Here is a 144,179-nt window from a genome sequence, read left to right on the forward strand (position 1 = left end):
CAGTTAGCGTAGTGTAAAGGAGCTAAAATACTACCCCACTAACTGAGTTTGAAAAACTCCCAACCAATTCTGAAATTAAGCACATTTATTCGAGAATTAAGTAGGGCCCTAGTTATATGATGTATAACTAACCAAAAGTATATGGACACCTGGCCATAAGCTTATTAGACCTCCCATTGCTCCCAAAACTGGCTATAAAACCTCCACACATCTGGGTAGGCTTTCCAGTAGGATTGTACCTATTCAGTCTAAAGAGCTGTTGTTGAACATAAAGACAGGTCTCACAATTGACATTCCAGTACATTCCAGTTTGGTTGAGCTCATTGCTCTGTAAAGGCACATCATAACTAAAACAACATGGTTTTTATGGTCTGCACTTTTGAGAACTTGCTTTTCTCTTACTGTTCTTGCGATGTTGGAAGCATAGAATTTCTTTAATATCTTTAATATTTTATACATGACAGCTAAAACTTATCAAGGTAATAATTCTAAGTTGTGTCCACTTACTTTTGGCCATGTCGTTTACTTTAACTATTGTATGAACTTTTATAAAAGAGGAATCATTTATTTTTACTCATGTATGAATGTCGGGTAATTTAACGGTGATTTTGGGTCTGTACAGAATGAGTGGAATTTGGAGATCAGCACTTTTACGTTCAGAATTTTTCGAATGTTTGCCCAGGCTTAGCTTTTTGCAAATTTGGTGCAATAAGAGGATTAGACCTAAGCCTCTAAGTTTCTAAAATAATACATGGTTTAAACGGTTATGGATTCATTGTGAGTATATAAGATACATATTTGTTTTGTAGCAGTTAGGTGGAAAACATTCAGCTCTGACCTACCTTTGAACAGCAGCACTGACGTTTCGTAACCCGAGTACATATTAGAGCTGTAATCAGAGCTGATAAGCCTAAATGCTACTGTATGTTCCAGCATAAGCGAGCTCAGCCTGTGCTCCTCATTATTCTGGAATAGGACGGAAAAGTTGGGGACATTCAGCAGGTCAGACTTATTTAACTTTACTAACAAGCATATGAACTCTGGACAGTAATGTTAGATGACATAAGCAGAAGCTTAATAACACAATAATACAACAAAGTGAATTAAATAAAAAGTATTCTTTTTTTTATTGCGATTTAACTAAATGTCCCAAGTTTTCTTTATCATTACACATGATCATATACACTGATCAGCCATAACATTAAAACCACCTCCTTGTTTCTACACTCACTGTCCATTTTATCAGCTCCACTTACCATATAGAAACACTTTGTAGTTCTACAATTACTGACTGTAGTCCATCTGTTTCTCGGCATACTTTTTTAGCCTGTTTTCACCCTGTTCTTCAATGGTCAGGATCCCCACAGGACCACCACAGAGCAGGTATTATTTAGGTGGTGGATGATTCTCAGAACTGCAGTGACACTGACATGGTGGTGGTGTGTTAGTGTGTGTTGTGCTGGTATGAGTGGATCAGACACAGCAGCACTGATGGAGCTTTTAAATACCGGGTCCACACACTGTCCACTCTATTAGACACTCCTACCTAGTTGGTCCACCTTGTAGATGTAAAGTCAGAGACGATTGCTCATCTATTGCTGCTGTTTGAGTTGGTCATCTTCTAGACCTTCATCAGTGGTCACAGGGCGCTGTTGGCTGGATATTTTTTAGATTGGTGGACTATTCTCAGTCCATCAGTGACAGTGAGGTGTTTAAAAACTCCAACTCTCAGTGCTGAGAATGATCCACCACCTAAATAATACCTGCTCTGTAGTGGTCCTGGGAGAGTCCTGACCATTGAAGAAAAGCATGAAATGGGGCAAAGCATGCAGAGAAACAGATGGACTACAGTCAGTAATTGTAGAACTACAAAGTGCTCCTATATGGTAAGTGGAGCTGATAAAATGGACAGTGAGTGTAGAAACAAAGAGGTGGTTTTAATGTTATGGCTGATCAGTGTATATAGGCTGCAGTGTGTGAAAATGAATAACAACCTATATGAAGCAGTTTAAATTTGTTAATACGTACCGTAGAACCACTATAAAAAGCTTTTGAAATAAAAAAAGATTGTATTATTATTATGAAGGTATAGAAAAGCAAAAATGTCTTTTATTTCCTTACAACAGGACAGTTTGCTGGCTGTTAGCTGTTGCATATTAGGGGGTAGGGGATGGAAGGGGTTCTAAGGTGACTATGCTTGCTGATTCAGAGGCACACAGCCCTATTTGTGGTTTCTTACAAATGTTAAGCTGCTTAATACAAAAAGCTTAAGCAGCAGTAGCACTTAAATGAGCTAAATTATAGCAAACAGTCTTAAATGGTAGGTTTTAAGAGCAAAATGCAACTAACAGAGGTTGTGAAAAATCAGCATAATTTTTAAAGCATGTCGCATTATGCACACTTAGCTTCAGATTAACTTCAGATCTTCTTTAAACCTTTTGTACCACAATGTTTTCATGTGGTGTTTCTTGGGTAAGTATTTTCATGTAACCTCTGCCAGAAGGTCTTGCATGGCTTGTAGATTTTGTACCACATTAAAGCAGTCACGTGGGGCCAGAATTTTGTATTGACCCAAAATTAGAGGTAACACAACTGCCTCTGACCACATCATGAACAAAACTACCTAACAGTAAACTTGCTCACTTCAAATGCAAGTTGGTGTGTAATTTATACCCCATTAGTAGGACCTGTCCTAAACTTTTTGGCCATTTTATGAGCTACCTACCATATAGAAACCATACAGCACTTTGTGGGTATATAATTATTAACTGTTACTAATTCTTAGGTACCCCCATAGTACCCACACTAACCGTTTATTATTTGTGATGGATCATTCTCAGCACTGTCATGACACTAACTGTGTAATTCAATGGTGTGTATTGTTCTGGTATAAGTGTAGCAGGCGCAACAGTGTTGTTGGGATTTTTAAATACTGTTTACACTTGCCTGGCCTTTTTATTAGGAACACTTATTCTTTTTGCTCATGCTGTGGGTGTACAGTTAGAGCTTCAACTGCACCTGCTGCACTTATGCCAGGACAAAACAGGACTGTGTTATTTCGATGTTAGTGTCATTGCAGTGCTGAGAATGGTCCACAACCCAATAACATCAGAGCAGGGTGTTGTATTGCTGTGGTCCCCAACCACTGGGCCAGGGACCGGTACCGGTCCATGGGTCATTTCTTACCGGGCCGCACAGAAAGAATAAATAATTAGAGATCGCTACAAGAGCAATTCAATTTCCAAAGCTCTTTGGGTGTTATTGTCTCTTGTCACCACTAGGTGGGAGCAGCGTCTCATTGCAGCGTAAAAAGCTCAGGATTTACACAGATTTTCTTATATGAATATATCTTATATGAAACCGGTCCGTGGTGCAAAAAAGGTTGGGGACTGGTGTTATACTGGGTCCCTTTTCATTAATGGGAGGGGTAGAGAGGGCTGAGCAACACATGGACTACAGTCAAAAATTGTATATCAAAACAGTGCATCTATATGGTAGATGTAGCTCTTAAAATGAATGTACATTTACATTTTCGGCATTTAGCAGATGCTTTTATCCATAGCAACTTACAGTACAGTGACAGCATATTTTATAAGCAGTTGAGGGTTAAGGGCCTTGCTCAAAGGCCCAACAGTGGCAGTGGTGCGGCTTGAACCAGTGACCTCTTGATTACTAGTCCAGTACCTTCACCACTAGGCTACAACTGCCCTCATTTAAGAAAATTTAACATTTAAGAAAGGTGTTCCTAATAAAGTGCTAAATAAGTGTAGAATGTACTTGCACTGTAAATCTTGTATCTGTGAATAAAACAAAGTGTATTTTTTGTAGCCTGTAGCGGCTCCAGGTTCAGCGGTGTAAGCATGGACACAACAAACTCTATGAAGATGACCGCTGTGGCCTCCCAGAGCATCTTCAGCCACGTGGAGGAGGAAAACCTGCCAGCCTTGCGAGCATTCCTGGACAAAAACCGTGATGTGGACAGCAGGAGTGATGTGAGTAAAGCGACAATCAAATATTGACAATACTAGCTGTCCTTTATAGGTAAGGCCCTACCTAATTCACGCCGTGAAAATCGCATCACAAACTGTGAAATGAGCCGTTTCCCATGTAATACGCAATTTGCTGTGCTGTGAAATGTATTTATTTATTTATTTTTTACACATTATTATTCTTTAGCACATCCAATTGTTCAATTTGCATCGTGCTTCCTCTCTGTCTATGCCGAACCCTGCCCTGACCGAAGAGATCGAAGCTAACCCACATCCCCTCCGAAACATGGGCAGCAGCCGGATGCATTTTTGCCACCCACACATTGATGAGTGTGGCGCCACCTAGCATTGCATGCGGAGAGACACACACCCTAAGGGCGCTCTTCCTCATCTCTGTGCAGGCACCTCTAATCAGCCGGCAGAGGTTGTGATCGCATTCTGACAGAGAGAGACCCACATCCAGTTCTTTGTCCCGCCCCCCAACTGAGCAACCGGCCAATCGTTGCTCATACAGGCACTCAGCCTCGTACTGGTAAAGCAGAGCTGGATTCGATACGAGGTACTCAGAATCCAGCTCTGGTTGCAGCGTGTCTTTTTTACCGCTGCGACACTTGAGCGGCATTTGCTGTGAAATTGTAAATCTAAGGTTTGTGTTTAGAAATTTAAAGTTTTTCATTCGCGTAGCATTCCAGTGTCTCACGTTTACTGGTTAATTTGCACTATAAGGCAGTCCTAGCAATCATACAGCAATTCAGTTAGTAATTGCTTAGTCAAAATGTCCAAGACGTCGAAGTCTAAAGCAGCTAAAAGACTACTCAGGTAACTGAGTTTGGAAAACTCCCAACCAATTCTGTAGACGCAAAGAAAGGTTTGGGTGTCAAAACACGGACCTAGCACCATCGTTGAATGTTTTAGGTTTACATCCAATCTGATAGGGTCCTAGTTATAGGCTTCTGACTTGAGAGTGTAAATCAGTTAGGGACAGTGTGGGGTTGTATAGAGAATGGTATCTATTAGACCAGCGGTCCCCAAACCTTTTTTGCACCACAGACCGGTTTCATATAAGATATTATTTCATGGACCAGCAGGGGCAGGAGGATTTAAAATAAAATTATACAACAAGCATAATAAATAACACAAATTGCACAACAATACTACTTACCAATGATAGAAAATCAGTGGTAACCCTGAGCTTTTTCCGCTGCAACGAGACACTCCCACCTACGGGTGATAACACAATGACATCCGAAGCAGTGTTAATTTCCTTGACGAATGATTTTCGTCATAGTTTTCATCAACGAACCTTTTTTTCATGACAAAAACGAGACGATAACTAAATATAAACTACATAAAAGGATAGAAACTATGACGAAATGAATTGACACTTTCGTCAACGAATAAAAACGAGACGAAAATGTTTGGCAGGGACGACATCCATTAAGAACTGATTTAGTTTTGTGGAAGGTACCTTGTGGAAGGTTACATTTTCTGCATTTAGCAGACGCTCTTATCCAGAGCGACTTACAGAAATGCTTCCATAGTAAACATTTCATTACTCTAGTTTTAGTAAACAACAGTCAAAAGAACACAAATCTGCTGAAACCTGTTAGAACCAAAGTGGTTTTTTTTTTTTTTTTTTTTTTTTTTTGGAAATGGAAAAAAATGTTAGTAAATAGGTACAAGTCAGCTTAAGTGTTTAGTAAAGAGGTGGGTTTTTAATAGTTTTTTAAAGACAGCAAGAGACTCAGATGTTCGGACAGACAGAGGAAGTTCATTCCACCACTTGGGTGCTAGAACAGAGAAGAGCCTTGATGCTTGTCTTCCTTTAGTCCTGGGTGGCGGCTCAAGTCGAGCGAGACTAGTGGCTCGGAGGTTGCGTGGTACAGAGCGGGGTTTGATTAGGCCTCGAAGGTAGCTTGGGGCTGCTCCATTTTTGGCTTTGTAGGCGAGCATCAGTGTTTTAAACTGAATGCGTGCAGCTACAAATCATAACTACTTTAGCGTATGTGGAGAGGCGGGACAAGCCGGGTAGCCATCCAATCAGTACTAATCTTTTTTGCAGTAAGACCACACTTGCACAAATTTGATCTAAACCCGGGAAGACCAGACTAGCCTGTGAACTGTCTTTACTCATGGAAATAGGTTAACTCCACAATGTCAACAGGGAGAAAGATGAGAGTCGATATATGGACACATTTCTCATTTTACGTCATGAAAAACAAGACGATGTGTAAACCATGTGGGGCGACGATCTCGGGTAAAAACACAACACATCTGAAATGACATCTGGCACCGCTGGCAGTATAATGGCAACATAATGGCACTGCTGCTTTTATGGTACCCAGTTTTATAAAGAATGTAATATGCAATTTGTTATAAACAATGCATATATTTTTCAGGCAGAGCAGAACTACTGGTCATTAATATTTTGTTATTGTTATGCTCAATAAGCAGGGTCATGTAAATAAAGATGTTGTTTGAAATAAGTTAAATCTGGTTTTGTGTGTATTGCACATTCAAACATTAATAATATTCCATAATTGATTAAAAATGTTTCATTTTGAGTCAAAAGACTATGACTAAAACTAAATCAAAATTTACTGTCAAAATTAACACTGATCCGAAGTGTGTTCCTTATGTCCAGTCTACTTCGTTAAATTAGTTTTGGTTGCCATCACTGCAGAATATCCCGCTTTACAAAGAAAGGATGTTGGATGTGGAAGCAGTGTTTTCATTGCATTTGTAGCAATATCTAATTATTTATTCTTTCTGTGCTGCCCAGTAATAAATGACCTAAGGACCGGTATGTATTAGATGCTTGGGTGGCGCAGCAGTAAATTATGCTAGATCCTGGTTCCAATTTCACTTCCCTATCGACCTGCCTGAAGTGTACCCAGACATAATATATTTATAGACATAAATGGCAGAAAAGTGCTTGTTTGATTTGTTTTTTTTTAAGTGAACCAGACATAATTACATTATTTAATTACTGATCCATCTGCCCTTGTTTATTTATGTGGTAACATATGAATTGGTCTCTCACATAAAAGTTACATAAAGAAGTTGATTTTAAATGACTGATGACACAACTTTAATGGTGTATTCGGACCACAGTATAAATGGTGAAGCCAAATCTCCATCAGTACACAGTATCTGACCAGGATTTATGCACATGACTGTACAATGTAAGCTTGATGGTGGCTGGTGTTTTTTTTTTTTCCTGTATGTTTAGAGCGGACAGACTCCTCTGATGATCGCGGCTGAACAGGGCAGTCTGGAAATCGTACAGGAGCTTATCCGAAGAGGAGCCAACGTGAACCTGGATGATGTGGTACACACTTTCATGTTCCAACTTTCAAATTGCATAACTCACTATATATATATATATATATATATACTACTTCATGCACACTTTTTACTTCATGCACATGTTTGCCGCATTGCCTGGTGTTCAGGTATTCTTACAGGGTTTTGAGGTAAAAAGCTGCCTGATTAAAAGCATCACATACACCCCACATTTCTCAGTGGATGAAAATTGGCAACCCTGATTGAAACTGCATATAATAATGTTTATTCTTTAGATCAGGGGTGCCCAATACGTCGATCTCGATCGACTAGTTGATCGCACAGTGCACGCTGGTAGATCGTGCCTCATCCAAACAGTCCAATGTGATTGACAGGAAATGTGCCCATTGTTTCTTTAATTTGCGGTTTGATACCATAGCTATGCCTCTAGAAAGTTTTCATTCATCTGTAGCCAGTTTGCGCCATTTTTGCATTTTTCCTTTTGTAACCTACACTGTTTGTGAAGGTAAGTGCGCAACCAAGCACAGAGAAACCACAGATGTTTCGATTCAGGCAAAAACACTATAAAGACGGCTGTTTCGTTCATACGTGGAAGAAGCCGATGGAGAATATTCAGATCTCATGTTACATACAGAAATTCATATGAAGTACAGGGCCTCTGCTGGACATTTTTGAAACTCGCTGAATATTCGACAGCATTTTTGGATCAACCTACTTGTGAAACAGCCTTTTCCCACATGAAAATAATTAACTAATTAATAAAATATCGCTCCACACTTACTGATAAACACTTGGAAGCCTGCTTGAGAATTGGCATCAGCAGCTATTGTCCAGACTACATAAACCTGGCTGACACCATTCAGTGCAAATCATCAGAATAAGGTTAGTGTGATTTTCAGTCGCTTGCCCTGTAATGCTGAACATCAATATAGGCAACTGAAGCACATTTAAGAAAGCTACAAAGCTTTTTTGAAAAATGATGAGGCCAACCTTAAAAAGTAGATCGCGTTGACCTGTCGACTGAAATAGTAGATCTCACGCCATGAAAGTATGGGCACCCCTGCTTTAGATTGTTTTAATTACTTCCCATGAGCATGCATGCACCTCAGAAAACCCACTAGATATGTTATGTAGTGAAGCCCATTTTGGGTGACATCATCAGCATCAAAACAACAACTGTTTCTGTTCACACTGAACGTTATATCCTCACTATAATTTCCTTCTGTTGGGTGATGATCTTGGTCAGCTCTTTCCTCTGCCCTCAAAAAAGCTAAGCTGAGTTCTGCATCACCCCTCCTCCTTGCCCCTCACAAAGATAAAGCAAACCAGTGTCACTGTATTTCTTGTCCAGTCATTTTTGGAACCTCTGGATCAACTTTAGAAGAAAGCAATCCGAACGCACTTCCTGCGCTGGTGAGTGATATCATTGTGGGTGGAACCGTCCTAAACTACACTCAAGTGCTAGATTCTCTCAGGTTAACTCATAATAGCAGGTGGTTTGCAGAGCTGTGTAATTGGCATGCAAAACTGTGGTTCAGCAAATGACTGGGTGATGACATTCAGTATATACACACCCTGAGGATCTCGCACAAAAATTCAGCACACTGTACCTAGCACTTCATTCAGCATTGCTACTATAGCGACTAGGCACTCATGACTACCTGGTATGATCAATTGGTACGTTCTAAATCTTGGAAAAAACTTTTCAGTTTTGTGGAATAAGTGAGATCCTGACATTTCTGAGTGATGGGGATTCACTACAGACTTCTGTGTGAATGAGTTCTGTTTTTCTTCTTCTTAGGATTGCTGGACTGCACTGATTTCCGCCTCGAAGGAGGGTCACGTTGAGGTGGTGAAGGAGCTGCTGGCTAACAATGCCAATGTGGAGCACAGAGACATGGTAAATAAATGATATTATAAACAAGCACTACAGGTTTATTAATGCACCCTCCAGTTTACTCAGCAGGTAATAATTAATTTAAGAATTTAATAGCAATACAAATCACTATATATCTCAGGATGAAATGTGTCTATATGTCTACAGATTTTGCTTTATTTGTTGCAACTCCTTATTTTTATGTAATTAGAAAGTCATGTACACTAAGTGTACAGTGGTTATTTTTGTCACTACTGTTGTCTCAGCAGATGCTAATTTTTTTTAATACAGCTGATTCTGAGTTATTAACTTCTGCTGTTACAAACCTTTTTGTAAGATGTTTTGAGTAACTGTATCTACAATACCTGTGTAGTAGTGAGATCAGGATTAACAATATGCAACAATATGTAATGGCGATGTAACAGTTGCAGAAGAAGCATTCATGTGTAGGGAACAAACGTTACAATTTATACTTTTTTAAAAATAATTATCTTAGAAAAGACGATCCTAACAATGTAAGATTGTTTTTCTCTTTTTGTAATTTATTGTTTTGGTGCTAGTAGGGTGGCCACATTCATAGTCACAAAAAGGAGGACATTACACCCCAAAAGGAGGACGTCATACCAGGAACAGGGGGACATGATACTGCAACACACAGAATGAAACCATAACGCATATAACAGAGTTTTTGACCAATTTAAGCAAGAATTCTATAACAAATTACTGTTTTACTCACCATGTTGTGTCTACTTTTGATATTTAAGTCTGTTCCTCGCTGCCTCCAAAAGTTTACTAATTGACTCAAGTAGAGGTGTGTGCAGAACAGAGCGAGCAGGCGAAATTCAACCACCCAATCACAGACTGGCATTTAGAGGGCGGGCCTTCTGCGATTGGCCAGTGGTGGGCGAGCGTTTGTTTTGACATGTACCTGAGCCAGTGACAGATAATATTGATCAAAAAATGTAACCAGTTCACTCCAAAAGGAGGATTTTTAAGTGTCCGTCCTAGCGCTGCATGGGCGGAGGACTGGCAGCCGAAAAACCGGACTGTCCGACCTAAAGCCTAAAGCTGCAGCTGTCTATTATACTAGTTCATTATTGCTGAAATTCAAACCCGATTAGCCGAACCAGGCTACTGTCGGGCATTTACACGGACATGATAGGCAATGTCTGGTTAAGGGGAGGTGAGGTGGTTGAAGCCCGGCCCCACTTTGACCCCGACCAGAATAAAGTAGTGGTAAAAACTGAAAATATTTCAGTGGGATTTCTAAGGTTGTTATGGTGTGAATTAGTCACAAAATAACTGAATGATGTAAGTAATTACAGCAGTTTCACAAAGACACAGCATTGAGCCACACTGTAATGGCTCAAGCATGTAGTAGAAAAACATTAACAAACCCTTTCAGGGTCCCTGATCTTGTTGGATTTAATTTTAAATGGATATTATTTAAAATAAATAAATATCTATACCAGTCTAGTCGTGTCCAATTACCCTGATTGCGTCCTCTATACTGATTCGACCCTTCACCGCTGACTGAGGACGCCACTCAACTGACATACGCCCCCTCCGGTATGCACAGTCAGTACAGACTGCATTTTTCACCTGCATGAGTCAAGTTCATATACTTGACATGCACTGTGCACGGAGGGCCACACCCCCATCGGCATTATTCCTCAGCCCTGTGCAGGCGCCATCAGTCAGCCAGCAGGGGCCGCAGTCACAACAGTTATGAGGACCTATGATCCGACTTTCTTACCCCTAAGAACAACAGCCAATCGTTGTTTATATTGCTGCCCAGCCTAGTCGGAAAGGCAGAGCTGAGGTTCGATACGATGTATTCGAAACCCCAACTCTGGCGAGCTAGCGTACTTTACCGCTGTACCACCTGAGCGGCCTGTATTAAGCGGCCTGTATGCTGTGCCACTCCAGATTGTGGTCAAGTGCATCCTGTTTGCTTTTATTTAATGTCTACATACCAACTTAAGTCCTTGTTGTTGTCTGTTGCAATTTGATTTAACTGCATGTAGGTTAGAAAGGCACACACCTGGGTCTATAAAGGCCCTTTTACACTGCATTGTCAGGACAACAACTAAGCCATGAAGTCCAAGGGACTGGATATGTAGATCTTCATGATCAAATTGCAGCAAGGCACATATCAGGGCAAGGATATAAAACAATATCTGAGCCTTTAAGTTTTCCCATGACCGTGGTGGCCTTAATTAATTGAAATAGAAGAAGCCAAGAGTTCCAGGGCATGTATGGTCATGGTCAGGGAGCTAAGGAAGAACTCAAAATGGCAATTATATCCAATCTAAATCAAATCCACAACACAATGTGTGCACAGAGTGTACACAGAGCCTAAGAGTCTGAATACTTTCAGAATCCACTGTATTTAAAATAATGCATTTTCCTCTAAAAAAGATTGTTTCTATTTATTTTTATTAAACCCAAACCCAAGTTATACAATGTGCATACAATAGGCAGAGAGAAAAATAAATCGATCTTGTTACTTTTGCTTGTTTAGGCTGTTTGTGGAGCATTGAGATGAGCATGTTGACCTTTCTGAGCGTAATTGGAACTGATTACACAGAGATGGTTTCAGTACTGTATTGCTTACTAGATTTTTTAAAAATCAAAATAGACCAACATAGGGATTATGGTAAAGGCATGCATAGTGGTTACCTTAATTAGCTTTACTAGCATTTTTAGCCCTAGAGTACAATCATCTAAACCACAGTTTGTTTATTTCTATTAATTTATTTTAAAGATTCTTCATGAGCTCAGACCAAATTACCCTCAGTGTTGTAATCTTATATATAGAATTTTTAATCATTATTAGTAATAAATGTCAAATGTTTTGCTTTCAGCTACTAGCCAGTTTCAGCTAGTAGCAGCACTAAAGCATATTTTGTAGAGGAGGTGCTATACAGCCACATGGATCATGGGGGCCTAGGATTGATTCTTGCCTCCAGTCACTGTCTGTGGAGTTTTGTATTTCTCCTAGTGTCTGCATAGGCTTCCTTTGAGTGCACTGTTTTTCTCCCACCTCCAAAAACATGCCAAAGGTGGATTGGCTACTTCATATTTGCACTTAGGTTTGAGTGAGTAAGTAAATATCTGAGTTGATGCTCCAGAGTGGATTATTTCCTTGCGGCCATTGTCTCCGGCAGGCAGCAGACCCACTACTGACCGGCAGAAATCAAACACTGTGGTTTTTAATTAATAATATTTTTTCCTGTACTGATGTTATTTCACTGCTACATTTTATTGTGTTGCATCTGACACGTGCTGGTTTTAGATCACTGTTTCATGTGCTTAAAATAACCATTACAAAATGTCACTACATCCTCTGTAAGAGTCTAGGGTAGGAATTGAATATCAATTCAGTTTCTGTAATATTAGAACACATGCAGTCATGTCTCTATATGATCTCTTGTTTTCCACACCACTCTATAGATCCTGTCTGAATTTTCTGAGATCATATACGTTAAGACTCTCTTTTCTTCTGCCCCCTTGTTTTGAGTTTGCAACATATTATGAAGGTATTTTATGGATCACATAGGCTTTAGGCCATGTTTTCTGAGAAAGTGTCTTGTGGTGCCAGCGTGACGGTAGCACAGTGCTAATAATAACAGTCTGCACTAAACCTGCAATCTGAGTAACACTCTGACTCAGGCAAAGTGTGTTTGGAAAAACACAACATTTACATTTGCACATACTGGGGCACTCGGACGGCGCAGCAGAAAAGTATGTAGTCCACTACCTGTCGGTCAGTTTGGCTTCTACACATTTCAGGGAGGTACCCCCCCCCCATAGAAAAAAGCTAAAAAACCTCTCGCACACACCAAAGGATATGGGTGATAACAGAACTTTTAGGAGCTGCTAACTGAGCTACTAAGCTAACTGTTCGCATCACAAACACACACAGTGTGAAAGATAATAGATTTATGTTCCCTACATAGTGCACTAGATTGTATATTAGAAAATAATTTATGTTCCCTACATAGTGCACTAGATAGTGTACTAGATAATAGACTTATGTTTCTTACATACTGCTTTAGGTAGCGTATTAGTTAACGGATTTAGGTTCCCTACATAGTGCACTAGATTGTATATTAGAAAAGAATTTATGTTCCATACATAGTGCACTAGATAGTGTACTAGATAATAGACTTATGTTTCTTACATAATGCTTTAGGTAGCGTATTAGTTAACGGATTTAGGTTCCCTACATAGTGCACTAAATTGTATATCAGATAACGAATTTATGTTCCCTACATAGTGCACTAGATTGTATATCAGATAACGGATTTAATACGCAATCGGGGAAAAAAATTCTGTGTCGGCTGCGTGCACGTGTGTGTGTCGCTCTTGGCCGCTCGTTCTAGATTCCGGGAGATTTCATCTGACTTGCGGACATCAGGGAGCCTCTATGTATATGCGGGAGACTCCCGGAACTTCCGGGACACTTGGGATGTCTGTAATACAGTAAAAACTGAAGGACAAAACATTTGCCATACTGACGTGTGTGTGTGTGTGTGTATGTTTGTTTGTTTGTTTGTAGGGTGGCTGGACTGCTCTCATGTGGGCAGCGTATAAGGGTCGTGCAGAGGTGGCCCGTCTGCTGATGGAGAAAGGAGCCAACCCCAACATCACCGGACAGGTACAGGAAGTAACACAATGGTGCACTAATCCACAATTTATGGGCGGTAGGGTGGCTCCGTGTCCTTTCTGTTTGCATGTTCTCCCCGTCTCTGCGTGGGTTTATTCCGGGAGCTCCGCTTTCCTCCCACAGTACAAAGACATGCAAGTGAGGTGAATTGGAGATACAAAATTGTCCATGACTGTGTTTGACATTGAACCTACACTTATGAATCTTGTATAACCAGTAATTACCTGTGATGTAATTAAGTGTGTAAAACATGACATTAAAATTCTAATAAATAATTAAATAAATAATCCACTATTTAAAAATTGGGCGACCGAGCTACCTCTAGAGGTGTCTACCCACTGGATGTGGGCTGCATCAGTTGGTAGAGTGGCTGCTGCGCTTCTTTTATAGCCGTCCTAGCTTTTACTTCTTTCTTGCCTTTTTCCAAGATGCCGTGTTGTCACACACTGGTGGACTGAGTAGCTAGCGTTGTGGTTACTCAGATTTTACCTTTCGTCCTTCAACAATTTTTCCTACATTTCTATGTGGCCATGTTTTTGCTGAAGGCTTATCACTAAGTTTATATTGTTAATAAGTAGGGCTGTCGAAGTTAACGCGATAATAACGCATTAACGCGACCTCAATTTAACGCGATTAAAAAAAATAGTGCCGTTAACGCAGATTCTAGTTCATGTTGACACTTGACTGGTAGAACAAATATTTTAATGTCGGACTTGCCACCGTTTTTCATTTGCGGTTTGTTAACATAATGTAACCGATCGTCGTAGTGATGTACTTGCTTAATAAAGAAATAAATACACGCTATATTCACAAGTTGTCGGGAGCAGAACACTTTATTACACTTAATTAACTTCTTCTTCTGTACCGAATACCGGAAAGCTGAGTCAAGCACGTTAGTTCATGAACTATGGAAGCCCCAAAGGGTCAAAACACACTCACTTCGTGTAGAAACGTCCATCAAACCATTGTCACGATACAACCACAGAAAAGTCTGTTACAATAACTACGCCTTATCCCATCTAAAGCACCGCTGATCTACAGTGTTTGCTGATGGAGAAATTCTAACCTACAATCTGACATTTACTGCCTAGTATGTGAGTGAATAAACTCCCTTACAGTTTTCTCTTGTCCCAGCAGTTTTTAACATCAGTACATTTAGCATAAAATGTGTTCACCATTTTAATTGTAACATTTCACTTAAAAATCCTTGTTTTCTATAACATTTACACAGATTTTTTTTAATGCGATTAATCGCGATTAACTACATAAAATTCTGAGATTAATCGCGATTAAAAATTTTAATCGTTTGACAGCCCTATTAATAAGACATAGTATATATTGATAAGTCTTCAATGATTACAGTTAAGATGTAAGATCTGTGTGTGATTGATGCATCTATGCTTTTCTTCCCTCTACAGTACAGTGTATACCCCATCATATGGGCAGCTGGAAGAGGCCACGCTGAAATCGTCCGGCTATTACTGCAACACGGAGCTAAAGTCAACTGCTCTGACAAGGTGACCACCACCATGACCCATATGATAATGTTGCTGACGTCTCAAAGCTCAGAGATTCAGGTTTATTTATGTAAACAAAGTCTCTCTGATTCCCTAAGGTACAATGGAAAATCATGCATATGAGTTTGCATGAATGGTTCACATGACCATGAAGAAAAACAGCTGTATGTTAGAAAATATATTAAATTCTGCTTCATAAAAAACTGGCTGCCACCTTTTGGTGGCCGCATCATAGGCAGAGGAAACTTGAGCAATAAAATATACTTGATTGGATTTTAACCAATGCCTAGGTTAATATTTTGGGCATACTGTATAGGATATCTTGTGCGAATTGAGACACAGCCCTCTAGCTTGCGGGCTAAAGCAGTATCCAATCTGCTCCAGGTGCGGCCTATTGCGGTGAGGTTTGAATATATGAACCAAACATTTAATGTTGAGTTATTGTGTGCAGTTTGTTTACTTGCACTGTCCCAGTGTATTATTTAGCCTGTATATGCATCTCCTGAACTTATCTCATTTGTTTTATTAGCTCTTAGTTTATTTATTTATTTCCTTTTGACTGCTTCTGTCCACATACTTGACCTGGCACAGTATTACACCAGATGCCCTGCATGTTGCAACCCTCCTTTATTTTATCCGGGATTGGGACCGGCACTGAGAGCGCACTGACAGGTACACTTCCCAACAGCTAGGCAGTTTGGCCTGGGCACAGTGTAGTAACACACCGACAGGGTGCCACTCTATAGCAGAAAGCTCGGCCACCCTTCAAAGATATAGCCAAACATGTCTGTATGTAGATGCCCCACTGGCCGATAGCACTGCTTGTGGTTCAAACCCTGGATCCAAGTGCTGGTGGGCCATTTATCATTTCAATATAAGTTCTAGTAGTTCTGATGTTACACTGTAACTTATGCTCTGTCCTTTATTTGGTTATCAGTATGGCACTACAGCATTGATCTGGGCAGCAAGGAAAGGCCATTATGACTGTGTAATGCACCTGCTGGAGAATGGTGCCAACGTGGATCAGGAAGGAGCGGTATGTGTGCATTTTTGTACTTGACGTTTTTACTCACTAATGTATAAAAACTCTTGACTACCAAACAATTTTGACTTGTAAAGATTCTCTGTGTGCATGCATTTTTGCATTCCAGTACTGATGGCATGTCCTGTGTGTAAGTGATCTTGATAGCTAAGCCAAGTTTAAATTATTTAACACTATACAGCTTAACAGCTTAGCTCTGCCTGTCTGTTTGTCTTAACTATACTGTGTTGGGTGGATGTTGTATGTAAGGGATCAATAAAGTTCTCTCTCTATCTGCCTATCTATCTGCCTATCTGTCTGTCTGTCTGTCTGTCTGTCTGTCTGTCTGTCTGTCTATTAATCTATCTATCTGCCTATCTGTCTAACTGTCTGTTTGTCTATCTAATAATCTATCGATCTGCCTATCTATCTGCCTGTCTGTTTGTCTAACTATTAATCTATCGATCTGTCTGTCTGTCTGCCTGTTTGTCTTTCTATTAATCTATCTGTCTGCCTGTCTGTTTGTCTAACTATTAATCTATCGATCTGTCTGTCTGTCTGCCTGTTTGTCTTTCTATTAATCTATCTGTCTGCCTGTCTGTTTGTCTAACTATTAATCTATCGATCTGTCTGTCTGTCTGCCTGTTTGTCTTTCTATTAATCTATCTGTCTGCCTGTCTGTTTGTCTAACTATTAATCTATCGGTCTGTCTGTCTGTCTGTCTGTCTGTATATCTATTAATCTATCTATCTGCCTTATCTGTCTGCCTGTCTGTTTGTCTATCTATTAATCTATCGATCTGCCTGTCTGTCTGCCTGTCTGTCTGTCTGTCTGTCTGTCTGTCTGTTTGTCTGTCTAATAATCTATCTATCTGCCTATCTGTCTGCCTGTCTGTTTATCTAATAATCTATCGATCTGCCTATCTGTCTGTCTGTTTGTCTATCTATTAATCTATCTGCCTATCTGTCTAACTGTCTGTTTGTCTATCTAATAATCTATCGATCTGCCTATCTATCTGCCTGTCTGTTTGTCTAACTATTAATCTATCGATCTGTCTGTCTGTCTGTCTGCCTGTTTGTCTTTCTATTAATCTATCTGTCTGCCTGTCTGTTTGTCTAACTATTAATCTATCGATCTGTCTGTCTGTCTGCCTGTTTGTCTTTCTATTAATCTGTCTGTCTGTCTGCCTGTCTGTCTATCTATCTATTAATCTATCGATCTGCCTATCTGTCTGTCTGTCTGTTTGTCTATTAATCTATTTATCTGCCTATCTGTCTGCCTGTCCGTTCGTCTGTCTATTAATCTGTCTGTCTATCTATCTATCTATCTATCTATCTATCTATCTATCTATCTATCTATCTATCTATCTATCTATCTATCTATCTATCTATCTATCTATCTATCTATCTATCTATCTATCTATCTATCTATCCATCCATCCATCCATCTATCTATCTATACTCCATTAACCTCCAGTAACACAACATTGTAGGATTGCCAGGGATTGCTTAGTGTAATCACACTGCATTCTTTCATTAAATGCACTTTTGTAGTAAAATAAACAACAACTTTTATCCACAAGCTAGCTTACGTTTGATGTATTTGTCAGAACTCGATGACTGCTCTGATTGTGGCTGTTCGCGGTGGCTACACCGTGGTGGTAAAAGAGCTGCTGAAGAGGAACCCCAACGTCAACATGACCGATAAAGACGGCAACACTGCACTGATGATCGCTGCCATGGAGGGGCACACTGAGATAGTGCAGGACCTGCTGGATGCAGACACCTACGTCAACATTCCTGATCGGGTGAGACCCAGCTCTCGTATAACTTACATTTACATTTACATTTTCAGCATTTAGCAGACGCTTTTATCCAGAGCGACTTACACGATGAGCTGAACACAATGAGCAATTGAGGGTTAAGGGCCTTGCTCAGGGACCCAACAGTGGCAACTTGGTGGTGGTGGGGCTTGAACCGGCAACCATCTGTTTACTAGTCCAGTACCTTAACCACTGAGCTATCACTGTCTCTAAACTTAAATAATTACATAACGTGATTACGATTATTTAACATTACACTTACATTAACAGCGTTCTTAACCATGGGATCAGGAAATTACGCAAAGTTGTTTTAGGTAAACCTTTGAGCCCTTAAAGTGGGTCACCAATCAACACCGATCAAGAAAGGTTGAGAACCCCATGCTGTAACATTTGCTTTGTATTTTTACTTATCTTTACTGTGTGTTTGTTTCAGAGTGGAGACACAGTTCTGATAGCAGCAGTGAGAGGAGGTCATGTGGAGATCGTCCGAGCTTTGCTTAATAAATATGCTGATATAGACGTGAAGGGCCAGGTACTTATGTTTTACTTATGTACATTTTACTGTCCTGCTGTCTCAGCACCAGTATCTGAACAGTATCAGAACCTTATTTTTAGTACCACCACCATTTAGCCAGAACAGAAATGTGAGTATTAAATGAATGTTAAAGCTGTTCCATAGGCAATGGAAGACACCACTCTGTAATAAGTGCTTGACGTGAATGTGTTGGTACCTGTTCTTAGTGTTTTGTTCACTCCCTGTATGTTCACATGCTTAACAGAAGTAGTGGGGGTTCGACTTTGTTAACATGTGCATTTATTTACACAGGACAGCAAGACGGCTCTCTACTGGGCTGTTGAAAAAGGCAATGCTACCATGGTTCGAGATATCCTGCTCTGTAACCCTGACACAGAGGCCTACACCAAGGTAAAGACAATCTACCTCACTTTTGTATAGTCCACAATAGGGTTGTTATACTTACTTAAAACTGAAACTTAAAAAAATTATATATTAAAATAAATCAAATTAAACAAAACCAGTACATATTGCATTGTATGTTTTATGTGGCAGTATTGTCCAACATTGTGGCTACTGCACTCTGAATACCTTTATAATACCTTCATACCTGCTTATTAATGTAATTATCCAATCAGCCAGTCATGTGGAAGGAGCACAGTGCATAAAATCATACAGACGTGGGTCAAGAGGTTTAGTTAACGTTCACATCAGACATCAGGGGCAGTTGGGTGCAACATTGGTGTTGAAGGTCTGAATCTTAGCTGTGCTATCAGCTGGCATGATTGACCGTGTCTCTGCGATTGCTTCCCTGTGGTGAATTGGCACCCTGTTTTTCTGTCGTTTACCAATATTTCTCAGTGGAACCGTACCTGCCATGACCCTGACCTGGATAAAGAGGTTAACGTAAATGAAACCTAATCAAATGAAACATCAGAATGAATAATATGGCCTGTGATTGACTTTGTCATGCTATTATCATGTACTACAGTCCGTAGAGTTGACACAGATTGGTGTGAAAAACAAACAACATCAAGTGAGTCATAAAGTCACATTCTGCAGACAGGAACACCATGTTGATAAAAATGTCATAGTACGTAGTATAGCCAGACATGTTGGAACTGGCAGAAAGGTTATGGTAACTCAACCACTCTGTGGGGTTCCTTAAAGCGAATGGGCTACCACAGCATAAGACCACATCAGGTTTCACTCCTGTCAGCTGTAAACAGTAATTTAAGCCTACAGTAGGCATAGGCCCATCAAAACCGAACTGGACATTGACTGAATTTGATGTAAACAGCATAGGTGTGTGAACCCCAACCCTGTGTCAACTGTTTTCTTAACTAAACCTTTAATAACTGAATACGAGTATCTCTTTAAAAGACACTTTTAAAATGTAGAAAGTATTTTCTAAATCCAAACTTTTCTAACTGCATTAAACCTGCACATGTTTATTAATCGTGTAGTGTAACAGCATGTTTGTGTACTGTCTTGTGTTTAGGAGGGTGAGACTCCACTTATTAAAGCCACCAAGATGAGAAACATTGAGATAGTTGAGCTTCTTCTTGACAAAGGAGCAAAGGTTTCTGCTGTGGACAAGGTAACAAAGAGCGTTGTCATTGTCTTGACTTATTAAAAAGAAGATCTACAAATTTTGAACATGCCTGAATAAATGTAAATGTAGACGGTTCAGAATATTTTGCCGTATATGTCTGCTTTTGGAATATTGCTGGACAATGAATAGGATTGTAAATGGTGTGCTTTCAGAAAGGAGACACAGCCCTGCACATCGCCATAAGGGGGCGGAGCAGGAAGTTGGCCGAGCTGCTTTTAAGGAACCCCAAAGATGGTCGTCTGCTTTACAAGCCAAACAAGCAGGGAGAGACGCCCTATAACATTGACTGCACACATCAGAAGAGCATCCTGACACAGATCTTTGGTGCTAGTGAGTGTTCGAATTTGTCCACTGACTGCTACCGGCAGGCTGGACGCCTACACGGACACTGATTGGCTTGTTCTCAGGGAGGGTGCCTGAGGGGATTCCTCATAACTGATGCAATTACGACCTTTGCTGGGTGACTGATGGCTCCTGCACAAAGCTGATCCACATATGAACACGCCTAATGCTGGTGAAAATATGCAGTCGGAGGGGGCGTGTGTTAGTCACGGCTCTCCTCAGTCAGGAGTGGAGGTCAACATCAGGGGAGGGCAGGCGTATTGCAATCGGATGGTTGGATACGATTAGATTGGGAGAATAATTGCGTGAAAAATGCAAAAAATATATCCAGGGATGGGGAAAAATGCCTAGAAAATCACCAAAGTTTAAAAAGCTAGGTAGTAAATGACACTAGCTCACTACTGCTGAGATAAACGTAGGGAGGGTTGCATCAGGAAGGTTATCTGACATACAAACTGTGTCGAATGAGGTACTCGGATAATAGGGGTAGATAGAAGAATGATATAAATAGAATTATACAACAGTTAGTTCCGACCTTACAATCTGATTGGTTGAGAAGCGTTCTAACCGTGCTGATATTCGTGATCTTCACACCACAACTGTATTACTCCGCTGACACGTTGCCATTAGCGACAAGCTTCATGCACACGAACGCGCACGCAGGCGACGCAGACTTTTTTTCCCGGTCGCGTTTTAATTCCGTTATCTGATACACAATCCAGTGCACCGTGTAGGGAACATAAATCAATTGTCTAATTCACTATCTAGTGCGCTATGTAGGGAACATATATCCGTGATCTGATACACAATCTAGTGCACTATGTAGGGAACATGAATGCGTTATCTGATATACAATCCAGTGCACCGTGTAGGGAACATAAATCAATTGTCTAATTCACTATCTAGTGCGCTATGTAGGGAACATATATCCGTGATCTGATACACAATCTAGTGCACTATGTAGGGAACATTAATGTGTTTGTAACGCGAACAGTTAGCTTAATAGCCCAGTTAGCAGCTCCTAGAAGTTCTGTTATCACTCATATCCTTTGGTGTGTGCGAGAGGTTTTTTTATTTCTTTTTTTCCCTTCGGAGGTTCTTGCCTTCTTCTTCTTGTTTTTCTTACCTCCCTGAAATGAGGAGTTTTTACAACTTGGGATGTCTGCTTTGTAGTGTTAAACTTTATATTATTTGTGGAACTACTTTTTGGCGGAAGGTACTGTATTGTCAATATTAAAGCATATTTAATATGAAATTCAGGGCTTCTTTGATTTATTTTCTTTCTTTATTTTGTAAAAACTGTTGTATAAAAACAATAGAACACTCAAGGTCGTGTGTTATCGCGAATAACATCACGGCTGTGATGATCTACGGCACTCGCCTCGACTTCAAGTGTTCTATTGCTTAAATAGAAACAGAGGAATTATGTTTAGATATTTTTTTCTTCTGGTTGTTAATAGGAAAGAAACGCTGGTGATCACCAGAATAGCAGATTTTAGCCAGTCTCAAATGTAAAATGCAGTTGTGATATGCTGTATGTTTCGTATCTGTTATAGAGCACTTGTCTCCTACGGAGTGTGACGGTGACATGCTGGGCTATGACCTGTACAGCAGTGCTCTTGCTGACATACTGAGCGAACCCACCATGCAACCACCCATATGTGTGGGCCTGTACGCTCAATGGGGCAGCGGCAAGTCCTTCCTGCTCAAGAAACTAGAAGGTAAGAGCCCTACTGTGAGGAGTTTTTTGTTGATTAAGCAGTAAACTGGTGTGTAAATGACTGACCTAATTTTTGCATTACTCTTGTATTAGGCTTAGTAAGCAAAGTACTGTTTATTAAACAGGCTAACTAAATCACCTGCCCTCATCATGTTTTTATTCACAGATGAGATGAAGACGTTTGCAGGCCAGCAGGTGGAGCCATTGTTCCAGTTCTCTTGGTTGATGGTGGCACTGACGCTGCTCTTGAGTGGTTCTGTGGCTGTGATTCTGGGCTTCTCGGTTGACCCCAGGCTTGCCATCGCTGTGGCACTCAGCCTGCTGGCTCTGCTCTATATCTTCTTTGGTAGGTACAAGACATTCTATACATACACTATATGGCCAAAAGTATGACCATGAGGTTGTTAGACATCCCACTTTAAAACCATGGACATTAATATGGGCCTGCATTTGTGGCTAACACTGCCCTTTACTTTTTAGGGAGGGCTTTTCTTAACATTTTAATGTATGCCAGTGCGTATTCATCCCCCAGTGAGACAAAAGACAAGTTGTGAGGTTATAAATTTAAGCAATAGAACACCTGAGGTCGAGGCGAGTGCCGTAGATCATCACAGCCGTGATGTTATTCGCGATAACACACGACCTCAAGTGTTCTATTGCTTTTATACAACAGTTTTTACAAAATAAAGAAAGAAAATAAATCAAAGAAGCCCTGAATTTCATAATAAATATGCTTTAATATGGACTATACCTTCCGCCAAAAAGTAGTTCCACAACGAATATAAAGTTTAACTACAAAGCAGACATCCCAAGTTGCAAAAACTCATTTCAGGGAGGTAAGAACAACAAGTATAAAAAGTCAAGAACCTCCGAAGGGAAAAAAAAAGAAACAAAAAACATCTTGCACACACCAAAGGATATTGGTGAGAACAGAACTTTTAGGAGCTGCTAACTGGGCTGTTAAGCTAACTGTTCACGTTACAAACACATGTTCCCTACATAGTGCATTAGATTGTGTATCGGATAACGCATTCATGTTCACTACATAGTGCAGCAGACAATATATTAGACAATTGGTTATGTTCCCTACACAGTGCGCTAGATTGTATATCAGATAACGCATTCATGTTCACTACATAGTGCACTAGACAATATATTAGACAATTGGTTATGTTCCCTACACAGTGTGCTAGATTGTATATCAGATAACGCATTCATGTTCACTACATAGTGCACTAGACAATATATTAGACAATTGGTTATGTTACACAGTGTGCTAGATTGTATATCAGATAACGCATTCATGTTCACTACATAGTGCAGTAGACAATATATTAGACAATTGGTTATGTTCCCTACACAGTGCGCTAGATTGTATATCAGATAACGCATTCATGTTCACTACATAGTGCAGTAGACAATATATTAGACAATTGGTTATGTTCCCTACACAGTGCGCTAGATTGTATATCAGATAACGCATTCATGTTCACTACATAGTGCAGTAGACAATATATTAGACAATTGGTTATGTTCCCTACACAGTGCGCTAGATTGTATATCAGATAACGCATTCATGTTCACTACATAGTGCAGTAGACAATATATTAGACAATTGGTTATGTTCCCTACACAGTGCGCTAGATTGTATATCAGATAACGCATTCATGTTCACTACATAGTGCAGTAGACAATATATTAGACAATTGGTTATGTTCCCTACACAGTGTGCTAGATTGTATATCAGATAACGCATTCATGTTCACTACATAGTGCAGTAGACAATATATTAGACAATTGGTTATGTTCCCTACACAGTGTGCTAGATTGTATATCAGATAACGCATTCATGTTCACTACATAGTGCAGTAGACAATATATTAGACAATTGGTTATGTTCCCTACACAGTGCGCTAGATTGTATATCAGATAACGCATTCATGTTCACTACATAGTGCATTAGACAATATATTAGACAATTGGTTATGTTCCCTACACAGTGTGCTAGATTGTATATCAGATAACGCATTCATGTTCACTAGATAGTGCACTAGACAATATATTAGACAATTGGTTATGTTCCCTACACAGTGCGCTAGATTGTATATCAGATAACGCATTCATGTTCACTACATAGTGCATTAGACAATATATTAGACAATTGGTTATGTTCCCTACACAGTGTGCTAGATTGTATATCAGATAACGCATTCATGTTCACTACATAGTGCAGTAGACAATATATTAGACAATTGGTTATGTTCCCTACACAGTGCGCTAGATTGTATATCAGATACCGGATTTAAAACGCGATCGGGAAAAAAAGTCTGTGTCGCCTGCGTGCGCGTTTGTGTGCATGAAGCTTGTCGTTACTGGCAACGCGTCAGCGGAGTAATACAGTTGTGGTGTGAAAAGACCGTGCTGTTATCACAAATATCAGCACGGTTAGAACGCTTCTCAACCAATCAGATTGAATGGTCGGAACTACCTGTTGTATAAAAGCTTATAAAAGCTTATGTTATATGAGAAGGCCTGGCTTACATCGACACACTATTATTTATTTATTACATTTACATTTGGGGCATTTAGCAGACACTTTTATTCAAAGTTAATTACAGTTATGACCAAATACAATCTAAGCAACTGAGGGATAATGGCCTTGCTGAAGGGCCCATCAATAACACAAGGAATTGATGGGGCTTTAACCTGACTGCATGTCTTAAGACTTTATCAGGGGTCCTAGGGCATAACAAGAGAATGCTTGCCAGACCATCATACCACCACCACCGGCCTAACCAGGAGTTGAGGCTACATGCAGTTTCCGCCAGATGCTGACCCGTCCATTGGCGTCTTTCTGCTTCCGCCAAGAAACAAAAAAATTGCTTGTCATTGGATTTTGTAGCAGGACAGTGATCCAAAACATACGTCCAGATCAACACAGAAATGGTTTACTAAATACAAAACTAAATTTCTTCCATGAATATCACCTGATCTAAACCCCATAGAACACCTGTGGTAGTAAATGCAGGGTTGCCAGTAATTGGAGCACATGTGGTTTTATTTAAAATAGTTATTCTTTGATTAGGAACTTTTCAATTGAAGACATCTTATTTAACCAAAAGGTGAACTTCTTCTTACCCCTTTTCTCTATTTTACCGGGGGTGCCAATAAATGTGGAGAGAACTGTATATGTTGTATATAAGCTTGTGTGTGTGTTTGACACAAAAAATCTTATCCTGTCACTTATTTTTCCAGATGTGAACATTTCTGACTGCTCTGTGCTGTTGTTTGTTGCGTGCAGTGCTGGTGTATTTCGGAGGGCGCAAAGAGGGCGAGAGCTGGAGCTGGGCGTGGCTCATAAGCACCCGGCTCGCGCGCCACATCGGCTACTTGGAACTGCTGCTCAAACTGATGTTCGTCAACCCACCTGAGCTTCCTGAGCAGACCACCAAAGCTCTGCCTGTCAGGTACAAAACACAGTGTAACAATTCAACTGCCTCTACAAATGGATCTAAAATTAGAAACAGCTGTGGGTGATTAGCAAAAACAAGACGTTTTAGTTTAAATTCATTTTATTTCATGTTTTACCATACCCATAACCGAACTCGGTACAGTTGGCACCGCAGCCCCAAGACTCTTAAATGCACTAGCACAAGGTCTCAGGGAAGGCTCAAGCTTTACCTTATTTAAATCTTAACTCAAGACCCATCTGTTTACTCAGTGTTTCCTGTCCCATACATAATCCCAATATGCCACCCACCTTGAGTCTAGGGTTGGGCGATATTGCCGATTTTCATACCGTCATACCGTCTTCATAGAATACCGCGGTATCCGGTATCCGATTCTATCGAACGGCTCTTTCAAATGAACCGAGTCGCATCTCTGGGAACCGTTATATATATGTTTTATATGTTCTTTTCATTTTTGCGACGTTCTTATTGGCTGTAATACACCCGTTCTGCTTCACATCAGTACGGGGAATTAATCAGTCATAATTAAAGCTGTTTATTGTCGGAATTCAAATCCGAAATCCGAGTATCGCGAAGAGTGAGCGCGACACACACACACACACACACACACAGATAATATTAGATTGTATAAACTTGCACAAGTGTGTTTTTTTGCAAGTTCGGGCTTGTCAGTGAATGTAACCGTATTCGGTACACAGATGTTATATTGACATGCCAGCGCGTTGTGCCACCCCATCCCATGGTTTTGAATGGCAAGATACTAACTGTTAGCTTAGCAAGCAAAACCCGATGGAATCGCTGTCTAAGTAGCGCGTTCGAATAACCTGCCTTATAATAAGTCATTGACTTATTAGAATCCTCTCTACTGAGGCAGCTGCCTATGTAGGCAGTAAGACAGCAAGGCAGCTCACTAGGTGTTTGAACACACCCTATGTAGAGCGCTCCCTAGCTTTTGTGTTATCGCCTCAAAAAGTGAGCACCCCCACAACCAATCAGTGAGCTCCAACCACCTACAACTCCCGCCCCTCCCTTACTGTGGATGCGCGCAGGTCTTAAAGTCTCAGTTTTCAAGGTGGACCTTAAGCAGAAATTTGGCGCTTCACATTTTTAAAATACCGTCACCATTTTTAAATACGTCAACATTTTTAAATACTGCGGTATACCGTAATACCGTCATACCGCCCAACCCCACTTGAGTCTGTGAAAAATGCTACATAAATCAAACTATTGTTATTAATATAAGTATTCGAATTATTGGACATCCTATTACACAAATAGTCTATGGGATTTTCTCAGCTATAACAACAGCCACTCTTATAAGAAGGCTTCTCACAAGACTTTAAAGAATGTCTGTTGGAATTTGTGCCATTCAGTCAAAATAGTATTTGTATGGCTGGGCACTGATGTTGGTCAAGAAAGTCCCTGTGCTCAAAGCAAAGTCTATAAAGACATGAAGAAAAGCTTGAACTCCAGTCATCTGTCCAGAGCCCTGACCTAATTCCTATTTTTGGATTTGGGGAGAAGGGGTTTCAAATGGGGCTCTCAGCTCTGTGTCAAAACCCAACACTGGCAGGTGATAAAAAGCGGCTGCAGACTTGACATATCGGAGGTTGTGCACTTGGTGGATTCACATCTGGAATTTAAAAAAAATCCCTACAAGGTGTATGTAAACTTTTGACTTCAAATTGGCCTCTTTAAGGCAATGGATTGTTTTACTAGATTGAGGTTATGGAAATAAAAAAAAGTGACATAATAATTAATTATTGGTTGTTTTTAGGTTCCTGTTCACGGACTATAACCGGCTGTCCAGTGTGGGTGGCGAGACCTCCATGGCTGAGATGATTGCAACACTGTCAGATGCGTGTGAGAGAGAATTTGGCTTTTTGGCAACCAGACTCTTCAGGGTGTTTAAAAATGATGAGACTCAAGGTTTGTTTGTGTTGTTAAACATTGCACAGATTATTAACTCAAACTGTTTAATTATCACTGGGCTTTTTCATGAATATAGTGGTGTTCCAAAGCAATTAAATCAACCTCTTCATTCAATTTGCTTCTTTTTTCCTCCTCAGGAAAGAAGTGGAAGAAGACGTGCTGTGTGCCATCCTTTGTTCTTTTTGCGCTTACTTTGGCATGCCTGGTGACTGGTATGGTCCTGCTGGCCATATTTAAAGTGGACTCTGCCAATGTGACAGTGAAGGCGGTGCTGGTGGCTGTGGCTAGCGTGGTGGGTCTTGCTCTGCTGTTGAACTGCAGAACCTGGTGGCAGGTAGCTGACTCGGTGCTGCGCTCGCAGAGGAGAAGGCTACACAGCGCTGCCAACAGTATGCACAGGCTCAAGAGTGAGGGATTTATGAAGGTAAGAGCTACAATGTCCAGCAACACCGGATCTGAAACCTTACTGTCCTTATGTACGTAATATACATACAGCAGGATTTTCATTAAGGGGAGTAGAAAGTGTCACATGACCCATTTTAATTCTTTAATTCATGAATATAATTGACTATAGCTGGTCATTTTTCTGTGTCCATAGAAAATAATTTTCCACTTTGACTGCACCTAATAAAAATATATATATCAATCTTCTCCTGCCTTTAGAATTATCCCAATAACTGATTAGATTCAAAGGAAAAACAACTGCTGACACATGTTTATTACAAAATGATGTATCATTTTATTCATATTAATTTTATAGGGTGGTACAGCTGGAAATTATGCTAGCCCACTCGCATTCTCGCATTCTCTCGCCGTTGTTTCCTATGGAGTGTGGCGGTGCTGCTTAGCTTGCCACTGTGCACTGTTCAGTTTTGCCGCGTTGGGCTTGTGATTTTTGCCCTTGCCCTGGTCCTCAAAGTTCACCTGATTGGTCCTCAAAGTTCACCAGTTGCCACTGACCTTTTCAAAGCACCTTGTGACTCAGACAGTATGAACAATGCTTACCATGAACAAAGCTTAACCTGACTTATTGTATTACAGTAATCCCTCGCTATGTCGCGCTTCGACTTTCGCGGCTTCACTCTATCGCGGATTTTATATGCAAGCATATCTAAATATAAATCGTGGATTTTTCACTGGTTCGCGGATTTCTGCGGACAAGGAGTATTTTTATTTCTGATACATGCTTCCTCAGTTGGTTTGCCCAGTTGATTTCATACATGGGACGCTATTGGCGGATGGCTGAGAAGCTACTCAATCAGAGCACGCGGTTAAGTATCCTGGGTGCTGATTGGCTCAGCGAAGGAAAGACATGTTAGATTCCACTTAATGCTGTATAACTGTGCAGGAAATGTTTATAAGAGTGTGGGAGGGTTTATAAGGGCTTAAAATATATAAAAAATAACCATATCAACACATGGTTTTTACTTCGCGGATTTTCACCTTTCGCGGGGGGTTCTGGAACGCAACCCCCGCGATCGAGGAGGGATTACTGTATAACAATGATTGAAGAATTCAACTTATGAGCAATAATAATTGTATTTGGGTCTAATGTATCCTTTTAGTACATTAAACCAAGTTAAGCTTTTTTTAACTTTAAGCATTTTAGACTCTTTCGGAAAAGCTGATTCTTACAATTTCTCAGCACCTCGAGCTGTAACACAAGTTTAAAAGTGAAACAGGAGGAAAATACAGCTGAACATAGATTTTGTGGACGCTTTCAAAGTGGATTTGACGGTGGTGCATTTTTTTCACCTTGTGGTGCGTTTTACTCCACCGTTCAAGCCAAGCGCTGAACTAAGCAGCAGTTTGCACCGACGGTCGGGGTTTTGTCGCTTCTTATGTGAATGCGCCCTAAGACTGGGATGCAGGGTTCGAATCCCCAGCAGCATCTACATACCAACATCGGTCAGGCATCTACATACAGACATGATTTGGTATGTCTTTGACCGAGGCCCTACAATGGATTGGCGTCCTGTCCGGATTGTGTTACTGCACTGAGCCCAGTGATTTCGGGAAAGCCGGACCAACCGTGACCTTGACCAGGGTACAGCAATAATGCAATCTCAAAGTGATGATGGATAAATAAATGAAGTAAAGCAGTTAAAATAAGGACATTTAAATTCTAAATTAAAAAATTGAAAGCCATTTTGGTCCATGATAAAACAAATATTTATTTAGCAACTGTATATAAGCTGCTGTGTCACCAGGTAAATTAAATCAGCAATCTGCCACTTTGACTGTATATTAAAAAATAATAGAATCTTAATCAGCTATAAAATTTTAATCATTCTACTGTTATTCCCATCATCTGCTGGGAATTTTGTGTTTCCGATAGCATTGAAGTTAGTTCATGTGTTTTGGTATTGCATAATAGTGTTTGATCTCATCTGCTAGGTATTAAAATGTGAGGTGGAGCTCATGGCAAAAATGGCAAAGACTATCGACGGGTTCACACAGAATCAGACTCGCTTAGTCGTCATCATCGATGGTCTGGACTCTTGTGAGCAAGATAAAGTGCTGCAGATGCTTGATACGGTAACATAACATCTGTGTGTTTATGTGTGTGTGTGTGTGTGTGTGTGTGTGTGTGTGTTAGGGCTGCACGATATTGGAAAAAACTGACATTGTGATTTTTTTTCCTGCGATATATATTGCGATATTAAAAAAATGCAGGAATTTTCACCACATTATTACTAATATTAATAAAGCATGTATCTTACTCTAAATAAGGGGCTCATCTGTAAAAAAGGGTGGTGCCTACAAGAGATACAAAAGATTATGACAAGCTACATCTTTGTACTCGGTTGAAACTGAGCATTAAACTAAGAAAGCTTCAATATCACATGAGGGAATTAACAGGACTGACAAAATGGGTCATTTAATATTTTATTTCACTATCAAAACCTCTTCAAGTAGTAAACATTATTTAAAAAAAAACTATACAAACAAAAGAGCAGCTATACACCTGTTCCAAATCCGAGGTGCCTTACTAAGCTCACTACTGAGGCATCTTAATATCTCAATGTTATTTTGACTCAAGAACGAGTGAGAATCGGAAGCGTCCTTAGTGATAAAGGCAATCCCAGAATTCAATCGGGCACAGAATTCATCTTCTCTCACAGAAAAATAAACGTGGCTGACGGTGCGGACAAAGTTATTTTCAAGCGTAAATAAATAATTATTGATTTTTAACGAGTGTTTTATTTGCAAGTTTGGGCTTGTCAGCAAATGTAACTTGTCGGGCTTGTGGTGTAAATGTACACGAATCGAGACGTTATATTGACATGTTAGCGCTGTCCCACCTCATTCCATTGGTTTTAATGGCAAGATGCCAAACGCGAAACCCGATGGAATCGCTAAGTAGCGCGTTCGAATAACCTGCCTTATAAGTCAATGACTTATTAGAATCCTCTCTACTGAGGCAGCTGCCTATGTAGGTAGTAAGACAGCAAGGCGGCTCACTAGGTTTTCGAACACACTGGTAGATACGTCATGGAAAATTAGAACGGTGTGAATTTTCGTTTTGTGTCAAGCAGCAAAAAAGTTGTAGCATGACGTATTTGATTTAATTTGCATTAAGTGACATCGCACGTCCTGCGATGTGACTATTGCGCATGCACACATCGTGATGACGATGCTGAAACGATATATCGTGTAGCCCTAGTGTGTGTGTGTATGTGTTTACTGTATAGTAATTTATGGTCAGTGATCAGATTTAGGATTCTGCATAAAAGTAGCATTCCAAATATACACTATATTGCCAAAAGTATTCGCTCGTCTGCCTTTACACGCATATGAACTTGAGTGACGTCCCATTCTTAATCCGTAGGGTTTAATATCATGTCGGCCCACCGTTTGCAGCTATAACTGCTTCAACTCTTCTGGGAAGGCTTTCCACAAGGTTTAGGAGTGTGTTTATGTGAATTTTTGACCATTCTTCCAGATTGCCAGACGGAGAAGCGTGATTTGTCACTCTAGAGAACATGTCTCCAGTGTGGCGGCGTGCTTTACACCACTGCATCCGACGCTTTGCATTGCGCTTGGTGATATAAGGCTTAGATGCAGCTGCTCGGCCATGGAAACCCATTCCATGAAGCTCTCTACACGCTGTTCTTGAGCTAATCTGAAGGCCTCATGAAGTTGGAGGTCTGTAGTGATTGACTCTGCAGAAAGTTGGCGACCTCTGCGCACTAACCCCGCTCTGTCATTTTACGTGGCCCACCACTTCGTGGCTGAGTTGTTGCACAGGTGGCATCATCACGGTACCACGCTGGAATTCACTGAGCTCCTGAGAGCGACCCATTCTTTCACAAATGTTTGTAGAAGCAGTCTGCATGCCTAGGTGCTTGGTTTTATACACCTGTGGCCATGGAAGTGATTGGAACACCTGAATTTAATGATTTGGATGGGTGAGTGAATACTTTTGGCAATGTAGTGTATGTGCACTTTGTGACATTTCCTCTTGTTCCTTCCCCTGCTGAAATACACAATCAAAATCTCTCCCTCTCTGTATGAATGGTAAACACTTTCATCAATTTCTCATTAGCGTAGTTGAAGCACATACTGTAGCTATCAGAGTTCAGCGCAGAAAGTTCAGATTCCTCTTTCCCGACCGGACTAATAGAATTTCCTTCAGCCAAACGTTATTATTTGGGGATATAATCCCCTTGTGTTGGCAGCCCGCTCTATGCTAATGAAATCTTCCTTATTCCAGAGCACCTGAAACCTCAAAGACCCCTTTGTGGCCCATTTAGCCGCATTACTTTTAAATCCTGAGCTGTTTTAGTCACTAGTTTTGATAGAAGTTAGGGAATTTAATTGCTATTGCAAAGTAAGTGCAGTTTAACGGAAATGAGCAGCTATGAATAGAAATTGGCCATGAGGTTTTATGGCATGTCATGTACGGGAAGGAGACAATGGGCGTTTTGTGGATGACTGCGGTAAAAACAAATAGTTACGACTAGACGCAAGTCTGAAGCTGGAGACATTGGTAATGAAATAAAACGGTCCACAAATCAGAGTCCTGTGACACTTGGTCGTCTGGAAAGTCCCTATTATGTCCATGACTGTCTTCTTCAGTTTATTGTGGAATTTCTGTATGGTAACCAGTAATTACTGAAAAAAAAAAAAAAAAAAAAAAAATCAGTGTTCTCCAGACTTTAGTCTTCTAATGAACCCATTCCTGTACAGGTAAGGGTACTCTTCTCCAAGGGTCCCTTCATCTCCATCTTTGCCAGCGACCCCCATATCATCATCAAAGCCATCAATCAAAACCTGAACAGCGTGCTGCGGGACTCCAACATCAACGGCCACGACTACATGCGCAACATCGTGCACCTGCCCGTCTTCCTGAACAGCCGAGGCCTTAGCACGGCCAAGAAGCTCAGCATGGCAACACCAGCTAATGGTGACAGGCTTAGTGCCGAGGGTAAGCATACCTACACTGTTTTGATTGTAATTCCATCAGTTCTTTAATAAGACTAGTCTAATACCTGATCTTTTTTGCTTGCTTGTCCTGGTAGCATGGCATGAGGAATTGGACAGGAAATTTACATCTCAAAACAGTCTTGGGGAGCAGGCCAAGCAGGGCAGTAAGACAGCTCTGAACAGAAGGGTAAGAACACTCACTAATAAGTTAAACCAGGGTTTTTATCTCCATGATTTTTTTATGCAACCCAGGCCACACAGACAATGCGTCTTACTTTTTCTGCTCTGTAATCTGGTACCACTGTGGTTCACAAGATGTAACATAAAGCTTCCACAAGGGGGTGTTAGCATACAAGTTTTTTTTTTCATGTTTATGTGCCAGTTACTGTATGTGCTGGTATGAGTGGATCAGACACAGCAATGCTGCTGGAGTTTTTAAATACCATGTCCACTCACTGTCCACTCTATTAGACACTCTTACCTAGTTGGTCCAGCTTGTAGATGTAAAGTCAGAGACGATCGACCATCGATTGCTGCTGTTTGAGTCGGTCATCTTCTAAACCTTTATCAGTGGCCACGGGGTGCTGTTGGCTGGATATATTTGGTTGGTGGACTATTCTCAGTCCAGCAGGGACAGTGAGGTGTTTAAAAACTCCATCAGCGCTGCTGTGTCTGATCCACTCATACCAGCACAACACACACTAAGACACCACCACCATGTCTGACCATTGAAGAACAGGGTGAAAGCAGGTTAAAAAGGATGTAGAGAAACATATGGACTATAGTCAGTAATTGTAGAACTACAAAGTGCTTCTATATGGTAAGTGGAGCTGATAAAATGGACAGTGAGTGTAGAAACAAGAAGGTGGTCATAATGTGATGCATGATCGGAGTATGTCCAAAAATACGTATACATTTGAAGATAAGCTTGTTATACTTTAAAGCAACACCCAATAATAAGGAACTGCGTTCATTCTTTTGTAGCTATAACAGCCTCCACTCTTCTGGGAAGGCTGTGCATTTTAAATTGTGTCAGTAAGGATTTGTGCCCATTCAAGGAAATAGTAGTTTCCTCCTAAAAACTTAGGAACATCACTAACGAAAACGTCATGCAGTGTTCACACTGTTAGTTCGCATGTGTTTGTTGTTCTCGTGTGTTTTCCGTGAGACTGAAGAGGCTGAGGGAGGTGCCGTCTGAGCCCCTGGATGTCGCCGAGGAGCATCTCTAATTGATTTAATGTCTGTTTACCCTCCCTGCTGAGATGGCATTACCTAATGACAGGGTGCAGCAGCAGTGGGGCTCGGTGACAAAGCTCAGGCACGGCCGGCGTCTAGCAGGAGGCTAAGTGGCTTCGCTGTTCGCCCTGCGAGCGCCACATTTGTTTGCTTGCTTGCTTGATTTATCAACCCGCTTTTCATCCGGCTTTCGGGGACTCGATTCTTTTGTGCCACCTCTGCCACTCGTCCTTGTTTCGAGAGGGTTCGTGTTTTGTTCAGGGTACAAGAAAAACTTGAGTCTTTCCCAGCCATTACAGAGAGAGGAAAGCTTTGCTGATGTGAACTTATAGTGTAATAAGACGAAAGCGTATTTCTTCTGGATTTACGGCCTTATCTCCCAATATAGTCATTTCCAATCCTTTGCTGTTTGCACAACCCCAGTCTGATCATAGCATGGCCCCTTAGACACGTGTCCAATCTGCAGCCGCTTCTTATCACCTTACAGCAGGCATGTGCACAGATAGACCCCTAGTGGTGCTCAAGCACCTGCCCTTTTGCCCTGGATGAGAAAAATGCCCTTTCTGCTGGAACCCAATTTTTTTTCTACATTCATCAATATTTAAAAATAAAAATTACCCTCTCTGTCATCAATTCCCCCCAAAAGTGTTTTGATATCTGACGGGCATTTATTTGAGTTCTTGTGAGAATTCTGTCCCGATCTGATCCCCTCCCTCCTCCTCCTCCTCATGCAGTGCTGAGCACCAGGCCAAGCACTCTGCTACACACTTACTACAGACAGGTAATAACAGAGTTTCATACAAAGAGCATCCATGCATAACACAGAGCCTACACGTTCTGTACTCATGAGTCAGGAAATCCGTGATTTCAAAGCCTTGTCCAGCTGTTTACTGATGTTTCTCATGTTTAATGAAGGGGGGGGGGGCAGAGAATTTAAAGACAGTTTTACTGTTTTACAAATTAGACAAGTTCACTAGTTTTGTTTCATTTGAAATCTTACTTATTTTGATGTGAAAGCCTGAAGAAAAAAAAAAAGCATGAGCACAAACATTTTGCAGGAGAATGTCAAGTATTCAACATTCGCTATTCCGATCTACTGTATATAAATGGCTGAAAAACACCTAACACCTACTTATTTTAGGAATTCTTACACAGATTAAAGTAGGCTACATACTACAAAAATTATTTTATAATAATTATAATGATCAAGCGCCAAGTCCAGCTAACGCGTTAGGGAGCGTCATCAAACTAACAGAAAAACGTAGGAAACATTTACTCTGCACTTATTACAGAGAAATAAATCCATTCAAATCTTTTAATATATTAATGGAATCATGTCAAACTATTTTTTATAAACATATATTAATGTTCCTCACAACTTACAAACCTTGTTTTGTAATTACTGCTTTTATTTTTAATTTATTTTAATTTATACTTAAGATCAATGAATCCATAACAAGTGGATAGATCAGGGATAAATTGATTAAACTCTGATGTAATTTAATATAATAAAATCAAACAATTTTTAATATACACATAATAATATTCCTCACAGCCTACAAACCTTGTTTTATAGATAATGATTTTATTTTAATTTTATTTTAATTTATAGTTAAAATCAGTAAATCCATAATATTTTTATATTGGAGACAAATAAATCTATTCAACTCCAATATAATTTATTATAATAATGTCAAACTATTTTTAATATACACTTATTAATGTGCCTCACAACATACAAAATTTGTTTTATAAATACTGCTTTTATTTCAAGTCTAGTAGCTCTCACAGTAAAGTGTTGAAAATAGATACAAACATACAATATTTTATAATTACAGCATCCTGGCCAAAACACTGTGTAGGAAAAGTCACCTTTAGTCAAGGAGTTATTTTCATGCAAGCATTTATACTTCAACAGTTGAGGTTTACAAATGAGGAATAATTAACATTACAAACTAATATATGTAGAAGGCTAAATATAATGCTCTATGATATAGAACAGCATACACAAAATGATGAATAAATAGAAAAATGTTATTTAGCTTCTATTTGATTTTATTGGCATAATAATAGGCCCATTGTTAACATTAACTACCCAAAGTGGTTTTCTGATTTGAAATCAAAGGTAGGTCTTAAGCTGAGCTACATGACAGTCTGGTGAGGTAAATTTATACTAGTAATGGTATAATATTAGTGTAATGCTTTAACTCTGTCAGAAAACAGTAAAATGATGTATACTGTGTTCTCCCCTTCATGGAGATTCAGTAAGACACTCTTGATTATTATGCACAACATTGATTTATCTCATTTACACATTTTGCAGCATAATGCCAAGAAAAGAAAGGTTACAAAAGCAGAAAGAAAAGGAAACTACAGCAAGCAGCTCAGGGTAGCAGCTCTCTTTTATCCTGGATTAGGCCATCTACCAGTAAAGCAAATGAGGGAGATGTATCAGTATCAGTTGTTTGGTTATTAAGAAGCGTGCACAATATGGCCTTGTTTTTGCCTGTTTTTCATTTATTTATGCTTATTTGATAATTCGAGTTATTTGATTAGATTTGTATTGATTGTGGTAACAGTCCCAGAGACAGCATATTATACAGCTGATTGTATTTGTGTGGACACGGATTTAAAGTAGAAGTGGCCTTAGTGATTTCTCAACCATCATGCTGGCCCCAGTAAGGCTGTGGTGGCTGTGCACTCCAGTCATGAGGCAAGCATTAGAAACAACAAAGTGGACTTAAAGCTTTTGGATTTTTGGAGCTTGTGACCAGGCCACTGCTTGCACATTGCACCCATGGCAGATTTCTTAACAGCTGATAACCAGCTTGTGGGAGTAGTTTATAATAAGCTCAGTTCTCCAACAGGTACCCAAGCCAACAGAGATGATTGAAGTAATTATTTATATATAACTTGACATAACCAATCATATGTCTGTGTAGATTCAAAGAGAGATTCAGTGCTGGTGGGCCAGCGTTATAGACTGCTGCACCACTTGGGCACTATGTAAAGATTTGTAATTAAAGCCGCTCAGGTGGCGCAGCGGTAAAGTACGCTGGCTCACCAGAGTTGGGTTTCTAGACGCGTCGTATCGAAACTCAGCTCTACCTTCCCGACTGGGTTGGGCGGCAGTATGAACAACGTTTGGCTGTTGTTCAGGGGCTGAGTCGGAACATAGGTCCTCATAACTGGTGCGACTGCGGCCCCTGCTGGTTGACTGACGGCGCCTGCACAGGGCTGAGGAATAACATTGAGGGGGGTGTGACCCTCCGTGCGCAGTGTCTCTCGGTGTATGAACTCGGCTCGTGCAGGTGAAAAATGCAGGCTGTACTGACTGCATGCCGGAGGGGGCGCAAGTCAGTTGAGTGGCGTCCTCAGTCAGCGGCAAAAAGGGTCGAATCAGTATAGAGGACACAATCAGAGTAATTGGACACGAATAGGGATAAAAATTGGGGGAAAAAAGTGGGAAAAAATAGATAATTAAAAAAAAAATGATATGTAATTAATATTAAAAGTTTATTTACTGAGAGTTACTCAGGTATATTTACAAAAAATTCCAATACATATATGATCAAACGCAGACAGCCCGTGTGCTCAAGCTTCTCGTCTCTTCCTCTGTTTGTTGTGTAGGACACGTACAGACGGCGCCAGATGCAGCGCACCGTCACGCGCCAGATGTCGTTCGACCTGACCAAGCTGCTGGTTACCGAGGACTGGTTCAGTGACATCAGCCCTCAGACCATGAGGAGACTCCTCAACATCGTCTCAGTCACAGGTGACTGCCAGAACATCTTTCTAAATCCAGCGAAATACCTCAGAGATTCCATCACTTATCCATGATGAGCTAATCAAACACATTTGTAACACTGACATGACACTGTACAGGTACTGGTGATGTCACTAACACAGGGTGTTTCACATTCATCTGGCAAATTAGTGTCCTCCACAGCTGCTACATGCCGTCTGGTTAGCTTTATTTGGTAAAATAACATGAATAGAAGAACAAACCGAATCTCTGATACTGAAATTGTACTGAGAAAAGCATTAGAACATACTCACTAAGCACTTTATTAGGGACATCTGTATAAAATAGGTAGGTTCTCTCTTTGCTCTTAGTTAGACTATGGTTTTTGTGCCAAGAATTCCTTGACGTGTTGGAAAAATCCTCATCGTCATCAAGTCATACACATTAGGTGCAGAATCGGCCACAGAGTAGCCCACCTATACCGGATAAAAGGTGAAAACACACCAAACTGTGAAATCTGCTAAACACCTGTTATGATAAAGCCCATAGAATAGCCCAAATACACCAAGGAAAGACAACAAGTATACATGCCTTGAAACCATAAAAGAAACTCTTACACAAGACAACACAAGAACAGTTTTAACCTGTTAAACTGACATAAAAATAAAAATGAAAATATAAATGGCTTCTAATTATAATGACAAGATATAATAAACAGACAGAAACATAACACCTGTTTTGCCATTACAGTGGTACCTTGTAACTCAAAATCTAAAACTCTGCCCTCGTCGTCGAGAAATTTGTACCCTTAAACTCAACGTGTTCAGTTTGTTTTGTAAAAATGCATTTATTTAATTTCAAATTAACAATGAACAGTCGCTGTTCAGCGCTCTGCTTGAGCGGTGCGGTAAAACGTCATCAAAGTGCAACATGAGACAAAACTGCATTTGTGTGGAATAACTGTTAAATCCACTCTGGAAACATCAACACGTACCTGTGTTTAGCTGAATTTTCTTTACTGTTTCACTTTTAAACTTGTGTTACAGCTCGGGGTTCTGAGAAATTGTAAGAATCAGCTTTTTATTTCAGTGTTTTTATATTATGTTTGTGTTATTTTTGGTGTATAAGTGTCAAAAACAACCCCATGATTTTTCATAAGCCTAAAATATATGCATTTCCACGGGACCATGGGAACGCATTAACAGGTTTCCCATACATCCTTATGGGAAAAAATACCTTGAAATTCAACACCTTTTAAACTCGACGCCAGTCCCCGAACCAATTGACGTTGAGTTTCTATGTACCACTGTACATGACACATCTGACGTGACACAACATTAAACCCAAATAAATAAATAAACCACCCCTTTATCCTGGGTCCACTAGGCACTAGGTGGGTCCACTAGGCTTTCATGGGATCACTAGGCACAACACAGTAAGACAGGCCTTGGTCTCGACCCCAATCCTTCACCCCCCCCCCCAGGGATCGGCTGTTCCCTGCTGCAGATTTGAACACCGGATCCAACCAGTAGCGGGGCTGTGCCACCTGAGCACCCTAGTTTTAAACATTTCTTTGCAATTTGGGTCCATGCTGACACGCCTGTATTACATGGTTGCTGCAGATTGTCAGTTACACAGTTTTTTTGTTTGTTTATTAATTGCAGCTATAAGATGGACAGCCACTGTTTCGTTTGTTTGCCCATAGTTATAATAATACATCCAATGAAGTTTGCACTGCCCAGTTCCTCTTGAATGTGCTTACAATCTATGTTCTCAGGGCGCCTTCTCCGAGCCAATCAGATCATCTTTAACTGGGATCGGCTGGCGTCCTGGATCAACCTGACAGAGGAGTGGCCCTATCGTACATCCTGGCTCATCCTGTTTCTGGAGGAGAACGATGTAGTGTCGGACCAGGTCATACTTAAGACCATCTATGAGAGGTCAGATTTTGTTATAGTCATCACCCGTTCACTTGAGTAGACTGTCTGTGATAAAAATATCAGCCTAAAGTAGGAACAGCAGTAGCAGAAACTTTTTGACTGCTAGAAATAGCTAACAGCTAATCAACACATGCGGTTTATGTCTGGAACGTTTCAGATCACAGCAGTCACAGCTGTGTATCTTGACTGGCTTTAGTAAACATCAGATTGTCACCCATACTTTTTACTGTACTAACCACTGTGGCCTTTAGGTGGCAGTAGAATCTTTATTCCATGTTGTTGTTTCTTACATGGAGACCACTCGATGGCTGTTGGAATAATAGAATTCACTTTTTTTCTTCAGCCAGTGATACTGACTGTATCTGCCAAGTGTATTAAGAAGTATACTAGGCAGATATTAAGCAACCTTTACTGTCAACACTAGGCACAAGCATGCACACCCTGAACAGGGTGCCAATCCATGGCATGGCTGTTGTTTTATTTCCAAACTCAAAATCTGAAAATCTGCCCTCCTCGTCGAGAAATTTGTACCCTTAAACACAATGTTTCCCTTAAACTGAACGTGTTCAGTTTGTTTTGTAAAAATTTATTTATTTATTTTCAAATTAACAATGAACAGTTGCTTTGTTCAGCGCTCTGCTTGAGCGGTGTGGTAATACGTCATCAAAGTGCAGTATGAGACGAAACTGCATTTGTGTGGAATAACTGTTAAATCCACTCTGCAAGCATCAACACGTACCTGTGTTTAGCTGAATTTTCTTTACTGTTTCACTTTTAAACTTGTGTTACAGCTCGGGGTTCTGAGAAATTGTGAGAATCAGCTTTTTATTTCAGTGTTTTTATATTGTATTTGTGTTATATATAGTAGCAGCAGCTTTTCCCTTTTTCCCTACATGTCCAGTTTCACCAGAAACACTAGGCACGAGCATGCACACCCTGAACAGGGTGCCAATCCATGGCATGGCTGTTGTTTTATTTCCAAGGCTGAGGGATGTTTGGCTATAAAGGGTCTGTCTGATAACCTTATGAGTTTGATGTCTTATTAGAATCCTCTCTACTTAGGCAGCTGCCTATGTAGGCAGTAGGCAGCAAGGCAGCTCACTGGGTTTTCTCACTGGGACTCGAAGTGTATGTTTAGTTTGTCACCATGCACTCCTACTTCTACATTTCAACATTTTAAAGCCTGTAAGTACAGACTAGCTGGTTGTGGGTGATTAATAGGGCAAAAGAAATGCAGTTTTTTCTCAGCCTGAGACTCGGACCAATCAGCTCTGTAGGGGGCGAGCATTCTAAAGGCCTGCATCGTTTACATTATTTTACTATGATGCATGCATTCGCATTTGTCATGAAAGTTTTCTTACTTATGCTTTGGCAATACTTCTAATACTACTAATAATATGTTAACAAATACAAAATTGAGGACTCACACGTCACTCACAAGCCAGAAACCATAGAGCTAATACAAAGCTCCCATTCCTGTATGTTTAAAGCTTTGAGAGTAACTCTGAAGAGTAAACAGGACGATAAAAGCCAAACAAACCAACAAACAAACATATTCTGTGGCGTGTAGATCTGGCGGATCATGCTTTGGTTGATATTTTGAACATCTGAATAAATCGTTGGCATCTCTTTATTTCTGGCACATTCTCAGTGCTTTGTGGTTTACTTTATTGTGGGCATAAAGGAATTGTCTCTTTACCAACACAAGCTAAGAAATAAAACTGGCTTGAGTATGAAATAATAGAACTTAAGGTTCTGGTTGTAGTTTATTTTCCATCAACAGAAAACAAAACAAAAGGGAAAGTCACTGTTACGGCGTCAACAATCAGCTGCATTTACGTCAGTTTAAAGTCCATGTCTTGTAAAAGCAGATTTTGACTGGAGACAAATTCAAAAACAGACATGAAGAAATAATTCAGTAATCATAACGAGTGCACATGCTTCCAGAAAATTGCTGAGATGCTGAGATTCTGGTTAGAAGTGATGAGGATCAGGAATGAGTTTATTATAGGGATAAACACCACTGATATAAATGATTGATTTACTGATTGTAAGCTAGCCTTCTAGTACAGCTTTAGTGTCTGACTTCACTAATGCTCTTTGGGCTGTAACTTTACACACACACACACACACACACACACACACATACTCTAAAGTCTTGTGCAAAGCCTTTCAGGAGATTGGAGACTTTCTTGACTGCAAAAAAGGGGATGGGCTTCATTTGTGTGCCCATGGTTTTAAATTGGGATGTCCAACAAGCTCATGGTTAGGTGTTCACATACATTTGGGCATATAGTGAATGTGTGTGTGTTTAGTGAGGCGCTTATATATCATAAAAAATATATAGAATTAATATATTTAAGAATTAATGCAGGTGTGTGTATGCACATGTGTTTGTATGTGTACATGTGTGTGTGTGTGAACGTGTGTGTACATACAGTGTATCACAAAAGTGAGTACACCCCTCACATTTCTGCAAATATTTTATTATATCTTTTCATGGGACAACACTATAGAAATAAAACTTGGATATAACTTAGAGTAGTCAGTGTACAACTTGTATAGCAGTGTAGATTTACTGTCTTCTGAAAATAACTCAACACACAGCCATTAATGTCTAAATGGCTGGCAACATAAGTGAGTACACCCCACAGTGAACATGTCCAAATTGTGCCCAAAGTGTCAATATTTTGTGTGACCACCATTATTATCCAGCACTGCCTTAACCCTCCTGGGCATGGAATTCACCAGAGCTGCACAGGTTGCTACTGGAATCCTCTTCCACTCCTCCATGATGACATCACGGAGCTGGTGGATGTTAGACACCTTGAACTCCTCCACCTTCCACTTGAGGATGCGCCACAGGTGCTCAATTGGGTTTAGTCCATCACCTTTACCTTCAGCTTCCTCAGCAAGGCAGTTGTCATCTTGGAGGTTGTGTTTGGGGTCGTTATCCTGTTGGAAAACTGCCACGAGGCCCAGTTTTCGAAGGGAGGGGATCATGCTCTGTTTCAGAATGTCACAGTACATGTTGGAATTCATGTTTCCCTCAATGAACCGCAGCTCCCCAGTGCCAGCAACACTCATGCAGCCCAAGACCATGATGCTACCACCACCATGCTTGACTGTAGGCAAGATACAGTTGTCTTGGTACTTCTCACCAGGGCGCCACCACACATGCTGGACACCATCTTAGCCAAACAAGTTTATCTTGGTCTCGTCAGACCACAGGGCATTCCAGTAATCCATGTTCTTGGACTGCTTGTTTTCAGCAAACTGTTTGCTGCCTTTCTTGTGCGTCAGCTTCCTTCTGGGATGACGACCATGCAGACCGAGTTGATGCAGTGTGCGGCGTATGGTCTGAGCACTGACAGGCTGACCTCCCACGTCTTCAACCTCTGCAGCAATGCTGGCAGCACTCATGTGTCTATTTTTTAAAGCCAACCTCTGGATATGACGCCGAACACGTGGACTCAACTTCTTTGGTCGACCCTGGCGAAGCCTGTTCCGAGTGGAACCTGTCCTGGAAAACCGCTGTATGACCTTGGCCACCATGCTGTAGCTCAGTTTCAGGGTGTTAGCAATCTTCTTATAGCCCAGGCCATCTTTGTGGAGAGCAACAATTCTATTTCTCACATCCTCAGAGAGTTTTTTGCCATGAGGTGCCATGTTGAATATCCAGTGGCCAGTATGAGAGAATTGTACCCAAAACACCAAATTTAACAGCCCTGCTCCCCATTTACACCTGGGACCTTGACACATGACACCAGGGAGGGACAATGACACATTTGGGCACAATTTGGACATGTTCACTGTGGGGTGTACTCACTTATGTTGCCAGCTATTTAGACATTAATGGCTGTGTGTTGAGTTATTTTCAGAAGACAGTAAATCTACACTGCTATACAAGCTGTATACTGACTACTCTAAGTTATATCCAAGTTTCATGTCTATAGTGTTGTCCCATGAAAAGATATAATGAAATATTTGCAGAAATGTGAGGGGTGTACTCACTTTTGTGATACACTGTATACATAAACTCACATTTGCACATATACACACGTACACACATATGTACACACGTGCACACGTACACACAGTCACACACACATACAAACACAGGCACACACATGTACACACATTTGTACACACACACATGCACACATACAAACACATGTACACACATACATATGCACACACACACAAACTCACATTTGCACATAAACACGCATAAACTCACATTTGTACACACACACATGTACACACATGCACATACATAAACTCACATTTGTACACACACACACATGTACACACATGCACATACATAAACTCACATTTGTACATATACACACATACACACACACACATGCACACATACAAACACACATACACATATACATGTGCACACACACATACACAAACTCACATTTGCACGTAAACATGTACACACACATACACACACATAAACTCACATTTGTACATATACACACATACAGTGTATCACAAAAGTGAGTACACCCCTCACATTTCTGCAGATATTTAAGTATATCTTTTCATGGGACAACACTGACAAAATGACACTTTGACACAATGAAAAGTAGTCTGTGTGCAGCTTATATAACAGTGAACATTTATTCTTCCCTCAAAATAACTCAATATACAGCCATTAATGTCTAAACCACCGGCAACAACAGTGAGTACACCCCTAAGAGACTACACCCCTAAATGTCCAAATTGAGCACTGCTTGTCATTTTCCCTCCAAAATGTCATGTGATTTGTTAGTGTTACTAGGTCTCAGGTGTGCATAGGGAGCAGGTGTGTTCAATTTAGTAGTACAGCTCTTACACTCTCTCATACTGGTCACTGAAAGTTCCAACATGGCACCTCATGGCAAAGAACTCTCTGAGGATCTTAAAAGACGCATTGTTGCACTACATGAAGATGGCCAAGGCTACAAGAAGATTGCCAACACCCTGAAACTGAGCTGCAGCACAGTGGCCAAGATCATCCAGCGTTTTAAAAGAGCAGGGTCCACTCAGAACAGACCTCGCGTTGGTCGTCCAAAGAAGCTGAGTGCACGTGCTCAGCGTCACATCCAACTGCTGTCTTTGAAAGATAGGCGCAGGAGTGCTGTCAGCATTGCTGCAGAGATTGAAAAGGTGGGGGGTCAGCCTGTCAGTGCTCAGACCATACGCCGCACACTACATCAAATTGGTCTGCATGGCTGTCACCCCAGAAGGAAGCCTCTTCTGAAGTCTCTACACAAAAAAGCCCGCAAACAGTTTGCTGAAGACATGTCAACAAAGGACATGGATTACTGGAACCATGTCCTATGGTCTGATGAGACCAAGATTAATTTGTTTGGTTCAGATGGTCTCAAGCATGTGTGGCGGCAATCAGGTGAGGAGTACAAAGATAAGTGTGTCATGCCTACAGTCAAGCATGGTGGTGGGAATGCCATGGTCTGGGGCTGCATGAGTGCAGCAGGTGTTGGGGAGTTACATTTCATTGAGGGACACATGAACTCCAATATGTACTGTGAAATACTGAAGCAGAGCATGATCCCCTCCCTCCAGAAACTGGGTCGCAGGGCAGTGTTCCAGCATGATAATGACCCCAAACACACCTCTAAGACAACCACTGCTTTATTGAAGAGGCTGAGAGTAAAGGTGATGGACTGGCCAAGCATGTCTCCAGACCTAAACCCAATAGAACATCTTTGGGGCATCCTCAAGCGGAAAGTGGAGGAGCGCAAAGTCTCGAATATCCGCCAGCTCCGTGATGTCGTCATGGAGGAGTGGAAAAGCATTCCAGTGGCAACCTGTGAAGCTCTGGTAAACTCCATGCCCAGGAGAGTTAAGGCAGTTCTGAGAAATAATGGTGGCCACACAAAATATTGACACTTCAGGAACTTTCACTAAGGCGTGTACTCACTTTTGTTGCCGGTGGTTTAGACATTAATGGCTGTATATTGAGTTATTTTGAGGAAAGAATAAATTTACACTGTTATATAAGCTGCACACAGACTACTTTTCATTGTGTCAAAGTGTCATTTTGTCAGTGTTGTCCCATGAAAAGATATACTTAAATATCTGCAGAAATGTGAGGGGTGTACTCACTTTTGTGATACACTGTATGTACAGTGCCTTGCAAAAGTATTCAGCCCCCTTGAACTTTTCAACCTTTTGCCACATTTCAGGCTTTAAACATAAAGATATGAAATTGTAATTTTTTGTGAAGAATCAATAACAAGTGCGACACAATTGTGAAGTGGAACGAAATTTATTGGATATTTTAAACTTTTTTTAGAAATAAAAACCTGAAAAGTGGGGCGTGCAATATTATTCAGCCCCTTTACTTTCAGTGCAGCAAACTCACTCCAGAAGTTCAGTGAGGATCTCTGAATGATCCAATGTTGACCTAAATGACTGATGGTGATAAATAGAATCCACCTGTGTGTAATCAAGTCTCCGTATAAATGCACCTGCTCTGTGATAGTCTCAGAGTTCTGTTTAAAGCGCAGAGAGCATCATGAAGACCAAGGAACACACCAGGCAGGTCCGAGATACTGTTGTGGAGAAGTTTAAAGCCGAATTTGGATACAAAAAGATTTCCCAAGCTTTAAACATCTCAAGGAGCACTGTGCAAGCGATCATATTGAAATGAAGGGAGTATCAGACCACTGCAAATCTACCAAGACCCGGCCGTCCCTCTAAACTTTCAGCTCAAACAAGGAGAAGACTGATCAGAGATGCAGCCAAGAGGCCCATGATCACTCTGAATGAACTGCAGAGATCTACAGCTGAGGTGGGAGACTCTGTCCATAGGACACAATCAGTCGTACACTGCACAAATCTGGCCTTTATGGAAGAGTGGCAAGAAGAAAGCCATTTCTCAAAGATATCTATAAAAAGTCACCTGGGAGACACACCAAACATGTGGAAGAAGGTGCTCTGGTCAGATGAAACCAAAATCGAACTTTTTGGCCACAACGCAAAACGTTATGTTTGGCATAAAAGCAACACAGCTCATCACCCTGATCACACCATCTCCACTGTCAAACATGGTGGTGGCAGCATCATGGTTTGGGCCTGCTTTTCTTCAGCAGGGACAGGGAAGATGGTTAAAATTGATGGGAAGATGGATGGAGCCAAATACAGGACCATTCTGGAAGAAAACCTGTTGCAGTCTGCAAAAGACCTGAGACTGGGACGGTGATTTATCTTCCAACAAGACAATGATCCAAAATATAAAGCAAAATCTACAATGGAATGGTTCACAAATAAACTTATCCAGGTGTTAAAATGGCCAAGTCAAAGTCCAGACCTGAATCCCATCGAGAATCTGTGGAAAGAGCTGAAAACTGCCGTTCACAAACGCTCTCCATCCAACCTCACTGAGCTCGAACTGTTTTGCAAGGAAGAATGGGCAAAAATTTCAGTATCTCGATGTGCAAAACTAATAGAGACATACCCCAAGCGACTTGCAGCTGTAATCGCAGCAAAAGGTGGCGCTACAAAGTATTAACGCAAGGGGGCTGAATAATATTGCACGCCCCACTTTTCAGTTTTTTATTTCTAAAAAAAGTTTAAAATATCCAATAAATTTCGTTCCACTTCACGATTGTGTCCCGCTTGTTGTTGATTCTTCACAAAAAATTACTATTTCATATCTTTATGTTTAAAGCCTGAAATGTGGCAAAAGGTTGAAAAGTTCAAGGGGGCTGAATACTTTTGCAAGGCACTGTATGTACAGTATGTGTGTGTATGTATGTCTGTGTGTACGTGTGTTTGTATGTGTGCATGTGTGTGTACATGTGTTTATGTACAAATGTGAGTTTGTGTGTGTGTGCATATGAATGTGTACATGTGTTTGTATGTGTGCATGTGTGTGTGTAAAAACGTGCGTACATGTGTGTGCCTGTGTTTGTATGTGTGTGTGACTGTGTGTACATGTGTGCATGTGTGTACATATGTCTGTATATGTGAGTTTATGTATATGTATGTATGTGTGTGTGTGTGTGTGTATATGTGTGCGCATGTGTGGTAAGAGGCAGCTGCTGATGCTCAGGGCTTGGCCTTTAAAGGTTGCTCTGTGTCGCACTGCACTAGCAGGCTGTGATTCCCTGGGCTGTGGAAGTGTCAGAGTGCCTCATGTGTCAGCATCTGCTTTCTTTTTTTACAGTCTGATAGTTTCTGCTTCTCCTGCTTTTCTGTTCTGTACCTTCCTGACCAATCATGTCCCCGCTTCTTCTCGCCTCCATATTTTAGACGGGGTCATTAATCTTTCCTGTCTGCATTGCATCAAAAAAATAACCCAGTCAAGACGTGGACAGTAGGATACGAAAACATCCTATGTTACGCCAAATATGAACCAGATTAGTACTATAGCTATGCCTAACACGTCATTCATTCATTCAATTTACCGGCTAAATAAAACATTTTAAAGCTTTGTGTTAACCAAGTTATATCCATGGTCACCTGCCTGCTTTTCTGCTCACCCCAATCACCATAAGTTAGCCGTTCTGTTTGTTCAAACCATTCTGGCCAGTCTCTGCTGACATTTATCAACAAGGTGTTTCTGCCCACAGATTTTCTTTGCTCTATTTTGAGCGTAAAACATTACCCCCAAACAACTATGCCACTTTTTTTCTTGATTCAGTTAAGAATGTGAGCATTATCTTAAGCTCTTAATGTGTATCTGTATGGTTTTATGCATTGCACCACTATCACATGACCGAATGTTTAAATTAATCCATGGATGTACAGGTGTGTCTAATAAAGTGGCCAGTAAATGTATATCAGTCTCAAAAACTGATGTGATGGTTTTGATTCAGTAAAACTATAAAGGTTATAAATAGGGCCCTACTAAATTCACGGGAAAATGTGCTCAATTTCACAGACGTCGTTTTTCAAAAATTACAGATTTTACAGATTTTTAAAGAAAACGACAGTTGTTAAGTTAACTTATTAATTGAATGATAGAATAAATGGATTCTAATAGTTGAGTGTAAGCCTAGAACATCCAGCAACGATCTCAAATACAAAAATTCTCCCTCTTCGTCCACAGAATTGGTCGGGAGTTTGTGTTTTTAGCTGCTTTACACTTAGACATGTTGTCTAACCGATTGCTAACTGAATTGCTGTAGGATTGCTAGTAGGGCTGGGTATCGCCACTAATTTCCTGGATCGATTCGATTCCGATTCACAAGGTCCCGATTCGATTCGATCTTCGATTTTCGATTCGATTTTCAATTCAACACATTTAGGCATATTTGAGTTACATTAACAGGTTTTGTTAAAATATGTACAGATGTTCAGAGAACGAATGTGATAATTGTACAAAGAACACTCATTATTAAAAATATTTGTGTATTTTGTTTACATAAATAATTAATCCAAAACAGAAAACAGTAACATTCATTTTTTATTATTATTTTATATGTCTGACACGCTACAACATTGTAAATGTAATGTAAACATACACCTGGCTGTTGAACAGCTTATGCCAAGTTTACACTACACGACACTCTGATTAACACCTGGTCGCTGTAATGTTCACACTACACGACTGATCGGCGATGGGGGGTTTTACACTACACCATCTATCACCAGGGGGAATCACAGGCGAGCTTCTCTGGTCTCCAAAACTACGTTTTGTCACGAAAACACACGTGAGAAGTGATGAAAGGTTTAATGACACCACGTCCAAACATGCACATCAACAAGTAGCGAGCGATCAAAGTGTGCGCGCTGATGAAATAAATGAATCTGAGTGGATTTGGCAACACGAGCAGCATGGCTTGTTCTATAGTGAGTTGGAGGTTAATAAATATTTTGTTTTGTAGAGAACGATCAGGTCAGAAATACTGTAAAACTCGCGTGTGCTGATGTATTCTGATAGAAACTATATTGCGCTCCACCTGTTTACAACCTCCCCCCTGTGTTTCCCCTCGCTGTTTCTCACATTGATTGAGAGCTGAGTTTTGATCGCAGGGCGAACACCGAGTTCCTCCCGAATCCAGCACCGACCCGTCGCCTAGCGAAAATCAGTGCAAAAAGTTGTGTAGTGGTCATAACTTGAGCTTCTGCCATGCTAAACTGATGTGCAGGTCAGATCTCGTTGCATGAAAAAACACTGGCTGGTCACGCGAGATTAAAGGGGGTAACAGATTTCCGTGTGCACCGTAAAAAGGGGCGTATTTATAAGATCGATCTCGCGTTTATATGAATCGATATCGGATCATTCAAATAAAGATCGATTCGAATCGAAAAATCGATTTTATAAACCCACCCCTAATTGCTAGTGTTGTTGTTTATTTGTTTATTAGGATATTAACGTCATGTTTTACACTTTGGTTACATTCATGACAGGAACGGTAGTTACTCATTACACAAGATTAATCAGTTCCCAAGGTTATATCGAACACAGTCTTGGACAATTTTGTATCTCCAATTCACCTCACTTGCATGTCTTTGGACTGTGGGAGGAAACCCGGAGCACCCGGAGGAAACCCATGCGCACACGGGGAGGACATGCAAACTCCACCTGGGGATCGAACCCAGGACCTTCTTGCTGTGAGGCGACAGTGCTACCCACCAAGCCACCGTGCCGCCCGGATTGCTAGTGTAACAGACTTTCCTGTGGTGTCATGTGCTGACAATGTTCAATGTACAGTATGTGTTTACATGTTGAGTGCATTTTGTCCCTTTTGGGATTCCATAATCAATGGAAAAGTGTGCTTCTCTACACACGTGATCATCTCTGTAGTTTGTGCTGCGTCTCAAAGGAACAAGAAAGTAAAGTATTCTGCTCCTGATAGATTGTCTATGTTCAGTTTATTTCTTACTTTATAAACTCAGCAAACTCTAAAGACGCTCGGTTACGCTAGGACCGCCTCATAGTGCCCTAGTTGTAAACTAAGAAGTAGTACAGTGTAATAACAGTCATTTTAACAATACGCCACTATTTTATTAACCTTTGAGAACAAAAGCCTGCATATTTTAGCTTTTATTTTCATTCTTCTTCTTCTAAAGATAGCTTCAAAAAGGAGCTGACACGTTCCACTCTTATCTGTGCAAGATCTGTGTGCTGATAACAAACTGTCAGCTTTTCCTTGATGCTCTCTTTTCACCTCCGTCGGTCACATAGCCGAGCATGCTCTCTAGTTTTCGAGCTCTTTTTCAGATAGATAGTGAGTCACGTCGCCTCACGAGGCCCCTGGCTGCCGGTTTAAGCAGAAGTTGGTCATTTTTCTTCCTCAGTTATCTGTAACCGTCATCCCGCGGTCGGCTTCACGTAGACGGGGCTGACCCACAAACAGAGTCCTGCTTCCTTCTCAGAATCTGTGTGGGGGCATTGTGAAGCAGCACTGACCATGTGGCTCTGAGGTCAGCCCGCTTTTGTACGCTCGAGCGCTGCGTGGCGCTCCAGGCGGATCAGCCTATCGAACGGGGCGTTGATGCACGGTCAGTGATGGCGTGAGTCAGCGATTCATAGGTCAGCTGTCTCTCTGAATCGCACTCACAATGTGCTTTCTCTCTGTTTCTTGTGTATGTGTGGGTGAGCGAGCGAGAGGGGGCTGATGGACGCGTCATGTGCTTGGAAAGAGGACATACAGTGTGTGAGAGTATGTGGGTGGATTGCCGACTTAAGATTAGTTTCTGTGTGCTTCGGTTTCTCACATACTTCGATTTTTGGAAGAGAGATGTGGTAAAATACCATTCCCGCTGACCCCTTTTCTCTGCGAGTGGATTATTAAAGCTAGCGCTCCGTTCACTTCCAACATGTGTTATGGCTGTTTTAAAAAGAAGATTCTTGTAGGTGGTGAGCCTTAAAACAGCCACGCATGACTTACAAGAACTACTATTTCCTAAAAATTAACACTACACTCAATGGTTAGAGGAATACGACCATGTTTTCCTCTATTTAATGTGTTTGCCTTGAAGCATGAAAGAAAATATTTTATTCTTAATATCAAATTCTTTTGTTCTCATTCAGTACAGAGAAATGTGCTGGAATTTAACTTGAAATCTCAAGGTCATTTCATCAAACTTTGCCTCCATCCCGCACAGTGCATGTGAAACGATGTCCTGTGCAGACAGAATTGGGTGCGAATCTAACAACTAATCACTGGTGACCAAACCAAAAGGCTTGGTGTAACCCAACTCAACCCCACTTAACAGCTTTGGAATGAACTGAAACACCAACAGCCATATAAAAGCTCTTTTGACTGAATGGCACAAATTCCCACTGAAATATTTGAGTCTCGTAAGAAGCCTTCTGTTGTTATAGCTGAAAATATCCCATAGAGATCACTTTGCATTTATACCATTTGTTTTAGAAATGGGATGTCCAACAATCTCATGGTCAGGTGTCCAAATACTTTTGGCCATATAGTGTACATAGCACAAACACTCCTGAAAACAGCTGTTCCTGTCAGCTAAGGATTCCTGATCCTGTCTTTAGATCCAAGTCCACTCGTCCTCCAACTGGCTGTGAAATTCAGCTAAAGTTAGTTGGTGCTGATATGTCACAGGCCCGCCTGCCAGATAGCTCAGCAGGGACGCAGATTACAGCATCATGCCCACCTGCCTTGCCGTTAATGACACATAGGGTGTGTTTGAAAACCTAGTAAGCTGCCTTGCTGTCTTACTGCCTACATAGGCAGCTGTCTAAGTAGAGAGGATTCTAATAAGTCATTGATATATAAGGCAGGTTATTCGAACGCGCTACTCAAACAGTGATAACAACAGTGATAACAACAGTGACCTCAACCCCACTTAACAGCTTTGGAATGAACTGAGACATTAACAGCCATATAAATGCTCTTTTGACTGAATGGCACAAATTCCCACTGAAATATTTGAGTCTCGTAAGAAGCCTTCTGTTTGAAATGGGATGGTCAAACAAGCTCATGGTCAGGTGTCTAAATACTTATGGCCATACAGTGTACAAAGTACAAATGCACATGGCATTTCATCCCTAAAATTTGACTACTCCCACCCTCATCTCAAAAACAGCTGTTCCTGTCAGGTACATGTGGATTCCTGATCCTGACTTAAGATCCAAGCCCCATCATCCTTTAACTGGCTGTGCAATTCAGCTAAAGTTAGTTGGTGCTGATTCTGATATGTTCAATGGGAGTGATGTCACAGGCCCGCCTGCCAGATAGCTCAGCAGGGACGCAGATTACAGCATCATGCCCACCTGCCTTGCCGTTAATGACACATAGGGTGTGTTTGAAAACCTAGTAAGCTGCCTTGCTGTCTTACTGCCTACTCGTGCTACTCAGACAGTGATAACATCAGTTTTCGCTTAAGCTAACACAGTTAGCCTCATGCCATTCTAACCAATGGGATGGGGTGGCACAACGCGCTGGCATGTCAACTAACATCTCCCTTCGTGTACCGAAAACGGTTAAATTCGCTGACAAGCCAGGATGATGTAAAATGCTGTCTATGTAGAGAGCTCCCTAGGTTTTCGAACACACCCATAGTGTCAATTCCCTGATCTTAGAGTCTCTGCGTCTCATTGAGCGTTAATCTGCTCCAGGTGAAGGTCCTTCTATTTAATCACGGTTTCCTTCCCACAGACTTGCTGGTTTCTCTGTTGGGTACTCTCTCTTTCTTTAGTGAAACCGGTCCAGCACAAATGTTGGCACTTTTTATCTTCTGAACAGGGTCTTGTGAGCAGGCTCCACAGATGGTTCTCTTTTCTGTCCAGTATCTCCGCTGTGGATGTTTTGTGTGTGTTTCTTTTGATATTTTTATCAAAAGAATAAAATTTCTGTTAATTTAGCCACCCTTTTTGTCATTTCCTTTTTAATTTTGGTTCTTTAGCCTCAGTGTTTTTCTACTTTGGTTAAGTACCCTAAATATTTGGTTCACTTTTAAATTCTTGCTGGTCCAAGGCTACATCTGGCACCTTTGCTTCGGATACAACAAAACCCTAAAGAAAGTGTATGGTCCTTTTTACACTTAGTTTAATGGTTCAATATCATACCAGTCACTGTTTCTGGGCTTTTTTTGTAAAGGGAATCTTTACTACAGGTTTGTTTTAACACAAACACAAACCAGTATTGTTTTTAATAAGTCATGCAATACTTTAAGTGAATATATGCCACACAGGCTGTGCTGGAAATTGTTGCAAAATTAGAAATCATGAGTGCATAATTCCTGTAATGGCTGATTTGCATATTGTCCTCATCCTTGCTTACTTTCTCTTGCAATGGATTAGGCTGAAGTCATGTGACATGTTTTGAATTAAAGTCAGGCCTTGATTTATTTAATTATCTATTTTTTCCCACTTTTTCCCCACAATTTTTATCCCTATTTTAGTCGTGTCCAATTACCCTGATTGTGTCCTCTATACTGAATCGACCCTTTTGCCGCTGACTGAGGACGCCACTCAACTGACTTGCGCCCCCTCCGGCACGCAATCAGTACAGCCTGCATTTTACATCTGCACGAGCCGAGTTCATACACCGAGAGACACTGCGCACGGAGGGTCACACCCCCCTCAATGTTATTCCTCAGCCCTGTGCAGGCGCCGTCAGTCAACCAGCAGGGGCCGCAGTCGCACCAGTTATGAGGACCTATGCTCCGACTCTACCCCTAACCCTGACCAACAGCCAAACGTTGTTCATACTGTCGCCCAACCCAGTCGGAAAGGCAGAGCTGAGTTTCGATACGATGTATCTAGAAACCCAACTCTGGTGCGCTAGCGTACTTTACCGCTGCGCCACCTGAGCGGCCCAGGCCTTGATTTAAAGTCAGGCCAATAACATGTGTTTGTTTGTTTGGATTTTAACGTCATGTTTTACACTTTGGTTACATTCATGACAGGAACGGTAGTTACTCATTACACAAGGTTCATCAATTCACAAGGTTCTATCGAACACAGTCATGGACAATTTTGTATCTCCAATTCACCTCACTTGCATGTCTTTGGACTGTGGGAGGAAACCGGAGCACCCGGAGGAAACCCACGCAGACACGGCGGAAAACATGCAAACTCCACACAGAAAGGACCCAAACCGCCCCACCTGGGGATCGAACCCAGGACCTTCTTGCTGTGAGGCGACAGTGCTACCCACTTAGCCACCGAGCCGCCCAACATACGTGGAGAATTGATCTCTGTTTCAGACGGACAGACCACACAAATGGGCTTAAAAACTGTTTTCCATTGTTACATTTGCATTTATTGGACACTTTTATCCGAAGCGACTTACAACTGTGTCTAGTTAAGGGTTAATGACTTTGCTTAAGTGCCCAACAGTGGCAAACTGGCTAGAACCAGCAACCTTCTTACTAGACTAGTACCTTAACTACTGAGCTATTTACTTCCAGTGAGCTGAACTCTGGGTCCAAGCAGACTTTGGCCCAGAGCAAAAGTGTGATGATGCTTAGTTACAAAAAATTTAATTATATGTTTACATTGTCATGATGGTTCAGCTCAAGTAAAATCATCTTTTGTTCTTTAAAAGTTGTATCTTGTTAAAAATTGGGGGGTGGGGGGGTGGGGGGGGGCTTGGTGGCTAAGTGGGTAGCACTGTTGCTTCACAGCAAGAAGGTCCTGGGTTTGAATCCCAGGTGGAGCGGTCTGGGACCTTTCTGTGTGGACTTTTTATGTTCTCCCGTGTCTGTGTGGGTTTCCTCTGGGAGCTCCGGTTTCCTCCCACAGTCCAAAGACATGCAAGTGAGGTGAATTGGAGATACAAAAGTGTTCGTGATTGTGTTTGACATTAAAAAAACTTGAACTGATGAATCTTGTGTAACCAGTGACTACATGTCTTGACATGAATGTAACCAAAGTGTGTAAAACATGACGTTAAAATCCTAATAAATACGTGTGTTTGCATGGAAACTTTCTCCTCTCCCACAGTCCGGCACTCGTTTAATCTGCCGTAGAATGTGAATAATCTGCTAATAACGTAGGCATGTTTTCTGATTAACACAGAAACTTTGCAGGCTACACTAATCTAGCTTGGAAAGAGTGAGTCTTGGAGGGGGCAGCTCCGAACACAGGGATCACTGTGTCCGCAGGAGACTCTGGCCCGAGTTTGCACCTACACGCAGAAACACCCTGACCAGCGTGATTCATTCGTTCTTCTGGGAAAACTACAAATTGCACGTAGCGGGCCGAGTCAGCCCTCCAGCCGGCCCAGATCACTTATTCAAATTGCAAGAAAAACAACCGAACACGTTGAACGCATTTTGTTATTAATAGCCGTCAGACGCTGACGTGCAAATCAACACGTCAGCTGTGTTGCTCTTACGAATTGTACGCTTATCAGATTATATTCTGGCTGTTTGTGTTTTTCACCTGGTCATAGAACCAGGATGTACTGGCATTCGGTCTATAAAAAGCAAGTGCATTCACCGGAAGCCCATATAAAGCATAGTGGCGGAGAGGAAATGAGAGAAGGCTTCGCCCGCCGGCTGGTGGCCGTGAACCGGCCTGGAGTTTTCGACTGGAGTCATGTCTATCGGGAGTTTATTTCTGGTGCCGCGCTCCGTTTTTAGCTTGTCGAGAGGTGTGGCCCACCGAGCCGGCTCTGCTTTGACATCTGGTGTCCTGCTTGTGCCAGCAAGGCCTGCCTGAGCCTGAGTGAGCTTAGCTCTGTGCCCAGATCAACCCCTCCCCTCCTCACCACACAGACACACACACACACACACACATACACACACCTGACACGGGCCAACAACATATGTGCCCCTCCTTCCCCATAATGCCACAGCCTCTCGTTAATTAAGCTCTAGGAGAGCTGGTGAAACGCGTTCCAACACAACCTTTCTCACCAAGAAGTGAGTGTGAAAGCTCAGGAAAGAGCACATGCCCCCTCACCTTTTATCTACACCTCCCTAACCTTCTCTCCACATGCCTCACTCACACTCACCTTCAGCTCTGCACCCACTCCGGATGCTCCTAAATAATAGAAGATGACTCCTAAACTGTACAAGTACATGTATTTTTGTACTTGCCGATACCGATACCGATACCTATTTAGAATGATGGAGTTAATGAGTTAGAGGATAATAAATATTTTTGCAATGTTGGTGTTTTGTTGTTATGTTTTGTAGAGAATGATCAGGTCAGAAATACTGTAAAACGTGTTTGTGCCGGTGTATTCTGAACTATATTATCCCCCTGTCCCACCTGTTTACACTCCTCTCCTGCGTTTCCCCTCACACCGTATCCTGCGTTCTCATTGGCTGTTCGACATGTCACTCATTCCCAGTCGCACATCTCAGATCAGATATCTGACATGCTAGAAAACTCGATCCGGTCGCCGAGCGCTCGGCGAGCCGGTCGGATCGAGTTGTCGGATAGTTCACACTTGGCGATCGAGAGCCGAGTTTTGAACGCCGTGCGAACGCCGAGTTGAAAATCAGGGCAAAAATCGTGTAGTGTGAACCAGGCATAACGCAGCAACCTGCACCAGGCACACGGTATCGGATGTTTAGTATCGGAGCCTCGTTTGCGAGTACGAGTACAAGTTAATGAGCGCGGTATCGGGGAAATACCCGATACCAGTATCGGTACTCATGCATCTCTAGTTCCTAAAGTTTCAAAATGTAATGCTTTGCTTTTTTTAATGGGTTTTTTCACTGTTTTATCCTGGACAGGGTTGTGGTCGGTCCAGCACCAGACAAAATCTGGGTGCAAAGTAGGAACACAACCTAGACATTATGCCAATTTATTCATTTAATTTTACCTTTAGCTTAGAGCAGGGTTTTTCCAAATGGTCGCAAGTCAAGAAAAAGGGGCAGGTATAGTCTAGTGGTTACGGTACTGGACTAGTAATCAAAAGGTTGCTGGTTCAAGCCCCACCACTGCCAGGCCCTTAACCCTCAATTGCTTAGACAGTATACTGTAACAGTACTGTAAGTCGCTTTGGATAAAAGCATCTGCTAAATGCTGTAAATGTAAATAATAATAATAATAATAAAATAAACACCCCCTTGTGGAGGTTTTATGTTACATCTTGTATAGAGAGAGTAAGATGCATTGTGTTGCCTGGGTCTCAGAAAAAATCATGGACAATCTGTGGGTCGCTTGAAAAACCTTAGAGCAACAAATTCTCCCTATGCATGTTTTTAGAAGGTGGAAGACTCCTTTTACACAGTGACAGTAGATAATGGAAGTGTAGTTTATTGTTAACTGTTGTTCAGGCTGCATTCAGGTCATCCACGCAACACTTTATAAATGATCTTCTGATTTGCTCTTAGTTGGAGAGCTTGTAGTAAACCCAAGTCAGAAGACATGGGGTCTGTTCAAAAACCTAGTGAGCTGCCTTGCTGTCTACTGCCTACATAGTTAGCTGCCTATGTAGAGAAGATTCTAATAAAACATCAATCTTTAAGTCAGGTTATTTGGATGCACTACTTAGACAGCGATTACATCAGATTTTGCTTACTAAGCTAACACAGTTTGCCTCATGCCATTCAAACCAATGGGATTAGGTGGCACAACACGGTAACGTGTCAACTAACATCTTCCTCGTGCACCAAAAACGGTTAAATTGTCACTGACAAGCCCGAATCTACAAATAAATGACACCTTTATACTAACTAAAAATCAGTAATAATTTATTTATATTTGAAAAGAACTCTATTTGTTGCTCCGCATGCTGGGATTGCCTTTAGTGCTAATGAAGCATCGGATGCTCCCTTGTTATTCAGTCAAAATACCGTTCAAGATTTCGAATACATCGTATCGAATCTCAGCTCTGTTCATGGGTGCCGGGCCGGCATGAACAACGATTGGCTGTTGTTCACAGGGTGGGAAAAGCCGGACCAGGTTCCTAATAACTGGTGCAATTACGACCTCTGCTGGCTTGATTGATGGCGCCTGCACAGAGTTGGGGTCTGAGTTGCTGATCAGGGTGTGGTCCTCCAGGCACAAAGCCGATCCGTATATGAACTCGCCTTGCGCAGGTGAAAAGATGCAGCTGCACACGTACTGCACACGTGTCGGAGGGGACACGGAGTGTGTCGGTTGCGAGGCTCCTCGGTCAGCAGTGGAGGGTGTATCGGTAGAGGTGAAGCGTAACGCAATCAGGGTAATTGGATACGACCAGTTTAGGGGAGGAAATTGGGAAAAAAAGAGATTTTCAAATTTAAGGCACCTTACTAGGCAGCATTTTAAGGCATCTTAGAATTTGAACAGCCTTCGTAGAGAGCTTACTAGGTTTTCGAACAGACTCATTGTGTGCAGGTTTAAACTGATATACAAACCGTAGGTCTATTAAATAACAAAATCAGAAGTTGTTGAACCCCCCCCCCCCCCAGAATCTTTAGGTGTGAACACACACAGACACAACAGCAAATTAGTCTCATTATATGTAGAAACTTCAGGCTTTTTGATCTTATTTCCTCTCACGCTTTGTGGATGGCTCATTCATTCGGTGGACAATTGCTCCTCAGAACTGTGCCCTAAACGCCAGCTCTTAGAGCGATTTCTCCCAAACTTTTTAACTAACGGGACTTAAAATGAATCTGTGCAAGCAATTGGAGCTCATTACAGAGACTTAACTCGCGAGTACAGAAGCATTAAGATGACATACTGTTCATTCAGGATTACTTTAATTGGTTCAATTATTGTAATTTTGGTAGCAATTACTGTCAGAGATAGAAGTGCTTCTCTGAAGAACATTTTGTTGCATTCTCTTATTTTTTTTTTTTAGCCTAAAAGGTTTTAAACGGCGCTCAACAACAAAAGAGAACAGCTTTCTTTTTCAACACTTCTGAACTTCTGTACCCTTGCGTTAGACCTTGTTTTTGTGCTTTGTCTGTATTTTTCTCATATAATAGGCTTGTCTAACACATCTGAGACGTATTTTTTTGTTTTCTTAATTGTTATTGTTTTGTTTCTCCTTTATCTTGGTTTATTCTTTGTTAGATGTGATTCAGAGATCTGCCCAAATTTAACTTGGGAAAGCTTGATGTGTTAATGGTTGGCAATCAATGGTTTGTCTCAGGACCATAAGCTTATTGGACATTCAGTTCCAAAAGTACAGACATTAGTGTGAAGTTAGGGTGGCACGGTGGCTGGGTGGGGTCCGGGTCCTTTCTGTGTGGAGTCTGCATGTTCTCCCTGTGTCTGTGTGGGCTTCCTCCGGGTGTTATTGTCCATGACATGATTGTCCATGACTTTGATTGTTTGACTTTGAAAGCTTATGAACTGATGAATCTTGTGTAATGAGTTACTACCTGTAACCAAAGTGTGTGAAACATGACGTTAAAATCCTAATAACATTAAAATAAATAAATAGTGGTGTGAAGTTAACCCCTTCATCTATGTGGCATTAACAGTCTCCGCTTTTCTGTAAGGGCAAAAAGGCCAAAGGTGAGATCTTAGGCCTCTTCAGACTTTTCTCAAACAATACATACAATGGTAGAATAGTATACCAGATGAGTAACAACTATAGGCCACTCAGGTGGCGCAGCGGTAAAACACGCTAGCACACCAGAGCTGACATTTCGAACTCGTCGGTTTGAAACTCGGCTCTGCCATCCGGCTGGGCTGGGCAGTTTGTTCGACTGGCTTGTTATTCATACAGGGCAGGAAGCCGGATAGGGACCTCATAACTGATGCAATTACAACCTCTGCTGTCACAGAGTCAAGGGATACTGTGGTCAGGGTGTGGCTCTCCGTACACATAGCTGATCCGCATATGAACCCGTCTCGTGCAGGTGAAAAGATGCAGTCGGCTACTTCACACGTGTCGGAGGGGGCGTGTGAAAGTCTCGCTCACATCAATCAGAAGGGGGGATGAGCATCAGTAGAGAGGAAGCATAACGCAATCGGTTAATTGGATACGAATAGATTGGGAGGAAAATTGGGGAAAAAAAGTAACAACAATATTAGCGGTGCACTGATTTGGCAAAGTATGTAGACTGGTTGTATGTGGATTGTGACACATCCTCATCCATACTAATTCTTACAGCAGATTGATCAAAGCATACACTATGATTTGTGTAAATCCTGTTTATTCAAATTATCCTCCAGGCCATCCAAGGAGGATGGGGGTCCCTGCTGAGTCTGGTTCCTCTCAAGGTTTCTTCCTGTATTTTTTAATATATTTAGTTTTTATGCATTTTCTCCCCTTTTTCTCCCTTTTAGCACGTCCAATTGCCAGATTGCGTCATGCTTCCTCTCCACCAATGCCAATCCTCGCTCTGATTGAGGAGAACAAAGCTAACCCACGCCCCCTCCGACACGTGGGCAGCATGCCGTATGCATCTTATCACCTGCACTTTGATGAGTTCAGTGCAGCTCAGCGTTGTGTACGGAGAGGACACACCCTGAGGGCACTCTTTTCTCATCTCTGTGCAGGCGCCATCAATCAGCCAGCAGAGGTCGTAATTGCACCAGTCATGGGAGAGAGAGACCCCATCCGACTTAGTGCCACCCAATCGTTGTTCATGTGGCAGCTCAGCCTTTGCCGGTAGGCAGAGCTGAGATCCGATACGATGTATTCGAGATCCCAGCTCTGGTTCCAGCGTGTGTTTTTACCGCTGCTCCACCTGAGTGGCCTCTTCTTGTATTTTTAAGGAAGTTTTTCCTTGCCACTGTCGCCCTCGGCTTGCTCAACAGGGGTTTTTGGGTCTGTCGGTCCTGGATTCTGTAAAGTTGCTTTGAGACAATATCCATTATGTGCTATACAAATAAATTTGACTTACCTCGTGAACATTTTTACTAGCTGGTAAGCTTGCAAGTAGGCAGGTAGTTCAGACAATAGTTCTAGATTGGGGTGTTTCTGAACTGAACCCACACACATACACATTCTGAAGCTTCTTTTCCAGTCCTCCGAATGCTTTAAATGACCATAGACTAAACATGTTGTAGGCTTTCTTTAAATTAATGCTGTTTTGTGTTTCTGAACCTGCAAATAAACGTACACTAACAGTGCTGCCTTTATTTGTCAAGATTTACTACGTTCCACTGAATGGTTAGCTTGCTAAACAGCCTTTTATAAGCCATGATTTATTTTCCTGGGATGGAACAGAGTCCTCGGTTGGCGGAATGACCTCCAGATGGAGGAGATGAGCTGGAAAGTGAGAGTGAAATAGCAATACAAAGTGAGAGGCTGTGTGTTGAACAGAGGGAGACGAGGATGGATCTAACACTGGTTCGGTGCCATGCGGTGACTTGCGGTTTTCACTGGAGTAAAGAAATGGGGTTTTTTTTAACCAAGTTTTTTGCTGTGTCATGATGAGGAAAGTGGAAATAACCGAACAATAGAATTCTGTAGCCTGGAGCAGTCTGACTTTTAAAGAGTTCATTTAGAAATACTTTATGTGAGTTTGGAAATGTCACTGTCTGTCCCAGATGTGCCCGAAATATCCAGCCACCTGTAGTGATCGGCTGTTAAAGATGTACAAGTGGTTGTAGATGTGTATGAGTGTGTTGGAAGCAGATACAGCATCTCTAACCACATTTGTTTGTTTGTTTATTAGTATTTTAACGTCATGTTTTACACTTTTGGTTACATTCATGACAGGAACGGTAGTTACTCATTACACAAGATTCATCAGTTCACAAGGTTATATCGAACACAGTCCTGGTGTTTCTAATTCACCTCATTTGTATGTCTTTGGACTGTGGGAGGAAACCGGAGCTCCCGGAGTAAACCCACGCAGGCACGGGGAGAACATGCAAACTCCACACAGAAAGGACCCGGACCGCCCCACCTGGGGATCGAACCCAGGACCTTCTTGCTGTGAGGCGACAGTGCTACCGTGCCGCCCCTCTAACCACATACTATTACATTAAATAGTTTAATACTTAAAAATGTAGTAATTGAGACAGTTATTGGCTGAGACAGACAAATTTAAAAAGAAAATGTATGAGACGCAGTAGTTTACTTGGGGTAGTTTAAATGCAATACATTTTTGCAGCTGCAGTGCAACTTTATATTCACCCCACCATTTAATTTTCATAATGTACACAAGCAGTAATTAACATGTTTAACATGTGGTTTGAGGCAAATCTCTTGTTTAACTCATCACACCCAGGGTTTTGGAATGGGGTGTCCAACAAGCTCATGGTCAGGTGTCCATATACCAAATTATTCAGTCCTAGTTTGGTTTACTGGGTCCACTGAGTGTTTACCTGAGATTGGCTCAGTATTTTTCAGATGCAACAAATGCCTTGATCTAAAACATTGTCCAGATGTTGGACCTCTCATAGACACACTAAATATGTTCTTATACACCGATCAGGCATACCATTATGACCACCTCCTTGTTTCTACACTCACTGTCCATTTTATCAGCTCCACTTACCATATAGAAGCACTTTGTAGTTCTACAATTACTCACTGTAGTCCATCTGTTTCTCTGCATGCTTTGTTAGCCCCCTTTCACCCTGTTCTTCAATGGTCAGGACCCCCTCAAAGCAAGTATTATTTAGGTGGTGGATCATTCTCAGCACTGCAGTAACACTGACATGGTGGTGGTGTGTTAGTGTGTGTTGTGCTGGTATGAGTGGATAAAGCACATCAATGCTGCTGTCCACCAACCAAAAATATATCCAGTTAACAGCGCCCCGTGGGCGCCCCTGTGACAACTGATGAAGGTCTAGAAGATGACCAACTCAAACAGCAGCAATAGATGAGCGATCATCTCTGACTTTACATCTACAAGGTGGAGCAACTAGGTAGGAGTGTCTAATAGAGTGGACAGTGAGTGGACACGGTATATAAAAAAATCCACTCATACCAGCACAACACACACTAACACACCACCACCATGTCATTGTCACTGCAGTGCTGAGAATCACCCACCACCTAAATAATACCTGCTCTGTGGGGGTCCTGATTATTGAAGAACAGGGTGAAAGCAGGTTTAAAAAGTATGCAGCAAAATAGATGAACTACAGTCAGTAATTGTAGAACTACAAAGTGCTTCTATATGGCAAGTGGAGCTGATAAAATGGACAGTGAGTGTAGAAACAAGAAGACAAGGAGCTGGTCATAATGTTATGCCTGATCGGTGTATTACATTCTTAGTGTAGCTTAAAATTTCTTTTCAATTTGTTTTCCGCTGCTGGAGACTCCGGTTGTGTCCAATGAGGGTAATTTTGCCCGCCTTACACTCCCTCTAACGTGTGCACAGTCCACAGTTCTTATTCGCCCACACCTTTGGTGAATTCGAGCAGAGAGCCACGCCCTGATCTCCGGGCTCCTCCACTTCCTCTACTGGCGCCTTGGGCTACTAACAAGAGTCATTGCACAAGCGTTAAAGACCCCACCTACTTTTCAGTCCGGTATTTTCCCACCCGGCAGACTTAAATGGCCAATTCCGTCTGCTGCAGGCACTGGCAATCATGCCAGCTAGGGGGCGCCCAGCCGACTGGTAGCCGTGCTGAGTTTCATGTTAATTTAAACACACTCCTATGAATCGCTGGCCTTCATGGTACTGATTTTCTTGTCATCATAAATCTGAAATGTGTCCTTCGTGCCTCAGTGACTGCTGTGGAGTGGTTCATGAGTGACTCTTGAGACAAGGTGTATGAAGGTGCTAGTACTGTGCATAGATGAGGTTAACCATTCAATCTTGTTAGTCTTTATATTAACTCCTGGTTCTTCTAAGTATGATTTAGTTTTATTGGCTGTTTATAGCTTTACAGCATGTTCAATTGTTTAGTCATATACCGGCTGATTAGCTGATTATATTTGCATTTTAATCTGCCACGGGCAAATTGTTGATTTGCTAAAGACGGCCTTTCAGATAAAGGCACATGGGTTTGTACTTGTACAACTTGGTTAGGTTGATCAATTACCAGCATGTATCAGGAAAGAAGAAACTATTAGCACTTTGTGTGTGCTTTCAGAAATGCAAGTGCACTATTCAGAAGCCATTGCAGAAGAACCTGACACAGACAATCAGCATCCACGAGAAAGAATAGATGCGCTCAGGTGCCGCAGCAGTAGAACACGCAAGCACACCAGAGCTGACATCTCGAACTCATCGGTTCAAATCTCAGCTCTGCTGCCGCTCAGGTGGTGCAGCGGTAAAAAGACACGCTGCAACCAGAGCTGGATTCTGAGTACCTCGTATCGAATCCAGCTCTGCCTCACCGGTTCGAGGCTGAGCGGCTGTATGAGCAACGATTGGCCGGTTGCTCAGTTGGGGGGTGGGACAAAGAACCGTATGTGGGTCTCTCTCTGTCAGAATGCGATTACGACCTCTGCCGGCTGATTAGAGGCGCCTGCACAGAGATGAGGAAGAGTGCCCTTAGGGTGTGTCTCTCCGCATGCAACGCTAGGTGGCGCCAAACTCATCAATGTGCGGGTGGCAAAAATGCACCCGGCTGCTGCCCATGTTTCGGAGGGGATGTGGGTTAGCTTCGATCTCCTCGGTCAGGGCAGGGTTCGGCATAGACAGAGAGGAAGCGCGATGCAAATTGAACAATTGGATGTGCTAAAAGGGGGAGAAAAAGGAAAAAAAAAAAAATCTCAGCTCTGCTACCCGGTAAGCTGGGCACCTACATGAACAACGATTGGCTTGTTGTTCAGTATTTTACGGAGGGTGCCGGAGGGGGATTCCTCATAACTGGTGCGACTAATGCACAGAGGTGGGGAATAATGTGTGTTCAGGGTGTGTCTCTCCATACACAAAGCTGATCCACACATGAACGCACCTCATGTGGATACTGCACGTGTTCTGCACCTGGTCGTGGCTCTACTTGGTCAGAGTGGAGGTCAACATCAGTAGAGAGTAAGCGTAATACAATCAGGTTTGTTTGTTTGTTTATTAGGATTTTAACGTCATGTTTTACACTTTTGGTTTCATGACAGGAACGGTAGTTACTCATTACACAAGGTTCATCAGTTCACACAAGGTGATATCGAACACAGTCATGGACAATTTAGTGTCTCCAGTTCACCTCACTCGCATGTCTTTGGACTGTGGGAGGAAACCGGAGCTCCCGGAGGAAACCCACGCAGACACGGGGAGTACATGGAAACTCCACACAGAAAGGACCCGGACCGCGCCACCTGGGGATCGAACCCAGGACCTTCTTGCTGTGAGGCGACAGCGCTACCCACTTAGCCACCGTGCCGCCCTAACAATCAGGTAATCCTATATGACTAGATTGGGAGGAAAATTAGGGGGAAAATGCAAAAAAAAAGTCATTTTATGGAATCATTACTAAATATTCTAAAAGTACAGCCACTAAAGAAACTAAATGACCACCTCTACAACGGTCAATAAATACTGTACATAGTAAGTTGTGCAAAGCTGAATTTCATAGCAATGATGCCATTCAGTAACCTTTTGTATTGAAACTGGGTGCAAGGAGCAAAAAAATTAACTTCTGAGAAAAAACAGTCCAATAAGTCAATTTCTCCCATATTTCCTGCGTCGTGATGGCTGCCAACTGTCTGCTGCCAACTGTTGAGTGCGGTTAGGGATTTATTTTAGTATGGGCATCAGTCTAAAAGAAATCATTAGGTCAAATCATTAATTTGCAGGATTTCATAAGGAGCCAACAATTATGATGTGAATTTACAGGATACGAAGAAATCCATAACCATGGATGATAATACTCTGTCTAACAATACTAACACTGTGAACATCAGGAACAAGCGCCATGTATGACCTTCTGAGATTTATGGGAGCTTTATGGGAAGTTCTGGGGTGCAGACTGCAATCAATGTTTCCTTTCGTGCCTCTCCGGCTATGAATACATCTGAACTGGAAACAACTGAGACCGATGTTTCTTTATATGAAGTTTTGTTGGCTGTAACACTGCAGCCATAAACAAGTTTGCTCTTCTTGTTTGGTTAAATGTCTGCCAACTCCTCGCCCTTATGATTGTTGATGGACTTCTTCTGTTCCACATGCCAGCCTTCCAGTTTCTTCCCAAGTCCAGCTTCTGTTTAGACGCCATCCGGAGCCACGATTCACGATTTTAGAAGTTTTGACGACATTGATTTTTATTTTGACCCTCAATATATAAAAGCATGTCTAAGTGCTCTGTGGAAGTTTTACACGGTGATTGCATGAAAGGTTCTTGAACCGTACTTTCAAAGTCATGGCAGATTAAACGGTCATCCGGAGGGGAAGAAGTGGGACAATTATGCTCCTTTCTCACAGCTGCTGCTGTTTTGGGAGTTTTCCAAGAAAAAAAATAAAAGGACTAAAAGGGGTCAGAGTCAGGACTAATAAGCATTTGCAGAAACCCCGAAACCACAACATTTGAGACAACAAGAAGTAACTTTTTATACGTGATGCAATTCTGGTGATCCCAGTGCTCTCAGGAAAGATGACCGACGATTTCTTCGTTCATGTTCATACCTCTTCCAAAGCAGGCAAGATGACTAGTAATGTTAGAACAAAATACTTAATGTTTGGGCCATTTTTTGTCCACATTTACTGGAAAAAAGTAAAGTCTTTTTGATGTCTTAGTGCTTGGAGCCAATATAAATAAGATGAGACAGTATGATAGCAGTTTATGGGCGTATGACTAACTCACTGGACACAATGTTGCTTCACATAGCCTTTAGAATCGAGTCTGCAAAAGGAAGCATGTTGGACGAAAGTGGACCAACACATACAGTGTATCACAAAAGTGAGTACACCCCTCACATTTCTGCAGATATTTAAGTATATCTTTTCATGGGACAACACTGACAAAATGACACTTTGACACAATGAAAAGTAGTCTGTGTGCAGCTTATATAACAGTGTAAATTTATTCTTCCCTCAAAATAACTCAATATACAGCCATTAATGTCTAAACCACCGGCAACAAAAGTGAGTACACCCCTAAGAGACTACACCCCTAAATGTCCAAATTGAGCACTGCTTGTCATTTTCCCTCCAAAATGTCATGTGACTCGTTAGTGTTACTAGGTCTCAGGTGTGCATAGGGAGCAGGTGTGTTCAATTTAGTAGTACAGCTCTCACACTCTCTCATACTGGTCACTGAAGGTTCCAACATGGCACCTCATGGCAAAGAACTCTCTGAGGATCTTAAAAGACGAATTGTTGCGCTACAAGAAGATGGCCAAGGCTACAAGAAGATTGCCAACACCCTGAAACTGAGCTGCAGCACAGTGGCCAAGATCATTCAGCGTTTTAAAAGAGCAGGGTCCACTCAGAACAGACCTCGCGTTGGTCGTCCAAAGAAGCTGAGTGCAAGTGCTCAGCGTCACATCCAACTGCTGTCTTTGAAAGATAGGCGCAGGAGTGCTGTCAGCATTGCTGCAGAGATTGAAAAGGTGGGGGGTCAGCCTGTCAGTGCTCAGACCATACGCCGCACACTACATCAAATTGGTCTGCATGGCTGTCACCCCAGAAGGAAGCCTCTTCTGAAGTCTCTACACAAGAAAGCCCGCAAACAGTTTGCTGAAGACATGTCAACAAAGGACATGGATTACTGGAACCATGTCCTATGGTCTGATGAGACCAAGATTAATTTGTTTGGTTCAGATGGTCTCAAGCATGTGTGGCGGCAATCAGGTGAGGAGTACAAAGATAAGTGTGTCATGCCTACAGTCAAGCATGGTGGTGGGAATGCCATGGTCTGGGGCTGCATGAGTGCAGCAGGTGTTGGGGAGTTACATTTCATTGAGGGACACATGAACTCCAATATGTACTGTGAAATACTGAAGCAGAGCATGATCCCCTCCCTCCGGAAACTGGGTCGCAGGGCAGTGTTCCAGCATGATAATGACCCCAAACACACCTCTAAGACGACCACTGCTTTATTGAAGAGGCTGAGGGTAAAGGTGATGGACTGGCCAAGCATGTCTCCAGACCTAAACCCAATAGAACATCTTTGGGGCATCCTCAAGCGGAAGGTGGAGGAGCGCAAAGTCTCGAATATCCGCCAGCTCCGTGATGTCGTCATGGAGGAGTGGAAAAGCATTCCAGTGGCAACCTGTGAAGCTCTGGTAAACTCCATGCCCAGGAGAGTTAAGGCAGTTCTGGGAAATAATGGTGGCCACACAAAATATTGACACTTCAGGAACTTTCACTAAGGGGTGTACTCACTTTTGTTGCCGGTGGTTTAGACATTAATGGCTGTATATTGAGTTATTTTGAGGGAAGAATAAATTTACACTGTTATATAAGCTGCACACAGACTACTTTTCATTGTGTCAAAGTGTCATTTTGTCAGTGTTGTCCCATGAAAAGATATACTTAAATATCTGCAGAAATGTGAGGGGTGTACTCACTTTTGTGATACACTGTATCTGTTGAGAAGAAGATTGCTAAGTAGTGGTGACTAACCACCCATATGTCCGACCAACAAACATACCCCTTCTCGTCCCCTCTCCCACCAATCCCTATTTACGCCGGTCTGGCTGCTGTCAGTTCAAGCTGTTGAAATAAGACGTGTTTATGGGTGCGTATGCCGTTTTGGTCAGCGTGTTGTGCTTGGACGCAGCCAAAGTCAGGACGTTTGCTGGCCTTTGTGCCACGCCAGATAAAATATGAAGCTATTATGGAAGTTTTTAGTTCTGTACAACAGCCTGTGCAGTGTTGAAGTGCTGCATTCGGGTCATGATTTTTATTCCGTAAACAAACCAGTGACTAATGTGATTTGAAGTTATTATAATAAACTAATTATGCTGGGACACAGTTAAATACACATATTCAAATTTGTCATCCATAATGTAGGCGAAACCAGCAATTGTTAATTGATAGTTGATTATTTTTACTCTCTTTTATTTATGTTTCATTTAACAAGTTGTCATATCCTGGACTATTAGGTGCTGTAGTAGTCTAATGTGTTAGCCCACTGGTCGATATCTCAACAGTGTGTATCTCCATACACTGTGCGGCTCTCGGTGAGACTCCAACTCTAGGCAAGTGAAACGAAGCAGCCGGTAACTGGGAGTGTGAAAGGGCAGGGATGTGTAAAGGTGGAAAGTTACAACTGGTGAACTGGAATATCCTGATCTAAGCTCTAGGTATCAGCCATTATCATTCATATAAAACATTCAAATTTGCTTTAGCTTATTTAACACAAAACATAAACAGTGAAACTGACCCAGGAACATTTCTGCACTGACCATTCTCATAAATACCAGTAAATTGGGATATTAAAATTTAAAGGGACTTTCTTCATGAGACTCAAGCTTTAAAAAATTAGTAAGAACTATGTGGGAAGTTTAATCTTTTGAATGGAAAAACATGACTTTGTTTTTGTGTTCAGGTAAAAGAGCATTTGGACCTTGGTGGGCTTCTTATATTTTAGTAGTTCAGTGTGAATAAGATAATACTCATCATTTAAACACGGAATATGTGAATGTTTTTAAAAGATCTGTCTTTTATTGGAACATATTAAATCGCACGCCCTTAAACACTTCCTTAAAAACAGACTAGTCAGTGTCTTGTCATACCAGTGTGTGTTGGGTGGGGGGTTGTGTTCGGGGGCAGTCTTGTGACAGAGGAAGTCTCTTGAGATGTTCCAGTCATTGGCTCCTGTTTGTCTGGGAGTGAGCATACACACATGGATAGTCCCACACACATATAAACAAGCCCAGCTGGACTTCATGACAGGCACAAGCAACCAGTTATGTCTGATCTAGTGCGTGGGAAATTCACCAAATCTTATTCCCTTACCCACACCACGTACGCCCTTCTGCTTTGCCTCTGCTTTATCCTTATACAGCAGTCATTTAGTTTCTCTCCTCTCTCTCTCTCTGGTATACAGCAATCAATACTTTGGCTCTTGTTCTTGCATAGAGTCCACCTGCACCCTGTTTGTTGTGTGGTGTTCACCCAGCATCCACTACTGATCCACTGACCCTAAAGCTTATGGTACACTACACAAAAAAAAATCCAGCTGCTCCAGCTTCCTGCGTCAACCAAGTAAGGATACCCAGAACAAACCAGGCACTCCGTCGGCTAGCGCAGCCTGGGCTCAAATGTGTGACCCGATCTGAAAAGAGCTGTCATCTTCCGCAAAGCCAGCTTGGTTCCCAGAAAAATATGAAGAGTGTCGGCATTTGCACTGGCGAAAAACCGCAGATGAATGCCATTTAGGAGAAACCAGTGTGTCAGTAATTTGCACCTCCATGCCCCCTCTGTTGGCTATAAATGGCACATCCCAATCTCCACATTAGGTGGACCTGTTGCAGTAGTTATGCGAAAAGGGATGACCAAGGGGCTGTGGACATTTGAGAGCAGGTTCACCTGTCTGTCTTCTTAAAACATAGTATAAACAGTCTAACAAACAGTATTAGTAATGTTTTACAGGGTGCATATCATGATTCAGCATGACATATTTGGGTATAACATTAAACATTTAACAGTATCAGGCTAAATGGACATATCTATAATAATATATAATATAATATATAATAAATAGTAGATTATTTACATAGTCAGCGACCACTTTATTAGGCTTACCTATTTTGTGTTGGCCATTTTATGAGCTACACCAAGCATACACATGCACTTTGTGGATATATCATTTTAATATGGTAATGACTGATAGTTGTACTGATCTTCCTACCATTGACACTACAGTGTTTGAAAATCCCAACAACACTGCTGCACCTAATACATTCATACCAGTATAACACACAGTAATACACCAAAGAGGATTCACTTCAGAACATACCACCTTACAAAGTACATAAGTTGAAGGATCTGCTGGTAGTGTCCTGGTAGCAGATACAATAGAGGGTGGTGGTAGCTCAGTGGTTAAGGTACTGGACTAGTGATCAGAAAGTTGCTGGTTCAATCCCTACCACTGCCAAGTGTCTGCTGTTGCCCCTTTGAGCAAGGCTCTTAACCCTCAATTACTTGCACTGGATTCAGTAACAAGTATAAAGTATACCTAAGCAACCCACTTATGGAGACCATGTCCTGGTGTCTAGCCTATTTGGTGCTTGGTCCTAATGCTGTAGCTCATTAATGTATCAATACATAGTGCAAAAGGTACATTACCATGAAAACATTGTAATCAATTATTTTTTCTAAGCAGGCTTGACATTTAGAGGCTAGATGCTAGACGCTACACATACTCCAGTAGCTCTCCACTGGTGTTTAATAGCCTGTACCGTTTTCAGGCCTCGTGATCTCCTCCAGTCTGTTTTCCCCAGCCCTCTTCATCTGTGCACCATGACTACTGAGCTTCATTATGCTCCCCTCAAATCCGATTACTTACTCACTGCTGTTAGAGCATGCTAAGTGGGGAGCTTACCCTGTACGAGGTAAAGTTTGAGCCTGTTAGTAAAAAAGAGAAGGGAAATACCACCAGAGCTCACGCTCTCTTTACAGAGAGGCAGAAAGATGGAGAGATAGTGGATGAAATATGGTGTGTGCAGAATTTCTGCATTCAGCAGTAACAAATCTCGAGATGGATCTGATAACTCCCACACCTAGGTTCCACCAGGGAAGCGACTGAGCTAAAACCACTGCGGTTTGTTGTGCTCTAAGCTACTCAAACAGAGGCCAGCAGCGCACATTCAAGCAGAATAGCCAAACATGAGTTCGCTCAGGTTGCCAGATGAGTGTGAAGTACTTTATTGTAGCTTTTTGAACTTGTACTCCTAAAAAATCTTAACAGCCAGCGCTTTTGTCGAGGTTCCCAAAAGTACTTGAGTTTAATAAACATCTGCTATTTAATATTATTTTCATGTCATTTTATGTTGTACCACTGGCCACAAACAATAAGGGTAATGGTCAAATCAAGTGGTGGCCAAAATAACAGAAACAAAGTAACAAATGAAGGACAAAACATCCACAGCCCCCCAACTGAGAAAGGTTATAGACAAGGTTATTGAGGTTCTCAAAAGTACTTGAGTTTAATAAACATTTCCTATTCAATATTATTTCCATGTCATTTTATGTCAGGGTTATGGCGGGTCCTGCTTCCAATCAATGGGCACAATGCAATAACACACCAAACATAATACTAATCAGCTGTCCATTTACCATTTAACACCTCATAGCATAATGTTGTCAGAATGGTTGTGATGTTTAGAGTTATATATGGCAGACAGTTAACCTAGCGGTTAAGGTACTGGACTAGTAATCCGAAGGTTGCTGGTTCAAGCCCCACCACTGCCAGGTTGCCACTGTTGGGCCCTTAACCCTCAATTGCTTAGACAGTATACTGTCATAGTACTGTAAGTCTGTTTTGGATAAAAGCGTCTGCTAAATGCTAAAAATGTAAATGTAAATGTAAAAATATATATAGTTCATGAGAGGCTTTATTGTCATTTCAGCTATATACAAGTACATATTAAAACAAAACGTTTCTCCAGGACCAGGGTGCAACATAGAACAAATGGTGCAATATAAATACAGCTAAAAAAGGATAGATTTCATCTATTTACATTTTAAGAGTGTAATGTAAAAGTGTAATGTAATTTTTAATGTAATTAAAGATAAGAATATTGATGATTTTCTATTGCCACTTTATTTCCCAACAGTCTAAAATCAATCCCCACTACTGTGCCAGTTTGATTAACAGATTGCTGTCCATAACTTTTCCAGTGAAATTGTAAATGATTATTCACATTTAATTAAAATATTTGTAAATTAATTGTTCAGACTGGATTGCTTTGTTTATTATTAGGACTTGAACGGCTAATCAAAGCAGAAATCTGGACAAATTGTGTAAGGTGTTTGTATTTAGATAGATGGATGGATGGATGGATGGATGGATGGATGGATGGATGGATAGATAGATGGATAGATGGATAGATAGATAGATAGATAGATAGAAGCAGTAGTATAGATTATAACCAAGACATACAGTATGTGTATGTATATAATATATACAATATATGTCGCTTATAATCTATACTACTGCTTCTATCTTCTATCGATCTATATATTATATTTTATTTAACATATAAAAACATCAAACTTGTTAGATAGTGAATTTACATTTCCCATCACTACAGATGAAATAGTGGTGTTGTAGCTCCATTGCTTTGCCATTTGCTTAGCTTTTAGCTTAATGCCAGCTCTGATACCCAAGTCTTAGTTCCTCCGGGATATGGTGGACGGTGCCGGCATTCCATTCGATCTTTCTCCAGAGAGTAGTTGTTCCCTTACAAAAACTGTTCTTGCTCTTGTGAAGATGGTTGATCAATACTAGAAGTATTGCTGTCTGATAACAGCAAGAAAAAGTGACACAAACACAAAAAAAAACCCACTATAAAAGTACAGGAGCTACTGGAGAGGCTGCTGCTCACAATGGCGTCTAGTGTGGAAAAAAAAACAGTTATACATTTAACATTAACATTATACAGTTAATTATTTATACATGTCCGTACTGTGCTCTCTGGTTGCAGGATATCCAAGAACATCCCCACCACCAAAGATGTGGAACCCCTGCTGGAGATCGATGGAGACATTCGCAGCTTTGAGGTGTTCCTGTCCTCCCGAACCCCTGTGCTGACGGCCCATGATGTCGAGATGTTTCTGCCTTGCACTGTCAACTTGGACCCCAAACTTAGGGAGATCATAGCAGGTATATACCTACCCTAGTACTTGTTAAAACAATATACACCGATCAGCCGTAATATTAAAACCACCTCCTTGTTTCTACACTCACTGTCCATTTTAAAAGCTTCACTTACCATATAGAAGCACTTTGTAGCTCTACAGTCCATCTGTTTCTCTGCATGCTTTGTTAGCCCCCTTTCATGCTCTTCTTCAATGGTCAGGACCCCCACAGGACCACCACAGAGCAGATATTATTAAGGTGGTGGATCATTCTCAGCACTGGAGTGACAATGACATGGTGGTAGTATGAGTGGATCAGACAAAGCAGCGCTTCTGGAGTTTTTAAATACTGTGTCCACGCACTCTCCACTCTATTAGACACTCCTACCTAGTTGGTCCACCTTGTAGATGTAAAGTTAGAGACGATCGCTCATCTATTGCTGCTGTTTGAGTCGATCATCTTCTAGACCTTCATCAGTGGTCACAGAACGCTGCCCACGGGCGCTGTTGGCTACATTTATTTTTTGGATAGTGGACTATTCTCAGTCCAGCAGGGACGGTGAGGTGTTTAAAAACTCCAGCAGCATTGCTGTGTCTTATCCACTCATACCAGCACAACACACACTAACACACCACCACCATGTCAGTATCACTGCAGTGCCGAGAATGATCCACCACACAAATAATACCTGCTCTGTAGTGGTCCTGGGAGAGTCCTGACCATTGAAGAACAGCATGAAAGGGGGCTAACAAAGCATGCAGAGAAACAGATGGACTACAGTCAGTAACTGTAGAACTACAAAGTTCTCCTATATGGTAAGTGGAGCTGATAAAATGGACAGTGAGTGTAGAAACAAGGAGGTGGTTTTAATGTTATGGCTGATCTGTGTAGCTACTTAAGTGATGTTTTTAATGGCTTAGATTTTATTTCTACTAATTGATCCCATTAAGAAGTGATAGATTTCCTGTGTTAACCATTAATGATGATCCGTGTTGACAAGAACTGTAAATAATTCCCATATTCAGCTGTGAGTTTATAACAAGGTCTTTATTGTGCTCACATCAGGATGTGAAACCCCCTTATTCTGGGTTTCTGGAAATGTTTCTTTTCTTAAACTGAAACAATTTACTATATATCATTACTGTGCACATGAATAAATGGTGTTAGAATTTTTTGGCACATTGTACTGGTATTCTGCCGGACCTTTTGGGGTAGACTAATGGTTTGAGATCCAGTCTGGAGATTTTTTTGTCCTTTCTCACACAGGAGTAAAAACGATGTACAACTTCAAATCAGAAAAAGTTTGGTGTGCAATAAAAGCCCTATGTTAACCATGTCTAGAAGCAGCGTTAAGTTCTCTGGGCTCTGAGGCATCTAGGATGGACCATCACACAGTGTAAACGTGTACTATGGTCAGGTGAATCAGTATTCCAGACCTTTTGTGCTTTATTTGGCTAATCAAAACTGAGAGCAATATTCTGCGGCCACAACTTTTACACATGCAGCCTTAATACAGTAATTCACCGGGTTGCACCTGTTCACACATATTTACATTTAAAGTCAAAATACAAACATACATTGCGAGACTTGTATGTCATTTTAATGGGACGGGTCGCACCTCGCCACTGAGGTGCCAAATGTATCCCTGTGCCTATGACACTTGAAAACAAACTCAATTTGCAAGATGCTTAACCAAGCGAAACAGGTAATGGGCATATCAAGTGGTAGCCAAAATAACAGAAACAGAGTAACAAATGAAAGACAAAACATCCATAGCCCCCCAGCAGAGAAATGGTATAAAAAAGGGATGCGCAGAAATGAAAACTGATTGTCACAATAAGTGTGCACAAGCAGCACGCTTCACCAACTTGAGCAGCTTGCGCTCACTATAGGACCAAATTAATTAATGCTTAAAGAGGTGCAGGTGACTGTTAAGAGAAACTGTCAGGTCAATTATCTGCACCTCCATGCCCCCTCTGCCTTCCATAAAAGGCAATGCAGATGGGCATGATTCTGTAACTCAGTCTCCACAGCAAATGGGCCTGTGACAGTCATAGCATTTTAATCATTTCTGCAACTGTTCTCTTTCTACATTTAAAAGACTGAAAGTGTTTGGACTCTAGAGTGTTTATATACTTAATCACTACTTGGTCAATAACTAGGGAATTCTCTAGTAATGTAACTTTTGTTTCTCTTACTCAGATGTGCGTGATGCCCGTAAGCAGATGCACCTCGGTGGAGTGAGCTATCCCACCATGCCTTTGCAGGAGGCTCCGGCGAGACCACACTCAGCGTTTGGGCAGGGCACCGCAGCCTGCTCTCCCAATACGTCCTTCCCTGCACAGTCTCACAGTAGCTACTTTAGTGGCCTCACTGGCCCACAACACCCATTTTACAACCGGGTAAGGCACACACACAACCAGCTTCTGCCTCAGTGTGGTCAAAATGTCTTTGTTTACCCCTATAAGTGTATTTATTTGGTTTGTGTATATTGTTGTCATTTGTTCATGGTCTGAACATTATTTCTCCTTTACTCTATAGCCTTATTTTCCTCCTCATGTTTATCATGTGCCCCGCAATTACCCCGGCAATCCACTACATGCCCCCAACCGCCCTTCCTCTAAACTGGCCTTTCAAAAGGACGTCAGCTCTGGACTCGTAAGTACACATACAACCATTGCATTTGTGACCCTTACATACAGTATAAATAGTTTATTCGTAACTCAGTCCTACATTGGGAGTCACTGGCTAAACATTGTCGCAACTATCCAGCTTTGCCTTACAGGTCCGATAATAATATAAAAGTCATGAATAACATGTTCATTCTTCTGGATTTAAAGAATGCCATACCCAAATTATTGCCATGTTATTTTACAACCTGTAATGTAAACAGTAGATTACATAAAATGATTTGATTTAAACTCCTATGTATGTGGATAAGAGAGTTTAAGAAAATGTATCTACTTTAATATCAGAAAGTATTCAGACCTCTTGACTTTTTACACACTCTGTGTTGTGATTTAAAATTCTTACCAGTCAATCTACACTTAATCGACCACAATTACAAAAAGAAGTGATTGCATCTACTGAGTGAATTAAAAATGTAAAAAACAAAAAACTAAATCTCTCATACACAATACAAATTGAGACCCTTAGATGTGGAACTCCAAATTGGGGTCAGGTGGATCCCGTTTTAAGTATGTGTCTAGAACTCAGTTGGAGTTCACCCGGTGTGATTTGATTTCATTGATAATAGTTTGGAAAAGCGCACTTGGGTCTATAAGAGCCCACAATTTACCCTGCATCGTCAGGACAAAAACCAACTCATGAAGTCCAAGGAACTGTCTGTGAATCCTTGCTTGCGGCGAGTCATAATTCATGGCAAGGATATGTGAAGAGACATGAAGATGGCCATTCACAGATGCTTAACATTCAATCTGACCAAGTCTAAGAGGACCTATCATGATCAGAATGGGATGAACTGGCGAATCCAGACATGCAAAGCTTGTAGAGCCATATAAAGAGCCAAAGAAGACTGACAGCTGTGGGTGGGTAGCACTGTTGCCTCAAAGCAAGAAGGTCCTGGGTTCGATCCCCAGGCGGTGCGGTCCGGGTCCTTTCTGTGCGAAGTTTGCATGTTCTCCCCGTGTCTGCGTGGGTTTCCTGCGGGAGCTCCGGTTTCCTCCCACAGTCCAAAAACATGCAGTTAAGGTTAATTGGAGACACTGAATTGCCCTATAGGTGAATGTGTGTGTGTGTATGTGTGTGTGTATGTGTTGGCCCTGCGATGGACTGGCGCCCCATCCAGGGTGTTACTCTGTGTCTTGCGCCCGTTGAAAAGCCGGGATAGGCTCCAGCACCCCCCAGCGTGACCCTAATTGGATAAGCGGTTAAGAAAGTAAGTGAGATTTCCACTTTTAATTTTTTAAAAACTAAAAACATATTGCATATTTTCATATTGTCATTATGGAGGATTTAATGTAGACTGATGGGTGAAAAAGGCAAAAAGACCCTTTTAAAATCAAATTTACAATTCAAGTCAAGAGGTCTGAATACAGTCTGAACCCGCTGTGTATTTCCATTTCTTGACCTTTACTGTCTTTGTCCTCTGATTCTCCTTAACCCATATTTTGACCATCGCTTCTTTGTCAGGGTGTTATAATAGAAGATGCCTTCGAGCACATTCCCTCTCCTACCTCCCTTTTTATGGTACCCTTTAAGTGTGACTCTGTGTGTCTGTGTATGCTACAAGCCAAATGTTTGGAAGCAGTGAATTGTTTAATGAAGGAGCAGTTTGTAATTTTGACCTCTTTACAAAGCAGAGCACTATAGGGCCCTACCTAATTCACGGCCATGAAAATCGTGCCACGGACCATAAAATGAGCCTTTTCGCATGTAATATGCAATTTGGTTAGGGTTTCATATTTGAGACCGTAGCTGGATGTTCTAGGTTTATATTAAACTATTAAGGTAGGCTGTGCTGTGTATTGTAGCTTCCGTTTATTCTATCATTTAATTTATGAGTGTTTTTTAATAACTGCCATGAAATGTGACACTTTTCTTTAAAAATCCTTAAAATCTGTTTTAATTAAGCATATTTTCCCATTAATTTAGTAGGGCCCTGACTATAGCATATGTATATATGCTGGTGTGGCTGCTTGTGTATGGGACCTATTCTTCACCGGGTCAGGAGAGTGGTAGTCCTATAAATAGATAAATAGGTATAGTCCACAGGGTATATAATATTTGTATGTTCAGTTTCTAAAGTATTACAGTATTACAATATTACAGTAATTTTTTGGATTAATTACTTTATTATTGTTAACGGGCTAAGCAACCATGCTTATATGACTCAGGGTTATAATGAGCCATTTTTGTTGTTTTTTCTTAGTCAGAGGTTAGATATTCTGAGCTCTGACCTTTGGACAAACGCGTCACTCACTCACCAACTTTCCCACATGTATACAGCAGCTAAATAATTAATTCCTGTTTGAGCTGTGTATGAACAAAACTGGATTATTGCTCTCCAGTGATAAAAAAAAAAAAAAATATATATATATATATATATATTCCACAACTGAAATGACCAGCACCAACAGTCAAGTTGAGACCTGAAACTGTGCTGAATGAGCAAGATCATAAAGTCTTTGTACCACATGGCATAACCTCAGCAAAGTTGTGGCAAAATGGAAAACAGCTCTGATTGTCATTGTCCAACCAAAAAGGTCCCCCTAAACATCAGTTAAACATTTTCTGTGACATCATTGTCATTCCATCCGTGCTGTTTCCACTGGTGTTGTGTCCCGGCTCTTCTCACAATGTTTGTTGATAAAAAAAAAAAGATCAGATCTCTGTGTCCACATATGCATAGTTCCTTTGGCAAATATAATAACATCTTTTAAATCATTTAAATATATTTCTCAACCCATCTAGTGGGCATAATTGGCAGTGCCTGCAGCAGACATGATTCTGCTAGGGCGGGATAACCGGACTATGTAGGTGGGGTCTATAAAACGCTGTGTAAGGACCCTGATTGGCAGATAGAGAGACGCCTGTGCAGAACGCATGGGTGAAATGGGTTCCGCTAAGGGCTGTGCGCGGGTCGGAAGAGGCGTGAGCAGCAATATACCCACCTCGACTGCAATTAGGGATCCCCCAGCAGCGGAAGACAAATTGACTACTCTAAATTGGGAAAAAATGCATAAATAATTAGAAAGAAATGTATTTCTCAACCAAGCACATGTACAGTCGATAAAGACTAGGTCATCTTTTCTATTAAAAAAATCCACATTGTTAATTAAATGAATCAAACATCAGTGGGATGTTTGATTCTGAAAGCAAATATTGGTATGGCAGAACGACTGTCAGATTTTAAGACTCGCGTTACCTTTTTAGCATTAGTTCTGGCAGCTAGCTGTGTAAACTAGATGTTAAAGACATTTTATGTTGTGCTGCTTGATGCTGAATATTCAGTCACCTGCTTCCACTCTTTTGGCCTCTGTTGAATGTAAGATGGAATACTGTCCATGTGCACGTGCATCGCGACTGCCTCTTGCTCACACACACACATGCACACACAATTTCTGATTTAATAACACTTCCGCTTGCATGGTATGCTGAGCAGTTACGGGTTTGCCATGTCTGTAATTCACAATTCACGTTTGCTTCTTCTCTTTTGTTTCATTTAGTTTAAGGGCTGTGTTCTAATCCATACAGGTTCATTAGACCATGTGTTTTACTGCATTTTTTAGATTCAAGTGTATACAGCAGGAGTCCATTCCAATCCAATTTACAAAGAGCCTGGCTGCTGGTATTCATAAAAACAACACTTTAATAAATATTTTATTCATTGGTTTTGGACTTTAATTTACTGATAAACATTATTAAGCTTCAGGCTGATTGAAAACCTGCAGCCACACTTTCTGCATAGAACTGAGCACCCCTGATATATATACAGTGTATCACAAAAGTGAGTACACCCCTCTCATTTCTGCAGATATTTAAGTATATCTTTTCATGGGACAACACTGACAAAATGACACTTTGACACAATGAAAAGTAGTCTGTGTGCAGCTTATATAACAGTGTAAATTTATTCTTCCCTCAAAATAACTCAATATACAGCCATTAATGTCTAAACCACCGGCAACAAAAGTGAGTACACCCCTAAGAGACTACACCCCTAAATGTCCAAATTGAGCACTGCTTGTCATTTTCCCTCCAAAATGTCATGTGATTTGTTAGTGTTACTAGGTCTCAGGTGTGCATAGGGAGCAGGTGTGTTCAATTTAGTAGTACAGCTCTCACACTCTCTCATACTGGTCACTGAAAGTTCCAACATGGCACCTCATGGCAAAGAACTCTCTGAGGATCTTAAAAGACGAATTGTTGCGCTACATGAAGATGGCCAAGGCTACAAGAAGATTGCCAACACCCTGAAACTGAGCTGCAGCACAGTGGCCAAGATCATCCAGCGTTTTAAAAGAGCAGGGTCCACTCAGAACAGACCTCGCGTTGGTCGTCCAAAGAAGCTGAGTGCACGTGCTCAGCGTCACATCCAACTGCTGTCTTTGAAAGATAGGCGCAGGAGTGCTGTCAGCATTGCTGCAGAGATTGAAAAGGTGGGGGGTCAGCCTGTCAGTGCTCAGACCATACGCCGCACACTACATCAAATTGGTCTGCATGGCTGTCACCCCAGAAGGAAGCCTCTTCTGAAGTCTCTACACAAGAAAGCCCGCAAACAGTTTGCTGAAGACATGTCAACAAAGGACATGGATTACTGGAACCATGTCCTATGGTCTGATGAGACCAAGATTAATTTGTTTGGTTCAGATGGTCTCAAGCATGTGTGGCGGCAATCAGGTGAGGAGTACAAAGATAAGTGTGTCATGCCTACAGTCAAGCATGGTGGTGGGAATGCCATGGTCTGGGGCTGCATGAGTGCAGCAGGTGTTGGGGAGTTACATTTCATTGAGGGACACATGAACTCCAATATGTACTGTGAAATACTGAAGCAGAGCATGATCCCCTCCCTCCGGAAACTGGGTCGCAGGGCAGTGTTCCAGCATGATAATGACCCCAAACACACCTCTAAGACGACCACTGCTTTATTGAAGAGGCTGAGGGTAAAGGTGATGGACTGGCCAAGCATGTCTCCAGACCTAAACCCAATAGAACATCTTTGGGGCATCCTCAAGCGGAAGGTGGAGGAGCGCAAAGTCTCGAATATCCGCCAGCTCCGTGATGTCGTCATGGAGGAGTGGAAAAGCATTCCAGTGGCAACCTGTGAAGCTCTGGTAAACTCCATGCCCAGGAGAGTTAAGGCAGTTCTGGGAAATAATTGTGGCCACACAAAATATTGACACTTCAGGAACTTTCACTAAGGGGTGTACTCACTTTTGTTGCCGGTGGTTTAGACATTAATGGCTGTATATTGAGTTATTTTGAGGGAAGAACAAATTTACACTGTTATATAAGCTGCACACAGACTACTTTTCATTGTGTCAAAGTGTCATTTTGTCAGTGTTGTCCCATGAAAAGATATACTTAAATATCTGCAGAAATGTGAGGGGTGTACTCACTTTTGTGATACACTGTATATATATATACAGTGTATCACAAAAGTGAGTACACCCCTCACATTTCTGCAGATATTTAAGTATATCTTTTCATGGGACAACACTGACAAAATGACACTTTGACACAATGAAAAGTAGTCTGTGTGCAGCTTATATAACAGTGTAAATTTATTCTTCCCTCAAAATAACTCAATATACAGCCATTAATGTCTAAACCACCGGCAACAAAAGTGAGTACACCCCTTAGTGAAAGTTCCTGAAGTGTCAATATTTTGTGTGGCCACCATTATTTCCCAGAACTGCCTTAACTCTCCTGGGCATGGAGTTTACCAGAGCTTCACAGGTTGCCACTGGAATGCTTTTCCACTCCTCCATGACGACATCACGGAGCTGGCGGATATTCGAGACTTTGCGCTCCTCCACCTTCCACTTGAGGATGCCCCAAAGATGTTCTATTGGGTTTAGGTCTGGAGACATGCTTGGCCAGTCCATCACCTTTACCCACAGCCTCTTCAATAAAGCAGTGGTCGTCTTAGAGGTGTGTTTGGGGTCATTATCATGCTGGAACACTGCCCTGCGACCCAGTTTCCGGAGGGAGGGGATCATGCTCTGCTTCAGTATTTCACAGTACATATTGGAGTTCATGTGTCCCTCAATGAAATGTAACTCCCCAACACCTGCTGCACTCATGCAGCCCCAGACCATGGCATTCCCACCACCATGCTTGACTGTAGGCATGACACACTTATCTTTGTACTCCTCACCTGATTGCCGCCACACATGCTTGAGACCATCTGAACCAAACAAATTAATCTTGGTCTCATCAGACCATAGGACATGGTTCCAGTAATCCATGTCCTTTGTTGACATGTCTTCAGCAAACTGTTTGCGGGCTTTCTTGTGTAGAGACTTCAGAAGAGGCTTCCTTCTGGGGTGACAGCCATGCAGACCAATTTGATGTAGTGTGCGGCATATGGTCTGAGCACTGACAGGCTGACCCCCCACCTTTTCAATCTCTGCAGCAATGCTGACAGCACTCCTGCGCCTATCTTTCAAAGACAGCAGTTGGATGTGACGCTGAGCACGTGCACTCAGCTTCTTTGGACGACCAACGCGAGGTCTGTTCTGAGTGGACCCTGCTCTTTTAAAACGCTGGATGATCTTGGCCACTGTGCTGCAGCTCAGTTTCAGGGTGTTGGCAATCTTCTTGTAGCCTTGGCCATCTTCATGTAGCGCAACAATTCGTCTTTTAAGATCCTCAGAGAGTTCTTTGCCATGAGGTGCCATGTTGGAACTTTCAGTGACCAGTATGAGAGAGTGTGAGAGCTGTACTACTAAATGGAACACACCTGCTCCCTATGCACACCTGAGACCTAGTAACACTAACAAATCACATGACATTTTGGAGGGAAAATGACAAGCAGTGCTCAATTTGGACATTTAGGGGTGTAGTCTCTTAGGGGTGTACTTACTTTTGTTGCCGGTGGTTTAGACGTTAATGGCTGTATATTGAGTTATTTTGAGGGAAGAATAAATTTACACTGTTATATAAGCTGCACACAGACTACTTTTCATTGTGTCAAAGTGTCATTTTGTCAGTGTTGTCCCATGAAAAGATATACTTAAATATCTGCAGAAATGTGAGGGGTGTACTCACTTTTGTGATACACTGTATATATATATATACAGTATATATACATATATATACAGTATATATATATATATATATATATATATATATATATATATATATATATATATATATATATATATATATATATGCCTAATATACAGCCACGTGATTATAGAAGGCGATGAAAGGCTATATTATGCACTTCACAATATCCATCTAAATATTTATCCCCCTATATATCTAATATTGAGCTCGGTGGGTAGTACTGTCGCCTCACAGCAAGAAGGTCCTGGGTTTGATCCCCAGGTGAGGCAGTCTTTCTGTGTGGAGTTTGCATGTTTTCCCCGTGTCCGTGTGGGTTTCCTTCGGGAGCTCCGGTTTCCTCCCACAGTCCAAAGACATGCAAGTGAGGTGAATTGGAGATACAAAATTGTCCATGACTGTGTTCGATATAATCTTGTGAACTGATGAACCTTGTGTAATGAGTAACTACCGTGTCTGTCATGAATGTAACCGAAGTGTAAAACATGACGTTAAAATTCTAATAAACAAACAAACATATATCTAATATCCCCCTATACACTCTGGTAATGAGGGCCTCACCCAGTAGCAGATTCTTACAAAGTGACCTAGCATGTACGGTGATTACAGCATGCTTTCTGTATTTCTCAGTGGCAATGTCTTGCCACGTCTGTGGAATCACTGGGGCTATGGCTGTATCCGTAATTGTATACTTAAACAGTACGTACTAAATTGGAGGCAGTGCGCACTGCTCGGCCAGTAAAGCAGTAAGCCCTTCAGTATGCACGCAACCACGGACGTACTACGTTCGCCATCTTACCAATGTCACGTGATGCATGACGTCACATCGCCACAGTTATAACAATTTTAAAACTAGACAAAATTAATTCTGTGATAACGTTACTGAGGGTTGTACGCAATCATAACATTTGTAATTTTTGTCTTACTTACGGTCGACTCTCGGCTTTCCGCCATCTATCAGCTCCAGTTGAATTATGGGATGTCATATGCAGTATGCCATCCAGGTACTGTTCACGTACTGTTTAATGAATACTACGTATTCAGACGCACGATTGAGTTCAGGTGTTTTAGCTACACACATTCCTAACAGTTGTATAAAATCAATCCCATTTTGTGGCAACAGCTTTAGAAAGGTCATTTCAGGTTCTAGCCTGAATGTGCACAACATAAGGTCAATGAAGACATGAAGTTTGGTGTCGATGAACTTCAATGGCCTGCCTTGTGTACAAATTTAAACAGACACAGTTCAAAATCTTGTAAAATGCCTTTCCATAAAAGTAAAAGCTATTAAAGCTGCTTGAGGGCGGGGTGGGGGCAACGTTTATCTTAATGCCCATGGTTTTGAAATGGGATGTCCAGCAAGCTTACAGTCTGGTGTCCACATACCTTTGGCCATATAGTGTATGTGCACTTAGGGATGGAACTTAAGGATGTTTAATTGCACTGTACAGTGTTGTAAAATGAAATACATGATTAGTCTCTGTCTAATTTGCTCTATGTGTTGAATGTATTACTTAATAATATTGAATCTGTCAGTATGATAGATTTGCAATAAAATGGGTAATTTGAAAGGGGGCAATTACTTTTTACAACACTGCATGTTCTGTAAGATGATGTAATCATGTCTGTGTATATCCCAAGTTGGCTAATAGCACTCTTGAGATTTTAACTTGAATCTTGAAGCAGTGGTGGGCTACCGTAATAGACGTCTACACATTAATAGTAAAAAGCACAATGCCAGCTACATTTACACCACCTGATCCAGCCGCCCACCAGACTGTGTACCATGTTACTATATTGCTAAATCTGAATAAAGCAGTTCATAGTGCTTTCTTCTTCTTGGTACTACTACTTATGTAACGCAATGCAAATGGCCCCACGTTGTGAAGTCAGCAAAGCAGTTGTGCTACGGATTTCTATGCAAGTTCTGACATTATAATTTTGATCGAATTTTTCACTAATTTAAATGTATCATTTTCTTTTTTCATTTGCTAAATTAAACAAACAATCCACTGTGACTACAGCCTAAGACTGTTCACAAACCCAATAAAATTTCTAAGCTTAAGTATTATGACAATGCGCTTTCCTTACTGTACCTGACTTTAAATACAGTTCAGTGAAAAAGTAAATGCCCCTTTTCCAAGTGCCTGTTGATGCATGTTTATCTCACTCAGTGATCTAAAATCATTAAACACAACATATTAAACAAAGGGAACTTGAGTAAAATTACAACACTATTTGTAAAACATTTATTATTGTTACTTATTTAAACAGCAAAAAATATTTTCTAGTTTCTACAGGGATATTGTCTCTGTGTTAGGAATTATTTATTCATATATTTTTATTTATTTGTCAGGAAAAACTTAAAATGATTGAAATATCAGTTTGTTAATAATTATGAAATAATATTGAAGGAACTCCACTGAACAACTGTGAGAGCCAGCTTGCTAAACTTTTTCTAATAACTTACCGTTAACACTAAAAGTAATACAACCAGTTTTAAAAGAGTAGTTAAGGGTGATCCGAGTAGTAGTTAGTAGTTATATACAGTATATACACAGTAGAATACAATTTTTAATCAAACGATTTTTCATTGGGCTATGTTTGTGCCACAAACATACGTCACTGTGGTAATTTGCGCTGCTTCAATACAGCATTATTGTGTTTATACTGTATAGCGATAACACGGGTATATTCCAGTTTGCGGTCGTGAGTTAATTGACGCTTTAATATCATCTTTGGTCAAAGCACGTCTTTGTCTCATCCGGCGGCTGCGCGCACGTATACGCGTTACAGGCAAAATGAGCTCAGACTCAGTCTAACCTTATTTCAGAGGAATTTGGATGGAAAGACCATGGACTGTACACGTCGTGGGAACATAACAAATACTGGTGTTAAGTGGATCGCATTAGACTGTAGACGCTTTAACATAGTTAACGATGTGGGTCGACGTGACGTTATACGTGTTGCATCTAGAAATGGTTCATATACTCAGAACCCTGAGTGCCTGTTTCCAGTGGCAGGGTTATGAACAGATCCTCACTGTTGCCAGACTTGTCTATATAGGCATTGGTTGGCTTTCTAAAGATAATTTAGATTTAATAATTTTATCATAATTTTATTATATTGTTTTTACTGGTAAACATTTTCTTAATAAAAATGTAATAAAATGCAATAAAAATGTGCATAACTTCAAATTTTGCTTAGTTATTTTTGCAGTCGATTAATCGCGATTAATTTGTTTCTTTAATCACGATTAATCTTGATAAAAAAATGTAATCGTGTGACACCCCTTATATATATAATAATTACTCGTATGTGTTTTACTCAAGTTCCATTTGCTTGATTGTCTGAAGTCATTCAGTTTGATGGGCTGGTAAAAATCATTCTTAAAATAAAGCTTAATTTCCATTCCTGAGTCCACTTCTGTTATTAACTTGTTTCCTCATCTAACCCCTTCTCTTTCCTTCTCATTACTTCTGAACAGAAGCCTCCTCCCACCAGAATAAAGAAGGTACTCCTACAACTTTGACGTTTCCTCAAGACTAATGTATTCGTCTTACCTGACAATGTCAGTTTTAGGTTCTGTTACTATATAACAGTGATTCGTAGTGTCAGTAATTGTGGACACCATGTATCGTGTACACATTTTTCTTTTCTTCTTGGTACGGTTACATTAAGGCTGCTGGTAAGATTGGCAATTACCTGTTGAGTTAAATCTAGTGTGTTTACTCTGGGTTCTTATCACTAGAGACTGATGTAACACAGCATATCTATAGCTAAATTGCCTTGAAGTGTTTCTCAATGTTCCTTTAATAATTGGAATCCTGATTTTTTTTTACTGCGGATTTCAGAACTTTTATGTACTTCCTAGAAACGAGCAGCATTTCTTACTTACTGCTGGACACTGGGCTTTCACTTCTCACACCATTGACCTTTAACATAAATCTCCTTCCTCATTCAGGCTTGTTGTGAGAGTTCTAGTTATTGTCCCCAGACAACATTGCTTTCATTATTTCTTCCCTGAACAATTCATGTGGCCTTGTTTTGACACATTTTCACTGTTATTTCGAGGTTCATGAGGAGTGCAAAATGAGCTCGATTTTCTAGCTGACATGATTTTTATTGAGGAGGGAAAAAGGAGATTACATTTTAGGGTCCTTAGGTGCAGAAAATGGCTCAGTCTAATTCGGCTGATGTCAAGCAGAGCAGGAAAAAGAAATTGATACACGTATCACAACATATTAACTACTCTTTATCAGTATTATTAAACAAGTGCTTGTTTTTTTCTTAACATGCTTACGGTTGGGGAAAATAGATTATCGATTGACGGAACTGGTGTAAACATCTTGTCTTGTGGTTCATCATTGATCGAATGTCTTGCCTTATCAGCAACAATCCATTCGCTTCTCTTGGCATCTCTCATCTCTTTGGCTAACCAAGACAGGGAGTGTGCAGTTTCTGATTCTGGCACCAGTCTTGACTGTACAAAGGCCGTTTAAATATACAGTTAGCTCATCTAAAGCAGAAATGAAAATTGGCAGGAACTTTTTCAGCATCATTCCTCTTTAATTAGATCTGTGTAGAAGAGGTTACATTATTTTTGAAACGCTTTACTTCATTTCCCAAGAAAGATTCGGGGTTGGATTTTATCTCTTCATATGAAACTAAACAAGGAGTTTCCAGTTTATCAAGAACATCTGGCTATGTGATCACGAACACTTTCCATATAAGTGCACATTGTAGGTATACACTTACTGACTGTATTTTGCTGGGATTTTGAATTGGAGAACAGTCCACAAACCAAAAATATCCAACCAACAGAGTCACAGCAGAGCCACCAACCTGGCCAGGCGTCCACACAAACACAATTGGGTGTGTTTGAGGGAGAATGAATGACTAAATAAATTGATTACGGTTTTCTTTAAATAAGTATAATTGTTTAATAGGTCTGTTGGGTCAAAGATAAACATACATAAACCTACTGTCATTTACCTTTGTGCTATGTTGTAGCCTAGCAGTTAAGGTACTGGGCTAGTAATCAAAGAGGTCACTGGTTCAAACCCCACCACTGCCAGGTTGCCACTGTTGGGCTTTTGAGCAAGGCCCTTAACCCTTAATTGCTTAGACAGTATGCTTTCACAATACTGTAAGTCACTTTTGATAAAAGCATCTGCTAAATGCTGAAAATGTAAATGCGTGTCCCCCTAATTTCTTGTTAGTGATTACAATTGACTACAGGTGGCGGCATCTCTTTGCCCATATAAGTAAGGCTACATTGACAGAACGAGTTACAAAATATGTTGGTCTATACGCCAAAGCTGAAAAATAAATGAAGTGATCTTCCCTCATATAAGAGATCGATAGACGTGGTCCAAGTGGCCTTCAAGCCACTTAGACACGTGACCACGAGCTTGTTGAAAATCCCATTTTAAATCCATAAGCTACGATATTGAGTTGCTCCCTCATTTGCAGCTATAACAGGCCTGGATTACATTCGGCATTCCAACTCATTCCAGAGGTGTTCAGTGGATTAGAGGTCAGGGCTCTGGGCAGACTACTAGGGTTCCTCCATACCCAACTCATCTAACTGTCGAAACAGGGAAATTGACTTTAACATTTACATTTTCAGCGTTTAGCAGACGCCTTTATCCAAAGCAACTTACAGTACAGTAACAGTATACAATCTGAGCAATTGAGGGTTAAGGGCCTTGCTCAAGGGCCCAACAGCAGCAACCTGGCAGTGGTGAGGCTTGAACCAGCAACCTTTTGATTACCAGTCCAGTACCAGCTTGCCCTCGGTTTGAGTTCTCTAATCTTTTGCCACAATGCTGGACACATAGAACTAATTTAATACAAATAATTTCATATATAAGCACTTAGACATTCCCTGTCACTAAGCTGCAAGTGTGAAGAGATGCTAGTTGTTTGGTTTAATGCTTGTTGGCTTGCTCTTTGGTCAGCATGTACTCGTTTTTGTAAGATGCACCCAACTCTGAGCTCCTGATTGAATCATTATGTTTTGTATAAATGCCATAAAGAGCTGGTACTCAATACAAAGCTGCAGTGTCTTCATTTCTTCCAATTCTTCACACATCCACCTGGTTTTACTAAAGAGCACCACATGAATTGGATTTCAGTAGTGAGATTGGGTGGAGAGGTGTGTGGTTAGAATCTGTATGTTGTCTCTTGTGATTGCACCAGATAAGTACATGTGCTGTATGTTTAATACTTGTTTTAATACTTATCACCTCTGTATTCATATTTTACTAATATTTGTCATTGCCTCATGCTGCACCGTGCCACTATTTGGCTCTGCTTCTGCCATGCCTTCATTTACGAGTTATACTTGCTTTTTTATCGTATGGCATCCACTGGCACACATTCTCAGGCTGCATCCTGCATGGCTGCATGGATGAATATTAATATTTGGGGTTAGTTTATAACTCTGTTGGTTTGTGTGTAGGCCTCTGGTGCTGTGCTACCTCTGGGAATCCTTAGCTCTTTAAGCACTGACGGTGTGTGCGAGAGACTCCGACAGATCGAGGGCTTGGACTCCAGTATGCTGGAACAATATACAGCTTCTGTTAAAAAGGTAGGTCCTGATTACCAAGCAACAACATTTGTAACATGTATGTAGCCAGTACACAGACTGTGTAGGGTTTTTTTGCAAATATATTTATTGGTGAAATTAATTATTTAGAGCACATGTGTCAAACTCAAGGCCCGCGGGCCAAATCCGGCCCACCACGTCATCTTATGTGGCCCGCGAGAGCTTAAAAGATGTATGATCGGGCCGCTCAGGTGGCGCAGCGGTAAAAGACACGCGCTGCAACCAGAGCTGGATCTCGAAGGTGCGTCGTTTCGAATCCAGCTCTGCCTTCACCGGTCGAGGCTGGGCGGCTATATGAACAACGATTGGCATGTTGTTCAGGTGGGGGGTGGGATTTGAGACCGGAGGGGGTACTCTCTCAGGACTGGGGCGGTTTCTCCCTCTGCTGGCTGGTCGGTGGCGCCTGCATGGAGACGGGAGGGGGTGCGGTGGAGTGTGTGATCCTCCGTGCACGGTGCTCTGCCGCGCTGCACTCGTCAAGTGTGGGTGATAAGACGGTCGATTGGCGGAGGAGGCGTGGAACGGTCTCGTCAGCCCCGACCAGGAGCAGGGACCGGCATTGGTGAGAGGATGATTGATGGGATGAAATTGGATGCGCTAAAGTATTAGAAAATTATTATAAAAAAAAAGAAAAAAAAAAAAGATGTATGATTGTCTTAAAATACGCTGTAAAATTGTACATAAACTGCATCTCCCACAATGCATGCCGATTTTGTGACCCGCTTCAACATCAGCGTTTAACTGAGGCGGTTTTCCAACAAGTGATGTTGAGAAATATTTACATAGTACTGTATTTTATGCTTTATTTAAAGCCGATATTCAAAGTTGAAGCTACCACTTGCACTCATTACCATTTGAAATGAGAAATGGGGCATGTCTCCTGCCGAAAAGTGTTTTTCTCAAGTGCCACAAGGCCTAGCTGACCATGTCAAAGCTTCATGACCTTGTTTAAAAATTAAAATAAACCAGATTTATTATTGGCATTCCTGGAACAGTCCAGCTTTATCATCCACACCTGGTTAAACAGATTTTACTCTTCAGGCCTTGTTTTCCATTGACCACAATGTGTGAAATGGTACATGACTAATGCTTTCAGACCATCATCATCCAAACTAACAGCTGTGCAGCAACAGCACTGAAAGCTCTCCATTGTAGTACCAGAGCAAGCACTCTGTCCTCCAGAATATTCTAACATGTACAACACAAGCTTGCTTCTTGTTTTCCCAGAGACCTTGCTTTTTAAATAAAAAAAAAAAACAGCTCATACAGTGTGGATTGAAGTCAGTTTGTGTATTTCTACAAACCTAGGCGAACGTGAACGGCCGTGTCCTGAGCCAGTGTAACCTGGACGAGCTTAAGAAGGAGATGAATATGAACTTCGGAGACTGGCACCTCTTTAGGGTGATGGTAAGGCCTTACTTGTTGTTTACTAGGGGTTGGGCACATTATCAGGAATGATCAAGTATTTTTACTTAGTCACAGAGCCTAAATTTTAATCTTAATCTCCAAGAAAAATATCTGTTTTCTGTTGCCTCACTTATTTATAAATATATATATCGCCTTGCGTCCAGTCTTCCACAACCCTGATCAGGATACACCACATACTTTAGTGGGGTTCAGGGGTTCTTAACCTTTTTTTTCTCCTAGACCCCCCTGTGTTTAAAATAATTTTTGGAGTATTGTCTTCATTCTAATGGAAATTTCGATGAATCCATGATGAAGGAATAAATCATGGTATTTTCTGATTTTGGTTGATGTACTGGGTTTACTTTTGGTGAACTTGTGGTGGGACCTTTCTCACCTGAGATTCACTTCTACAACTGAATCAGAGTCATTTGTAGTTGCCATCCATTGACCTTTGCTCTTTTGAGGTGGGCGAATCAAAAATTGGTCCATTCTCAAAGACCCGACGTAGGCTATACACTGATCAGCCATAACATTAAAAGTAGTTCTACAATTACTGACTGTAGTCCGTCTATTTCTCTACAAACCTTTTTAGCCTGCTTTCATTCTGTTATTTAATGGTCAGGACCACTACAGAGCAGGTATTATTTAGGTGATGGATGATTCTCAGCACTGCAGTGACACTCACATGAATGGTGGTGTGTTAGTGTGTGTTGTTCTGGTATGAGTGGACCAGACACAGCAGTGCTGCTGGAGTTTTTAAATACCGTGTCCATTCACTGTCCACTCTATTAGACACTCCTATCTAGTTGCTCCACCTTGTAGATGTAAAGTCAGAGACGATCGCTCATCTATTGCTTGTGTTTGAGTTAGTCATCTTGTAGACCTTTATCAGTGATCACAGGTCGCTGCCCACAGGTCGCTGTTGGCTGGATATTTTTTTTGGTTGGTGGACTATTCTCAGTCCCGCGGTGACAATGAGGTGTTCAAAAACTCCATCAGCATTGCTGTGTCTGATCCACTCATACCAGCACAACACACACTAACACACCACCACCATGTCAGTGTCACTGCAGTGCTGAGAATGATGCAAACCCAAATAATAACTGCTCTGTAGTGGTCCTGTGGGGGTCCTGACCATTGAAGAACAGCATGAAAGGGGGCTAACAAAGCATGCAAAGAAACATATGGACTACAGTCAGTAATTGTAGAACTACAGAGCTGATAAAATGGAGAGTGAGTGTAGAAACGTGATTGAGATCTCCCTTACCATCACATGATCATTTTCTACTCTTCTTAGTCAAATGCAACAGGACCCCCCTCAAGGCTCACTGAGAACCACTGCTTTAGATAAATCATTTAACATTAAAACTTTAAATAACACTAGATTTAAAAATGCACTGTGTAGAATATGGCTGTTACAGGGTGAACTACTGTACATACTTTTGAGTAACACTGTGCCCTGTGGCACTTTTTCTCAAGTGTTTGATGCACCTACTTTAATTAAATTGATTAAATACCAAAAAATAAATATTGTCCAGTGCATCATTAATTTTATTTAATCTTTATTGTCACTTTTAAGTTTGTATGGACATATTTCACTTACCGGTATATTCAGCCATGTTTATCCAGCTGCTGTTTTTTTCCATTGGTGTATCCCGAATGTAGCATGTAGAACTGTGTTTAGTTAATAGAAAGCTATTTGAAATTTTACATAAACTCTTCCTGCATTAGGTAAACCAGTTAATATAGCTTTAGCATGGGTAACTTAATAAACACAAACTCACATTGTTATTTGATCATTTTAGACATTTTAGAGTACTGCTTGAATCAAGGTTTTAGCAACTCTACCATCTGTGATGATTTAAATAACAGATTTAGTAAATAATCACTAGGAACCATTTGGATATTTGTTTATTCTAATAAATGTGCCCATCCCTATCATTCATTCCTGTAGATTAGTAGCAAATTTTGTTTCCTACTCTTATCTTTCATGGTTTGTTTGCATCAGTGTCCCCCCCCCCCCCCCCCCCCCCTCCCCCCACCACCCACACCGTCCCCTATTTCCACCCTCAGCAGCTTTTTCACACAGTCCATCTTTTGGTAAGGCATCCAGCACAGGGTTGCAATCAGGAAAACATGTAGCTCGTGTTGATCCGATCTCCATTTGTGCTACCACAAACGAATGTTGTGTTGCCAACAAGCAGGCAGCCATCTGGTCCAAGATGGCGGCTCTCTGAATGAAGGAAGGGTATTGTCAGTGGGAGCCCAGCATCCATTCGAGGATCTGAATAGCCAGACTTTTACCAGAAGTGAGGCTCAAGAAGAAAGCACACAGGATATGAAATGTCAGATTGTTACATTGTTTGTTGCAGTGTGTTGTTATATACTTCTAAATGATGTCACTCTAAAGCTGCATAGTAGTTTTGTTTTATTATTGAATAACTTAAGCATGTGCTAGTTGGTTACGTAATATAGCCGAAAGTATGTAGGCACCTGTCTTACAATCCCTTGTGAAAAATGTCCAAGAATGTTTGCCTCAAGAACTGGCTTCACCAGCCATCAGAGAGCCAAACACTGACGGAGAACCAAGCATCGCACTGGAGATCTATCCTCAGACTACGAGGGGACGCCATCATCATGTAGACACCAGACCATGATCTTATTGGACAGTTGAGCTTGGGGGACTTTTTTTCCACATTTTTCCCAATTTCCCTCCCAATCTAGTCGTATCCAATTACCTGATTGCATTATGCTTCCTCTGTACTGATGCTGATCTCCACTTCTGATTGAGGAGTGTGAGACTGACGTGTGCAGTAGCCGACTGCATCTTTTCACTTGCACGAGGCGAGTTCATATGCGGATCACGTGAGGAGCCACACCCTGATCAACGTATTATTCCTCGACTCTGTGCAGGCGCCATCAGTCAGTCAGCAGAGGTCGTTATTGCATCAGTTACGAGGTCCCTATCCGACTCCCCACCCTGTATGAACAACAGCCAATCGTTGTTCATGTAGCCGCCCAGCCCAGCCGACTGGCAGAGCTGAGTTTCGAACTGACGAGTTTGAAATGTCAGCTCTGGTGTGCTAGCGTGTTTTACCACTGCGCCACATGAGTGTACTGCATGCTGTACATGTTTCTCTCAAGTGGATGTAAACTTCTGATCTAAACAGTAATAAACCAGGGTTTTTAGGCCACATTTAGCCACCTAGTGTTAGACTTTATTTAAAATAGTTTCAGACTTACATCAGTTCTTTAGCAGCTATCACCCTTTTTGATGGCTGCTTGTGTTTACACAGTATAGTTCTAGTTTGGCCCTTTCTTAGTAAAACTTTAAGCTTAGTTTATTAGTTTAAACATTTCTTAAGTCTAAAAACAGCTTTTACATCCATATAAGTCTGTACAAGAGAAACATGGGGTGCTCAGCTGGCACAGCAATCTGTTATGCTAGCCCAACACCGCTGAGATCTGTGTTCCTATCTTAGTAGTGCTATCAGTCGGCCAACCATCTACATGTACGTGACTGGCTGTGTCTGAGGAGGGATGGGGGCTGGCTGAAACCTTACGATAGATTGGCACCACGTACAGGGTATTTCTTGTGCACCCAGACCTGCCTCGACCCTGACCAGGATAAAGCAGTTGATAAAAATGAAATAAAATAAAGTGAGTCACAGAGATAGAATCTGTGTGCTAAGCTAGTTAGTAATAAACCGAATTCTGGTTATCATGGTATGTTTTGATATGTGACTACTGTTACATAAATAATAACGGGTGTGACTCTACCCACAGTATCCGCCCTCTGTACAGTCTTGGACTGAAGAAAGTAGTTAGTATGCATGTCTAATTTTAGTCAGGTACGCTCCCAGGTGCATTGTCCACTTGGCAGTACGTCGACCATGTTAAGTTCATGGTGCTTGAATCTGCACTGAATCTTTTCAACCGAGTCCCAAATGTCATTCGACTGACTGCACTTGAAAAACTAATTGGCTGATTGTATGCTGCGGTTACTGTTGCACCCAAATATTAACTACCACTTCAAAGGATGGGTGTTGCAGTGGTGCAGCTTGTTTTAAAACCTCATTTGGTTTGCTTACTCTTTGTCCACATGGGTTTTTTCTGTTTACTCTAGTTTCCCCACCTCCCTAAAAACTGCCAAGTATGGATTGTTGTATCAAATTGTTGTAACATAATTAACATAGAGACAGAGAGAAATTGCTTTGCCATCAGTGTGGTGTTCACACTTTTTATCCACCAGACGTTCTGGGAGGTTTCAAAAAAGCAATTGGTGTGACTTGAGCGGTAGAATTTTCTTATGCAGTATCATTACTTCAGAAACACACAAAGCTTCTTATTTTTCACCATCGTTCATATTCACGGTAAAAATGGTCTCTTCTAGTAAACTGTAACTAAGCTTCACATGGGTTAATGTGGTCTGTCGTGTGTCTATGGCCTTCGCAGGTGGTGGACCAACGGCAGGTGGAGAGCCAGATGCTGCAAGAGGAGTGTGTAGGTGTAGAGGATAGTGAGCAGACCAGCAGTGTGCTGCTTCAGTCTGAACCTGCCCCTTCTCATGCTTCTGCTGCCCCTCACGGCAACCTGCACTACAGCCTGAACCTCAGCTTTGAGGAGCTCAGCAATGCCGGCTTGGAGGAGCATCCCCCCAGCAGACCCCCCAGCAACCACTGGACGGTGGGTGCAACGAGTAAAATGTTATTGGTGAATTAGAGCTCCATTTCTGAAGCTTATTAATGCCTGTTAATATTCAAGAAATTAGCAAACTTTTTTATGTGATTCGGTCCTCTGATTCTCTTCCGAAATGTTGCCAAATTGAGTGTTTTTGCTCCAATGACTTTATATAGAATAGATCAATCTAAATAAAAGTCCACCAAAAGAACAAAATTATGTAGTATGGCCAAAAGTATGTGGACACCCCTGCTAATTATGAATTTTTTAGCCATAGTCATGGATTACAGGTGTATAAAACCAGTTATCTAAATGCATTTTTTTGCTTTCAACATTGTGGCACCAGTTGGAAGTTTTCTGTTCTCCTGCACAAAGCGATGTACCAAAAAAACATAGTTTGATGAGTTTGTCACATAGGAAATCCAGTGGCCTGCACAGAACTCTGACATCTACTCTATTAAACAGACCTGACATAAATTGGAACACTGTAAGCCTTTTCAACGTCAAGGGTGAGAATTCATTGTTGAAATATTTTGGCAACAAGGTTATCCAGCACCCATATAACTCTTGTAAAAACAAGTGCCTTACGCAATCAACCAGCTTACCAAATTTATTTGGTGAACCAATGAAAACCCATACGGTCACCTCGTTCTGAGAGGAAAATCGTCCAGGTGGTCAGATGTCTGACATGTAATGGCAGGTCTGTCATTAATTACAAGGGACTGAAACATAATCGGTACTGTCTACAGTCAAGCCAGCATCGTCTTTATCTGTATATAAATTCTACTGACTAGTCAGTGCAAAAACAATCTCTCACCTTCCCCATTCAGTAGAAATGTGTAGTCACATATAGCTTCTGCTTTTCAGTAGTCTATCAGAAGAGTGAAAATAGCCTGTGGTTTACTGGGTGACAAACGAAGCGTTCTTTGACCTAAATGAACAGAGGAAGTGAAGAGCTGGACTGACACACACACTCGCACCCACAGTTAACATTGGACATTGTGCGTGAGAAGAGCGAGAGAAAAAATAGCCACTCGTATGTGTCAGAATGGGCCTCTCGCACACAAGTTCTCACTGCATTCACCAAGCAGAGAGTCTATAGTGGTTCAAAATTCTGAGTAAAGTCACTCAGTGGTGTTTTTTTTCTAACAGATGATCTGCGTTTTACCTCAAAATGCTGTGTTCATGTGGTTGAGTGTTGGGGTTTGGGTTTTATATAGATTTCTGGACTCTAACTCATCTGTATATATTTTTTCTATGCATTTCACTCTCGTATGATAGATCAGACCATTATTCTATAGTGGCTGGTTGGATTTAAATAAAAGTATCGAAAGACTAGACTGCTCCAGCATCTCTTTCTATTGCATCTGGGTCTCAACTCAATTACTACAAACTTATAAAGGAAGACTAGACTAAGCATCTTAAGTTAATCCCTACATAACACAAATAGCCAATAAACACAAGCACAGTAGGCTGTTTTCTTACATGTTACACATACGTTTGTTTATTTATTTATTAAGGTTTTTAACGTCATGTTTTACACACTTTAGTTACATGTGGTAGCTACAGGTAGTTACTGGTTACACAAGATTCATCAGTTCAAGTTTTAATGCCAAACACAGTCATGGACAATTTTGTATCTCCAGTTCATCTCACTTGCATTTCTTTGGACTGTGGGAGGAAACCGGAGCTCCCGGAGGAAACCCACACAGACACGGGGAGAACATGCACACTCCACACAGAAGGGGCCCTGACCGCTCCACCTGGGAATCGAACCCAGGACATTCTTGCTGTAAGGCGACAGTGCTACCCGAGCCACAGCGCCACTCTTCGTTACACATATGAGGAATTCTAAATACAAAATGGATAAGCTGTTGACAACACTGCTTTATTTACTGCCATACAGAACAAAGACAAAAATATATGCAGTAATAAAGCCACTTAAAAACTATAAACCATTTACCTTTATGCTTTTTGGTAGACACTTCGATTCAAACCAGCTAACAACAGAGACAGAATACGACCAGAGCAATTAAGAGTTTAGATACTTGGCAAACCGCTTTTGCACTGGCAGTGCTGTTGTCTCCTATGGACAGAGGTGGAAAGTAACGAGTTACATTTACTCGCGTTACTGTAATTGAGTTGTTTTTTTGTGTACTTGTACTTTTTAAAGTAGATTTTACAGCCTGTAATTTTACTTTTACTTAAGTATGTTTTGTATTAAGAATTGTAATCCGCTACATTTTAAATAACATCCGTTACTGAGTAAAAAAACGCTAAAAAATCGCGTCTTGGAAACTGCTGCAGTGAATTCTGCGATGGGGAGTCGGATCTTTTGGCTCGGTTTCTTTTAAAGAGCTGTATATATATAAAACGACTCCCAGAAGCGCGACTCGGTTCCTTTGTTTCATTTTAAAGGGCCGTTCAATAGAATCGAATTATTCTACGACACATCACTAGTGGTTATACAGTTTGAAAAGTTTTATGGGACTAAAATTACACATTAAACATCCCTACATGTTTTAAATGTTGTATCAACATGTTTTTTTCCTATTATATTTTAATTAAAAACAACTATTGTGAGATTTATATCCAATTGTCCTGTTTGCATTACACAGAAGAGACCCCTCCTCTCCTGTTAAAAAAGTAACTAAGTGAAGTTTACTCTGAGTACATTTTAAATGAGTTACCTTTTACTTTTTACTTGAGTAGATTTTTAGACTAGCAACTTTACTCGTACTTAAGTAAAAATTCATTAAAGTAATAGGACTTTTACTTGAGTACAATATTTGAGTACTCTTTCCACCTCTGCCTATGGAATGAGGTAATGCCGTTTACCTTGCAGCTGCTACCTTGAATTTAGCAAATCGTTGTGAGACAAAACTATTATGGCAAGGTGACTAGTGAAATGTGTTGAACGAGTTTATATTTCGAAAAGCAAGTTTTAGCTCTTAGATATTCGATATTTTCTTGGTTTTTATCTTCTCATGTGTTCAAACAATGACCACTGCCAGAGCTTTTCTGTGTTAAACTAAAATACATTTCATGCAACACTGCAGGTAAATAATCTGTCAATACTGTCAGTCTGTATTATCAATATCGTTTATTATTTCATGCTTGATAGGAAGTGTTTTTTTTAGCATATTATGTGAAAGCTGTAAATATACGCCTAGCTCTACTGTGATCGAAGTGAAATATGCTTGCTGTATAAAAGCTGCCTTAAAGGCCTTGCTCAAAACAGCGGGACTTGAACCAACTTAACCAACGCTGGGCCACCACTAAATAGTTTAATAATAAAAGTACGATTAAATGTTTACGATCGATATTAATGTATAGATATGTACATAAATATTTCATAGAATGTGTATGTGCAGTTTTAAATGAATAAATATTATACATTATATGGCATGGTGTACAGTGATAGAGTAATAAACGCTACATTATAGTGCAAGTGCTACATTGTCATAGAGATAGAGATTGTGATAGAGAAGCAGTGAATGCTTATTTCAGTGGTTATGTAGTCCTTTTTGTGGTCTCTCATACCATAACTAGACAGGAAAAATAATTATTTTAATCAATAATCATGTAAATGTGTGTAGTTTTGGATAGTAATTAATTGGTAGAGTCTTTTAATTTGTACATGTACTGAATTGCATGGCTGAGAGTCGATCTTGAGTCAATTCAATGTTTCAAGCAAAGAGAACAGGTAGACTTGGGAGTCTACTCATAGAATTGATTCAGCTTGTATTCACGATAAGGTATATGGTATAGACAAGTGGCTTGGAAAAGGGGTTTGGAAAAAAAATTGAGTGCATGATGCCCATGAAGGTGTGTTCCCCTCTTTTTTGACATGAAGCACCTGCACCTCTAAAGGTCTTCACACTTAATGCATACACAAGTATCATCCATAAATGCCCTACTTTACCGTCTTTACATGACCAAAGTTTTAGATTTTTGTGTAACCTGTTTTTCCTGTGGGACTAATCACATGCAAAAAAAACCTACTAGGAGTAGTTTTTTTCCCAATGTTTACAATTCCCCATTCTGTCCTCCAGGCTGTGGGCCACAGGACTTCCAGCATGTCCAGCTTGAACTCACAGGAGTCATCTAACGACATCGGCAAGTTGACGGACAGGCAGCAGGCCGAATACCTCAGTGCCTACCAGGACTACATCACTCATATGTCCCAAACGGAAGCTACCGGCTCTGGGCCTGACAGATCTGCGCACCTCCTCTCGCACGAGGATGAGCAGGATGGCCGCAAGTCCTTCAAGAGAACTTCTAAACCCGCAGAGAACATGATGGACTACTCCATCGCCCAGAACTCGGGCCTGCTCCGTCCAATCAGTGAAGAGGACGAGAAACCAGAGCGCAAAGCCTCTGTGAGCCGCAGCAAGGGTCCGGGACCACGCTACCACAGCGTACCCTGTGAAGAAGATGAGTGTGGTCCAGAGGAAACTGACGCCACACCTCTACTTTGGGATGAGCCTCAAGAGATGCTGGGGAGAAAGAGCTTTGTCTCTGCCGTGATGGACAAGAAGGAGTCATCTGACTCTGGAATGAGGTCCAGTGCTAGCTCCTCTAACCGTTCGCTACAGGATGAAGAGAGCGAGGAGACCCAGGAGGAGGAAAAGCCCAAAGCGAATGCAGAGGATGAAGAGGAGCGGTCGATCACAGTGCGCATGTCGATCTGCTCGGAAGCGATGTCTGAGGCGAGCAGCCCAGAAGAAAACTGGGCTGGCTCACCCCCCCACACAAAGGCCGTCACTAATCTGAACCGAGCACCCTGCAGCGCCTCACCACATAATAATAATAACAACAACGGTGAGGAGCGCAGCCTGATTATCTCTCCGGGGTCGAGCACTAATATCAGAGCTGTACTCAACCACAACCTGCTCACAGTGCGCACCAAGAGGAGCAGCAACACCACACGTGATGTCGAGACCAGCGAGGAGCGAGAGAGCGTGCTCTGAACAGCAGGGTAAATCCTTCCTGTCTTCTGGTGGGAAGAATAGGAGAGGTTTGTGTGTGAGCTTTGTGTAATTAAGTAAAACAGCTCATAGATTTTTTATTCAAATTACTTCATATTTCAGTGTTTTGTATTTTTTCTATTTAATTGGAAGCACAATTAGCTTTAACGGCTCTACATGGTGCATAATTCTGGCTTATATTGAACTGCTTGACCAAGGCAGTGTCCCAAATCACATAGCGCACTAAATATACTTTTAGAATTCAATCCTGAGATCCACTTTTGCTCATCATCTAATAATCACTTATAATTACTAATAATCACTTAGCTAATATGCTGTCAAAACAGGTCTGACCCACCAAGACATGGACTCCACAAGACATCTGAGATAGTCCTGTGGTGTCTGGTAGCACAACATTACCTCCAAGTCCTTCAACTTCACCACATTGCAAAGTGGATCATCCTACAGTGCAGTCCTGGTGCCAGCATGCATTTTATTATTCAAATAAATACAAACTGGAGGTAATAAAGACAAATCGTTGAGGGGTACCACCCCAGCGACAGACTTTTTTGTTTTTTTTGTATTTTACCCCTTTTTCTCCCACTTTTTTTAGCGCATCCAATTTCTACCCGTCAATCATCCTCTCACTAATGCTGGTCCCTGCTCCCGATTGGGGAGGACGAGGCTGCTCCACGCCCCCTCCGAGACGTGCACAGCAATTGAACGTCTTATCACCTACACTTGACGAGCGCACACCCACACCCCCCCAACGCACTCCTTCCCCATCTCCGTGCAGGCGCCACCAACCAGCCAGCAAAGGTCGTAATCGCACTAGTCTGAGAGAGAGTTCCCATCCGGCTTTTAGTCCCGCCCCCTATCTGAACAACCTGCCAATCGTTGTTCATGTAGCCACTCAGCCTTCAGCCGGCAAAGGCAGAGCCGAGATTCGATACGATGTATTCGAGATCCAGCTCTGGTTGCAGCGTGTGTTTTTAGCGCTGCGCCACCTGAGCGGCGCGACAGACATATTTAATACCCTCATTTCTTTTTTTTTCTTTTTGCCATTTTCCCTCAATTTACCTCTCAATCTAGTCATATCCAATCACCCAATTGCATTACGCTTCCTCTATACTGATATTGAACTCCACTCTGACTGAGGAGAGCCGTGACTAACACACGCCCCCTCCGACACGTGTGCAATAGCCGACTGCATCTTTTCACCTGCACGAGGTGAGTTCATATGTGGATCAGCTTTGTGAACAGAGAGCCACACCCTGATCACATTATTCCTCATCTCTGTGCAGGCACCATCAATCAGCCAGCAGAGGTCGTAATTGCATCAGTTATGAGGGTGTGTCTCTCAAACGCCCCTTAAACAACAGCCAATCACCTGGTGGCAGAGCTGAGATCCGAACCGGCGAGTTCAAGATGTCAGCTCTGCTGTGCTAGTGTATTTTTTTTTACCTAAGAAACTCATTTCTGAGAGTGTAGTATAACAGCAAAATAACGACACCATTGGTGTTACTAATTTGACACCATTATTAGTGCCAAGTATGTTAATCAGGTTGCAGCCTGGCACAAAAAGTACTGTAAAAATTTGATGAAAAATATGGTAATTTAATGAAATCCAGACAACTTTTTCTGATTTCTTGAACTATGATAATGGCATTACTATATTTTGGAATCGTATGCTGTCCACATGACATTTGGAATTATCATATTACTGCCAGAATTTGTGTAATCAGTTATCAGTGTGCATATTAATGTTCTGATAGATCTTCTGTGCTAAAGATATGATTTTTACAAAATGTTGCAGATAGGTGCTAGAAAAAATACAATCAGGTTTTAAATATAGTATTTGTTACAGGACGTTGTGACGTTGTGATTTTAGTTTATTGTGTGTTGTGAAATTGTTGTGTGTATTTTAAAATAGGCTAGTGATAAAGGATAGTGATTATTGTGTATGTATTGTGTACCATATAGTGTATGGTGACCTCCTAAAAATTGTGATTGTTCAGTGCACTCAGGTACACACATTATTTTCATTATTTATTATTTGTGAAACTGTTTTTGCAGATTAGTGTTGTAATCAGTGAGTGTAAAAGGCTCTGAGCATCCTGCATGCTGTGTGAGTGTGATTATTACCATGTTTTAAAAAAGTAATAAACATAATACACTTTTTGCTCTTTCATGTTATTCAGGATGACTGTATGATGCATACACTATATAGTATAAATATGTGGACACCTGATCATAAGGTTGTTAGACATCCTATTTCAAAAGCATTGACCTTAACGTAAAGCAGTAGCAAGTTTTGACAGGTGGATGTCATGCAGTTTTAGGGTCTTGCATAAATGCTTGATGGGGTTAAGAGCTAACTGGTAAACTGTCAAAATTATTTTACTATTGAACACAACAACATTGGTTACAACCATTTAGGTTTCTGCTCAACAGCAGCGGATGACAGTAAGACAGTAAGAACTTGTATCTGCGTAAAGGTTATAAACTGTATGAGATTACCTGCTGAATTTCTACTGAAAAACTGGAAAGAAGGAGGACTTAAAACTGAGTAAAATCTTTACAAGTGGATTGAGAAAGCACCTATGACAACATAGTGCAAGTTCAAGAATTGGTGCTTAGCTAGGAGGAGAAACCTCAGATCTGTCAACACGTCAAATTTCTAGGGAAACTGGACAAATCGTTAGCCTGAATTGTCATTGTGATCTGGCTCAACAGTGATATACACTGATCAGCAATAACATTAAAACCACCTCCTTGTTTCTACACTCACTGTTCATTTTATCAGCTACACTTACTATATAGAAGCACTTTGAAGTTCTACAATTACTGTTTTTTAACCTGCTTTCACCCTGTTCTTCAATGGTCAGGACCACCACAGAGCAGATATTATTTAGATGCTGCTGGAGTTTTTAAATACCGTGTCCACTCACTGTCCACTCTATTAGACACTCCTACCTAGTTGGTCCACCTTGTAGATGTAAAGTCAGAGACGATCGCTCATCTATTGTTGCTGTTTGAGTTGGTCATCTTCTAGACCTTCATCAGTGGTCACAGTACGCTGCCTACGGGGCGCTGTTGGCTGGATATTTTTGGTTGGTGGACTATTCTCAGTCCAGCAGTGACAGTAAGGTGTTTAAAAACTCCAGCAGTGCTGCTGTGTCTGATCCACTCATACCAGCACAACACACACTAACACACCACCACCATGTCAGTGTTACTGCAGTGCTGAGAATGATCCACCATCTAAATAATACCTGCTCTGTGGTGGTCATGTGGGGGTCCTGACCATTGAAAAACAGGGTGAAAGGAGCTAACAAAGCATGCAGAAAAAACAGATGGACTACAGTCAGTAATTGTAGAACCACAACGTGCTCCTATATGGTAAGTGGAGCTGATAAAATGAACAGTGAGTGTAGAATCAATATATATACTTATATTATCTGTATCAATTATTTATATTGACGATAGAGGAAGATTATGTTGAATGTGGGGTCTGTGATCAAGCACCAAGACAAATTTGGATGTTGATGTGGCCCATATGGTTATAATAAACTTGATTCTGATTAGTTGATTTCAGATCACAGATGTTCATTACAGAACAGGTTTCCAGATTAGTAGTTCTACATGAATAAAAAAAACAGGTAGTGATAAGTTTTTACTTCAACAGGTGTATTCCTGCTATGATTCTGGGTGGCAGGACTTACTGAGGTAATAGAAATAAATGACTGCACGATACTGAAGTGAACAGCCCTGTTTACCCCATGTATTACCCATCATGTGCAATATACGTGTGCATGGTGCATTCTAGATATACTTCTAATCACTGAAAACTAAAAAACAACTTCCAATCGTGCTTAAAACAAAATTCATGCCAATATGACTGGGTAGAGTTTACTCATGCTGCCCACATGCTGTCCAAAGAATGGACGTTGAGGTGGGTGCTGCCTGATAAGGAACGACATTAAGGTTCGGCTGTATAGGGTATTTGCCGGTAGGGGGCGCTCACTTCATAAAGTTAACGATATGTACAGGTTGTGTGTGTAAAAAGCAGTCCATGTTTGGAACAAGAGTATCTTTGTTACTTTTACACTTTGTAAAGGGTTAAAAAAAAGTAAGTACATGTAGAATTGCTTTATAACCATACAATGCACTGGAATAATGTTCAGACTGTTCGAGGCTTAACGTATTTGGCCTAAAAATATAGATATTAGATACAGAATCAGTGAGACATTGACCAGACTTAGGATCACACTCAGGTCCCCTCAGCACTCACTATACTTGCTGTACCAAGTCTGGGTGAACATTTACCATGCTTTAGTACTAGCTTTTTGTATGTAAAAACAAAGGTATACATGTTAAACCAGCTCTATACTGTATGTGGTATCTTTTTTTACTGACAACGTACATTCAAAGTGTGAATTATACAGTGACAGTTGTGGGGTCAACTTTATATATCAGCTAAATATTTATTAGGAGGATCAGACCCCACTCCCCATTAATAACAAAAGCTTACAAAGGTGGTCCACTTATGTAATAGACTGTATATACTATACTATAGTATACTGTACTATATACTGTAGTCATTTTATCAGAAGAAAGGCAAACACTACAGATACTAAATAAAAGCAACAATACATTTTAGTCCTTTCATTTCTGTATAACTATGCAAAATCCTTTCATGTGAATTAATAGGCAATTCATTTGAAAGCAGACTCCCTTAATATCCACCTTAATTGTTTGACTGTTAGGAATCTCTTAATTGTTTTTTAATAAACAACTGCTGAAATATTTATAAGAATGACTTGACATCCATCATTTAGTTAGCAACAATTAAAAGGTCAATTTAGTCAAATGAGAAAAAACTAATATCACCCTTAAAACTATGAATCCATGCACAAGATCAGTGCTTCTTAGTGATATTTAAAAGTGACTACAGACATGCTCGGTGTGTGTAACATTACTGTTTAGCATGACACAGTGAAGTCACATTGCTTCATACAGCTAATCCTTACCGCTGTTTTTGTAATACTATAGTAAAACTGACTGTACATTTTTTAACAATGTGTACAATCTATTTATGTGCTAACAGATGGGTCACAGTTTTTGGACATGCTTGTAGTTAAAAATGCTACCTTAGATTAAACATGCTAGAAGTATTTATCTGAGACAGTGTGATAAAACTAAGCCTAAACACAAAGTTTTAACACTCCTTTGACCTTGACTAACATGCTATTAATTAGGCTTGGAAAGTAGCCTGACCAAACATTCTATTTTCCTCATTTGGATTAATCTGTGTAAACATGGCAGCCTACGTGAAGGTCTGCATTTAGCTACAGCCCTGATTCTTCATGAGTCCAAGAGCCACAGATGCTGTTCTGATGACCTTTTAAAGATAAGTTACAAGTTAAAATTGTGGGTTATGCACATATCAGAGCTGGTATTTATAGATTAATATTTGTACATTTAACACTAATATTTACTTTTAATAATGTTAAATATTAACATTAAACCTGTCCGGTCTGAACACATAGTATGAAAATTTAAATGCGGACAAATATTAGACTTGTAAACTTTAAAGACCTTACTTTCCCCAGCAAAATCATATACAAGGTGTGGTGTTTCACATTTCCATCATCATTAAAAGTAATACCTTTCCTTAATAGTCTTTAGGTCCAGATCTCGGCAATTACAGGCCGTTTGATTTAATAGTGGTATTTAATGTTGGCCAATTTTTAACGAGTACTAGTCCACTACAAATCAAAACATGCACATAGCTGTGGACTAATAGTTGTGGTAGATTTTATTGGCGCTCTAAAAATACCCTTAAACCTAAAAATGTTTTTGAAAGTAACTCTACACATTCCTTGGCATGAAGCAGTGGTAAGATTTGACCTGAACTAACATTTTTACTAGGGATGGCCCAAGTTGTGACGTATGCAAAACTGCAAAATGTTATTATGCCAAGATTTACAATGACTTTGACGATCATTTTGATGTACACTTAAATACATGAATAGTGGATTGAGTAGTTAAATGTAATGTTTTGGGTCAGTCTCGGCCCAGATACAGAATTACTGTAAAAAAAAAAAATTAACCTTTTCTAAATTAACATATGTATGAAAATATTTTTAAAAATGCATATTGCAGCTTGAATTTAAAATCTCATTTTTACAGTATGTAACCAAAACCCCTTTTAATTTACCACTTTAAGCAGCATTAAATAAGGAAAAAATATAAAAACACTGGTTTGTGCACCGCATCTGTGTGAAAATTAAGATCTTGATTTGCACGTTAAAACGTATGTATTTCTTTTTACTAATACGTCTCGTCAGATCCTGCACAACCTGGAAACACTATGCACAGGGACAGTAGAACATCCTGGACAAGGCACCAATCCTCACACCTAAGGGGACTGGCCAGTCAATCTGTGCTTTAACAGGCAAGCCACATAAAAATGGTAGGAACATAAGGGCTTAAGAATTCAAAACCAGGTCCCTAGGACCCATGTTGCTGAGCAGCACCCACTCTACCAGCTGTGCCACCATGTAGTCTGGAGATTAGAAAAATCAGATGTTTAACGTAAAATGGAAAACTGGTTGACTAGTCAGGTGCTGGGCTGGAAACGGAGCCCGGGACAAACTTGTGCAAAAATATAAGTGGTCCAGATTACAACCTAGACAAAGTGGGCAATTGTGACACGAACATTGCTCAAATTGCATGTGCAGTTTGTAGAAGAGTGCAGGTTTTGTTGGGCTAGTATAAATAGAGCTAAATAAGAACAGCTGCACAGCACCTGCCACCCAACACAGCTCAGCTTTAATAAAAGCCTATAGACTACAATAGACATGTCGCTTCAAATAAAGCATTTGATTTATTAATTTTCTATAAAAGTTACAATTTACAATTACTTTTATAAAAAGTTTCAGCATAATTAAATACAGCATGACACTTTGCAGCTTGGAAGTCCAATTTCTGCAACTATACAAGATATAACTTGGAGAGAGAGAGAGAGTTCATGAGGTTTCACGCGCTCAGGTCAGATCCAGTCCCGACAAAAAAAAAAAAAAAAAAAATGAGATACAGACTAAACTTTGTACAGTAAATAAAGCATTCGAGCTTCTATTCACATTGCCATCTTCAGCAAAACAGCAGTCCTCTCACTCTGAAGAAGAAATTGGTGCCATCGTGGTTTACCTCATGGTTCCAGGAATATAGTGCTTCTTAATCTTCTCGAAGGAAAAAGAAAGAAAAAAAAAAAAAAACTAAAAAGGAGTCCATAGATAAATAAACAACGTCCAAACCGACACATCACATACATTGTCCTTTAGACGCAGATGCCTCTCATTCAGGTGAGGGAAAGGTGGAGGGTGAGGGGGTGAAATCCAGGCGAGGAGTAAATTTCAGGGGGAAACTGGCTTCCCGGGTCCTGTGTGTTCAGGTCTTAAACAAACACCTGCAAGAGGTTGAGAAAGAAGCATTTAGCAAAGACAAACGGGCCCGAGATCCGGACAGAGCGGCGCCACTGAGGAAACCTGGCTCCATACAGCCTTTAACCAAACACCCTGCAGCACCCTGACTGACTGCAGAACACACAGAGCTTCAGGAACCTCCACCACTAACACCAGATACTGTTAAACACCATCAAGAGGTGCGTGTAATTCTACATGCTCTGCCTTATTACTGCCTTAAACAAACATAATCATAACGTCAACGTCCAATGTAGTTAATGAGGAAAACACTTTGCAGTTACATTTACTTGTTTTACTGACCTTAATATTACAAACAGTCTATCTTTAATACAATATCATCTATTTGTAACAGGATACAATCGGAACAAAGCACTTTGACGCTTATACATGTATTAAACACCACATTTCAAACGCCATTCACACTAAATAGTAGGTTAGAACAGTATGCAACTGTTTAAAGCGCATACAAGAATAACAAACATAAAATCATAGATAATTATACACATTACATGTTAAACCTCATACAAATGTACTGAACAGTACGGTATAGTAAAACACAAGTGCGTACACTTTCTATCTGTACTAAACAGTAGGGTAGAATAGCACCCACACCAGCTTTACACACATACTAAATTGAACGGCACCTTTGCAATATTGTAATAGAGTAGAAAACAGCTATGTTTTAAAACACGTACTATTAAACTAAATAGTATGGTAACTAAGTAAGCAGTATATCAGATTCTCAACCTCTTGCAACCCTAACATGGGTTAAAACATACTATTAAACAAAATAGTATGGTAAAACAGAACGTCAGACAGTACAACAGTCTACTATTAGGTTAAACGTTAGTATCAAGTAGTAAGGTAGAATAGTATGCAACATTTGGAACAGAATGTATTTCAACTTAATAAAAAAAGCTTTATAAAACAACAGTCACGTTTAGAACATCATACATCCATATGAAGTAGTAAAGTGGAATAGTGGTCACGTTTCAACCTTTGTATGTGATAACAGAACAGCTTTAGTGTTAAAAAGGTCAAAAATGCAAACACTAGTAAAGCGTTACAAGTATGTCATTTTATCCCTTACTCGTAGAAATCATATAAATTGGTAAAGTAAAATAATCCACAAAACCTCACACAAGTCAAGAGTAATGTAGGCTATTACTTTGCCAAATTGCATACCACCCTAACTTACTATGTTGTGCATTAGATTTAACGTTCCTGATCTATCAGTTCAATAGACTATCACTTGGTACTACAATGTTTTGCAATAGTGTCAGCTGTAAGTTTACATCGTGTCAGTTTTATACATGTTAAATAGGCTACAATATTTTATTTGAACTTCCATGCGTCATCTATAGCTTTTATGATGTATAAATAAATAACAGCCATGCCATAGTTTCATATGGACAATATAATCAGTAATGTACGGTATCAACGTTGTGTTGAAACCTATTGCTTTAGTCCTTTCCCAATAAAACGATCATAGTGACCCTTTCTCACAGAAGTCATATAAAATGGTCCACCAAACCTCAAACAGCCAAGAGTAATTAATGTAGGTTATTACTTTGGCAAATTGCATACCATCCGAACTTACTATTTAGTGCATTGTATTTAATGTTCTAGATACTATAGTTCCATAGACTATCACTTAGTACAACAGTGTTTTGCAATCAAGTCTGAGTTCAGTTTACATCATGCGAGTTGCAAACATGTTAAAATTGCTGATGTATAGGCTACAATATAATTTTATTAGAATTTCCATGTCATCTATGGCTTTTATGGATCCATGCTATAGTTTCATACAGACAATATAATCAATTATTTACAGTATCAACGTTGTGTTAACACTTATTGCTTTAGTTATTTCCAAATAAAATGATTCTAGCTTGACAGAATACAACAGATTTGGGTTAATCTGCGACTCAGACAACAATAGTACAATAGTAAATGAATTATTTACCTGATTAACGGTAAAGTGTCCGGCTGTCCTCTGTGATCAAGTCTGACTGAAACTCTGGCGTCTACAAAGAAAGAGGAAATGCGTTTAATATGAAGATCAGAAATACATTATAACAAAGACATATTGCCAGAATGCAAATAGGCTCCTGATCTCATTGTGGTGCCTGTTTCATGATCACGTCCAGCATGTTTACCTGTAAGGACAGGATGCTGATGTCTGTGTTGATGGTGGTGAGAGGGGATCTGAACGTGCCCTGGCCGGGTCGGGGGTGATGCAGGTTGCTGATCGCGGAATGTGAATCGAGGGCGATCTGCAGGTCCAGGATGTAATCGATGACATGCTGCAGGATCTCCATTTTGCTCACGTGTTTGTTCTGCGGGATGCTCGGTACCAGCTCCTTGAGCTTGGAGTAGCAGTCGTTCATGTTGTAGAGCAGGCTGAGGGGATCGTCCGCGGGGGGCTTGCTCCGTGCCAATCCCAGGCTTTGCTCCGTCATGCTCGCTCCGCTTTTCCGGAAAGACCGCACTGGACTTATTGCCTTCATGCTGACGCTGTGTTTAAAACGACGATCTCGGGTCGGTTATATAGATTGACTATTAATCTGCTAGTTCTTCTCGGTCTGTTCGCTGCGCTGTGGAAGCAAACGCACTGGATTAACCAACTGTCTTCGCTTAATATATAGCCAGCTGGGTGGGTTCAGACGCGGCGCTTCGGACGCATCTGATTGGTCCTGCGCTTTGTGTCAATCATTCTTTTGGCCCAGTGCTGTTAGCTGGCCTGCATTGAGCGCATGTCCCGCCCACGTGTCGTTGCTTTGTAACCAGTGAGAAGCTCGCATGAGGAGGCGCTGAGTAGCTTCAGCTTTCAGAGCTAATTCCGCAATTCAGTGTACCTGTTTCTGATCAACACAATTGCTCACTCGCTACAGGAGCCTGCTTTCAGTCCTGGATCTCTATTTAATTTAACAATAACAACTAAATATAGGCAAATCTTCAGCAAATAGCTGATTGTATTGAGTTCATTAGGATTTTAACGTCATGTTTTTACACTTTGGTTACATTCATGACAGGAACGGTAGTTATTCATTACACAAGGTTTATCAGTTCACAAGTTTATATCAAGCAGTCTTGGACAATTTAGTATCTTCAATACACCTCACTTGTATGTCTTTGGACTGTGGGAGGAAACCGGAGCACCCGGAGGAAACCCACGCAGACACGGGGAGAACATGCAAACTCCACACAGAAAGGACCCGGACCGCCCCACCTGGGGTTCGAACCCCCATTGTATCCCATTGTATCGAGTAAGGAGTAAGGATCAGCTATGATTAATGACATGTAACTGTATGGACATAAGTGTACAATGATAACATTTGTTCACTTTGTATATTACAAAATGTTTATTTATAGTCCTAACTGTTCTGACTGAATTTGCATGTAATATTTAAGATTGTGTGTTTAATATTATTTATATATATATACTTTATTTGTCATATATACATCTACACGTGTACAGTACAATGAATGTAATGTTCTAGATACTATAGGTCCATAAACTATCATTTAATACAACAGTGTTTTGCAATCAAGTCTGAGTTAAGTTTATTCTTTCTTCGCATATCCCAGCTTGTTTGGAAGCTGGGGTCAGAGCGCAGGGTCAGCCATCGTACGGCGCCCCTGGAGCAGACAGGGTTAAGGGCCTTGCTCAAGGACCCAACAGTGGCTGCATAGCAGAGCCTGAATTTGAACCGCCAATCTTCCGTTTGATAGCCCAAAGCTCTAGCCACTAGGCTACCACTGTCACTATTAATTTACTTTACTGTTATTAAGAGCACGCCACATTCATTAACCCAGAAGAAACTGTGTAAGAACATGGCAAACTTCTCATGGCAAACGATCAGTATTTAGATTTACGGATTGAAACCCAGGACCCTGAAGCTGTCCGCACCCACTCCGCCAATATCACCACTAGTTCTGCTCCGTCACAGGCTCTCACTCACTCTTACACCTCAGAGCAGTTGAGAGCAGCACATTCAGCTTCTACATGTTCTGAAAGTTGAAAGAAAACCGTAATACCTAATTAAACACATGCATTTCTTCAGTTGGTTAGGGTACTGGACTAGTAATCAAAAGATCGCTGGTTCAAGCCCCACCACTGCCAGGTTGCTGCTGTTGGGCCCTTGAGCAAGGCCCTTAACCCTGAATTGCTCAGATTGTATACTGTAACAGTTCTGTAAGTCGCTTTGGATAAAGGCGTCTGATAAATGTTGAAAATGTAAAGTACAAAAGCTTGGCATTTTCTAAGTATTGTAGTAAAATACCTGATTCCAAGCTCCAAAAGCTTACAAAAGAAAAATAAATTGCACAAGAGCAAATTAACATCAGTATCTAATACTGAGGTGCAAAAACTATGCATAATATGAATTAACTGAATACAGTGTATTGTATTATTATACTAGTATTTATATACATATAATTCTGCAATATTGCCACCTAAATGTTTGTGGACTATACAGTATTACCTGTATTTCTGCATTAATTCCCCACACATAATAAAACACAAAAAGCTGCCTAATAAAACGTATCAAAGTCTTTACTAAACACTTTAATGAATAGAACCCAGGACCCTGAAGCTGTGCGCACCCACACCCCCCATATCACCACTAGTTCTACTTTGTCTCTGGATCTCACTCACTCTTCTACCTTGGAGCAGTTGGGAGCAGCACATTCAGCTTCTACATGTTTTGAAAGGTGAAAGAAAACCGTAATACCTGAGTAAACACATGCAGACACGAGAGGAAAAAGCCGAACTATTTACAGATCCTAATCAGATTTAGGGTTCGAACTCGTATTCACTGGAGCTTTGTGTACAGAGTGCATGGATGTATGACTGTTTATACATTTATAGATTAAAAAGCAAGGGCACCATTAAATCATGCTTGTTTTTGAACGTTGGGCGTGCTGGCTTAACTTGTCAAAACTGGACGTTTTTCACTTTTTTATGACTTTTTATGTCAACAGAATAGCCTGTATTTTAAGGAGTTTGAAGGAAATGGAATTGTTGTCCCAAATTATTTCGATCAGTTTTGGTTACATGTTCGTAAACAAGCTTTAAATTGTAAAATAATAATAACAAACCAATCCAGTATATACTTTCAGATATTGATACTCAGTGATAGATTGGGACACTCTTGAATGAAAATTCTATGAAGTGTAAACATAAATAATGCTATGTTTTGCATGTTATCATGTTTACACGATACAAATAGAAGTTTTCAACTGTAAACATTATAAAAAAGTAATAAAATTTCTCACAAATACTGGACTAATCACAAACATCTGAAAACAGACAACATCGAAAATCTAACGAATTACCTCTCAGCCACGATTATTAATTTCATGTAGACATGGTGTTAAACCCCTCAATCAACCAATCATTCACGAATATAAAACTGAGGACTCGCATACGAAGATAAATAAAACAAAAAGACTACAAGAAGACTACAAGAAAGACTATGACTTGGAAAAATAAATAAATAAATAAATAAAAAACTTCAATGTTCCTGCCATGAATGTAACCAATGTGTTAACATGGCGTTAAACAATAAAATAAACAAACAAACACGATATAATACATTTAAATATTCAGTATTATGTCGGTTATTAATTTATTTGCCTTGTGCAACAAACAATCCACTGTATTGTTATCAAGGGCATCAGTTTAAGTGAATATTCAAGTTATTTGTTTAGCATGTGTTTTTTAATAATTAAAAAATGAATAAATAAAATCATTTGGGTCCAAATGATGGTGGACTTTTCTTAGAATGTACATCCCACTGGGTTTACACTGAATCTAAAAGAAAGCACAGGGTCATCCTAGAGATTTCTGTCCAGCAGTTGACCAGTATTAAGACACGTTTGCAGAAGTGTACTGGAATGCAGTTGTGCTTATGTGCAGGAATGCACCGTTTTCAAAGCCCATTTTGAACCCTTTAGAAAATACTATGCACAAACATCTGTTCCTTTGCATTCTATATATTTAACATGTTTATTGTATTATAAAATAAGTATAGTGCTCTTCCTTCTTCTCCACGCGCATTGTATAACGAGATGAGATCTTGTGCACATCTGGAGTGATCGACTCTGTAGATCGCCCCCCACTATTGTTCTTTCAGCTGTGTACATTGAGCCCTGCGCCCTGACTGATCTCTGACTGCTGATAAATTGGCACCCGGTTAATCAGAGCAGCCCGCTGCAGTGCAGTGAGTGCAGTGCAGTGCAGTGAGTGCAGTACAGTGCAGCACAGTGAGTGCAGTGCGGTGCGGTGCGGTGCGCAGTGTAGTGCAGAGAGCAACAGCACTTGCACAGACTCTCTGGCGCCGGGCGCGTGACGTCATCCATTGAGCGCAGCCCCTCGGACTCGGTCTCGCGGCGCCGCCCGGGCGGCTGCCATGGAGACCAGGGTCGGCGAGTGTGTGTGTGTGTGTGTGTGTGTGTGTGTGTGTGTGAGAGTGAGTGGCGGGGGTTATCGCGCGCCGGCGCTCTCGCGCTGATCAATGGTGCTGAGAGTGCTGACTGATCGGAGCGGTGCCCGACACCTACGAGTCTCTCGCACTCCAGGGCCCGCACACCTGCACTCATCTGCATTTCTAGATGTACAGTTAACGCTGAGAATTTTCTCATCCTTCATCAGAGATGTGCAAGATAAGACAATGCTAGCTGCATGTAAACAAAACCAGGTGTAATGTGCACACGCATCATACCAGATCTTGAATACATTCAACCAGATCGTTAATTACTGTCACACTTTACTGCATGTATTTGCACAGCTGACTATCTTTATAAAACCTTCTTTAGTTGGCAAGTTTGTTTGTTTATTAGCATTTTAACGTCATGTTTTACACTTTGGTTACATTCATGACAGGAAAAGGTAGTTACTCATTCCACAAGGTTATATCTTAACAGTCATGGACAATTTAGTATCTCCAATTTACCTCACTTGCATGTCTTTGGACTGTAGGAGGAAACCGGAGCACCCAGAGTAAACCCACGCAGACACAGGGAGAACATCCTGTCTAGAAAATGTATCTCAACCTTTGGTTGAACCCAACAACTTCTCCAAAAGCCAAGTGTTCTTGTTAATGAATGAACACTGGGGGTGTGAGTAGTAAATGTGTTCTGCACCACCACGAGACACAAAGTCTGAGTCTGCTCCTCTCAAAACAAAGTACACATCGTTAAAAATAACACAGTAGACAATGGATTGATTTAGTTGTTTTTTTTTGTGCTGAAGATCATGGTGGATTTAGCGCTATCCAGAAATACTGGGTGTGAGGCTGGAATACACCCCACACAGGGCATTAAGCGGTCTCAGGGCAACACCGACTGTTTACCAACTTACTCACACCTAAGGGACATTTTATAACAGCCAAGGCATCTTGTTGTGTTCTGAGATAACATGCACAAACTGGGAAATTATTGAAAATGGTTCCTCTGGATACATGTTGCTGTTCGGCACCCACTCTTCATGCTCATCCAGACCAGGGCAATAGCTGTAATACTACAGTGCAGAATGACAAGGAGAAAATGAAAAGGTGGACACAATATACATTATGTTACACAGCTGCTGTTTATTTAGATAACACAAACACATATAGCGTACAGTTAATAGAAAAATGAATCTGTGTGTTGTAGCCTAGTGGTTAAGGTACTGGACTAAAAATCAAAAGGTCGCTGGTTCAAGACCCACCACTGCCAGGTTGCTATGGTTGAGCCCTTGAGCAAGGCCCTTAACCCTCAATTGCTTAGACAGAATACTGTCAAGGTACTATAAGTCGCTTTGGATTTAAGAGTCTCCTAAATGCCGAAAATGTTAATGTGATGTACAGAGGATCGTGAGGTCTGCAGAGAAAATCATCGGGTGCTCTCTACCCACCCTGGAGGACCTACATTGGTCACGTTGCCTTCAGAGAGCTCACAAAATTGTAATGGACAAGTCTCACCCCGGCCACCATCTGTTTTGAGTTATTACCGTCAGGCAGACGGTATAGGACTATCAGGACAAGGACAAACCGGCTCAGAAATAGCTTTTATCCCACCACAGTACGAACCTTGAATACCTCCATTTAAAGTGTTTTCAAACACATGGGACTGTGCAATTTCACTATACACAAGGGACTGTGCAATTTCAGGTTATATAGTTTTACAAATAGGGCAATGTGCAATTTCCACCAACCTGACAGAAGTGCTATTTGTGTGTTATTGCTATTGTTGTTATTATAAATGACAACAGGTTTGTGTTTTATTGTATTGCTGTCTTTGTAAATTCTGTAAATTTTGGTAATTTTTGTAAATTCTAGTTTTTTAAATTTATTTTTGATTGTTCATAACACTAGAGAGTATTGCACCTTTCTTTATACCTGGTATAATGACAATAAAGATATTCTGATTCTGTATGTCTCATGAAACATCCGGTTAGATGTATTTTGATTTCCCTGTCAAGATAAACTACTTGATGTTTTTATTTGTTTAAAACGTACTTCTAAAAGCATATTAAATACAACAAGAACATTGCATGCAATATTATTAGACCTTTAAAAATATACAGATATAGTGATCTGGGAAAATATAGGCATATTACAGATTGCATATATTGTTTTCTGATTTCCTTATCTGTACATTTACATTCACGGCATTTAGCAGACGCTTTTATCCAAAGCGACTTACAGTACTGTGACAGTATACAATCTAAGCAATTGAGGGTTAGGGGCCTTGCTGAAGGGCCCAACAGTTGCAACCTGGCAGAGGTGGGGCTTGAACCAGCAGCCTTCTGATTACTAGTCCAGTACCTTAACCACTAGGCTACAGCTCCCCTGTATGTAAAGATCTACTGATAGTGTTTGCATTCTTTGAGCTGAAATCTGTATCTCTTTTTAGAAGAAAAATAAACATGGCATAGTTGGCAGAAAGTCGAAAAGTTCTCGGCAGGACGGCGTCTGAGTGTCTGTCCCACCCACCACTGTTGTTCCAGCTCAGTGCAGCTGCACACAGACCCGGTCCATCTTGCACTATTCCATTTCAACTAAACCCGGCCAGGAGGACATGGAAATTCCCATCAACTAACTGCATGAAAGACTTCTTTACCCATAAAGAGGATTAAAGTGAAAGTTTAACACACATACACAAACTTCCTTCTGACAACCTGAGCTGAGAATGCATACTAGTAAAACTTTAAACACGTCAACTAATCGTTATTGTCTAACACGTGCACCCCCATCCAAAAGCCTCTGTATCATTTATTCCAAATCAGCATAGGACGTCCCTTATATTCGAAGACGACGCTTAAACATAGTTTTAACAGACTTTTCTCCTTGTTTGCATCCAAATCCAGAATAATCTGTATAGTAGTGTTTCCTCCTCTGTGCTTCAGGTTCAGTTCTCCCACGCGCCCGTCGCGTGCAGCTCTACACACATGAAAGCGCGGCGCACGACTCTTGTAGTAACCTCGAGCCCTCGGGGGCGTGGCCTTCCTCTCCCCTGCTATTGTTTTGTTTGCTACCTCAAGGGAGAGGGAGCCAAGTTTTATTGTTTAAAGGTTTAAGCAAGTGGATTATAAATGAGAGAAAACTGCACCTAAAAACACGCGTCCTTGCTGGCTGGTTTACATTCCTTTTTTATAGATACACCCCCCCCAACAGCTCTTAAACAAAACATGTCTACATGAAGTTTTACATGTTACGGTGTCCTTGAGGGTTTCTTTCTTGTATTCTGCTTTCCTGCAGAAGGTGAAATGTTGCTCTAAATTACCATAAATGTGTGTGTGTGTGTGTGTGTGTGTGTGTGTGTGTGTGTGTGTGTGTGTGAAAAGATAACACTATATGATAACAATTGAGTTTACATGCACACTATGAAATAGTCATCTACACTGTAAGCCCAGACTTTATATCTAATCAAACATTTTTAGTACAACATAAATTATTTAAGTTTTTTTGCTCTACTATAAAATTGACTCATTTGAGTACACAGTTAAATGTGCTAAAAGTTTAATGAACAAAAAAAATTACTTTTCAATCAGATTAACCTAAAAAAGTTCATTTACGTGTAAGTCCGCCTTTTTCAGCTTGCTGTTGGTGAATCAGGCAAAAATTATTTTCTTGTGTTCGGGTAGCCATTTGTTTTAACTTTTGTAACCTGTTGTTGCAAATTACTTTTTACTTTTCATTTAAGGCTTTTTGCAAAAGTAAACGTGTCTTTCTTGAATGTCTTTTGCGAAGTGAAACCTTCGTTAAACTAAGTCGACGAACATTTTCTTCCTGCTATTTTTGAGTAGCAGGTACACCAGTCTGATGGGGCTTTTTCATCTTCCATTAACCCAACTCCAGTCTAATTTTACTTAACAATTTTGTTTAAAATAAATTATCTTAAGGTTGACACTAAATAAATAATCAAACAGCGCTGTTTTATTTGCCGTATTTAGGCTACATGCTAGCATGCTAGCCTTCATACGAAGCAAAGAGTGTGCTGGCTTGCTTTATTTTAATCCTTAAATGAATGGTATTAATGTTGATATTAATACTTCTGTTCTTGTTTTGTTTTAGAGAGCTGCAGCCAAACGTGAAGAAATCAGCTTGCTGTGTGAAACTGAGTACAGGTTCATGGTTACTGTAAAGAGCTGTTTGTGTTTCATCAGAACTTTATATACAGTTTGTACAGTTTTAAAGATGTTTTCTTGACATTTTGTATTTTAAGTAAATACTTCTGAAGTGAAATAAAAGAAAAATAATTTTATTATTCTGTCTGTTTTTCTATAAACATTTCTAATTGATATTTAAAATGTAATTAACATGAAAACTAAAAAGAAATAAATTTTTTTTTTTAATTGAGCTCAAGATAGTAAGTAGAATTATTGGGAAAAGCAGTTGGTATAACAAAAAAAGGATGTTATACTTGTAGAGTGTAGAAACAAGGAGGTGGTTTTAATTATACATTACTTAACTTTTTTAGGGCAACCGGTTTCCTCAAATTTTTTAAGTAAATTGAACTTATCTGGGCTTACAGTGTAATAATTGAAAGATAACTAACTTCAGCCCAGCCATAACATGCATGTAACCACTATTCCCTGATTTTACTGAACTTGTACAACACATGCAAATACCACTGTGGTCATGCTCTATATGTCCCTAAGCAGTATGTATAGCAATACATATTGGGTATTGTAGATGAATTATGCAACTAATATGCTTGCATCCTTACTTATTTGTATGCACTATATGGCCAACATATGTGGAAACCCCTCCTAATTATTGATTTCAAGTGTTTTAGACACACCTTCCTCTAATAATATCACTCACTTTAAAAAGTAACTCAGATGGCCTTTAGCCAATACTTAAATATATGCACTGTTGTATGATAAAAAATCAAGTTACATGATGTTACCAGATTTTTTACCTGCAGTTGTTATTTTTTTGATTGATTGATTTACTTTATTAATCCTCGAAGGGAAATTGTGGTGTCGCAGCAGCAATAACAATTTGTCGCAGTAGCAATAACAATTCTTTTTTGAGTTCTGAAAACGCACAAATTATAAGTGTTGTTTCAACACACTATAATGACTTACCTGAACTTAACATATTTGATTAAATAATAAAGAACACAAATCTGCTTGAACCAACTTAAATACATACATTGTACAACTTAATTTTCTCAATAGTTTGAATTCGCCCCATCCACACTAACAAATTCAAATTCCTCTGCATATGCCTGGTCTAAGTTCTCAAGGCACAAACCTTCTTGATTTTGGACATTTTATGAAAATTGGAGCACGTTTTTATAAGCACGGCAAGTGTTCTAACTGTAGCAAACTTTTTTATGATCCACACAGCCAGGTATTCTGCTTTTGTGATGGATTACCTCTGCCCGCTTTGCTGCTATTTTGAAAAAAGGTCAGTAGGCACGCAGTAATTAGCTAGCTAGATAGGCTGCTTTTCTTAAGTCTGCCATAGACTGCGTTATAACTGCTACAAACATTTTACAAAAGTGATGTTGTTTTTTCATATTGTTGCCCACTTGGAATGTTAAAGTAGATGCGTTCTGTCACTAATCATCCAGTCTTGGTAATAATTCATGTCCCCATGTTCTTTAAATTTAAAGTTTAAATTGGTTCACATTCAGCAGAAATCAAACAGAGGCTCTTAAGTGTTTTGTAATGGTATACAGCAGGCCAAATATTTGTTTCTTTCTTTTTTTATGCTTTAAGTACAATGTGATGTGAAATTACAGTGTAGAATAAAGTTAGTCGTATTGTCTAATGTCATATTGTCTTTGCTTTGTTGACTTTGTTCAGAAAGACTGACATTACTGAGAAAGAACACGAGCTGGGTGAAAAAAGATTCAGTGAAATGCTAGTAGCTAGTCAACAAACATTTAAATCAATGTTTAGAGATATTAGGCTACATTTGTTGGATCAACGTAATTCTACAAGCAGTTGGCATAACTCAAAAAGACTAATGCAAAACTTTGCCTTAAGTTTTTTTTTTGGTGACTGCTTGATTTCTTTAATATTCATTCAACTTCTGTTCATGTTGACAGTTATTAAGTTCATGCTATTTAAAAATGCTTTTTACTAAATTATAAAAAGCTAATCCACCAAACTTAAAATATTGTGTTGGATCAACGTAATTCTACGAGCAGTTGGCCTAACTCAAAAAGACTAATGCAAAACGTTGCCTTAATATTTTTTGTTGACCCAATGTTTTATTTTTTAGAGTGACCATGCTGAGAGCGATCTACCATGCAAAAAATATTAACATTGGTGTAGAGGATGGATGATTGTGTGTTTGCCATAGGTATTCCAGCCACCTGAACTAAACCCTTCTGACAAAATATGGACTGAACTATAGAGGAGAGTTCCCAAGAAAGGTCCTAAAGCGATTCTGTGTAATAGAGAATAATCAGCCCTGTTACGTTGGCAAATTAAGGCTGCACAAATTACTAAGTGCCAATATTTGTGACATATGGGTTTGTTAAAAGACAATATTTATTTGGGTAGGCATATTTTATTTATTCTAAAAATATTTTAACTAAATTAAAAAACAAACAAACAAAACAGTGAGGTATAATCAGTATATTTATTTTTATATAAAAAAATCTAATAGTTAATTAAAATAAAGGATTAGACTACATTTTCAGTGTGAGATTTAGTTAATTAACCATTTTTGGCTATTTCTACTGATTTCCTGTTTCCTAAAAATAATTTTAGGCTATACCAAGGCATTGTCTGCATCATTTTATTTATTTTTCTTCCACTTAACTATGTAAACACTCATTACAGTTTATATGCTCTGTTAAATGAGGTTATTTGATCATTTAGATATTTATGAACTAAATGATTTGTTTATTCAATCTGTTCTAAAGCTTAACATCTGTTTTACTTGAAAACAGGGGTGTGATATAAATTTGAGCTAATAACTGTCATGCTGCTTCAAAGTGCCTGTGTAAATATTGTTTGATTTTATGAAGCATCAGCTACATCCTTAATATAATAGTTTTCTCAGTTTCCAAACCATCTATTCATGCGTTCCCTTAGAGAAGAATGTGCATCTTATGCATTAATGACAAAAGTGTCTGGGCAAACTGTTACTCTGTAATGACTGTGGTGCTGTTTTTAGGGAACAGAAATTGCAGTAATAGTAGAAAATTAAGACCCATAGGAACTCAAATTGATCTATTTCATTTAATAAACAAGCTACTTACAAATAACAAGGTAACCTCCCTAATGTGTTACACAAGGTTGTGCAAAAATCGAAGTTGAAGTTTAAAGTATGTTCATATAAGAAATAGGGATTTGTATTTAGTCTAAGACACTTTTTCAAAAAGTATTATTTAAAAAGTATTAAAAATATTATTTAAAAAATATTATTAAATGTTTTTTTTTATTTTTATCTGAGGTGCTCAGGTGACACAGCAGGATATTCCACTAGCATACCAGCACAGCAGCAGGTAAGATTGGCCACTAGTCTGCTGGGTGGGAAAAGACTGGACCAAAATGGGCTGGGGTCTTTGATGCTGTGTAAGGACCCTGTTTAGTAGCCTGAGGTGTCTGTACAAAAGTGAAGGAATGTGGAGATTAATGGGCGACTCACTGTGTGCAAGACTGGCATGAGTGATTTAGTGATTCATTCATTCACCGATGTATGGGCTAATAAGTGCGCACAGACAAATATACCGATAATAAAATTACGGATGCAATTGGGGTTCCCAGCAGAGGAAGACTAATTGGGAGAAAAAGAAAGAAAATGCATAAATAAAATAGTAATAAAAATTAACAGGAGACCTCTTTTGTACTTAAATACAACATATCAATTACTGACTGTAGTCCATCTGTTTCTCTACATACTTTTTTTAGCCTGCTTTCACCCTGTTCTTCAATTGCTGGAGTTTTTAAATACCGTGTCCACCTCACTGTCCACTCTATTAGACACTCCTACCTAGTTGGTCCACCTTGTAGTTGGTCATCTTCTAGACCTTCATCAGTGGTCACAGGACGTGCCTACGGGGTGCTGTTGGCTGGATATTTTTGGTTGGTGGACAATAATCAGTCCAGAAGTGACAGTAAGGTGTTTAAAAACCTCCATCAGTGCTGCTGTGTCTGATCCACTCATAATAGCACAACACACACTAACACAACACCACAATGTCAGTGTCACTGCAGTGCTGAGAATGATCCAACACCCAAATAATACCTGCTCTGTAGTGGTCCTAGGAGAGTCCTGACCATTGAAGAACAGCATAAAAGAGGACTAACAAAGCATGCAGACAAACAGATGGAAGTTTGGTCAGTAATTGTAGAACTACAAAGTGCTTCTATATGGTAAGTGGAGCTGATAAAATGGACAGTGAGTATAGAAACAAGGAGGTGGTTTTAATGTTATGGCTGATCGGTGTATATATACTATTTAATATATACTATTTTTTTTAGTGCTTAATAAACAATGTGTTCCCAAGTACAACATATCTACGTATATATGTACTTTATAATATACACTATGTTTATTTTACCATTAACCATTTCAGGACCTCAGAACTATTTATGATGTCATGGTGTAATAATGCACAGATCTGTGGATTGGCTGCTCTGAAGTTTTGCTTGCTATGAGTGAATGAGAGTAAATGATATGTGCATGATAAAAGAGTATATGATGCTCTGAGACAGTCTGGGGCCCATCAGAACATCTTGACCTTTTATGTAGATGAAACAATGAGGTTTATGATTTTTGATAACAAATCTGGCTTGCAAAAGCAAATACAGAAATAACCTTGCAGTTGAACCAGATCGTTCCTCAGCCTTACGTCTAGCACTTTGTTGGCTCTCATGAAGTGAGTTGAAATTATTTGTGTTTTAAATGTTCAGTATTTATTCAATGAAAACACTGGAGTCAAGAGTTTAAATCACAAGTATTGATGTGGCCCTTCCAGACATCCCAAGTCTCCCGGTAGTTCCGGGAGTCTCCCGCATATACATAGCGGCTGCCTGATGCCCGCAAGTCAGATAAAATCTCCCGGAATCTAGAATCTAGAATCTCCCGGAATCTAGAATCTAGAATCTAGGGCCAAGAGCGCACACACACACTCAAACACACGCTCCCCGACTGCGTATTAAATCCGTTATCTGATATACAATCTAGTGCACTATGTAGTGAACATGAGTGTGTTATCTAATACACTATCTAGTGCACTATGTAGTGAACATAAATGCGTTATCTAATACACTATCTAGTGCACTGTGTAAGGAACATAAACCAATTGTCTAATTCACTATCTAGTGCACTACGTAGGGAACATAAATTCATATCTAAAATACTATCTAGTGCACTATGTAGGGAACCTAAATCCGTTAACCTAATCCGCTACCTAAAGCATTATGTAAGAAACATAGGTCTATTATCTAGTACACTATCTAGTATTATCTAGTAGTAGTAGATCTAGTGCACTAAGTAAGGAACATAAATGCTTTTCTAATATACAATCTAGTGCACTATGTAGGGAACATGAATCTATTATTTTTCACACTAACTAGTGCACTATGTAGTACACATTAATGTGTTTGTGACGCGAACCGTTAGCTTAGTAGGTCAGTAAGCAGCTCCTAAAAGTTCTGTTATCACCCATATCCTTTGGTGTGTGCGAGAGGTTTTTTAGCTTTTTATTTTTTTATTTTATTTTTTAGTTTTTGCAACTTGGGATGTCTGCTCTTCATGGTCAAGAGGCGTTTATGCTTTATATGTGTCCAACCATTGTAATACCTGATGTGTTAAAGAAAATGAAACTTAGTCTTTTACAAGGTCTTTCAGCAGCATTAGAGAAGTTGAATCCTAAAAGGCTACTTCTCAGCCTACACGCCATGGTCTTAAGTGTCAGACGGGAATCGAGAGTTTTGAAGGAGATCTGAAACTGCCTGATGCTATCTGATTCTGTATCAGCCTGCAACTGGTTGGTTTTTGCGGTACGGTTTTGCCACTCCGACTTCCCTGGCTTTGTTCTCGGGCTCCGTCAGCTCTAGCCCTGCACGGTCTGGCTCTGACTTTTAAAAACAGTATGTTTCTCGCTCCCCACTTCCTCCCTGGGTTTGGCTCTCCCCAAGCTCTTACTCAATCCTCTGTCTCTTTATATAGCATGGTGGGAAAAGAGGGCCTGCGTGGGACTCTCTGTTTAAGACGAAACAAAACTAGAAACTACAGGCAAGTACTAAAAAGCATTTAGTTGCTGCCAGTTTCACACCCACTTGCTCTGCCTCTACTACTAAACAACAGCTAGCAATCAAGCAGTGTAAGGGCTAGCACTTTTTCCAAGACATGTAAAGTCAGTAATTACCTCTTTCTAAACCACTGCTTCTGCACCATCACTGGCCGAATTAACACACAGATAGTTAGCTACTCTTGGTCTGGTGACTGGGGAGGCAAAACAAGTCCAGTTTTGCTGTCTGCCCATGAATAACATACAATAATATAATAGATTGGTAATTTTTTAAATACTTAATGAGTTACCACAGTGTTACGCCAGTAAATGTGAAGTACTCCAGCAGTACTCCATGCTCAAGGTTGAAGAACATAGTATGCAACAAGTATGCAATTCAAGGATGTTATACATTCCAATGCATAGTAGACAATGACCCAAATGATTCAAAGAACACAGATCTAAATGACTCCATTGTCCACTAATAATGATATGTTTTTAATATTCTGAAAAAAATTGCTTTATGCACAGAATATTAGCATCATAAAATACCACAACTGATTGGTGGAAGAAGCTAATGGAATTTAAATACTTGGTTTTAATCATCCCCACCAGGCATGACATTAAATCAGTGGTTCTTAACCTTTAGAATCAACTGTGCTAATGAGCTGCAAAACTGACCTAAAGCCATTTTTTCTGGCTGTTCGCATTCATTAATACAGTTGAAGGGACATATATAGCAATGTGATCTTAGAGTTTAATCAATTCCGGAATTGTTCTATGACCTAATCATTAAAATGCATACGTCTTTGTCAGACAAAAACACCTTTCTTAAACTTTAGTTCTTTTATTAATTTATTGTAAATTTTCTAAAACTATGTCTATGCAATGTGACTATTCTAGATCGGCTCTAGCTGTGTGTAACTAATGGGAAGAGCTATCAGAAGGTTGTGGGTTCAAATCTTGGCTCTGCCATGCATCCACTGTTTGACCCTATAGCAAGGCCCTTAATCTTCTCGACTGTACAATGGCTGACCATTAATGTAACAAATAAAGGCATTCAATCCACCCTAGATTATTAAATTACAATGTGTGTGTTGTTGCCACTCCCTGTGTTGGTGCCCTGTCTACCATATATCTAGTGCATCCAGTGTCCAGAATTGCCTTTAGACCCTTCCTCTCCCTAACTAAAAAGAAAATCAAGTGTGCTTTATAATAGACATGTTTTCCAGTCATTTTGTATATTTCTATACATTTCCTCGGGGTGTGAATGACTGAGTAGTGTCTGCAGTAAAAGTGAATGTTGCTGTAAACTACATGATGGGTCATTTGATGTGGTTCCGTGTTGTAGGGAGGTTATTGAGGTGAGGACGTGCAAATGAACGCTCACATCTGGGTTTTTATGTTCCATTGAGTTTATCAGTTGAAGGATTGGGTTGGCTGGGTGCCAGTATGCACAGGGGAATCACATCCAGCAGGTAATCGGTTTATTCAAGGGTTTCTGGCCTGAAAATGCAATTACAGCAATGTTCTGTCTTGTTTCATTCAATGGTTTGTAATTTTGAATAATTACGACGTTAAGGAAGTGTCAGTGCCTTTGTGGATTTAATCTTGGTTTTGGTCAGAGTTTATATTATTTGTGAAAAAAATAAGTAAGCAGTCACATAATGTGGCAGCCTGTTTTCATTGACTGACAAATGTGTCTTAATGATTTCAATATTCAATAATAATGTGTATTTTGGGTCATTGTCTTGCTAAACCATTAGACCATTGTGTGATGATCCACTGACCTGATATTTTTGTGTAAAATGTCTTGATTAAATTTCAGATGAATTATTCTATGAATGCAGAGCCAGCTTTGACCAATGTGGTGCCCTAAGCAAGATTTTGGCTGGTGCCTGTTGCATCATTTCTCCATCAATCATTGTGTTTATACTCACAGATACTCTGCAAAGCTTTATATCTTTGAGATTTTCTTTATTTAAGAGACAAAAACAGTATTAAATAGTATTACAGAAACAAATGACATTTAAATGAATTATGAATACAATATACACTGATCAGCCATAACATTAAAACCACCTCCTTGTTTCTACACTCACTGCCTATTTTATCAGCTCCTTCTTTTCTTTTTCTCACCTGGGCACCAGACAGCTGATTCCAAGTTGTCCAGGCAGAAATGCAACCCTAACCATGATGGTCTCTCTACCATGCCTTGCAATTAAATTGGGGATTTACTATTGTTTTGTTTTGCCTTTTCAGTCCAAACACAGTATTTTACATTTACATTCTTGGCATTTAGCAGATGCTTTTATCTAAAGTGTCTTACAGTACTGTGACAGTATATTATCTAAACAATTGAGGGTCAAGGGCCTTGCCCAAGGGCCCAACAGTGGCAACCTGACAGTGGTGGGGCTTGAACCAGCGACATTTCAATTACTAGTCCAGTACTTTAACCACTAGGCTACAACTAACTGCCCTTTCATTTATCCAAAAATATATATTTGTGTCATACACCAGTGGCTTTGACAAACTGTGGTTTTGTTCATTGTGTCCTTGTTTGACACCAATCTTATAGTGAACAAGTTTCTTATTTGGGTTTTAAATGTTTGCTGCTCTTTTGCTGGTATTTTTCACCTTCTTTAGCATTGTGCTCATTGTGTAATTTGTCCAGGATGTCAGAGAGTGCCTTTTTTAAATAATTTGCAGACAAAAAGCAATTAAGCTTGTTTGTTAAACTGGCTGAGCAGTGGCATAAAGTGGCACCTCAGTGTTCTGATCTAAACTGTGTTTTAGTTTTGTTATGGCTAATTAGAATGAGCTAATTTATCTACTCACACACAGGTTGATCTTAACCTGAGCATTCTCAAAGCAGAATGCTAAAATTCCTCTACTCTACACCATCTCTAATACTGTTTAGGGTCAGGAACATATCATGTAAGCTAATGTCATGCTGTATTGATTTTTGTGCTTCTTACTTAGGTTTGCCCTCTAGAGAAAAGAAAATGTGCTTGCAGTGGAAGTTCTCATTATTCGTTCAAAGCTGTCCATCCCCCATTCCATTGCTGAATGAATTATTCAAACTATGATAATGAGCCTCTGAGGAATCTCGTAGACCTTTGATAGTGATTCTGTGCAGCACCATGAAGCAAAAGAGGGGGCGGGTGCAGAGACAAAGGCTGAATGACAGAGGCAGTCTGGGTGGGGTCGGGCACCATGTGTTTTTGTAGCCTCCTGGAGCTCTGGATTTATTTAAGGTTTGGGCCCTGTGTTTGGGTACCATCTCCAGGACATCTTGCACACTTTGGAAAAGGGATGTGAGAGTGAGAAAAGGATGTAGACCATCATGTGTTAACTCCATGCCACTCTTCTCAAACTGCTGTTCTGAATCAGACTGAAAAGATGCCGGTCAGATCCACTCTCAGATCCACTCTCAGATCTACTTTCAAATCCACTTCTGGTCCCAGCATCAGTGAATCATGTCTTCCTGGCTTGGGTGGGGTTTGCTTGTTCTTCTCCAAAAAATCTAGACTGCAAACGGTATATAGTTTGAGTTCTGAAAATTAAGGAGGTTTATTGTTTAACAGCCAGTTAATTATAAACCTAAAAAATGTGATGTATTCTGCCTAAAACAGAAAATGGTCTTTATCATGTTTAATCAATTATTTACAGTTGTATGGATCCTTTATTTATTAACCAATCAAACCTCAATAAGAAGTGAAAAATTTTCTGTAGCTCCTGTGCAGTTTTGCACAACATGAATGAGGATTAATTTTGGGATTTCTTGCATGAACAGATCTCTTCAGGTCATGAGACAACTATACTATATTGCCAAAAGTATTCGCTTGTCTGCCTTCACACGCATATGAACTTGAGTGACGTCCCATTCTTAATCCATAGGGTTTAATATGATGTCGGCCCACCCTTTGCAGCTATAACAGCTTCAACTCTTATGGGAAGGCTTTCCACAAGGTTTAGGAGTGTGTTTATGGGAACCGTTCTTCCAGAAGCGCATTTGTGAGGTCAGACACTGATGTTGGATGAGAAGGCCTGGCTCACAGTTTCCCTTCTAATTCATCCCAAAGGTGTTCTATCCGGTTGAGGTCAGGACTCTGTGCAGGCCAGTCAAGTTCCACACCAAACTTGCTCATCCATGTCTTTATGGACCTTGCTTTGTGCACTGGTGCGCAGTCATGTTGGAACAGGAAGGAGCCATCCCCAAACTGTTCCTACAAAGTTGGAAGCATGAAATTGTCCAATTAAGAGTTCCTTTCACTGGAACTAAGGGGCCGAGCCCAACTCCTGAAAAACAACCCCACATCATAATCCCCCTCCACCAAACTTTACACCTGGCACAATGCAGTCAGACAAGTTCCGTTGTCCTGGCAACCGCCAAACCCGGACTCGTCCATTGGATTGACAGATGAAGAAGCGTGATTCGTCACTCCAGAGAACACGTCTCCACTGTGCTAGAGTCCAGTGGCGGTGTGCTTTACACCACTGCATCCGACGCTTTGCATTGCGCTTGGTGATGTAAGGCTTGGATGCAGCTGCTCGGCCATGGAAACCCATTCCATGAAGCTCTCTACACACTGTTCTTGAGCTAATCTGAACGCCACATGTAGTTTGGAGGTCTGTAGCGATTGACTCTGCAGAAAGTTGGCGACCTCTGCGCACTATGCGCCTCAGCATCCGCTGACCCCGCTCTGTCATTTTACGTGGCTACCACTTGGTGGCTGAGTTGCTGTCATTCCCAATCGCTTCCACTTTTTTCATAATAGCACTGACAGTTGACTGTGGAATATTTAGTAGCGAGGAAATTTCACGACTGGACTTGTTGCACAGGTGGCATCCTATCACGGTACCACGCTGGAATTCACTGTGCTCCTGAGAGCGACCCATTCTTTCACTCATGTTTGTAGAAGCATTCTGAATGCTGAGGTGCTTGGTTTTATACACCTGTGGTCATGGAAGTGATTGGAACACTGGAATTTAATGATTTGGATGGGTGAGTGAATAATTTTGGCAATATAGTGTATGTGTGTGTTTATTTATTTTTTTACTTGTGTTCTGGGTCATTGTCTTGATAATCCATGTTTTACTATCACATGATGGACCACTAGCCTGATATTCTTCTGTAAAATCTCTTAATACTATTTGAAATTAATTGTCCTCATGAGACATGCAGCACTGTTTTTGAAAGAGCAGTGTTTATTCCACTGTGTCATTCTTACATTACACTTATTAAAGACATGTTTTAGAGATTTTGCTGGTCTTGGTTAACTTAATTAGCCTTGTTCTCTTGGTGTGATATTTCTAGAATGTCTAGCTTTAGGGAGAGTACTGAAAGTAGGCAGCTTGTAGGCAGCTAGCTTTATTGTAGTTTAGTGAACACCTTAGTCTTTAGAAACTCTTTGTAGCCTATTTAAGCTTCATGCATCTCTATATATATCTTCTTTTTATTTCTCCTATCTAAATTCGTCTTCATAAGAGCAGTATCACATTTAGTTTGCTACAAGCCACATCTCCAGTTTCATCTCATTACTTGGAATGCCTGACTTTTGTAGAAGCTGCTCACCCAGAGGTTTATATACAAATAACTTGTTTGTCATTATTAGGACTAAGATAAAGGTCAGATCAGGTTCTATGAGTAATTAATTGAGCAATCCAGGTTATTCCAAAGGTTGTCCTTGTATTTCCATAATTTATCACCAAGTAACCGGACATTTCAACAAACAAAGTAAGAATTAAAAGATTCATCCCATCACTAAAGCCATCAGCAGCTAAACCCAATACAGTGGTACCTTGGAACCCAACATCAATTGGTTCTGGGAGTGGCGTTGAGTTTAAGAGACGTTGAGTTTTAAGGTATGTTTTCCCATGAGGATGTATGGAAAACCAGTTCGTGGAACTGCATATATTTTAGGCTAATGTAAAATAAAGGGGTTGTTTTTGACACTTATACACTGAAAATAACACAAATATTATATAAAAAACACTGAAATACAATTGAAAAACAGTTTAATTAATATAAAATACAATAAAACCTGCACTTTACTTCTTTATTGTTTCCTTAAGCTTCTTAATTCGTGGAGAGAATTTATGAGCGGTAATAATTAAGAGGTTTCTATGTCATTCTATGTTACATTAAGCTTTTTTAAATGATAAGCGTTTTAGACTCTCTCAGAAAAGCTGATTCTCACAATTTCTTTGAACCTGAGAGCTGTAACACAAGTTTAAAAGTTTAAAAGTGAAACACTGAGGAAAATCCAGATAAACACAGATACATGTGAATGTTTTCAGAATGCATTTGCTGGTTATTTCACACAAATGCAGATTCGTCTCATGTTCGCACTTTAATGACGTTTTACCTCACCGCTGAACAAAGCAGCAGTCACACACTTGAGTTTAAGGAAAATGTTGAGTTTAGGAGTACAAATTTCTTGATGAAGGGTGTTGAGTTTTAAAGATTTTGAGTTTAGGGAGCATTGAGTTACAAGGTATCGCTGTATACAGTGTATTTAGCTGCCCATTTATTGTACTCACACTTTCTATCTTGGTCTAGCTATCTTTCTACCTTAGTGAAAAGCACTCATCGACTAGTGAACCTGATCAGGAGGAGTGTTGGTGTGTCTAGCACTAAGCAGCACTGTGGCAGACTGAACAGAGGGGCTTAGTGGGGGCTATAATAAACCAGGCCAAACATGAAAGCCTGTCATTAGCTCATCACAGATGCCCATACTGTTCCCAGCCGGTCCGGGGGTTGGACAGGACTTCTGCAGAAACCTGACCCAAGACCATCTGAGCCAGACGGTGGGCATCAGGAGGAAGCTTAAAGCCTGGAACTCGTCTTCTCAGCCGCTTCATTACCATGTCAATCCAGAGGATGGGGAAAAAAGAAACAGGGAAAAAGGCTGGGCGCAGCAGTGAGCCAGATCCATATGGAGTGGCACAGAGTCTAGAAATGAATAGTGAATGGAACGGCTGCTGTGGCTGGAATCCGCCTCACAGGCCTTTTCGGTAAACAGGATGACCAACGACAACAGGGAGCGTTCGCAGATGGCCCACACTATAAATAGATAGCTGGTCGATCTCTTTGGCTGTCAATCTGTCTGTCCTGCTTATTCCCCTCCCCACCTGGCCCATGCCAGGGAGTTAGATCGTTTACGGGCCCGACTGTGTGACCAGAAAGCCGACACGATTCCTAAACCAGAGATTTATCACTGACATTGCATCAACACACATGTAGACCTCACAACTTTACAAAATTATTGGAATGTCTTGATGTTTTTTTGGATAAGTACAGTTGGAAAAGTTAACTACTTTACCAATACTTGTAAAATGAGAAATTTGTATCAAGCCTTAATTAAAATTCAGACACAGTCTGCCTATACTAATAACAGAAACTATTCAATACATTAATTAATTATTTACATTTTAGCCTCAGAAATGTATAAATCTCTGGGAAAATGACTTTTTAAAAAGTGAGAAGCTCTGATAAATAATATGATATTGGAGGTGTGGGTTTAAGAAGTGCCCTGTTTTATACAAAAACACTATAATTTTGAATCTTCTCAGGAATGATCTTTTGATGTAAGTAATCTGGCAGAAATGAGGAAGGATATGTTTAGAGAAAAAACACACTGAATTTAATACTAAAAATGTATCCCGGCTGTGAAGCATGGTGGAGGGAGCATTATGGTTTGAAACTGCTTAGGTGTCTTACAGTTTGTAAACATTGTCCAAACCCCACTAATAACAACATAATAGTGATATTGAGATGTGAAATTCATATTCACTTACTGCTCTATGCTGGTCAGACCCAAAATCACTTGATACAAGGCAGAAATAAACCCCAATTACTCAATTCCAATTATTACCTCATTTACACCTATGGGCAATTTAGAGGGCAGTAAAGGAAACCAATGCGGTGCAAACAGAGAGAAATGGAAGGTTCAAAACCTGGTTACCTTGACCCTTGATGATCTGTGCCATCCACTCAGGCACTGTGCTGTCTGATGCTTTCAAAAGTATACAAGCGGGCACCCAGGTGGCGCAGCAATATATTGAACACTGGCAGTGCCTGCAGCAGACACCAATTGGCCACCGTGTCTGCTGGGTGGGATGACCGGACTAAGTGGATGGGGTCTTTAATAGCTGTGCAAGGACCCTGGTTAGCAGATAGAGGTGTCTGTGCAGAAGCATGACTGTTAAGAAGGGGTCCGCTAGGACTGCACACGTGTCGGAGGGCACGTGAACAGCAAATATACCTTCCTCGGATGCAATCAGGGATCCACAGAAGCGGAAGACAAACTGACTATGCTAAATTGGGAGAAAAAGGTAGAAAATGCATAAATAAATAGAAAAAAAATACAAGCTATATACAAAGACAAGAATAGAATGCTGGGTCGCAAAATCTGTGCAGCTTACAGATGATTTTAACATGGTAGATAAATTCACTGCTGAGATTGAAGGTTCTTTGTCATTAAAGTAAGCCTTTATTATTAATGTGTGTGTGTGTGTGTGTGTGTGTGTGTATTTGTGTGTGTAAATAGAAAATACACACTCCATTTGGGTTTAGTGTGAGTGCAGACATGTCTTTTAAACTTACGCAGGCCAAAAGAACTGCTCTGTATTTCTGTCTCCCTATTGGCTGGCACCGAGATACTCTGGCACAGGTCCTTTAAACACAGATATAGCGAGCTGCCTTGCCACAAAAACAGACTCACGCGTACACACATGGGCAGCAGTGTGCTGTCTGTACAATGGCACCTTAGATAATCATTAGAGCTGCTGTGCGTCCTTGGAAAGGCAGCTGTAAACACTGGTCGGCAGGAGAGTTGGATGCTTCGTGTCTGGACCACACAGGCAAACATAATCAGCACCGCTGCCAGGCAGCCGCACAGCAGCCACGCCAGATAAGATGGCACCTGGCTTGGCACACACTGGTCATTCAGTGATCACACACACAAATGTGCAATCCCAGGGAAAAAAATAAATAAATAAATAAATAAATAAATAGTGGAGCTGGTGTAAAAAGCAGAAAAGTAAACAATACTGACAGTGAGAAAGGAACAGTGGAACCAGGCGGTTGCTACAGGTGGCTCAGACTTAAGCACAATGTAATGAAGCTGAATGTTGTCACAAACATTGTTACCTGATGGAACTGGCTTTGTTTAGAAATTTCATGCATTTATTTATGTTTAGTTACTGTGTAACCACAGTAATAATAATCCCTGGAAATCGTTAGTGCAAATCCACTTATTAGTATTTTTTGGGAGGTAGAAGTTGTGACTTGTAGTAAAGTAAAGATCTTCTTAAAAAAATACTTCATTGTCAATTTGAAAATTTTGAGTTATAGTGTATATTGGGTTTAATATTTGGAAAAAATGTGTGAACCAACTGTCTGCTGCCAAGTTATCTACATCATCATAGTAGACAAACACATTTCACCCAAACTCACTTACTTTGGAGCCTATCCCAGCTTTTCAATGGGCGCAAGGCACACAGTAACACCCTGGATGGGGTGCCAGTCCATTGCAGGGCAGACACACATACATACACACACCCATTCACCTATAGGGCAATTCAGTGTCTCCAATTAACCTGACTGTATGTTTTTGGACTGTGGGAGGAAACCGGAGCTCCGCACAGAAAGGACCCAGACCGCCCCACCTGGGGATCGGACCCAGGACCTTCTTGCTGTGAGGCGACAGTGCTACCCACTTAGCCACCGTGCCGCCCATTCTACCCAAACTAAACACTTTTAAACAATTATATTAAACATGTTTAACTTGACATTGAGAACTGACAGGGTTAAGGGTGATGCTTAAGAGCCCAAAAGCTTGGCAATATTTTGACCCTAACTTTCTGCTTGATAGCCCAAAGCCGTTACTATTTACACCATTTAATGGACACTTGAGAAGCCAATGATTTTCTGTTTACACGAAAGCAATTTTACTTAATTTTTATTTACCTCTTTTCTTTTCTTGTGAACACATCAACAGAGACATTTGGAGATTTTTGTAGACATTGAAGGACACTGACTCTCAGACTAGGGACAGTGGTAGAGCTTTGGGCTATCAATTGAAAGGTTGAGAGTTTAAATCCCAGCTCTGCAATGCAGCCACTGTTGGGCCCTTGAGCAAGGCCCTTAACCCTCTCAGCTCCAGGGGCGCCGTACAATGGCTGACCCAGTGCTCTGACCCCAGCTTCCAAACTTGCTGGGATATACGGAAAAGGTATATACAGTATGTATATATGACAAATAAAGGCATAGTATTATATTGTATTGACTCTCATACTGAGAGTAGCAATGCTAAACCTTATAGAGAATATGTCTTACACCCAGGTCCTCAAAACGATTGTGTAGCCCTTTCAGCATCATGCATTTTTATAATTTTCACAATTCTATAAATCTGTAATTATGCTCGAGTGCTGGAATCAATGCCACTAAAAGATGTTGTACTCATAAATGATTAGTGCATAACTGTAAAACTGTAATAGACAAGCAGCAGAGCACAAAGCAAACTATTTCATTCAAGTTGCACTCATTTAAACCATAATTACAGCCAATTAAACATAATCAAAAAAGCAGAGGCCCTGGGGAAAAACATTTAAGTGCAATAAGCAATTAGTCACTTTTCGCTAAAGGATTTGATTGTCTTGCTCAAAGGAAGCGTGCTGGCTCCTCTCACATGGACCGCTGTTGATGATCAGAAATAACAATTTTCTATGGTGAGCCCTGAGTGTCTGGCAATCACTGTGCTTTACCTCATTGTGGGGTTTCTAAATTTTGAGCTCATTCACTGCTAAATGCTGAGCCTTTCTAAGCCTTCTGCTTGAGCCTCTTTGAACCATAAAAATGATATTTGCACCAGATGCCTTTACATTATCATGGAAAGCTCTGGGGATATTGAGGGAACAAGGGTTTGGATTATTGGATATTATTGCAACCAGTGCTTGTGGAGAAAAGTGTCAGTACTCACCAAATTCAGATGTTGCTGTGTGTATCAGCCAGTATCAGCAAATCATCAAGTATTATATTCTCTCTCCTTAAAAGGCTTTAAATTAGAGCAAAACAATATTAGCTTCTAACATAATATCAATGAAGGAATATTTACCCAAGTAGTTATTGATGTCATATAGAAAAATACAGACACAAGTTGCCATATTTGTGTATACACTGATCAGCCATAACATTAAAAGCACCTCATTGTTTCTACACCCACTGTCCATTTTATCAGCTCCACTTTCCATATAGAAGCACTTTGTAGTTCTACAATTACTGACTGTAGTCCATCTGTTACTCTACATATCTTTTTAGCCTGCTTTCACCCTGTTTTTCAATGGTCAGGACCCCCACAGGACCCCCACAGAGTAGGTATTATTTAGGTGGTGGATGATTCTCAGCACTGCAGTGACAATGACATGGTGGTGGTGTGTTAGTGTGTGTTGTGCTGGTGTGAGTGGATCAAATACAGCAGCGCTGCTGGAGTTTTCAAATACCATGTCGCTGCTGTTTGAGTTGGTCATCTTCTAGACCTTCATCAGTGGTCACAGGACGCTGCCCACGGGGCGCTGTTGGCTGAATATATTTTTGGTTGGTGGACTATTTTTAGTCCAGCAGTGACAGTGACAGTGAGGTGTGGTGTTTAAAAACTACAGCAGCGCTGCTGTGTCTTATTCGCTCATACCAGCACAACACACTAACACACCACCACCATGTCAGTGTCACTGCAGTGCTGAGAATGATTCACCACCTAAATAGTAGCTGCTCTGTAGTGGTCCTGGGAGAGTCCAGACCATTGAAGAACAGCATGAAAGGAGGGTAACAAAGCATGCAGAGAAACAGATGGACTATAGTCAGTAATTGTAGAACTACAAAGTGCTTCTATATGGTAAGTGGAGCTGATAAAATGGACAGTGAGTGTAGAAACAATGAGGTGGTTTTAATGTTATGGCTAATCAGTGTATAAAGCTTTCTTTATTTGATTCAGATCTTGTCAATGTGCATATGAAATATTGCAATTTTGTTGTACATAAAACTATCAGGTTTAGATACAAGCGGCCATTGTGAGGTGAAAGCAGGCATCCAGTTTATGCCTAGCCCAAGCAGACTTCAGGGAGAGAGCAGATGGATGAGAACTTCATCACTCTCTCTCTCTCTTTTCTCTCTCTCATTTCTTTGCTAAACAGCAGGTCTGTTTAAGTTGCTTTTCATTTTCACTATAATGCAATGTTGGTATCAACTGAAAGCAAAGTTGCCAACATTTTTTTACCTAGTTAAAAGAAAACCATCCAGTTGTCTTTATCACAGCAGAGACTTGATCATTACTGTAAATCAAAAGCCTCACTGGCATTCTCTTCTGGCTCCAGGTTAGAACAGATGTTGGTAGAGAGGACAAAATGGACATCCTCCCCGCTGAGAGTCGCTTTTTCTTCTCATGGCTAATGGAGGATTCTTGAAATGCTAATGCCTCCAGCAACTGTCACCCAAACCTGCATAGAGATACTGGGAATGCTTTTGTAACAGCCTTTTCTTGCCTGTTTATCAGGGCCTTGACAAGAAATGAGCAATAAATTCATTTTGGTGTTTATTAGGAACTGTGCATCAATTATTTTGGGTAGAAGAGGTACTTACATTTTGGGGATTTTTTACCATGTAGGCTTTAGGTACAAATAATAATGATGATGATGTTGATTATACTGACAGTGACGGCAATAGCATTTGTAGCTTCCTAAACTTGTGTATGAGTACCCTCAGGGGAATGCCAAATATGTATCCTTTCACCGCTGGTAAATGTACATTTGTGTATATTAAAAGCTGGTGTACCGGTAAGCTGCAACACATTTATGCTGGTGGTTCCATAAGTTATACCACTCAATACACCTCTGCCAGCCCTGCACTCCACGCAATTTTCTAATCAAGCAAGTAGTTAAAGTTACTATAAGTGGGCCTTTCAAAAGCTAAGTTCAATCAGAAGCTGTTGCCAGAACTAAAGATAGCATATATGTTTCAATTTAGCAAATTGTTAATGCTGTTTGCAACAATGTATCTTTGCTAGAGCATAATCTCTGCCTTTACTAGCATTAAAACTCAATATGGGCTATTACTGGATGTAAAAAATAAAGCGAAACCCACAAATACATCCCATACTTACTTGGGTCTATATGGGTCAATCAGAGCAAAAACCAGCCAACATCTCTTAAGAGTCTGTCTGTATGTCTTTTTAATTTAAATTGGAGCAAGTAATTGTAGCAAAGATATAAAACAACATCCATGGCTTTGAATGTTCCCATGACCATAGGGCCAAATTACGCATCAGGGCAAGAACAGCCTTGGTCAGAGAAGTAAGAAAGAAACAGTCACTTTTAAAAAGGTGTAAAGGTTTTGTGCAGAGATGGAAGAACCTGTTGGATGTGGACCATCTCTGCAGCACTCCATTAATCACAACTTCATGTCAAAGTGGCAAAACAGAAGCCACTCTTGAGTTAAAGGTGTATAACAGCCTGCTAGGAGCTTGCTATACAGTATGTGAAGGATTTTGGTAAGAACAGCAAGCATGTCCAGAGAAAAACAGGCAATGTACATCTCATCTCTAATGAAACATGGTGGTGCAAGCATCATGCTATGGTGGTGATTCCCAGTAGCAGCAAATAAAAAATGGCAAATAAAACAGAAACAGTCATAAAAAAACACAGAATGCATGCAAAGTCAGACTTGAAAGGCACTTAAACACAACAATGACCCAAATCATACAGCCAAAACCACACTGGAGTTGCTTTTACAAAGTATTGAATGCATTGTCTGAATAATTTTACAATTAAGTTCTTTTATCATAAATATTATACATATCTATAATAGTAACATTTGCACCTGTGTTTGCTTGTTTATTAATTTATTAGGATTTTAATGTCATGTTTTACACACTTGACAGGACAGGTTACTCATTACAGGTAGTTACTCATTACAAGATTCATCAGTTCAAGTCTTTAATGTCAAACAGTCATATGGACAATTCACCTCACTTGCATGTCTTTGGAGTGTGGAAGTAAACCGGAGCTCTCAGAAGAAACCCATGCAGACACGAGGAGAACATGCAAACTCCACACAGAAAAGACCCAAACTGCTCCACCTGGGAAACAAACCAAGGATCTTCTTGCTGTGAGGTGACAATGCTACTCACTGAGCCACCTGTTTTTGTATGTAATGTGTATATGTGTTAATAAGTACAGTGGTAGAGGAGATTTAATGTCTCTCGGGGAACAGGACAGTAAAAAGTTTGGAACTTATGGCATCACATTTAAAAGAAATTCTCCTACCACAAAAAATTCCCTCACAGACAATGTAGGGACTTTAACTTAACAATGACAGTGCTTTGTACAGTTCTTTGATGATTCTTGAGGCTGCAAAATATACAATACACATTCAGAAGTAGGTAAAGATCTCATAAATGTGTGTTTATATGGGCATTTATATGTTCTTGTCCCACATTTGTGGTTAAAACTGTAACTCCTCTGCAATGGCATTCCACTAGAATTTTAGGCATGGGTAGAATAATTTGCTCACAGGTGGCATTCCGGTTTATCTGTAAGGTGTTTGACGGGGTTAAGGTCAGAGCTCTGTGTAGACATTTGGGCAGTTTGGTCATTATCCTGGCATCCACCTAACTCAGATTTGTCTCTCAAACTGCATGATAGGAAAGCATGATTTTTTTAAAGTGTACTCACATTGCTTTAGAGTACGATGGTAATGTTCCTGCATTGTACATACTGACCATAAGCCTGTGTGCTGTGGGTGAATCATTGCCGGTAGAGGTGGTTTGAATCTATAGTCAGCATTGCAAACAAAGACGGGATGGCTTTATGCTCTTCAGCACTCGTTGGTTCCATTCTGAGAGTAGCTATTGTTGTTGCTAGATCTTTCCATTTTACAATAACAACACTCAAAGCTGCCAAACTATGCCTGCTCCAGGCTCTGCAAATGGGCAGCAAACACAGACCACCAACACTGATCAAGACAATGTTGTCAATCATTTTGCTTGTAAATTCAGAACTTGTGTCTTGGTGGTACAGATTTAAAGGGGGCACTATGGGAAGCAAGTGTTTTGTTTAGATTTTGAGTTCCAAAATAGCTAGCCCAGCTTACATCTCTCAAAACGATTTACTCAAGTCTATAGAAAATGCCATTCTTTCTTTCTTCTCTTAGGATCCTGGTGCTATGTGGCACCAAGACTAGATGATGTGTCACCATGCCACATCTGCCATGTTCATATGTGTACAAATCAAGATAAACATTTAAAGAAAAGTGCATATAAAATGTAATTATAAGATGTCCATTTTTCCAAAATAACCTTAATTCTTAGTGTGGCCATCATTGTGAAGTAGTGTTACATTTCACACCCATTTCTCTTGCTTTTTCTCTGGTAGCTGCACAGATTTATTTCACACGCTTGCATGCACACACACGCACGCACACACACATACACTCACGCACACAAGCACACATGCTGGTGGCCCCAGCAGCAGCTGGTAGGCCGGGCTATGTGGAGCTTCTCTAAAGCCTGGCTGTACAGGCCATGTGGACACTTTAAAGCTCATCTCTGCAGTCTGTGAAGTTGTTAAGGAGCTCTGTACATTGGCGGCTGCCTCTGAGAATACCATGCCAGCTGTAGCATGCAGCCCTCATTGCCTACTTCTCTGTTTTTCTCTGTCTCTTGGTCCCTATATCTGTGCTGTAGTCTCTTGCCCTCAATGACATCTGCACAGAGCATGATGTGTCTACCTACCTGGGTAGTTTAGTCCCCTTTTTTTACTGCACAGTACACATTTAGTGGCTGTTTCTATTGCCAAGTGACCCATACTGTACCTAAGTACCCATGCGAAATTTGTTTACTCTACCTGACAAGCAAACCGAAATGGGATGTATGGGTGAAGACACAAATACCAAAGACTGTGATTGGTCAAACAGAATCGTCACTGGAGGATGTGCAATATTTAAAACACTGCAATAGATTTTGATACAGAAAATGAAACACCACAACATCTGCAGCTAAGCACACTTAAAATCGTTTTCAATGATAATTATTATATGTAATATGTTCTGCAGTATGTTTTGTAAAACATAAAGAAAAATCTAACATAACCTAGTTCATACATTGCACTTTTGAAGAACAATGCATTTCTGGGGCATGCTTTTACTGTCCTCTCACTAGAACAGACGAGCTGAATCTTGAAAACCTGTCGAACAAATAAGAAGCACCCTGACTCACAGTACAATATGCAATTCATTTTATATTTAGATAACTCCAGAAGTGCTTATAAAGTTTCAGATCATATTGTGTGTGCTTTAATACTGTGGGCAAAATTGCAGAGCAGATGTGATTCATAGTTAGACTGTTGCAATCTCGCAGCTCTCGTCTTTGTTGTTTTCTCTAAAGGTAAGGTCAGTATAGATTTTGTTCACTCTTGTATTCACACTTTCAAAGAGTGTGCTGGTGGGGCTCGTTCACAGTCGTATCACTGCACAGCTGTTCACGCTTCCCCCAGTACAATCCCTGTGGGTGATCTGTTCCAGCTGTGCTGCTATCCTCACCTGAGAAGAAGCGTGTGAGGGTGTGAGCGCAAACCTGTCCTTCCCTATATGTTAACTTTTTCTTTCTGCTAAGGACTCATCTAAGCATCCTCCATTATAGAAATGCTATTCGAACTGTATTACTACGACTCAGGAAATGTACTTGTGATTTCACGGACCTCGTTTTTCAAAAATCACGGATTTTACGGATTATTAAAAAAAAGTGCTACATTTCACGGCAGTCATTAATGTACATTCATAAATTGAATTATACGTAGAATAAATGGCAGCTACAAAACACAGCAACGCCTACCTTAATGTATTATCTTATATGTATTATCTATACACATTATGATAATCAAGATTCAAGAAGATATATATATCTTAAATACCCATGTGTTAAAGCATGTGACAGGTGAACGGAATATATGAGGTCTTGCACTTACAGCCTGGCTCCCAAAGAAAGCTGGCAAGCTTCTCTAAAAACACATTTGCTGCATTCTTACACCACCTGACAGGAATGGTGTATATCTCACCTCTCCCCATCATTTTCCCATATCAGAAGAAATTGCAGCTTAGAGAGATATAAAGAAAAGTGTGTCTCATCAGGATGGGTGTCCATCTGTCTCCAGGAGCTCTGCTTCCTGTTCCCTGCAGCACAGCCTGTTCCTACTCTAATGCTGCCAGAAGGCCACAACTGCTGTCACCCAACTCTGAAACACTTTAATGCCATTACGAGGACAATGTGCTCTTACTTTAACCTTTGTCAGTGTTCCTAAAAGCATGTTACCTTGCTTGGCACTAATCTACACTGGCAAAAGCTCCTGGCAGTAGGAGTGACTGTTTGAGTTCACTCCAGTTTTGCACAAATATTTTCATGGTACTGAAATTGGCTAAATTGCTGCTGTGCATTAAAGAAGCCCATATTCCTGGTATTCTTTGTCATGTGATCAGAAACAAACTTTACTCAGGCTTTAAGGCACTGATTTTGGAGTCGCTTATTAGCAGGTTCTGATTCACTGCAGACATTTAGGTGGTCCTTGAAATAAATCTAATCATCATTATAAAATGTCTCTTAGCTAAAAGGTGGCAGTGTGTGTTTTATTCCTAATTTTGCCAAAAAATCATGGTTCCATTTACATTCAATAATTAATATACATACAAATCACTAGATGAAGTCAGTAATGATAAGAAGAAATGAGGGAATCATGGCACAAAGTTAAATGGTATATAAAAAGGTAAATTATAGAACCTTCTACATTATTAAATTAATAGTCTTAATTGCTATACGGATATTTTCAATCCAGCATATTTTCTCGAAACCTGTTATAATCCAATCATATTTGCTTTTTATGCCAATCATGTCTTCCAATAAAGAGATGTAGAAATGATTAAATTTCCAACTAT

At 40.6% G+C, this 144,179-nt stretch overlaps 2 protein-coding genes across 4 annotated transcripts; one reads left to right on the plus strand and one right to left on the minus strand.

The window, feature by feature from the left end:
* Nucleotides 1-931: 931 nt before the first annotated feature.
* Nucleotides 932-104,192, plus strand: kidins220a (kinase D-interacting substrate 220a). 3 transcript variants are annotated; one of them, XM_063008096.1, is made up of 31 exons: nucleotides 932-1,002; nucleotides 3,829-3,992; nucleotides 7,222-7,320; nucleotides 9,097-9,195; nucleotides 13,736-13,834; nucleotides 15,262-15,360; nucleotides 16,298-16,396; nucleotides 17,991-18,188; nucleotides 18,637-18,735; nucleotides 19,030-19,128; nucleotides 20,219-20,317; nucleotides 20,485-20,662; nucleotides 22,231-22,395; nucleotides 22,561-22,740; nucleotides 25,696-25,861; nucleotides 27,642-27,793; nucleotides 27,934-28,220; nucleotides 30,194-30,334; nucleotides 32,990-33,227; nucleotides 33,322-33,413; nucleotides 38,093-38,237; nucleotides 39,985-40,147; nucleotides 74,434-74,612; nucleotides 76,791-76,990; nucleotides 77,130-77,246; nucleotides 78,741-78,818; nucleotides 81,987-81,998; nucleotides 90,808-90,936; nucleotides 92,263-92,361; nucleotides 96,817-97,047; nucleotides 101,097-104,192. In XM_063008096.1, exons 2-31 carry the CDS (start codon nucleotides 3,861-3,863, stop codon nucleotides 102,012-102,014), a joined length of 4,992 nt encoding a protein of 1,663 aa, XP_062864166.1. In that variant the 5' UTR covers nucleotides 932-1,002; nucleotides 3,829-3,860; the 3' UTR covers nucleotides 102,015-104,192. The 3 variants fall into 3 exon arrangements, with proteins under 3 accessions (XP_062864166.1, XP_062864165.1, XP_062864164.1); XM_063008095.1 differs by lacking the exons at nucleotides 78,741-78,818; nucleotides 81,987-81,998 and having other exon boundaries at nucleotides 101,097-102,022; nucleotides 102,359-104,192; XM_063008094.1 differs by lacking the exons at nucleotides 78,741-78,818; nucleotides 81,987-81,998.
* Nucleotides 104,193-108,884: 4,692 nt separating this feature from the next.
* id2a (inhibitor of DNA binding 2a) lies at nucleotides 108,885-112,102 on the minus strand. The gene is made up of 3 exons (XM_063006982.1): nucleotides 111,661-112,102; nucleotides 111,468-111,528; nucleotides 108,885-109,485 (listed from the first exon to the last, which is right to left on the minus strand). Exons 1-2 carry the CDS (start codon nucleotides 112,009-112,011, stop codon nucleotides 111,472-111,474), a joined length of 408 nt encoding a protein of 135 aa, XP_062863052.1. The 5' UTR covers nucleotides 112,012-112,102; the 3' UTR covers nucleotides 108,885-109,485; nucleotides 111,468-111,471.
* Nucleotides 112,103-144,179: the final 32,077 nt, after the last annotated feature.

The sequence above is a fragment of the Trichomycterus rosablanca genome, chromosome 13 (genome assembly GCF_030014385.1).
Source record: "Trichomycterus rosablanca isolate fTriRos1 chromosome 13, fTriRos1.hap1, whole genome shotgun sequence".
NCBI lineage: Eukaryota > Metazoa > Chordata > Actinopteri > Siluriformes > Trichomycteridae > Trichomycterus > Trichomycterus rosablanca.

Coding starts and splice junctions, on each gene's coding strand:
- kidins220a (XM_063008096.1), top strand. CDS start 3,861: ATGGACACAACAAACTCTATGAAGATGACCGCTGTGGCCTCCCAGAGC. Junction 7,321..9,096: donor ACGTGAACCTGGATGATGTG/GTACACACTTTC, acceptor TCTTCTTCTTAG/GATTGCTGGACTGCACTGAT. Junction 22,396..22,560: donor CCTGCTCAAGAAACTAGAAG/GTAAGAGCCCTA, acceptor TTTTATTCACAG/ATGAGATGAAGACGTTTGCA.
- id2a (XM_063006982.1), bottom strand. CDS start 112,011: ATGAAGGCAATAAGTCCAGTGCGGTCTTTCCGGAAAAGCGGAGCGAGC. Junction 111,529..111,660: donor TCAGCATCCTGTCCTTACAG/GTAAACATGCTG, acceptor CTTTCTTTGTAG/ACGCCAGAGTTTCAGTCAGA.